Source organism: Aphelocoma coerulescens, chromosome 3 (genome assembly GCF_041296385.1).
Source record: "Aphelocoma coerulescens isolate FSJ_1873_10779 chromosome 3, UR_Acoe_1.0, whole genome shotgun sequence".
NCBI lineage: Eukaryota > Metazoa > Chordata > Aves > Passeriformes > Corvidae > Aphelocoma > Aphelocoma coerulescens.
In genome coordinates, this window is record NC_091016.1 from 5,468,088 (window position 1) to 5,611,940 (window position 143,853).

The following is a 143,853-nucleotide window of genomic DNA, read 5'->3' on the forward strand; positions in this document are numbered from 1 at the left end:
TACACCCAAAGGGAGGCCGGCTCTGGCCAGGCCGGGATCAGCTCCCACTTGGTGGTACCGGGGCTGGGCAGGACATGGCTGTAGGACCTGGGCACAGAGCCCGTGTAGGAGGCCTTACCCCTGGCTGCTGGGCTGTGCTTGGCCATGCCTCCATGTCTCCTCTGACCCATGGGAGCTGGAGTGAAGCCAGCACAGGTCTGGGAGCTGGAGCAACAATCATACCTTTGTTTTGTGGGCAGATGAATAGAGAGATAACAGGGAGTTAATGGACGGCAGCCCCTTCCCCCTTCCAACGTCAGTCCTATCACTCACCTCCTCCCCAGCAAAATGAGGCCTCGGGGACAGAGAAAGAGCGCAAAGATTAAAACTAACCCATTGCTTTGGAACTCCTCAGTGAAAGGGGCTGATAAGAGAGGGCTGAGATCAGGAATCAGATTTCAGGGGTAACAAATGAATAACCAGAAAACGGAAGGATGCCGAAAGGGTTATCAGAAAAGAGCAAGATGGTGAGCACGTCCCAACAGCTTCTCTTTCGAAAAAAAAAAGAGGAAAGGTGTTTCTCTTGTAGCAGCTACAGACACAAAGAGCTGTTCAGGCCACTCTGAGCCCACCAAGACCCTGGAAAGACGAAAGCCCGTCCCAGAGCTCCGGTGGAGCTTTGCAAGCTGTTAGTCAAGCACAGTTTCCATGCTGGCAGATTCCCGGGAGCTGTAAGCCCTCTTGTTTTGTGCTCTGGCTGGGAAGCAATCAGCACTGGAAAGACTCGGGGAGGAGACAGGGCTCATGCAGCAGGCTCTGGCTCAGGCTGGGCAATGTGGTTTCAATTTAGGAGCTCTCCTCTCAAAGCCTCCATAAAGGCTGTCTGAATATAAAAGTCCATATTCTTGCAGTGCAGAAGTCTTGGGAAGATTGTCTCCACCTCTGGAGAGGAGTATGATTCAGAGAAATGGGCTTCACAGAAGCACTGCAAAGATAAAGTTCACAGCTCTGCAGATGTCACAAAGTTGTTGGCGTCACTGTGTGATCCAAATCGTGTATTTCCCCTGCCAAGACATGGACTATCCATATATTCAGAAATACAGTAGGAGAGAGGCATCAGAGAGCTTTTCCTCTTTTCTTGGATGGTGAGGAATGGGATGTCACTTGCTATCTTTCACCTTGGTGGAGATTGCAGAGGGATGTTTAACTTGGAGGAGGAAGGCAGAGAGCTATGTCTGTTCCAGCAAGTGCACAATTAACAGGCTTCTGCCCATCAGCTGGAAGGTCTGTCTGGAGCTCTGACAGACTAAAAACAGGCAAGGAGGATCCTGGTGCCTTTTCCCTCCTACCTGGAGTGGGGTGAGCTGGGCTGGTTTTGATTCTGTGTTTAAAAATAAAGGTAAGCCTGAGGAAAGGGAGGAGGAAAGGGCTGCCTTTGAGAATTTGTTCTGTCATTCCCAGCCAGTGAGCCTGTGTACTCACTCACTCGGGCATGTAGTAGTTTATACAAGATACTTGATGATAATAATAGTTTGGAGGCTCTGAAAAACCAGCAGGTGGGAGCCAGATAAACCAGTTGTGAAGGTAAACGTTGACAACTCCTCGGGTGACCCCAGCCATCTCCAGCAGGGCTGTGGCTTGGTTTGGAGTCCTGTCTCCAGCTGCTCTCAGGGCCAGAGAGCTCCCTTGAATTAGCACCAGACATCAGTATCAGTGTCTGTGTCAGCCTCAGCGGGGGTCCTTTAGCACCCACCTGAGTGGTGGATAGGCTATGATTGCAGGCTTTTCCTTCTTTGGAATTTCTGGATTTGGAGCCCACATCAGTCCCCTGGTTTTGCACCTTCAGTGTCTCTGGGCAGACGCTGAGGCAGGCTGAGGCCATCACAATGTCAGGAGTTTTAAAAGTTGTAATTGGCATCACAACTTAGGGAAGAGTTGGAGTATCAGACAATTTTCCTGGAACCTACTCTGAAGAACCATTTTTAGGCCTGGTTTACACGAAAAATTGCCTTGATACAATTTTTTTGTTCAGAAAAAGTTCTGGGGTTTGTTTTTACCACTGATTGTACTGGGACAAGACCTCATGTGAATGCAGTTATTTTGGTGTCAAAGTGCTTTGTACCATACAACTTTTCTTTCCAAAAAGAGCTGTAGTGCTTTCCCTGTTCTAATATACTCAGCAATGCTCTACCTTTATATGTAGATGAGATGTTAATGGCAGAGACTTCATTGTAGTGTGGTGAGGGTGAGCAGGGAGGTAATTATAGTCTTGCTTTTTATTGTCCTTATATAATGCTACTGTGGATATTTTCCACCCCAGCTGTGGCTCTCAGCCTGCCCAGTCTTACCTTCCATTGTGGTGTGGATTTTGGATCCCACAGATTCAGGGATATCATAGAATATCTGTTCATTTTCTGCAGAGGCAGACCTGTGCCTGCAGATTTTGTCTGCACGTGAGGGATACTCTTCAGTCTTCACAATCAGTTTTCTAGAGCCAGCCCCCAAAACCTGGATTCTTAGAAGCACCAGATTTTCAAGGATACTTGAAATCTTCGATTTCTCCCCAAATCTTGTGAGCAGTGTTTGCACTGACAGTAAATCAGATCTGTATTACAGCATCAGAAATCACTCAATAACTTTCAGCTGTCCTGTGCAAGCACCTGCCCCCTGCAGAACACAACCACTGTGAGTATGACTCTTCTCTGGAAGAGCAGGGCTGGAGGTCAGTGTGTTTCTTTTGGGCTCTGGGGTTTGCTGGCTGGGTGCCAGTGCTGGCTGAGCCTTGTGGGTGTGCTCAGCCATGTGGGACCTTCCCTCAGCATCACAAGAACTGTACTCCTGGAAATCCCAAACTAACAGAGTCATTCCTCAAGGCCTTTCAGGTGAGATTTCCAGGCAGGGAAATCAAGGGTGGAAAAAGGAATGTACAACAGCATTTCTTAGGCTGTGTGTTATTCTTCCCCAGCAGTTCTTGACAAATTCTGCAAAATTACTTCATAAAATCTTTCCCTGAGGTGAGAGTATTCTTGCACCCTAGAGAAGCAGAGAGCTCTGCAAGAGCTCAGCCAGTGTTTCAAACCTGATTGAGTACTAACAGAAATATTTAAGGGATATGAAAAAAACCCCCACACATTCTTTAGGGTTTTCATCCCATGTCCAGCAAAGATTCCATCAGGGATCTTACACCTGAACAATCCTTATGATTGCACATTTAGATCAGTGATTCCTCAGGGAGATTAGGAGAGATAATAGCCCCCATCCCATGAAGTAACTGGTAGGCCTCTCAAACCTCTGTCTCACCACCTCAGTGATGCTGGGTCACAAATCCTTTTGTTGAAGGCCTGCAGAAGAAAGTGCTGGGACCTGTTAGCACCACATTGACAGGATTATTAGTATTACTCCCATTAACACCGCTACTGCGACTAATATGCTAATGAGTCATATCATTAATAGATTAAGAATGAATTATGTACTGAGGTAATGCATGTTGCCCTTTGATTTCGAGTGAAGGTCATTTGCAAATGCCATGCATGCCTTGCTATGGAGATGTATTTCCTTAGGAACTTAGGAACTCCAGAGCTAGAGAAACATTTGGCATTGCTCCTGTTTTCCTAATAATTTTCCACAGAATTGCTGTTTGTAAAATGGTGCTGCTCATTTTGCTCTTGTTTTTGTTAATGAAATAAGAAAGAACCCAATTCTGTATTTTTTTGAGGCCCACATTTTCCTATTAGTTTTGAAAGGAACCAGGAAGAAAATTCAAAATACAGGGTCAGTCCTCAAATATGCTCTTAGAGGTAGTGGGTGAGGGACAGCAGAGCATTCCTCTTTCTGACTCCTGCAAATCCACAGAAAACTCCCAGAGAAGCTCCTTTAGCACAGTAATATCCATAGTGTACCCACTGTGGCCTGGACAACACACGTGTCATGTGCAGGAATATTCCTCAGAGTCATCACAATGATATTTGATTTCCATTTGCCAGTTTGAAATTTGATGCTGCAATTAAATTTTTGGAGGAACTGTGTTCCCTTCTAGGGGAAATTCTTCAGAAGGAAGGAAGGAAGGGAGGGAGGGAGGAAGGGAGGGAGGGAGGGAGGGAGGGAGGAAGGAAGGAAGGAAGGAAGGAAGGAAGGAAGGAAGGAAGGAAGGAAGGAAGGAAGGAAGGAAGGAAGGAAGGAAGGAAGGAAGGAAGGAAGGAAGGAAGGAAGGAAGGAAGGAAGGAAGGAAGGAAGGAAGGAAGGAAGGAAGGAAGAAGGAAGAAGGAAGGAAGGAAGGAAGGAAGGAAGGAAGGAAGGAAGGAAGGAAGGAAGGAAGGAAGGAAGGAAGGAAGGAAGGAAGGAAGGAAGGAAGGAAGGAAGGAAGGAAGGAAGGAAGGAAGGAAGGAAGGAAGGGAGGGAGGAAGGGAGGAAGGAAGGAAGGGAGGAAGGGAGGGAGGAAGGAAGAAAGAAAGAAAGAGGGAGGGGGAGCGGGAAGAAAAAAGGAAAAGAGTGAGAATGATAGAGGTTGTGATAGTATTATGTTACCGATTGGATAAACTGACAAAACAGCCTACTGTGACTAGGGGAGTTTAATTTTGTACATTTTGGCAACTTCTTAAAGCAGCAAATGAGAGCAGTGCTGTCAACAGGGCTTTTGATATTCCTCGGTGTTTATACTAGAGATGAAAGTGCATTCTGAATGAGGGTGGAAGGCAGCAGGCCAGATCCTGACTCTGGTGACGAGAGGTGATAAACACCGTGGATCTGCCCCCTGTAACAGCGGGGAGGAAACGCTTCTCCTGTTGCTCAGGATGCCATGGGATTTCCAGTTTTTTCCATTCCACCTGGAATATGCAGGATCTGTAAAGGGTTTTTTTCTGTTTTTCTGGATTACTGCAATAAACCAGTGGATAGCCAAGTCTCTTGTCTGGCACATGGAGTCCCAGGGTCATGTTCCTGCTCTTTCTGGGTCACTGTTCTGCAGAACTGGTCTTGCTGTTACCAGCAAATATTGTATGACTTATAACCAGTGTGAAGTGACTCCTACAGGAAAGCAACATCCAAGAATGGCCTCTTGCCTGGGGGTTAAGATATCCCTGTTGGATTTAGGAGATCCAAGTTCAACTTCCTGATCTATATCAGGCCTTGAAAAGTGCATCTTCTGGCTGTTGAAATAGTTGGCTGCTCTGGCCAGGTTTGTTTTGACCAGAAGATTCCTCCTGGACCAGAGAAACCTTTTCCCAGTGGAATTTTTGCTAAGCTAATGTGTGTAAGTAACCAGAAAAACATGTTGGGGGTGACAACAAGCTATCAAAACCAAGTCTCTGAACAAATAAGGGTTAAGACATGCTTGCCAGCGAATCAAATCAGTCTCTGTGCCATTGTGTTCTTTTGCTGAGATTTAATGGAAAGAGCTATAAATTGTGGTTCTGATTAGCCAGCAAGAAAGGTATCTGTCAGGCAAGTTCTGCCGCCCTTACTCATGTGCAGGATTTCATTTCACTGGTTGTCTCAAGTGTTTTGCTGGACCATCCCTGTCAGGCTGCTCTGCCCTGCTCCTCTCCGCCTCCAGCAGTGCTATTAAGGGAAGGAGGGAGTTGTGAATTCCTGCAGTCTTTGGTGAGGTACAACTTCCTTCCTTGCTCACAGCTAATGAGAAAGGCTTCACCTCTTCTCCAGACCTTCTGGCCTGTTTATTTATAGAGGCCAGTATCCAGACACTATGGGGAATGCTGCAAACCAGACTCGGACCTGGGATGTAGCTGGTCCAGCTCAGCTACACAGTAGAGTTTTTGTTGGGTGGAGGCATCTTAGTGTCCTGCTTGGGACATAATATCTCACCTCTAAATAAATGCTCTGCCCTGCAGGGTAAGGTGATTCTCAACAGGAGTGAAGCTGGTGGAACCAGCTTATAAAAATATCTGAGCAGGGGAAGAAAATAACTGCTGTTTTCCAAGAAGATGCATTTTTCTATTTTAATTTTTTAAGGCTGTGATAAAATTAATGTTGTCTATTATGTAAAGCTGAAGCGTTGACCAGAACTTCCCTTGTGGTCAAGCTCTTTTTTTATTGATTGATTTTAAGTCCTCTAAATTTGTCAGACTCACAAGTGCATGGTGACTTCAGTTATAAGAGAATGTTTGTGTCTTTAAGGAAAAATACAGCGACCCCTCCTCCCCCTTGCCCTTCTCAACCTTGCAAGGAAACCAGCACTTGACCAGAATATTTTTTCTCCTTCAGTGGAAAATGCTGATTAAATACTCAGAAAAAATAGGAATTAAAACCCCCAGACTCCCAAATCTCAAAAACCTTTAATGGGAAACTGCTGATTATAGAATAGTTGCATAGTTTTGGCTGAGATTGCACGTTGGCATTTTTTTGGTAGAAGCTCAAAACTCTAAGAGAAATGTCTTGAAAAAATCACTTTTCTATTGATAAAAAGATATCTTTTTTCAAACATTTCTTTGCAAGTTGTTCTGCTGTTGAGCTGGTTGAGCAAAGCCAGGCCACAAGGCTGTGTGGCTGAAAGGCACTTCAGGGACTTTCCATGCTCCTTTTTTCTTCCTGAGCCACGATTGTTTCAGTTGAGCTTTTTTGGTCATTCTTCACACCAGAACAGACACCGGGATTTGGGCTGGGATCATCTGAGTGGTCAAGTTCAGTCTTGTCACACTGCAGTGCTGCTGTCAGCCCCTCAGGGTCTGGCACCGAGAGCTCTCTGCATTTTTGGGGCACATCTTTGCCTAGCTGGTTTTACTGGGGTTAAAATTCCTGCTCTTATTAATCCCTACTGGCATACACTGCTTTCCTGCTGACTCAAGTTTGTTCCAAAAGCAACGCACAAGTGTTGTGTGAGGAGGTACAAAACACGAAGTGACCAGGGCAGATGACCAGGTTATGGGAAATTGGTGACAAGAACAGCAGAGCTCAGCTGAACTCTGGGTAGTGAGGTCACAAAGGACTCACTCCTTGAAGAACATAGAATTACTCATCTTCCTCCAAAATCCATGCCTGCTCATGTAGCTGGCTTTTGAATGTAGAAATGTATGGAATCTGGACACATGAAGGGACTTCAGGGAGGAAAAAAACAAGCAATATGAACATGGAAGAGCTTTGCAAATCCATGTAAACCCTGGATTGTTTCTTTTGTTCCTGGGGATGCTGGCTGCTTCTCTAGTGCATTCCATGGCCCCCAGGGTTTTCTGTGTTAAGTCTGATCCCTCTCCCCCTTGACTGGGTCTTGTTTCTGGCTGAAGATTGAGAGAATAGATGGATATTGGCAATCTGCAAGAGAAGAGGTGGAGCAGTGTTTTGATATCATTTGAGTTCATTGACACCATTTAGGATGTGGACTTCTCTGCTTTGTTTTCCCTCAAGGAAGAGAGATACAGAGAAATTACAGGAGCTCTGGTGTGTGATTGCACTGTCAGTCAGCAGCAGAATCAGCCATGTAGGTTGCCTGTGGGGGTATTTCCTCATGTTGGCTCAGTTTGGCTGTTGTTGAAGTCAGTTTTTCCAGTGATCTCTATTATAGGAGCTGAGGTTGGCCATTCCTCATCCACATCCCAGTTGGCGAGGGGCCCTTACGCTGGCCAGGAGTACAGCTCCAGAGTAAACCAGATGCTCTCAAGGTAGTTTTCAGTGGCACTATGGGAAACAGGTAACAGAAGGGAATGAGATTTCTTTCCACAGACCTTTGTTTTAAAGGGTATTTTGGGGTGCGGGTTCACCTCTCCTTGGGTCTCTTGCCAGCAGGTGGGAACTTTTCAAGTTGTCCCTTTTCTGAGAAGGGCTGAATCGTCCGCCCTAAAGCATCCCTTCATGCAATTAAAACCAGCAGTACTGCTTCTCCAACACTGGGGCCTCCGATACTGGGAGGGGAAGCGGTGGCTCTTCTTTGAAGTCCCACCTACGTGAACATCAGTGGCAGGACTTCAAAGGGAAGCTGCTATTTCCTCTTGGAGCTCAGCCCTGGTGCTCAGCACTGCTAACAAAGCAGTCGGACTGGTTGCAAAGGCACTGATCCAGCAGAGAACTTAAGCACATGCTTAAGTCCCTCAGGACTTATCCACATGGTCTGCTGGGTTGGGACTCACCTCCACTGGAGACTGGACTGATGGTCAGGGTTGTGTCTCACAGGTCAGATTTGCAAGGGGACGAGTGAGGTTACAGAGCCTGTCCCAAATGGCTGGAGGTGCCGCAAAGCTGGGCTCACCGTTCGTTACCTTGGGGCAGCTGGGCAGCAGCAGGAGGGGGAAACACCACAGGCCATACTGTGGAACTTAGCAAACAACCTGGAGACAGACAACAGGCCGCAGTGACTATCAGCAAATGCTTGTAAATCACCGATTCAGAGCTAGTCTAAGCCGGTGTTGCTGAGTTCAGGTGAGAATCCAGCCCAATAAGCAGAGTTGCAGGAAATGCTAAAGGCGCATTCATGCGGCCCCACGTTTTGCTGGGTAATATTTTATTTTCCTGTTAGTTCCTCTGCTGTCCGGGGAGCTGCTTGCAGGCTAACGCACGGCAGCATGGAGATGTAATTTTCTAACAAGCATTATTTAGATAATTCATGTAATTTGTACCAACTTATTCTCTCAGTTTTTGTCCTGAGGCTACAGACAGACCTCGTGGCCGTGATCTGCAGCTGATGCACAGGTCCCACACTGCTCATGCCCTGTTCCCAGCATCACATCATCCCCTCTTTAGCAGTGCAGCATAAGAGCTTTTTCCTCATCACAGCCTACATGGAGCCTCATGCTTGCCTCATGCGTAGCAATTAAAAGATGTCTGGGAGATGTTCCGTGCTGGGAGCGTGGATAGAAGCTTACAATTGGAAAGGCTGCTCTTCTTTGTGAAACAGATGTATTGGATTGAACACAGTAGGGTGTGGGAATAAACAGGTCACGAAGCCTGAGAAACCCCAATAGGTTCCAGGTCCTGCTCCCTGAGGTTCTCCTGTTCCTAGGGTAGCACAGCCTGCCAAACCCGATCGTAGGCTGCAGTTTTCCTCCACCTTGCTCTTCTCCCTATAGGGGAACTCATTGCCTAGTTGCTAATCCCCCATCCCAAGTGAGTGAATCGAGAACACTGCATTTCCTGGCAATTATCCTCTGAGACAAACTAGAAACACCTTCATTTGGGTTATGAAAATATCTATGCCACCGGCTTGGGATGTCATCAGCAGATGTCTGCCCATTCATCCATGTTCCCAGTAGGAACTTCTCCTGTGTCCTCACAGTGTGGATGTGCACTGTGTAGTTAGTGCTGACTGAAGCAGCAAGGCTCAGCTCTGTGCTGACCTGCTCAGTGCCCACAGTCCAGTGGCACTGCCCAGAGAAGGTAAGGCCCCCCTGGTTCAGGTGCAGGATGGGGCTAATGTTAGCCAGTGCTAATGTTACTGCATGATACCTCCTTGGCATGCTCCTCGGGGGATAAAGTTGGGGTCTCCACTGTGATTTTGTGTGGAGGTCTGGCTTGGAAGTGCCCAAACACAGGGAGGTGATGTGCCCTCCTTTGGATGGGTGGTTGGATGGAGCAGTGCTTGGTTCTGCTCACACCTGAGTGCTCTACAAGGGGCTTTGTTCCTGAAACTGAGTCTGGTCACTTCACCTAAGAGTGAAGCTGGTGACCTCAGAGACTTACAAAAGTTAAACCCCAACTTTCCTGCACCTGGAAAATCCACAAGAAGCAGCTGATGTGATTTCTTGGGAAGGAAGCCTTGTGTTGTGACTGAGGCATGGGACTTGAGCAAAGAAACTGTTTTGGAGCTGACACAGGTGTCTCAGGTGGCCTTGCAAGGTTCACTTAGTCTCTTTTTCCTTTGGTCTCCCACCTGTAAATTAGGCTAATAACCCCTTGCCCATGTGGCTGTTAGCCAGCAGTTCTTCAGGTAAGGGTGCATCTCATTGCATGTTGTATAGGTACTAGATTTGCTCTTGAGCACGATTCGCCTCCAAAACGAAGAAATAATAACCAATTGAGACAGGATGGCTTTTTGGAAGGATTTCTTGCAAAGGCTCCTTGGATTCAAAGAAGGTGCATTTTTTTAATCTTCTTCATTTGTGTGGTTTCTACCCATGAGTTAGTACTAAAAGGGTTTTATCCGATTCAGGGTGTACATGCAAATATTTCTATTTGAATAATACTGGAGAATAAATTTAGAAATGTTTGAAGAGGGTATGAATGCCTCAATCTGCTAGGTGGAAAAATTACTACTTCTTGTGGGTAACCCAACCTGTTTAAGTTGCTAAAAACATACCTGACTTTAAAAAAAAAAAAAAAGAGAGAAGAAGGAATAGCTGAAAAGAGAGCTTTTTTAAAAAACAACTCTCTTCAGATTGCTAGTTTAATATTTCAGTATGCAACAGTATTTTCATAGCTGCAGCTTTTTTGGGTAGAGGTGGGGAAAATTAGAATATATTAAAGAACTCTGGAAACCACTTTCTATTTGTAAAACATGTTGTGTGTGTATCATAACACCTACAGTACTTGTAGCTCTGCCAGATTGTGCATTGACTGCCAGAATTCTCCTTGCTAAATGACATTATACTACTTTGTGGGCATTGAAAACAAATATTTTGAGGGGCGGGAGCATTCTCATCCATAAAACGTTCGTTGCGCTTGCAGTATTCAGTCATAGCCTTTTATTTGAAGGCTGCTGCGTTTTTCAGCTGCCTGCCATGAGTGGAAGGATAGGTTTGAGGAATGTTTGCCTGCTCTCCAGCTGGTCTTTGGTGTGTATTTTTTGCAATCTAGCAGCCCCTAGGGGCTCTGGAGGAGATGAGGGCCTCAGAAGGCTGGGCATTCTATGGACATGTAGTAGAGGACAGTACTGGGAATGAAGAGTCCCATGGTTGTTTCCAGAAGCGCAGCCCCAGAGCAGCTCCTCTCGCACGAGGTGGTGTTGGGAGGGATGGGAGATTGCCCAGATGGAACAGGGAGTGAGGTCTGGCCGGGTGCAGCCGTGGGGCACTGCAAGGGGCACTGCTGGCACAGTGCCTGTGCCTGGTGCTGGAAATGACAGCGATGGGAGAGCTGCACTGCTGGCTGGCAGCTGTCACTGCTGCTGGACAGGTGATGCAGAGGCTGCAGGGAGATGCAAGGACACTGCTGATATCTAACTGAGGTTCCCAGTCAACCCACAACTTGTGGGTTTTGAGGGTGGTGCAGGGGTGCTTCCTTGTCAACATGAGAAGAACCTTGACACATGCCTCTTACAAAAATCTGCAGAAGAGCAGCAAGGGAGTAGAAAACTCGGTTAGGGGCTGCTGTGGTCTCCTTGGTTCAGCCACTGGAACAGCCTCCACTGGGCTTTTGGTGCTGCTCAGGAAGCCAAGCTGCCTTAGACTGCTCTCACTTACTCCAGGGTTATGCCCCAGCCACAGCCTGGTGCATTCCTGTGCCAAAGCCCAAGAGGAGCAGGGAGCGTTGCCTAATGCCCTTCCGTGCCCTGGTGTCATCAGCACATTGCAGCCGCACTTGCCAAGCTCCGAAGTGGAGACATTTGCTGACATTTTATATTGTGTTTCAGTGGCACTCCTGTGTTTGTTTGGCATAAAAGCCACGATTAAAATGCAAGCTAATTAGTAGCTACTTATTAATATCTCCTTGTTTTTTAATCATAATAGACAGATGCGATCAGTTTTCACAGGTATAAAGGAGTAGTGTCCTGCTAAAAACTTTAACATGCTTTAATCCACAGCTGAGCAGTTTGCTGTGACTGGATAGACCTGTTGGTTTTTAGAATTTGTTATTAGAGATGGATGATTAAAATAGAAAGGAAATGGAAAGACGTTTTAGAGCCAGTTAGGAAAAAATCTTCAGGAATGGACTTTTCCTTTTTTTTTTTCCCTCCCCCTCTCCTTCTAGAAATGACTTTATCTGGGATGGACAGAGCTGCTCCAGAGGCTTCAGGGCACATTAAAGGGTAATAAGAAGGGCATGGGGTGAGAAAAAGGTTCCTGCTGGGTTAAAGAGAGACACTTGATAGCTCATCTGGGAGCAGAGAGTCAGGTTTAATAATGTCCTTGCTAAACGCAGTTAATAATTGAGGTCAGGGCCCTGAGTGAGGGCAATAAGGGGATAGTCTCCCATGTGCGGAGTGATGGGTAAGGACAAGCTGTTCAGAGCACACAAGCCATGCTGATTGCAGGCACACAGCAGAGCCAGCCTGGGTCGCCTGGGACCCTGATGGCAGCAGGTAGTTCACAAAGCACTGCTTTTTGTGTGTCTGTGTTTGTTTTTCTTTTTCAAATGCCTGGTAATTGCAGTGCTTGCAGGATAGGGGGGCAGCATGGAAGCGATCGTGCTGGCTTGGCACAGCTGAAATGTTCACTGATCAGCTCGAGAGATCTGGGTAAGACAGCAGGCTTATCTTGCTCCATCTTGCTGCTGTGGTAACATATAGCTGGAATTAGGAACTAAAGGGCTATAAATGTTTCCACCAGAAGGATCAGGTTTAGGTATCTGAGGGTCATTCTACATGCTGTACATCAGAGTCCCTTCCAGAACCCAGGGCGGTCATCCTCAGAGCGCCCTGCTGAAGGCAGGATTACCTTGTCCTTGTTGGACAGGTGAGGAATCAAACTATCAAATACCTGAGAGACTTGGCTACAGCTGTGCAGGGAGTCCCTGCCAGAGCAGAGTCAGTTCTCACTCTGGGCACTGGTGCTGGCCGCTTCCCTTAGGGCACAAACTTATTTCATGCTCTGCTCTCTTTTCATGGCCTGTATTTGTGGCGCTGATCCTGCCACAAGGTGCAGATGGAAGGATGTCCACTGGTTTTGGTGGGGCCATGGGCTGTGTGCTGCGAGCCTGGTGCTTTTTGCAACAGGATTTGAGCTGCAGCTTTCTGGGACGAGGCACGTGTCATTCCTGGCACAGCAGGGGAAAGCAAGCTCAGCCCATCACAGTTTCTTCCACCTCATGGCAAAGCTGGAGGGAGGATGGGAAAAAAGCCGCTCTCTGATTACAGCTCATGTATGTGCTTTGGCAGAGAGAACACAGTGTAATTGTGGGCCAGAATTTTGCCATTAAGTGGTAAATCCTTGAAAACTGTAATTCTGCAGACTTCAGGTGAGGGAAAAGCCTGTTTCCTAGGTTTGCTGTATAGGGTTCAGCTCCAGACACTTGCCCAGTTTCTGTTGCAGCATGGCCCCACTGTGCACTTGATCAGCCAGAGCTTTATTGCCATTCCCATTACACAGGAGGGGGGCACTACCTCTGCCTAGTCAGAAAGGCTGGGAAAAGCCCTTTTCCGAGTCAATACATTGCCCAGCACAGCATTCAGACGTTGCTTAGCACAGGCAGGGTCCTGTGACCTGCAGGGACTGCTGTGCCAGCAATTAATAATAAATCACAAATATCATACAAGTTCTCTGACAGACCCTTCCTTCCTTCCACAGGCTTGTACTCCAGGCATGGGGTAAGAAAAACAAAAAAGGAAAGGAACAGCTTACTAAATAGCCAGATTGCATTAGTTTGGCAGTCCTTGCTTGAAAAAGGCCTGGTAGCACATGAAAAATTAATCAGTATGTGAAGGATTGGAACATAAGCACAAGATCTCGTAGACTGATGAAGGACTGAAAATACTGCATGAATAAGTCATTCATAGCTTATCATCCCAGTAATCATTTCCTCAGTGATAACAACTTTTTAGAAAGCATTAAACTGAACATGGCATGGACTTAAAATTTAAGATAAATCCGGGTGACATTTTGGCTGCCTGTGAGGTTGAGTGGCAGAGGGGGGATGGCAGGAAACCAGCCTTTTCTGTGAGCTCTTTGTGCAGGGACACGTGCTGGGCAAGCCCCCAGGGGCAGCAGCGCCCAAGGGGCATCTTTTAAGGGATGCAGCTTTATACTATTCCTCTCGCATCTGAATGCTGCACTCACCCTGTGTCAGTACAATACTTGACATAGCTTGTTGCCAGCTGGACCTTCCCTGTCCCTGCTCCCGAGCGTGGGTCCTAATTCCAAAAAATAGTATGTGGTCTGCAGAAAAATATTATACTGCGAGGCATAAGTTAATCTTAATTGCTGCATTTCCTCGCTTTTTAGGCTTGGCTTTGTCACTGCCATAATGTTCTTTTAATGTTGTTATTGTTTCTTACAGACACGAAGTGTTTTACAAATGATGGATGGCCAAGTCTCTCTGATGTTTGGTTGCAACAGCTCAGTTCTGTGTGCTGCTAAAACGTCAGCCAAAAGAGACATTAGGGGTCTGTGTGTGCAACTAAGATGGATTTGGGGTTTCTGATCCTCTGGCTGGGTGTTGTCTGTCCTCACAGACATTACTGGCCCAGATTATGCTGCTGTAGCCCAGCTATGACTCCGGCATTACTCCTCTGTTCCCAGGGGAGAATCCATCCCTGCTAGTGGTGGCGGGTGCTCCCCAAATCACAGAGTCCCAATTGTCCTCACTGTGCGATTCATTTGCCACATGTTTAAAAATGAATGTAGCTATGTGAATAAGAGGAAAAGTTCAGGCAGAGGAATAATTTATAATTCCCAATAATATTGCTTCTAGCTACTGCTCTATAGTGCCAGTTCCTGCCCACTGTGGTTTAGGCAGCTAACAGCTATAAAAGTTTGTTGACCTGAGAGGCTTAGTATCAACCATAGGTACAGTCAAAGTCAATATGGAGGCTGAAAATCCAGTGCTAATAGAAAAATAGAAGTCAATATTTAGGATGTGAGTCAGGAACTTAAAATAGGAAAGTGAAACAGATGAGGGCTGTAGCTGCAAGAGTGCTGGGGGTGAAATGTTTAGATCCAAGGACCACTGCTGATTACTATCTTCTTCTCTAACAAGGTTGCTTATTCTGCTTCCAAAATTCATTCCCAGTGGCCAGGCCACCTCCCTGACCTATATTCCTCAGACTGCCATTACGTCAGAGCCTGCCTATTTGGGGCTATAAGTGAAATCCTCTGTCTTCCAGGTGAAATCCACAGGTAATTATATGTGGGGCAAATACGGGCTGGGGCATGGAGAGGCCAGGAGAAGAGTTTGGCTTAGCTCTGTTTATACTGGAAAATCCCCTTTCTAAGGCTGTACTGTTAAGTCTTGGAGGGGAGGGGGCACAGGGAACTCCCCCCCCGTGAGGCGGTAGCTGCCAGGAACAGGGATTTCACAGTGCAGCTCTTCCAGGGAAGCATCAGGCGGAAAAGTAACCAGCCCTAAGTGGGGGTTTTCACATTGGAGAGGGGCACGAGGCACTGAGAGCTCCTACCCACAAATGAAAATGCTGTGGCCTTATTTACACGGTGAGGGACGGGGAGCAATGCCCGAGCACGCCGGTGATGAATTTATGTGCCCTGCAGTGAGGCGGTATTTTAATTTATACATCCTTTCCACGGTTTGGTTGCAGTGGACCAGATCTCCTACAGATGTGAATCTGTCCAGCCCCATTAGAGTCAGTAGAGCCTCTTTATTCCAGCTAGGGACCGCATCCACATCTCCTGGTTTTTAAAGAAATTGCCACCTTCCAGGTTCTCCCATTGCACTTCCTTTTCAGAGAGAGCCTTGGTAGCCACGAAGGTGTCCCTGGATTCACAGTGACATTATTTTGCTACTGTAAGAGGACCCCATCATGTCCTCCTCTGACACATGCGATGACATGCCTTTGTTTTGGCTTTGATGTCACAACATTGTTTTCACAGACTTGGCCTGATCTTGTTGTGACAAGGTCAAGTCCCATTCAATTCAAGAGGAAAGTATTAATACGAGGGTGAAAACCCTGGTATTAATGAAGTAACTTCAGGCGGACGCTGCTGCCTCTATTTCTTGCACGTACAGTGCTCCAGCCAACACAACTGGATCATGGGGCAATCCTAGCTTTGGTTTAAAAAAAGCTACATACTCTAAAAAGTTATTGCTGGACAGCAGAGAACAAGGTTCCAAATCTGAGCTGTGCTCCAAAGTAACACCAGAAGTAGCAGGGAGGTCAACCTGACAAATTGTGTATGGTACCACAGGGTTGACTGGCAAAGGCTGCAATTGCACCTATTTTCCTGTGAAAAGTGAAGTTTGTTTCCACTGAACTATCTGAGCTATCTATATAAATTTGAGCTTTTTATTTTTACATCCAAACATTCAAAACATCCAAGTATTTAAGCTGAAACAGTTTGATTGTAAAAGAGTTCCTGTTTCATGCTGCCCCATCTGAGTATTGTGAACCGCACCAGGTTTTAATTTAATATAATTGCAGATGTCTATAATTTGCAAGTATTATTGTAATATCAATAATGTTTGTTATTTTTTCTAACCAAGTGCTCAGGCAATATGGCATGTCAGCACATCCTAAAATGTATAAACTGGGTTATGCAATGCCTGGTAGCTATTTAACTGAGTATTTCAGGTGCAGAAACTGAGGCCCATTCCACAGAATGATTTGCCCTTTGTTCTTAATGCAACATGTTATGGACTCAATATGTAACTGGATCCCAGCCTGATGGGATGTTTCCCTGAAGTGGGAGAAGTCCAGCCACCTCAGACTCCCCTTTACTGCAGCCTTACTTTTGCTAAGGAAGAAACAAACAGATTTCTGTTCATCTCACCTCAGGAACCAGTGTTAAAATGGATATGGCACCTTTCAGCCCAGCTTTTTTATCTGGAGAGTTCTCAGAGGTAAGTACCCATACAGATACATTATCTGGACCTAAGGGTATGTGTAGGGGGTTCTCTCAAGGCTGGCAGAAATCCAGGGTTTCTGATTCTCCAAAAACCTAAAGAAACTTCCTTTCCTTTTTAACTTCAGGTAAAGCAGCAGCTCTTGGATTTGGCAGCTGCTCAGTTTCCCATCTGTAGCAATTCCACTGAGGCTGTACTTCAGAGCCTTTCTGCCTCTGAGGGAAAGGTTAATGCCATCCTGGTGCCCTGACTGCCCTTGGCTCCTTGCTCCATCCCTGCACAGCAGTGGCACAGACTTTCACCAGCATTGCCACTGGGGATTTTGTGGCTGCACTGTGGGCTGGGTGATGGGAACTCGCTGCTGATCCCAGTACACTGTGGAGCTGCAGGGAACTTCCACTCTTTCCCTGCTGCAGCACAGGGCAGAGGATGCCCACTTTGGGGTCACACACATCATCTGCTGCTTCCAGGTATTACAGCAGCACAGGCAGGGCTCTTTCCAAATCTTTGCTTTGCCTTTGGTAGGGTGTAAGTCAATCAGATGCAGGATATTTCAAATGAAACTTTTTCGAGGCTCCTTGAACCATTGTGTCTGATGGAACTTTGTTTCCATGGAGAGCCTTTTGACTGGGAGCAGTTTTCATCATCAAACCTCTGGGGTAGGCCCATGATTTCAGAACAGACGAGCCATGAGCCAGTTATAAACAAAACAGCAAACAAGGTTTTGTTTGCAGACCATTGTACAAAACTCTGGGTATGGGTCAAAGGCTTTGAAGATTTTGTTTTAAATATAGTTTTTTCAAATGTTCTTGTTACAACATATAGACTTCCTATCATCTGGACACAAGTTCAGCAGTACAGATTTTAGAGGGACAGAATGTCCTAAACTGACCTAAAATTGTTTTACTCTGCATAAACATGTCATGATTTTTAAAGAACTTAGGCTCTTTCATGGACAGAAACTTGGAATGTCTTCCCTCAGACAGTACAAAGATTTCCTTTGTGAGCTCTGATGAGTCAGGAAATATTGGATCTTAGACTTATCACTCTTGCAAGACTGAACATTGCATATTCTATAGCTCAGGAGGTTGTAATTTTGCAGAGGTGTTGCCCATTGAGGAACAAAACTTGAATCACTGTCACCCAGGCTTATGTCTCAAGAGAGAAGGTCCCAAGGAAGAATACTGACAAGTATTTCCTTACTCTGTTTGCCAAACAGAGGATGAAAAATATCTTGTCAAGTGGGCATGAAGAACTTTGCAAGGCTGGTCTAAAAACGAGTTGCAAGACCAAGCAACCTCCCCTTTATTGAATCCATGACTGTTCAGAGTAGAAGAAGAAACCTTCTTCCCTGTCATCCCAACACAAAAAACCGAGTCCCTGGACGGGTTAAAACACCAGCTCTATTTCCCAGACCCTTCTACAGAACTGATCACAAATAAAGAGAAGAGAAAAAGTTAGAAAGTAAAATAAAATACCTCTAAGAAGCTATTTGGCACATGAAATATTGATATAAGTGAGAGGACAAGAGCCCTCCACACCCTTGCAGGTGCCCTGGGAAAAGCTGGAGCAAACAAACCGCCGGCTCCTGGGCCAAGCTGCTGCAGGTACATTTGACCCTCTTGCCCAAGCTGTATTTCATTAGTGTATCTCAAGGAGGACGGGCTGTTAAATGATTCAAGCTGGATAAGATTTGCTGCAATGGAAAACTTGTGTGCCTCTGTGCTTCTCTGGTTGAAAAACCTTTTGCAAAAATAGATTAGCAAGCCATCGTTGCGAACTGGACTGTTAACCTACAAGTAGCAAATACAATGGGGTTTGAAACGGCGTTTAATTTGTCATGCTGCTGAATAATTTATCGTACATCTCACCATATATTGAAATTAAAACCTGAAGTATGACATACAGTAAATAATTCAGACAGGCTCTTTCATCGAGTGTGAGATAGGTTATTGATACTTCATTTTAGTGAGACAGACTCACTGTCATGAGCATCATCAGCATCCATGTCAGCTCCTGCTGGGCTCTCTAATTTTGCTTGTGTTGGTACTAGTGAAAAATTTAGGGCTACAAAGGCAGTCAGAGGGCTTGGCAGAGCTGGGGTTGTTCAGCCGGTTGCAGCCTTTCAATACTTAAAGGGGGCTTATAAGAAAGGTGGGGACAGATTATTTAGTAGGGCCCATTGTGATAAGGCAAGGGGTAGTGGTTTTAAACTAAAGGAGAGTAGATTTAGACTAGATACAATGAAGAAATTTTCGGTAATGAGGGGCTGAAACACTGGCACAGATTGCCCAGAGAGGTGGTAGATGCTCCTTCCCCAGAAACATTCAAGGTCAGGTTGGCTGGGGCTCTGAGAAACTTGATCCACTTGAAGATGTCCCTGCCTGTTGCAGGGGGGTTGGACTAGAAGACCTTCAAAGGTCCCTTCCAACCCAAATTACGCTGTGATTCTGTGAAATCCTCCTTTAGGCAGTCCACGAACTCCCTGTGTACTCCTTCAGTTCTAACAAAATGACATCAAGGAAAACTTCCTGAAGCCAGAGAAGCAAGGACAAATGACCTGATCTGAGCGTGTAGCCTCCCAAATACCTCAGGAGTGGCCACACAACCTTGAGCAGAAGGTTGCAGGCATTGATGGAATCCTGCTCACTTCCAGTAGGTATCTGTGTGTGCAGTGCACAGGGCAGAAACCAGGGCAGCAGTGGTGTGGTGTTGGCAGGTTGGTGGCACGTGCTTGCACATTGGCAAACACAAATAGATGGTTACAGCACAACTGTTTGTGTTATTTGAGATTGAAATCTTAACAGCTAATTAGTATCTCATTAGGGTTCTATTTACATAGCTAATGAAGGTAATTTATGAGGAAAGAAAACATTTGAGACTCCCCAGCACAGTCAATTGACTTGAACTTCGGTGGTGAAGACAGCCAACTGCATTTAGAACCTTTTCTTTTCCTGGACAAAAGGGGCAACAAAAAGACATTAATCCATGGGAAAGTGTGACTTAAACCTCCCTGTGACTCAATTCCCACTAATCAAGGGCAACGGGTTCTCTATTCTCCATGCACTGTTTAGGGTACTGATTTCTTCTAAGGAGACAACATGGTTTGCCTTTGTTTGTTTGTTTGTTTCAATCTCAAAAAAAGAAGGGGGGTCATCAGACATGTTCAAAATATGTGCACTGGTGCTGTTCAGCCCATTTCAGAGGAGGTCTCTGTGTGTTATTGTAGGTAACCCAGAGTTTACTGCAGAGCAGTAGGAATTTGTCATTCCCAAGTTCAGGGAAATATTTGCTGAATGAGTTGCTCTAGTGGAAAATGGTTTTTAAAGAAGTCAAAGTGTCCAGAGCAGTGCTTTGGGTGGCTGTGCTTGCCTGCCTTGGCACTCCAGTGCTCCTCTGCTTTCTTGGGAGAACTGCTTAGGGGGAAAGACAATCTTTTATAAGTAAGAGAAGGGAGACACTTGTTTCTCATCAAACCCAGATATTGATGTTTCCTGCCTGGTAAACCTTTTGTTCTTGAATTGTTGTTAAGGAAAAATATTTGCAAAGTTAGGAGAAAGTCTAAAGCTAGAGCCCATGTGGGGATCATGAGAGACTGTCTTTAGGGAAAAGATCCTGATGTTTTGTCATGTTCAATCAGGAACGAGTCACAGAAGTGCCAAGATACTGTAACAACTGTTTTTAGGAAGGGATGGGTCTTCAGCTGGGTTGAGTGCTCACAGTTTCAGCTGAGATTTACAAGTTCACTGGATTTAGACTTCCTATTCTTCTCCAAGACTTCAAACAGGAACAGTAAAAAGCTGCAAACAAAAGCTGAGCTAAAGCAAAAAGTGTCCTGTGTCACATTAGTACATATACAGACCAAAAGAAGCTATATAAAAAAGTGAATCTAATTATGATCTGATTGTAACTAGGAGCAAATCACACTCTAGAGATTAAACCACTGGTAGAGGCTATAGAAACCTTTTGTAGACCTTTGGGTGGACACAGGACATTAAATATCTAATGATGACATTTGGGGAATAAAATCAGAAATAATCCATGTTCTCTCCCTCACTAATAACTCCTTGATCACTCATGGTCTTCCTGAGAATCTCTGTGGTGAGATTCTCAAATTGGTGCTTTGCTGGCATTTTCCTCCTTTGCCACTTACCTTAATGGTGCTGTGGAAGCTCTGGATTCTCGTGCTGTTGCTGATCCAGTTGGTGCAGATCACGTGGGCAGCATTCCCAGGGAGACCGGGTCACCCAGGAAATCAGCCTGGGAAAATCACTCCTCTTTTTTCATACATCCTTATTCCTCCTCCCCCCGTTCCTGTGTGTGTATCTCTCACACTAAAAAGAGGATGAAAAAATGGCAAAAAAAATCTTTGAAAGCTTAAATCTCAGATGTGAGCTTACTTGAGCTTTTATTGCCCATTTTTTATCCAGAAAAGCTAATGTTCACTCAAAATGGCAATTACTTGCATCTAATTGGAACCATTTTATGTAGTTCCAAACTCACTGCTTGATCTCAGTAATAAATGAACTTAAAAAATATTTTTGTTACTAAAAGAATTGTAGTTGTGCAGGCCAGATCATCAATCACGATTTCCTTTTGTGGGCCTAATGTGAACCTCATTTGATTTTGGACAAATCAATGTTAGCTGAACCATTAGCTGCTGTACCTTCAGCTATGGCATGGAAAGGAATGCGGCTCCTATGGAATTTTAAATCCTGGTTTACAAGTAGAAGATTTTAACTGAGCTTTACTTGTTAAATGAATTTACATTTCATTTAAATATAAAGGGAAGAATGTATTTGTAATGTAGAAGTTCCAACCTTGATCAGGACCCCACTGAGCGAAGTGCTGTGCATGTGCTCAGAGAAGGTTTTACTTTTCAGACAAACCAGCTCTTTGAACCTGTTTATTGCAGTTTTGGCAGAAGAGATGGAGCAGGGCTGGGAAGGAGGTATCTGCTGGGAGGGATGGTGGCAGCCTGTGCTTTGATCAGCTGTGTTGTTTGGGACTCTGTTCTCAGCAGCCAGGCTGGCTTCAGAAAGTTCCTGTGCTGAACAGAGGGCAGGTGGAGCAAGGATGGAAGGGTCCTTCATCTCTGGAATAAATCAGCCATGGGAAATGCCAAGCCTGAATCCAAACAAGGGGTCATCAAACTGCAGCATGAATGGGAGAAATGGCTTTGCTGTAGTTGTGCAGAAACCCTGATACCTCCTGCCCAATTTATGGCTTGATAGTGAAGGAATAAAACTTGCTTGAGGTTTGACTGAATAATTGTCTCTAGGACAGATTGCTTTTGGGAGGAATTTGAGACCATATGTTCGTCTGGTGAACTGGATAAAAACGTTTTCACATCCATCACTGAGCTTTTTTTTAAAATAAAACAAAACAAAACTGAGATAAAAGCCTGCCCAAAGAGGTGCTGTTCACACATCCTCACCTGGCAGCAGCATTTTCTGCTCATCCCCTCCTTCTCCCTGGAGCTGCTTCCCCCCTTTCACCTACCAGCAGAGCAGCACATACAACTGCTCCCTAACCTGGGCCAGAGAAAATAGTCAGGGTTAGCTTAAATGTCTGGAGAAGTTTCATCCTAACTTGGAGAGACCTGAGGTAGGGGAACGGTTCTGCATGTGAAGTGGAGGAGGCCCTCAGTGAGGATGGGGGAGGAAATGTGATCCCTTTCCCCGCTCCCTGCAGTCAGGACAGGGTTTATGGCCATAGACTGGCACCCTGTTGAAGAGAATGCCAGTCACAAGCTGGGTACCAGTTTGGACCAGCTTGTGGATCAAACACAATGCAGAACTCTGTTGTGGTACATAGGTGTGCCAGTGCAGAGCTCCACCAATCCTGGCAAGCCTGTGCAGAGTTTGTGGCAAATACCCCTCAGCCCCTCTGGGGGAATGGCTGAGCACTGGGGCTTTGGGAGTCCTCTCACCTGCCCACAGCGCTGGTTCCCTGGGATCCCACCCCAGCCTGCCCCAGAGCTGCTCTCTGGATCGCCACAGCTCCGCTTTCAAGTGGTTTCCCCTCTGGGCACCTTTAAACGCTCCCTTATCAACAGCTCCTGTACAGATAAAAGTGTGTTCAGCACTGGGTGAAATCCCCACCAGCTGACTGAAGTGGTGACAGCCTTAGCCCAGGTCCTGCATCCTCCATGCTGTATCCAGGCAGGCAGAGGCGGGCATGGCCTTGGGAACACCTGCACTAGTCCACAACATCGTGCCTGGGAATGCATCCGAAAGCCAGTGACCGTGGTTCTGTCAGGACACCTCCGGTGTGCCTTTGGGCCAGGCCAGGAAGATCTCTCCCAGGTGGTTTCTCACCGTGGTTGGTTCTAACATCCCTGGGACCATCCCCAAGCAGCAGTTTGCATGCAGCCATCCTGGTGAGGAAGCCAGCAGTGAAGCAGGCTTTTCCATGCCAGCTGGCCTCCATGCCCAGGAATGTTCCCAGGCACTCTGGATTTACTAGTAGAGATGTAGCCCCAGAGGAAGAGATACAAACAGAGCTGTGGGTCTAGCTTGCTCCCATGGAATTTTGCCGTGGGCTTTGGAACAAGAGGGTTTTGCTTCTCTGAAAATGCAGTGGGCTCACGAGGAACATGGAGCTGTGGGAAGAGAAGGAAGCAGGGAATAAGGTACACTTCATTCAGGGCTCTGAGACTGGGCAGCGATATGACAGATCACTTTGGCATTGCTGCACCTGCATTTCTGTTTAACGCCCTAAGGTGCGTATAAATAGTGCTTTCCACACAAATGAAAGAAAAGTTGCAGTTTCAGTAACCTGGGAAGAAACTAGAGGCACTCTGCCCCCTGAATCCTTGTTTCTGGCCTGAAATTCTTGCCTCCTTTCAGCACAGCACGGTAGCTGAAATCCTCCAAGCTGCAGGTGCTAAGTTCCAATGGCCCACTCTACACCACTGGCTTAGCAAGGGTGAGACAGGGATTCCCTTCAGAGGGCCACAGAGTTGGGTTGGAAGGGATCATCCAGCTCCCACCCCCTGCCATGGACAGGGACACCTCCCACTGAACCAGGTTGATCCAAGCCCCATCCAGCCTGGCCTTGAACACTTCCCCACAGTTAACTTGAGGTTTTCTTTTCCCCCTTAAGATGGGATTTGTTACTGCGGCTTCTTCTGCTTTTAGGATGGGAAATATTACAATAAGAGAAAAGCACTAAAGACTCCTCATTCAGGGAGTTATTTATCTTTTTCTGGTTTTATTACATCATTTATAACAAAGTAATGGTATCAGAAATGCTTTTATCAGTAGCAGGACTAATGAAGAGGTTGCCGGGAGCAGCTATTCCCCTCTTAAAGGGCATTGGAAAATACTATTTCTCTGAACACAGTGGTGATAGTCCTTCTGCTAACCTACTGCTCTACTTGGAAATTTAAAATTTTAAAAGCTTAAAAATGTAAATGATTGCCATGTGGCAGCTTGGGAGCCTCCTTTCCACATGGGGTTTTGGGAAAGCCACAGAGCAAATGGCATTCAGTTGGGATAGCAGTGATTTCACTTCATCTTAAGAGGAATAAACCTTTGTTTTAGCATTTAAGTAGATATTCCTTTAGAGAGTTCATAGAAAAGCTTTTTCACAGTTGCAGACCTGGAAAATTGAGCCTGTTTTATCAGAACGTGTCCAATACTGTAAATGAATGAAGGGAAGAAAGGAAAAAATAATATTGACATATTATTTCAGTGGTGTATTTTTAAAATCTATCGCAGTTCCTCAAAATTAATGTCTGACATTTTAGAAGTTGCTTAGGGAAAAAAAGAGATACAAAACAGTCTACTTTTTATTAAGTTTATTTTGTAAGGAAACTATTTTCCCACCAGCTGCAGAAATGAATGTCACATTCGATTGCACAACTTGGATTTTCAATTTTCCACTGGTATGGAGAGAGCAGGCCTGATTTTTCAAGGATTTATTCACAAACTTGAGTTTCAAGTCCTCAGGATACTTCCTAGGCTGTGTGAGCATCTGAACCAGGACTTATGGAATCTATTCAGTTTGTTTAAAATTATTTGAGGTATTCATTTGGGGCTCGTGGTGATCTTACTTCTTTCCTGATTCATGTGCTGGCTGCCTTTTCTGGCAAAGAGGGGCAGGAGCAATTTTGGGGCAGTTCCTGTTTTGAAACCCAGTGGTTGTTGGGGCTTATGCAGAGGTTTGGGATATACAAAGGGGAGCAGAACACATGAAAGACAGTCAAAGGTACAAAATAAATGAAGCTTCTTCCATGGTTTCCCAGCTTGTTTGTTTGTTTAGTATTTTGATTTACTTGAAAGGAGTTTATTCCATGGCTGACTAAAGGAATGTATGCAATGTTTAGTACACCCACCTTAAGTGGATGTGAATGTTTACTGAGTCTCTACTCCTGAATGCTGGAGAGGAAACAGAAAATGTAAGGAGGGGCAAATCTCCTCCAGTAACTCAACACCAAGGCTGCATAAGTCCAGGTAGAGACAGCAGAACTGATGGGAATAATGGCATTAGTAACTGGACAATGCTGCACATCATGAATGTTTTATGGCACTGCTTTTCCAGGCTAATCCTGAACAGGCTGATGGATGTGCTTACTTTTACAGGCACATAAGGTGAGGGTAGATAGGTCACTGCAAATATCAGAAAAAAGCAGGAAGCTGAGGTGTGGTGAGGGAAGGCAGGTAAAGTTATTAAGGAACATAAAGGTTGGCCCAGGCTTTCCCAAAGTGCTGAGCAGATTGGCTGCACAATGCCCATCCTGCAGTGGGGCCTGGAGAAAAGCAAAGGGAGGAAGTGATGGCACAGCAAACAAGGGAATTCACTGTGTCCCTCTCCTGTGGAGAGTGATCCAGGTTGGGAACAAATCTGTATGTGGATACCCTGACCAAGGGGTAAAATTATCCTGACCAAGGTTGTAAAAACCCTTCTCTCTTCAGTGCAAATAGACTCTTACCAGATCAGAGCTTTTCTCTGTAGTTGAATGGGATTATCATATTCCTGCTAGGATTTATGGGTTGCAGTACAAACCTTGGACAAGGCACTGCAGGAATTTGTCAGGAAACTACTGGGTAATAGATTTGGTATCGGGCTTTTCAAAAATGTCTCCATGAGCTGAGTACTGAACATCTCACTTAAGTTTTGGGATTTTAACCCAAAGACTGTGTCTAACCTGCTTATGCATTGTTGAAAATCTGAGTGTGACCCTATAGGTCTTTGGGCCCCTGTGTATCTCTCAGTAAAAAGAAGCCTTTCTCTGCTCTCTGCCCATTCTCTCCTGTAAAATGGAGACAGTGGATATTCCACGCCTTGGAGAGGAATGTGGAGGCTGGATATAGGGAGATGACTTTGACTGTGACTCTATGGCTTTAAGGTTACAGATGTTCTGAGGATAAACAGTACCTTGAAGCAGTTCAATGTGTGCTGCTAATAATTTGTCCCTGTAGTTGGGAATGTGCTTCCTGGAACGCTGCAGAGGGAGCGCTGGAGCGGACAAGAGCCTGGGAACAGTCAAAGGATGCTCTTCTCCTAAGACCCCTCCCAGTCAGTAGATTTCGTAGCACACAAGCAAACAAGCTCCCAAATAAACGTTCCATGGTGATGTTTGAATGGAGACCTGTGCCTGTTGGAGCCCCTCTGGAAGCTGGAAACAAGGGATGTGATTGAAAGCAACTCGTAAATGGCTTTCGTGCCAGCGCGAAGCAGGTGCAGCAGCTGATCGCTTGTGCCGAGCACATGCCATGGAGCAGGCACAAAGCTTCACTATTGCTCTCTGGAGTTCTGTCTAGTCCTAAGAGGGTATTTAAAAATTGGAATGATAATGACCTGAGCAAACATGACTTTAGAGCAGAAAATAAAATTGCAGGCATTCATTATCAAAGGCAAAGAAGTGTTAGAGAACAAGAATGCCCGATGATGCAATGTTTTTCATCCTGCAACTGAGCACAGAAAACCTTTTCATATGCCCTAAATCTGCAGCTACAATAAAGCCTTCATACAGACAATCTGCTTAAACAGAACGTCACGCTTGCCTTTATTTTATTTTAATTGCAAAACATTTATCCAGTTTCAGTGCTGAAATATGCACTTCTTAAGGCAATATGCGTAACTTTATTTTATCCTCCATTTTGCTTGACGTCATCTCTGCAGTGATGAAATTATAAGCTCTTGAAGTGGACCATCTATGACGCAGCCATTTCCCTTTCTTGTGGGAGAACACCCTCACCTCATTGTCTTCCTAACAAGACTTACATAATTAAAAAATCCCACTTTGCTCTGAATCTTCTGACCAGAAGAGTTGGCATCCCTGTCTCTTCATTGCTTAAACATGTAAGCCTGTACCACCAAAACAAGTAGGAACTTTGCCACTGTCTTTGAGGCGAGATTGAGCCTTGGGATCCCAGATATTTGAGATTATTGTTGGTATTAACCTAATATTTAACCGCAAACAATAGCAGTGACTAACTCTTAGTGCTTTTACTTGAAGGTCTTGCTGGGACTTAAAAATGAGGGTCAGCATGATCATCCCATTTCCATGGTGGGAAAACCAAGGCACTATGGAAAGTAAAATGACATTCCTATTGCTGAGAAGAGAACCGAGATCTTCTGAATCAGCTCACGGCCTACTGAATTTCCCTAATCTGTGACTATTCCTCCTGCATGGAATTAAATGTGCATCAGTGGTGGCAGCGCCACTGGAATCTATCCAGTGATCGCTTGGTTGTTCTCCAGGCTGTACCAAGGTGTTGTGGCATTTTTACCTCTTCACTATAAAAGCCACAGGTCAAATACTGGATTTTAAATCTGGAATTTCATAGCATCAAGGGGAAAACAGTTTTAAAAACAAAAAAGGTTATCATATTAGCCTCCCTTTTTCCTCCTTCCCCAGTAATTTTATTACAAAACGTAGAAATTTGTCTTGCAGTTTCTAAGCTGCACAGCAACATGAACTGATTGCTGCAGCCTTTACAGAGCTGGGAGCAACTGCTATCATTCACTAGCAGCAGAGATATACTGGAAATGTAGGAAATCCTGGGTCTGCATTGTATTTCCTGATAAATTCCAATTTCCCTGCCACTGTGATGGAAAGAAAGCTGAGATTTGATGAATGAAATTGAGACTCACTGTGAAACAGAGCAACAGCTTTGAAGAGCTGCCAGATTTCAGAAAAGGTGAATAAAAAAGAAATAGACATTTCTGAATAAGCTGCCTTTCCTCTCTTCAAAACCAAATCACCTTCTTGTAAATTATCTTCTCAGGTGAGAATCCATCCTTCACAGAACAGGAGACAGGCTGTGCAGCAGAGCCAGTTGATAGATGTTAAAAGACGAACCACCAAAAGGCAAATATGTCTTTGGAAAACAGTATTAAGTAATATTTTAAAGAATGGCCACACATCATATTCACACAGATGCCAACAGGAAGCACAGCTCAGGAACAGAAAAGCTTTCAGATAATCTCTACCCATTACGAAGGCAAAACCTCAACATCACTAACACATCTTAACTCATTTCCAGCAGTCGCCCTGGTCACATTTGATGCTGTACCATGTATACGTTTCATACTTCAGCACAGAGTTTTATCAAGAGGTTTATTCACTGAAATGTGCAAAATCTATAAAGAAAAGCTCACTACTATTAATATTTCATGTCTCACATACTTATCATATCCAGGGGACAGTGGTCTAAAGTGGGAATTTTCAAAAATGCTCCGTGTTGGTCACATGGGGCTGCTGGAGCCAGTAGTAAAATGTTGAGTATCACTGTGCAGAGAGTGATGTGAGTGTTTCTGCAGGCTTGTCTCTAACTAGACCAGGATTTAGGCCATTCTGTTAAGGATTGCAAGCTGTGGTCACAGACCCCTGTGAACCTTTCTCATCTGGGTCCTCTAGCTGAAGTCTTCTGCCTATAGCCATCAGCAATGCTGGTTGCAGTGTAACCAGGTTGGAAAAAACCCCACTACGTTGTGAATGTGTATAAATGTAATTTTATACAGGATTTGTAAGAAACAATTCTGAGGGAAGAAAATATTTTTTTCTTTCCTGTCTACTCTGGAAAACAGACTCTCACCTTGTTGTAAAACATGTCCTTATTTGGAGACTTTTCCACGCTTTTAGTAAGAAAACCCAGCAACACCTGAAGTTGATATCTATCAGCTGTGTTTGGGTCCTAGCAAGGAACACCTGGATCTGAAACACTAGCAGCAGGTGCCACTAATTGAGTACTTACTGGCTAAACACCTGCCAAAAAAAAAAAAAAAAAAAAAAAAAAGACAAAAAAAGGAGTGCATGTGGTAAAGAAGAATGAAATTAATCAGTGTAGTCAACTATTCACAGTTCTGGGGGGAGAAGTGAAATTTCACAAAGGAGATTAACAAATATGAACAGTCAGGTTTCCTAAACTGATCTTTTCAGCCTAAATGGTGGTTTCTCTCTCTGGCAGGACTTTGGCTGAAGAGCAGGATTGATCTTGAAGTAACTCTGTAAAATGCAATGACATTGTGAGAGCCCAGCTCGATAGGGCTGGATATTTAGCTGGTGTACCACTCAACTCCTCATTTTCACGGAGCTTGTGAGGAATTTCAGCTGCAGGAAATGCACTTTGGTTTCTTTATCTCAAGTGTGCTGCTGCACAGCTCTAGGAGCGGGAAGGGGACAAGGGCTCGTTTGTGGAGCTGGAAGTCTGGGTGGGCACATCCAGACATGTTTGCCCTCCAACACACTATACCTAGATACACCTGTCTCTAATTCTCTCTGTAATCATAAAGATGCTTCTCAGCTGGTGAGCTCAGGTGTGCTGGCGCTGGAGGTGCAGTGGAGCAGGCCTAAACACACTATTTAAAGGCAGAATTTAGTTGGCTTTTGTGTTGACAAGGTGTGGATCACAACCAGATCTTCAGAGTTCGGAGGGGCTTCGCCCACATATTCCAGGGTACTGCCTCAATGGAGCTGGATCTGCATTGGTGAGAAATCTTTCGGTGGGGGGGTAGAGCTGAAGTTCTGGTGTGGGTGCCAGTACACTCAGGGAGCATGTTATAGGATCTTCAGAGCTGGTTTTTGGGACCTCAAGGAAACAGATGGGAAGGCAGAGTTGCTGCCCCAGCAGCTCCAGATTGAAATAGACTGAGACATGAAAAAGTATAAGGGAAATGTGTTTTATAGCCACAAGAAGGCTCTGAAAGCCTATTTATATTTAAAATCAGAGAGGGGCAAACCTACAAGACCCTGTTGATATCAGATTAGAGCATCTGCAGGCCTTCAGAACAACCACAAACATGTTTCTCCCTTCTAAGGCTCATTATCCTAATATAGAAAGCTCCTGGAGATAACACTGTGCTGGGCATACAGTACAGCCTATGCTCCAGGCACAGGGAGTAAGTGTTGAGGCAAGAAATGACTTTTTCCTGGCATGACCCACTAAGATTGAACTGGAATGGCAATTAGAAGTTGAAGTGCTCATTTAATGTCAGTGATGTGTAAACTATGTTGCCATTGTTATTTTAGTGCTGATTTACATAATTGGCATACCCTGAAGTCACACTGCACGAACTTTCAGTTCATGCTAAAGACTTGCAGGAAGTAATAAAATTAAACATTATCTGTACTGGAATGCAATGGAAAAATAACTTTTGAGGGATTTCACCTTGCTTGCTGTCCGCTCTCCCTCCGTACTCACGGTGGCGAGTGGAAATCAGGTTAGCGAGTGTTGGGAGCTGTTGGCATGAAGGAGCTTTAGCAGCTCTTTAATTACACTGGTGCGGTTCTGGGGTGGTTTGTTTTGCTGGTATGTACCTCCCTGGGTGAGCTCCTCATCCTGCAGGGACGTTTCATGGGAATTGCTGGAGTTATGATAGGAAAGCCAAGGGAAGAAGGTCCACAGGAGGAATTATTCCAGTCCAAATGCGCTGAATTCCTGCCTCAAATTGGTGTTCTTGCTACACTAAAAAGTCGTAAGATGGAAGAAAAAGGCTGCTCCCAAAGGAGGAGCTGGTAATGGAGCTGTCTCAGTTGTTATTGCTTTAAGTCCTCCTCCGCAGTAATTCAAGGTGTCACAGGCTGGCTGTGTCTTTTGCAAATGAAGCCCCTGAGAGATATTGGGAAGAGGAGGTGGAGCACAGAGCACTTGCCTTGCCGGGAAGGCACCAGGACCCCGGCTAATGATGGTGTGCCCATGGCTTTGGCCTCGATGAGGACCCTAAATTGCTAGGTATTGCATACCTATGCAAGGGCCTGGCCCTACCGCAGAGCCCAGGAAGACAAACAAGAGATGGGGCAAAGGACACAGCCCTGCTCGCGAGCTACTCGTTGTGTCAGGAGATTGGCCAGTGTCGGGAAAGGGAGCGAGGGATGCAGTTGGGATAGGAAGCCCAATCGCGCTGGGCACGGACTTGCCTTCTTCACCCGTGCCACCGCTGTCCTCCTGCCTGGGCGATGGCACGAGCTGTCGAGGCTGCAGCCCGGGGAGCCCCGGCGTGGGCACGGGTGGGCCCCAGCCCCGCGGGGAGCGCGGCTCAGCGCCGGGGCAGGTGCGGAGCCGCGGGCGGACGGTTCGCGCCGGGGCTGCCGTTCCGGGCCGGGCGATCCGCCGCCGTTCCACCACTGGAGGGCAGCCACATCTTAAAAAAACCGCCCAGCCCCTCCGCCGTCCGCACGGGGCTGAGCCCGCATCGGATGCGCTGCAGCAGCGCTGCGGGAGGAGACTTCTCCCGAGTCTGGGCGCTTCTCTTTTGGAGAGGAGAGCGAGGAAACCCCCAGATTTCCAACCCTCGCTCCCGCTTCGGGCAGCGGGCTCCACGCTCCGATGCGGGGAGAAAAATAAATGAGTACATATATATATTTTAAGTAGTTCTAAAGCACCGGGATTCTCCCGGTACCTTACGTGACCTTCGCACCTTACCACCCCGGCAGTCCGGGGCACGGCGCTAATCCGATTTGCGGCGGCGGAGCGCTCGGGCTGTACAATGGGTCATTGTTCGACCCGGCCCGGTCCCGCGTCCCGCTCCACCACTGCCGCCCGGAGCGGGATGTGGGACCGGGTGGCCCTGGGGTCTTCCCGCAGCGGATCAGCCGCCGGTATCACAGTTTAACGGGACAGCCGCCCGCCCCATCCCTTGCCCCGGCGGCACTGCGACCCGGGCGCGGGCGGCAGCCGCGGCGAGGGAGGGAGCGGGCGAGGGAGGAGGGAGGGAAGGAGCGAGGGAGGGAGGCGGCGTCTCCTTTAAAAGCCGTGCGGGGCCGCAGCCCGCTCCCACAGGGCGGCTGTGATTGGCGCGGGCCCCCGAGCCTCCGGGGTCGTGACATCGCCGCGCAACAAAAAGCCCCGGCGGCGGCGGGCGGCCACCCCCGGCCATGGTGCGGTGCGGGGCCGGCGGGGAGCCCGGCGCGGTGCCCTAGCGCGGCCGCTCCACGCGGGACGGCGGCGGGCGGCTCCCCACCCCTTTTTTTTTTTTTTTCTTTTTTTTTTTTTTCCCTCTTTTATTTACCCTCCTCCCTCCTTTTTCCTTTCTTTTTTAAGGGAGCGGAGACAAGTCAAGCTTCATCTTGATGTTGCTGCGGGAGTCTCGGTAAATGTCCATCTGTCTAAAGAGCGTGATGCAAAGGACATTTTTGAAAAGGAGCCTTTTAACTCCGTAGACACGTAGGGACCCATTCACGGGCAGGCACACACACGCGAGGAGGAAGAAGAAGAAGAAGCAACTTCACGATCGCTGCTTTTAAAAGGGAGACGCTTTTTCCCTGGCTGGGACTTGCCTTCTGCCTCCTCAACCAGCTGCTAAAAGTATGTTTCCGAGGCGGACTGCACTTCAGGGAACTTCTATTTTCTGCTCGGCAGCTGTAGAGGAGCAGCAGCGAAGTTTGGAGTAACACCAAGTGATGCGGGAAAAACACCCCGAGAGCAGAACACCCTCCTGCAGACACAACCCCTGCTGCTGTACACAGGTATAGCTCCGGCGGTCGCAGATCCGCTGAAAGCCTTCTCCGCAGGATGACTCCGTGGGCCACGGCGGAGGTGCTAGCGCTCTGGAAGAGAGAGGGGGGACGGGACACTAATCATAACTATTATTATTATAATAATCCAGCCCAAAGTTTCACGGGGGAGAATGTCATCCTATGGGTTTGGCTAAGGACGTAGCAGAATATGTATTTTCCTCCTTCCCCTTTTTCCACTCCGCCGAGGGAAAACAGCTCTCCTTTTCCCTCCGCTGAGGGAAGCCAGTGCCCCGCCGCGGGGGAAGCGGAGCCTGCCCGAGCCCCCGCGGCTCGGCTCGGCGGGGGTGTGTGGGGGGAAGCCCGGGGATCGGGACGGGAGCGCAGCGGGGAGTTGGCTTTGCTGGGCAGCCGCCCCTTCCCTTCCCGGTGATCGGTGCCGGCCGCGGCGGCGGGAGGCCCGGCCCGGCGCACACCTGCGCCCCGGCCCCGGCGGTGCCCCCGGCCGCTTCCCCTCCTCCCCTTCACCTCCGCGCTCCTTTGTTGCGGAGCGCCCCGCTCCGTTCCCCCGTCCCTCCTCGCTCCCTTTGATCTCCTGCCACGGGGATTTCGGTGCCGCCGCGCACCTGAAGCGGCCCCTCGGGGGGCTCCGCCGGCCGGTCCGCGGCGGGGGCTCCGCCGGCCATGGCCCGGCGCCGGGGTGGGTCCCACCTGCGGACCGTCCCCGCCCGTCCCCCCCCCTCCCCCGGCGCGGTGTCCGCGCTGACTGGCTCCCATCGCCTCCTCCTCCGCGCAGGTTGATCATGGTTGCCGTGACCCGCTCGCTCCTGGCGCTGCTGCTCTGCCAGGCGCTGCTGGGCGGCGCGGCCGGGCTCATGCCGGAGGTGGGTCGGCGGCGCTTCAGCGAGCCGGGCCGCGCCGCCTCGGCCGCGCAGCGCCCCGAGGACCTGCTCAGCGAGTTCGAGCTGCGCCTGCTCCACATGTTCGGGCTGAAGCGGCGGCCCAGCCCCGGCAAGGACGTCGTCATCCCGCCCTACATGCTGGACCTCTACCGCCTGCACGCGGGGCAGCAGCTGGGGCAGCCGGCGGCGCTGGGCTTCCCGCTGGAGCGGGCGGCCAGCCGCGCCAACACCGTCCGCAGCTTCCACCACGAAGGTACGGGCGGGCGTGGGCGGCGTGGGCTCCGCGGGCTGCGGGAGCGGAGGGGAGGGCAGGGCCGGAGGAGGAGCGGGGGGCGGATTCCTCCCGCCGGTACCGCGGGGCTCGCGCAGTGCGGCTCCCGGCCGCGTGCGCTGCCCGACGGGCTCTGCTGAGGAGCTCTTGCTTTGCCAGCTCCCGTCTCCCCACCCTCTGTCCGCCGGGGCGCTCCTGCTTTATTGACTTTTCCCGCTAAACCAGCGCGACTCCGCGTTAAGCGAGGCTGGAAAGCAGGGAAGGCTCCTTAATGCGCGGCTGAGCCGGGCCGCTGCGGAGGTTTCTAATCCTTATCTAATCCCCGTGAGAGCTCAATGAGACAATCAGTCGCGGTATCCTCGGGGTCCGCCGTCGAGCAGCGCTGCAGCCAGACCCACCTGGGCTCGCAGTGCCCGGGCTGGCGAAAGCCCCGTGGCCGCTCTTGGCTCTCACCTGCGAGGCGCCTCTGCGGCACCTCCTCGCCTGCAGCCCCCCGAGGCAGCGATTCTCTGGGGCAGACCCTCACTCAGCAGCTGGGGGCGTTTCCCGGCTCCCGTAGCCAAACTAGCGGCTGTGGCATTAACCAGGCCCGCGGAGCCGGTGGGGCGCGTGTCGCTCACGTGCTTTTTTGGGAAGCGTTTCCTCAGGTTGTAATTGTTCCTGGCTGCTGCTCTCCGCTGCTGCCGTGCAGTGGCCCCGCTGCAAAAGTAATGAAAACGCAGTTTTCCCCTGCTTATAGCGTGGAACTGTGTCAAGAAACGATATTAATTAGTTTTTAAGTTTCTAGAAGGAGGTGGCCTCTGAGAAGTGGTTGTGCTGTTTAGTGGAAAGCCTTATCGTGAGGAAGATGAATGGTGAAGCCTAACCTCTCCTCATGCATGTTTCCCTAAATGGGAAATAAAAACCTGGTAGTTAATGGGGAAAAGCCAGCACGTGGGTCATTCATGCTAAACCTAAGGATTGTGGGCAAGGGGCTGAGCGAGAGAGGAGTTGAAAGGGCAAAGTTAATAAGGTTTAGGCAAATGTAAAAATCTGCAGTTTGAAGTAGTCAAAAGCTGATTTTGTTAGAAATCAGTGTGACTCCCATTTTTTCACTGAGTTCTCACTGCATTAGTGACTTCTTGAGAGCAGAAGTTTGTCTTGTGACCATTCAAAATATTTGCATATTAGCAAATACTGGTCTGATCCTGAAATACCGTGAGGCTGAGCCTTACCTTATGCAAAAAGTTGTACTGGATTCAAAGGGGAATGGTTACACGACTAAGAATTGCTAACAGGAGTTATGGTTCCCCCTTAGAAAGTGATGGGGTTTTTTTCCTTCCATGTGTTTAGCACTGAAGTTTAAAACCATGAGAAAGTTTTATTTTGGGAAATACTTTGTACTTCTTAATGTCTGTAGCAACAATGTAGTTAGCAATCCTAGGTACACTGTGCTCCTTCTGAAGCTCCATTTAGTTATTACTCAAAGGTGGGAATGGCCTGGAGTTTAATGACTCCTCGAATGTTTGGTTTTGATGGTTTTATAAACTTCTTGTTTGCAGGTGACTTTGTTTCATTATCTCTTTACCATCCACCCCTATTTTAGCAGTTGAATCGTCCTGCTGTTCTTTATGGCCCTTTTGGGTAAATACTGGGGCGTGCTTTGTAAAGTACTGTTATGGATGCTGAGTTCCCTGTCTCTAAGTAAAGATACAAAAATCCATATGTTAAGACTTGTAGGTCACCTAAATCGCAGAGTAATGTTTTTCAGAATGGAGTTTAAGGGATTGATGTTGGAGCTGTATTCTCAGAAAAAATCAGAAATGCAACAGTTACCCAAAGTCCTCCATCAGTTTTAATGATTCCCCAATAAATACAGTGCTTGAGTTTTTTCATTTGTGTCCTTGAAGTCCCAATTAATGCTGTATATTTCTTGCTTCTAATGATAACTTACCTGGAAGGCAAAGGCCACCAGGATCCAATCCAAATGTATAACAATAAATTTTTAACTTGACGCTATACATGTGTGCATAAACAAGCTAACAAGGGAGACAGTATTTTCTGCCTGAAAGTCTTTCAGGTCTTGTGTGTCACATGTGGTAGCTGTCATTTGAAAGCTGCCAACAGCAGACAGTCTTAAGGGGTTTGCTTGCCTGTCTCAGTTTCTGATTTTTTCCTTTTTTGTCTTTTTTTTTATTTTCCCTGTTTAATCAAATTAGAAGTTTTGGAAGAACTGCCAGAAACAAGTGGGAAAACATCACGGCGTTTCTTCTTTAATTTAACTTCCATCCCTAATGAGGAGTCTATCACCTCAGCTGAACTCCAGATTTTTCGGAAACAGGTGCACGGAGCCTTTGAGAACAACAGCAGCTACCATCATCGTATTAATATTTATGAAATTATAAAGCCAGCCACAGCCACCTCTAAGGACCCTGTCACAAGACTTTTGGACACCAGGTTGGTGCATCATAATGCAAGTAAATGGGAAAGTTTTGATGTAACGCCAGCTGTTTTGAGGTGGATTGCACATGGACAACCTAATCATGGGTTTGTGGTAGAGGTGGTTCACTTGGACAAAGAGAACAGTGCCTCCAAGAGGCACGTTAGGATTAGCAGGTCTTTACATCAGGATGAAGATAGCTGGTCTCAGCTCAGGCCATTGTTAGTGACGTTTGGGCATGATGGCAAGGGACACCCGCTCCATAAAAGAGAAAAGCGTCAAGCGAAACACAAACAGCGTAAACGCCACAAATACAGTTGCAAAAGGCATCCGTTATATGTGGACTTCAATGATGTGGGGTGGAATGACTGGATTGTTGCCCCGCCGGGGTATAGTGCCTTTTACTGCCATGGGGAATGTCCTTTTCCACTGGCAGACCATCTAAACTCAACAAACCATGCCATTGTTCAGACTTTGGTCAATTCAGTGAATTCCAAAATCCCCAAGGCTTGCTGTGTGCCGACAGAACTGAGTGCTATTTCCATGCTCTACCTTGATGAAAACGAAAAAGTTGTATTAAAGAACTATCAAGATATGGTTGTGGAGGGTTGTGGGTGCCGCTAACACAGCAAATATATTAGACAAATGCAAAAACAAAAAAAAAAATAGCTGACACTTTAATATTTCCCAATGAAGACTTTATTTATGTAATGAAATGGAAAGAAAAAAACACAACTATTTTGAAAATATATTTATGTCTACGAAAAAGTTGGGAAAACAAATATTTTAATCAGAGAAATATTCCTTTAAAGATTTTAAATGTATTTTAGTTGTACATTTTATATGGGTTTAACCCCAGCACATGAAGTATAATGGTCAGATTCTTATTTTGTATTTATTTACTATTATAACCACTTTTTAGAAGAATAGCTAATTTGTATTTATATGTAATCAAAAAAGAAAAAAATATAGGGTTTGTACATAATTTTCCAAAATTGTAGCTGTTTCAATTGTGTGTATTTAAGTTGAAAAGAATACATGGAAGGTTACTATGGCAAAGTGCATAGCACATTTGCTTTCTGCTGTGCTACTGTTAAGGTCACAAGTTCAAGTCCAGAAAAAAGTGGATAATCCACTCTGCTGACTTTCAAGATTATATTGTACAATTCTCAGGAATGCTGCAGGGTGGGCTGTCCAATCCATGAGAACTGGCATCCTCTTTAGGTGGAACATTTGGATAAGAACCAGACGTTGCTGATCTAGTATAAATACTGCTATTCCCAACTAATTTGCAGTGTGACTATAAGGGCCAAGAGAAATCCTATGGGAGGTGGGGGTGGGGGAAGACTGAATCCTTTCTAGACCTACAGAAAAGTGAATGTTTGATGTTTCCTTTAAAAGTCCTTCCTTTAAAAGTCCTGGCCAAATATAAAGTAATAAAAACTAAAATGTCATCCTTTTTTTTGTGATTATCTATGCTAAAGAGGATTACTTACCTAATTTGTACCAGCCCTTGTCTTTAACAGTTGGAAAAGCCTTGCGTACTTCCTCACCTCAGATGAGATCTCACTTCTGTGGAGTGTAACAGTGAAATTATTCTGCAATTTTTGCCCTACAGTACAGCAAGCTGTTGTCATATGCAGCCTCCTCTCTAACCTCAGCTGATGGTTTTGCTGTTTGGCAGATTAGCCTCTCTTCATTTCCAGGGTTTTGTGTTTGAAACGCCTTTTTTTTTTTTCCCTTCCTAAATGTTTAAATCTATTTCAGATAATAAATCATAGAATTCTGATATTTCTTTCTGAGAAGTCCAGTCTGTAAGAGGAAAATGGTTCACTTGTGCAGTCATCGCAAGAACAACTTGTGCTTGCATCATCTTATTGTTTTTTAAATGCTTCATGTAAGGGGCAAAAGTGTGATTTGCAGCTGGCAAACAGAGCATTAAAGCTGATACTGATTGTGCCTGTTGTGTGTTCCACGCCTGGTGTGGCAGGCAGGTCCTGGGGCGAGCAGGCAGAGCCTGGGGGTGTTGTGTGAAAGTTGTGCTGAAATAGGAGAGCAGGAAAGGAGCTTAAATGGGCTTCTTGGTCATCCTGTTGAGCTCTGTTGTGGGTCCAGTTCTGGATTTGGTGAATGAGGTCCTAAAGCCATGTGTGCAATGGGCCCTTTGGGGACCCCTCTAAGTCAGCTGTGGGAATCTCGGATTTGGACCTCCTACCAGCCTAATGTTTTTTTAATGAACCCCTCTTTTTTTCTCCTGGCCCTCTCCAAACTCCTCCTTTTTTTACCAGAATCATCTGGGTTGCAGAAATGGTACTAGCTAGATGGGTTGATCAGAAAGGCTAACTTGATGGTGTCTTACAGGTCCTCTTGTAGAAGAGTTCTTTACTGCTATTCATCACAAAATGCGGGGTATAGAGGATAGGAGAGGAAAAACTAATTACCTGTTGGCTGCTTCCATTTTGTTCTTGTGAGCTTAAAAATCTCTTGGGCTGTAAGGTTCTGTGGTGAGATAAAAGTGATGTATTTCTTTGCAGCAGCAGTATTTTTCACAGCTGTCAGAGAACAATCCACCACTCTGCAGTTGGACTCTGCTCATTCTTGAGAGGCAGCTGGTGTTGGTTGTGCTGATACTCCATAGCAGCCTATGGCTTGGCTGAGTGGACAATCTCTGGGTGCTTTTTCAAAACACTGGTGCTGCTTTGGTGGCTGGTGTTTCTAGGGATGAAGCATCTTGTATTGATTTACACACCAGGAGTTTATTTTGCCTTTTGCTTGTTGCCAGCTTTCCTGGTGCTTGGATGAGTTTGTGGCCGTTGCTTTGGCAAGGCTGTTGGTGCTGCAGTGGAGGTTCAGCGAGGATTTGGTGTTTGTGATGTGTGGTCTTGCAGTCAAGTCATGGCTGTGTTACTGTACTGTAAAACCAAAGCTTGCTAAAGCTGAAAAGTGCTGAAATTTTAATGATGAGCATGAAAGATGTGATCCTAAACCTGTGAAATGGGTAAAGAACCCACAGCACTTCTAAGCAGATCCTCAGCTCTGGTGTTGCAAGACTGAAGTCTCACAGCTCCTTCATGTGTAACGAGACTGAGGGAGGCTCTTTATGGAGTGGTGACTGCTTTACTTCTCCTGTAAGGCATGAGAACACGTTGATGCTAATCTTGTTGCCAAAAAATTGGCTACAGCACTTGTCTCTGCATGAGCAGGAGCCGGCTCATGGCGTGGTGCTGCATTCCTCGCACAGGCAAACCTCCCGGTGCTTGACAAGGAATTGCATCCTTAATAAAATATACTGGGAGGCCAATGTATCATTGCAAACTTATTAAGGCCCACTCTTGTAAGCATTTCTGCAACTGCTTGGTGTTAGCCACAGAATCATCAGTTCCATACTGATTTTGAGGAGGAAATACGCATGTGTTAAGCTCAGCACATCAATACGTTTCCACAGAATTGGCTTTGTAATGTACCTTTAAAGCCTTAACCTTAACCTCACTCTCTAGGTCGGAGACGTGAGAGTGCTGCACTAAAGACTTTGTTTAGGACTTCAAGTAAAAGAAACAGAACAAACTTTCACAGATGAGTAGTAGTAGGAAGTTCTCCTAGAGATCAGCTGGGTTCCTGAATTCTTTTAGATAGGGTTGATGATCAGACAGCCTTTCTGAAGAGTTTGGGCTTTCTGGCATCTTTTTAAACTCTGGTAATGACTGCTAAATAATGCTAAATACTAAAGGTATGCTGTTACCGCAGCACGCTAGTATGTACTTTAGTTCTTTAGTACTTATTAGAGTTATAGTACTCTACAAGGAGCAATGAGCTATTTTTTCCTCTTAAGAGGAGAAAAAGCAAAATATTTTGACGGCCTTTGAGTAGCCTTTGTTACCCTATAGCTCCTAAGCATTTTGCTTCTAGGCACTTATATAATCTATATAGGCAGAGATTGTGATAGATAATGTCACCCTTTGTGCATTTCAGATAAGCATCTCTCTAAACACAAATGTGATCAGCATGTCTCCTTGTCCTTTTGAGACTCAGTAGCAGCTTTGTCGAGTGGCTTGATAATTTTTGCGCCAAATTCAGTTGGACTTCTGAGGTCAGCAGCATGTAGAGGAGGATCTTCAGCTGAGGTAAGCTCTCCCGAGAGCACTGGCCGTTCCCACCGAGCAGGGGCTGCTCAGCTGGGCTCCCCTGGGCTCACCACAGCCAGGTGTGGACCCCTTCCCTGCCCATGCAGGGTTTGGGTGGCCACATCCCTGCTCCCCCTCCCCCCCGCCAGGCAGGTGAGGTCTCACATCCCCACCCGTGAGGCGCAGAGAGGAACATGACTTGTTGTACTCTCAGCTTTGGAGGAGAAGCTCATCCACACTGCGTTTATATTAGACCCACTTTGCTGCACTATTAGAAGAGGATAATTATTGAGTTATTTTATTGTATGGTTATTCCTAAGTTGTTGATTTTTGGGATGGTATTTTATTGATCAGGAGGCAGCTAATTGCCATATGGCAGCTTGATGTTAATGTTTTATGAAGATCAGGAAACAAAAGTTTATGAAACAAAAGCTTTTGTATAGTAACTGCAGAGTTTCAAGAACTGTTTTATACTTCCTGACAGTGCAGGTCTGGCTTAATGGTTTGTTTTTACTGCTTAAGAGTGTAAACCTTTCTTTAGCCGATGTGTGGAAATTATATCCTCATCCCGCATTACGCATTTCACATTGCTCATTACTCATTCCTGCTTTCATTGCTGCCATCTGTAATCAGAGCTTTACTGTTTCAACTGCATGCAAAATGCTCCTATCCTTTGCACAGTAAGATACTTTTCCTTAGCACTCACCTACCCTTTCAAAAACAGAAAAAGGGGGAGCAAAGGGGGACAAAAAAGGGGGAGGAAAAACCTACCCTGTCTATATTGTTTTTCTCTGTTTTGGGTGGAGTCTGTGTTAGATTTTGGTTGCTAGATGGTTTCTGTAGTAACAAGCAGAGTAAAATCCAAGCCTGAAAAGGCACTTTTAAAGGTGCCATATCTTGCCTGGAGTATTATTTATCTAATTATGGATATGGAATGTTAAGTTTCTACTTTATATCAAGGCAACCCCTTTTGGTAGGGCAGACTGCTGCTAGGAGAACTTGGTATGTTGTGATCTTAAAACAGGAGACCCACAAATCTTGTTCCCACTTGACTTAAGCTCTGAAAATAATAACAAAAAAGCCAAAGGCATTAAAATGCATTTTTAAAGATTGTTACAGGCACGGACCACTTTTTTGAGTTACATAAGAGAGGAACAAGAAGCTAGATTCAGAAGGACACTTGGATTTTACATGTAACTGCAGTAACAAGGGTGTTGGATACAAGCAGCAGTGGTTTGTTTTGTTAGACTACTGTGTACAAAGAAAAAAATCCCAGCTCCTTCAGAATATGACTTTGCTGTACTCCAATTTTTTTGTTGTTGTTTATTTCTCCAAAGAGGTTTTGCAGGTGTGTGAGAAAGTAGGCACACACATCGTTACTGCTTTTGCCTTGCTTGGGCAAAAAAGAGTTCTAAAAGTATTTTAAGATTACTACTTTCCCATCTCTCCAGTACTAATCCTTCATTACCTGTATTCCTGACAGCCTTGCCTGCAACAAGCAGTAATGGTTTCCTAAGGTGGAGTTTCCTGTCTTTGGAATCTTGTCACCTGTCAGTGCCCTCTAGGATTTAGCAACCGTCTCTCTGTGAGCCTTGTGAAATGGTAACTTAGAAAAGCAAGTACACCGGGTTTGTCCTGGTTCTGTGTCCTTTGCAGAGGCAGGTTTGTCCCAGCCTTCAGCAGGCATCTTAGTCTGGGAAGGGTCTGAAGGTGTAACAGCAGGGACACCCCATAACAGCAAGGGACTGTCTGTGTAACTTGTCAGAAGTCTGAGGGCCAGAGCTCATTCCCATCTGTATTTCCATAGCGCTGTGAAGGTACTCAGCTGGAATGCCTGCCTGGGCTTGTGTTGCCCTCTACAGAAGAACAGAGGCTGAGAGCTCTTGGACCTCTCCAGGGGCAGGGAATTTGCAGTGGGCAGCCTGGTTCTCAGCTCAAGGGAGGTGGGTTTGCTCTTCACAATTTGTTCTTGCTGGGGCTTCTGCAAAATATGCTTGGCTGCCTCCATGGAAATTAGACCGTGGCCACCGGATGAGGTCTGCAGTGGAAGGGAGCAGATCAGTGTGGGTTTAGTTTGAGAAAAGACAGGGGTTATAATCAGGGATGTAGGGAAGGGCCCTGCAGGCTTTTGAATCTGAAAGTGTTAAAAGCTTCTAGGGGGACTTCAGGTAGAGAGATCAGAGCAGCAAATTGATAACATTATGAAAGTTCAGGTTCCCACAACAGCTGGACTATGGAAGATTTACAATTTAATGAGGCTGATAATCCCTTTAGAGATTAAATTAAGAAGGTTTTTCTGGGAGATCACCAAGAAAATTATGAGTATTGTACTGTAGCTTGGCTTGTAATGCCAAGGCAATGGAGAGCTGACATGTACTTCTTGCACTGCAGGACACTGTTTCATTCAGTGTGTCTCATTAAAACAAAGCCTTCAGTTCCAGCAGTGTTTCACTACAAACAGAAGCAAATTATTGTTATTATTTTTTATTACTATTATTACTATCATCATCATCATCTTCCTGGAAACAATATGCAGATTAAAAGATGGAAATATCAACCAGATCTGCAAATCAGCACAGCTCTACTGAGTTGGTTCTCAGACAATCCAGTTGTTTTTATTAGAGCAAATCATCAGGAGGCAGGGTGACCATGTATAAAAAATAATGTATTTAAGGTAACAATTGACATAACTCCTGTAGCTTGGAACTTGCACAAACCACTTTTTACAGCATCCTGCACACCCTAGTGATGGGAAAGTGTTGTATGGAATAATGGCTCTGTAACCACAGACTTCAAAAGTGTAGAATGTCTGAGGCATGATGGAAATAGCTGTTTCCACATCAATAATATACTCACAGGCATATTGAAGCTTAATTGCAAGGCCAGTGGTGATGGGAGGAGGAAGGGGGAAGGGCTATCTGCCTGTGGCTGCCTCTGCTTTACAGCCAGAAACAAGGATACAGTTCACGATAAACTTGACTTTTGCATTTTTTTCTTGTGATTTATTGATAACTCCATATGGGACTTCATAGGGCAAAGGAACTATTGACTCCTTAGGAGTTAGAAAGAGAGGCAGGGTTTGTACTATTTCTTGTAAGCATCACTCTGGCTGTTGCATTAAATGATTCTGTTTTAAGGGCAGTTCTACCACAACTTTTTTACCTGCTTGTATTTTCTCTCTTCCTTTGAATGAAAAAAACCTTTTACTTAAAAGCAATCTCTCACTTAAGCCCAGCTTTTTTTTTTTTGGTCTACTTTTGTGAAGAATCCTGATTTTCTGGTTGACATCATAATGGTAGAATGAAGGCAGTTTTGATGTCATAATCTGTTACTATTGGACCAAGTCCTAATGCACATGGAGTATGTTTCCCTAGCCCTGGCACTGTAAATGAAAGGTGGGCCCAACATCTTTAAGTGAAAAAATGAGGAGTTTTGTTTGGCAGACCATTGGTATTATTGTTACTCTTTTATTCCTGTTGTTCAAATGACAAATGTGTTGTCATTTTACTGCTTTCAGTGCACAGACTTACAGCAGGATTAAAGCTTCCCTTGCTGAAATCTCATGAGGACACCATGGAGCCTGAGATTCTTAAAAAGAAAATTTCCCCACATTCTCTGGGGAGAGGCCTCAGAATGGCACCTTGAGACTCAAAGATCAGAAGGAAATGGAATTGAAGTTCTCTTTTGCTTAACCACTAGTACTTTTAAAGTCCATCAACATTTTTGGTTGTTTAGGATTAGCAGTAACCTATGTTCTCTAGATGTTATTACTGAGGGGAGGATCAAAGACTAATTGATTCATATTTCCTGGTCTGGTGATTTTTATTTTTTTCTTTTGTGTTGTTTTTTGTTTTAGAAATAGTTAATGGTTAACTACTTCTTGATGCGCTGGGCAAAGAAGTCTCCCAGCTTTGCAGATGAAAAGATTTTCATCTTTGAAAATATAACCCAAATGTACCCTAGAGGGCAGAGTCATTTAGAGTGAGCTCCTGCACACCTGCCAGGTTACTGGTGCGTGCCCACTGCCAGTTCCTTGGAGAGAGGGACCAAGCCCTGGGAAAATGGTGTTGGGAGTGTGGGTGGAGCCTTCTGGCTTCTGTGAGCAGCAAAAAAGTGCAGAAAGTGGTTTGTGACTCTTCTGGGTGCAGGTTCTGAGAAAAAAAGAAACCCAACCAACAAAAATCCATTAAAAAGAAATTCGGTGTTTTGCAAACAGCTCCCTATAATCCAGCAGGCCATGCTGTTGCAGCTTGGGCCTGCTGGAGGGTCTGAGACTTTTTTTGAGGGTTGCATTTAATTTTCAAATAGAGGCAGCTAAATTTTTGTTTCATAACAAAGAAAATAATCACAGTGTTGCCCTTTGCAAGAGCTTTTTCTTCTTGAGACCTGAGCCACTCAGGGGGTTAGTGCCTACTTTTCCATTTAAGTGGTGAGTGAGGTTTGTTGTCAGGCCTTTCTCCATGAGCCTGAGTGTCTGGGAAGAATCTGGGAAGGTCTTTGCAGCTCCTCTCATATGGGAGTACTTCCTTCAGGGTTTCAGGCTCCATTCCTCTCTTCTTTACCTCATTCATCTGGGGGGAGGGGAGGGGAGAAAGAAAAAAGAAGGTCAAGTACTGGGATACTTTGAAGAGTGTGCCTCTACCAAGCTTTGGTTTTTTTCTCTTCCTGGAACTCTCATTACATGATCCTGGTTTTCTGAGCCAATTGTTAGCCCAAGGCCAAATCCTTAACCTTGGGCTAGATAACAAAAGCACAGCTGAGGTGATCTTGACTCCTTTAAAAAGGCTGTCTACTCTTTGATGCACTCAGAATGAGACGCATAATTAATTTTAGTTCCAAAGGTTGTTCTTAGCATGGGAAATTAGCAGCTTCCATGATAAAAAGTCAGCATGTTAGGGATGTGTGTGTATGTGCTTTATGTTGATCTGTCTTCCACTGCATTCCACATCCTGGCGGGTGTTGGTGTGTCTAGGGAGAAGCTGAGACCAAATCCTATCTGGGAAGTTTTGCTTCGTGCTTGCATCTGTTCATACCACGGCCTGAGGGCTTTGTGCCAACGATAGGAATCAGCATTTGGAAAATGTAGCTTTCTGACTCGCAGCTCTAAATGTAATTGGAGTGTATGCTCAGGAGAAATTGGGATCAACGTTTTTAATGGATGTCAAAACTGGTTTGGGAAGTACAGCCCTCACCAAGGACCCCAGAGGCAAGAGAAAGGCCAGTGGGTGTCATTCAGTGCAATGTCTGGCAGTGCTCTGCAGAAACTCCTCTTTATGGTGTGGAGCTCTCTCCAACAGGTCCTTTCTGGGTTTTTCCCTTGGGACAAGACTCTTCCACCATTATCCTGTTTTGCTGAAGTCTCTGTGCTGCTCTGAATAACTTTTTGGGTTTATTTTTGTGCTGTAGCCTAGCAAGCCTGATGGCAAGAAACAGCATCACTGGTGCTGTAGCGTCAAGTGGGCCAGGTCACGAAAAGTAGTGGAATTTAGAGGCAGGCTGACAGCAATGGGAAGGGCTTTTGTGGGTAAAACTGAGCAGGAAATGCTATGTATAACAGTGAAATACTGCATCAGGAAAAAGAGGAGCGTAGCAGCGGGGCCACCAGACCAAGGACAGGAGAGACAGCAAACTACTCAGCTGTGGAGCTGGAATTGGAAAAGTCCCTTGCTGTCCCTGTGTGCTAATTCTCAAATAGCTCTTCCTGCCTCCTAAGTGTTTTGTAATGATATGTACCTTAAAGAATTTGGAGATGCCTAAATGCACTGCTGTTTATCCTGTAGGGTAGAGATAGATAGCTCCATTATATGGCATAATGACAGGTTTCATCCCTTGGTAGCCAGTTTGCATGAGGACCAGGTCTGGCCAGTATTAAATTGGAAAGCAAAGATGGCTTTGTGATTAAGGTGCTGGAGTGGGACGCTGGAAATCTGGGTTCAACTTGTGGGTCAGCCATAAACTCCCTGTGTGACCTTGAGCAATATAATTATTCCAAGACTTCAAAGGTATCTAAACAATTTGGACACCCATTTTCCAGTCATTTTAATTAACTGGGATGCTTTGAAATGCTCAGCTTTAATCTCCCTGTGCCGAGGATTCTTGTTTGTAAAGCCAGGATAAGAATATTTCCTTGCGCATGAGGAGGATGTGTGCGTTAGGGATTGGGAAGTGTGCAGCTGCTCGGAATGCAGCAGCTACGGAGCTTGCAAGCGTGCTGAGGGGTTTAAATCCAGGTGTGGGTGCTTTGTGCAGGACAAACAGCCCATTCCATGTGGGCAGGAACTGGGGCATAGTGCCTTACTGTGATATATTGCCTTCATTTTGGTTCATGGGGGATGAACACCACTGCAAGTAAATGCAACCAAAATATTCGCTGAGAGCAACAGCTCATTTCTTCAGGATTTCATTTTGCTCCATAACAACATCTTGCTGTTTCTTTAGTATCCTGCCATTCTTTAATACTGAACATTAAATTTTTACAAGACAAAATCAGTAGTTATTACCATTTCCATTTCTGGACTTCATAACAAGCCGTGCTCCCCCTTTAACGTCACCTACAGTTCTGTCCCTTTGCCTGCTGTTATGTGACTGTGTAATGAAAAGCCTGCAATGCACACAGGCAGAAGGAAGGGTTAAAAGAGCCAAGGGAGTCTTTAATTCCTTCATTTTCTGACTTTTGTGGGTTTAATACACAATCTTAACATTCCATTAGTAAGTGGTTGCATTTTTTTCTTTTTAACCGAAGAGATTAAAGGTTCCTTCAGATTTTGCATTTTTTCACTACTCTTTAGTCGTGTCAGTTTTGCGTGCTAGGCAGGCAGGAGGGGAAAATCTGTCCTCAGTGGCCATTGGTGCTGCTCCCAGAGCCCAGTGATGGATGTCTGAGAGTCTATAGGGGACTGCTGTTCCCTAAAGAATGTCTACAGGGTAGGGAAATGTTTCCAAACCTCTGGATCTTGGGTTCCTCACTGACCATTACCCAGTGGGTAAAGGGCTTTGTAAACTGCTTGCAAAACCCCAAAGTGTTATGTGCTGTCAGAAGATCTGATCCTGCTCGTTAGGATATTAATCAATATGCCAGTGGTAAATAGATGTTGAAATGAGGTTTCATATTTAAATGTGAAGGAAAGAGATGGCTGCTGCTCTAAACAGCTTCCCCTGAATCAGTTGCATGGGTGGCACTGGTATGAATCAAATCAGTCCTTTTCACTCCTCTATCCATTGGCTCCTTATGATCATTGCTCTGTGGGCAAGAAAATCTGACTCCCCCACTTTGGGTTAGCACTGTGGTAGGCTGGCAATGGAGAAACTTATTTATCATAACTAGCTCTCAAATCTGCCTGTCAAGATATATTTTTTCCCTTGAAATTTGGGGTTCAAAGCAACCACCAACCAGAGCTTCTTTAATGTGCTTGTGGGGTAGGTGAGCAACTATTTCTCAGTTTTATTCTAAGTTCTGTATTCTGAGCATCCTGGACATGGAATAGCAAATCTTGCTCTAAAACTTCACTGAAATAAGATAGTGAAGATTCTGGTTGTAATTTTCACTGAAAACCAACAACCAACAGTTGTAAAGGACTTGGAGTTGAAGCTGCTATTTTCAAAGATTTTCCTATTGCTGAGATTTAGTTTTTTACTGAAAGTGCGCTGGTGAGAATGTACTGTCAAATTATTACTTCATATACGTACAAGCAAATATCATCTCTAAATATTTTGCAGAATAACAACTGCTTTAGGATTAGTCAACTAAACATTTTCAGATGGTTTCACCTTTTAAAATGTGGTTATTTATCTCTGTTTGGTAGGTACACAGTTTAGAAACAAAAGCAAACAAAACAGGAAAAGATCATGTCTAGATATGTACCAAAAGTTAAAATTACTTTAGATCAAGAAAATTGCCTTTGGATTTTCCAGGGGAAAATAATGCAATGAATTAACTGAAAAAGATAAAGAACTAAATATGCCAATGACTTTTTTTTTTTTAGTGGCCTGATTCATGTTCTTATTACCTATTTTGTACTCTTGGCCCATGAAAAACTTTTGGATAGAACTTAATTTAGTACATTGTTACCAACTCTGATATCTGCCTGATTTTATCAAAGTTCATGAACCCTTTGAGCGGCGACCCCCCTCATGCCCCTGGGGTTCTGGAGAGGGATTTATGGTTTCATGTGCAAAACAGTGTGAAACTTGGCACTTTCACATGGCCTGATCTCTGACAGCTCCAGGAGCTCTAAGTGAGCTCAAACCAGCTCAAGAGGTAAAGTAAAGCTTTATTGAAACTTGCTGGAACTTGGACCAAATTCCAGTTTAAAAAACCTGGCCCTTAGTGTCCTGTCATTGCCTTATCATTGACATGGAGGAAATCGACCCCGTGTGGCTGTTGTGAAGACAAATTCAGGAACATTTACCAGGTGCTCCAATGAGGATGGTGACAGTGGTGGTGTTGGAGCAGGAGTGCTCAGAACGGAAGTCGGTGACCCAGAGATGTGAATGTCTTAACAGTCGGTGTATGGATAGAAGTCCTGAGTTCCTTCCTGCTGAAGAGCCGGGCCAGGCCGGTCATTAGGGCTGTCTGACAGGGTGAATGAGTCACAGTCAAATCAGGCACTCGTTCACATCACCAGGCTTCTTCAGGGCCTGTGCAAACTGCAAGCTCCAGCTCATACTGAAGGCCAGGTCTGCCTTTGCTAACTCTGCTTTCACTGAGCTTGGATGATTCTGAGGGGGAATTCAGCTAAAGGTCAAAAATCCCACTTGTCTCCTCATTTATAAACCAGCAAAGGTGCAGCCAGTATCCAGGTTCATTAAAATACAGCATCAGGTTCCTAAAGTTCTGCAGTTCGGCAGATCCTGTAATTTTTAAAAGAATTGAAGTCCCTGGCAGTCACTGGAACTGACTGATGCTGGGGACTGGGCCCACAAGGTACAGAAATATTTCTGCCTTTACTCACTTCCTGGCCTTGCCCTCTGGACTGTCTGGCTTTGGAGCTTTCATCACTCAGGTAGGTCATGTTATGCCTCTTCCTACCAGGTCCCGAAACGAGCCAGTGTTGCTCACTGGAACTGGCTGTCAGTGAACGTTTCTGTGCTGCATTGCTGGTATTTCTACACTGTCTGAAGCACTCCAGGGATCCTCCATGGGTGGATTTGTCAAAATGGACCTCTTTCAAAGGGGCTTGTGATTGTTGCATTTATGTGGTGTGGATTCCAGCTGTGATCCTACATTGTGCTTACGATGACAGCACCTCGGCCTATAAAGTCACAATAGGAATATTCTGCTGTTAACTCATGCAAAAGGCTGGTTATCAAGAACTGGGTTTGTTTTTCTGACCATGGGCTAAACCCTTTCAGGAGAACATGAAACTCCCCCCATCTGCTGGAAGGAGCAGTGTGATGGGGATAAGCAATTTGGGAGATGTGTGGAATATGCAAGGGACAACATTTTGGTACTGGTGCTGGACAAGTTGACTGGTGGAAGCTGGATCTGCTGCTCCTGAGTAAGGAAGAACTGTTTTGGGAAGACTTGGCTGTGGTGTCATGAGATGGCTGGTTAAGAACCTGAGGGAAGTGAGAAAAGCAAGTAATATAATAATCACTCAAAATTTCAAGCATGTGGACTTTGGCTTGTTCAAGGAACTGGTAAGCAGAATCTCCTGGGAGTCTGCCCTGGAGGGCAGCGAGACCCATGGAAGTTCCTTGATCTTCAAGGACAGCCTCCTCAAAGCAGCAGAACAGTCCATCCTGATGTTCAGGATGCTGAGCAGGTATAGCAGGAGGCCAGCGTGACTGAACGGGGAACTCCTGACTGATTTCAAATGCAAAAAGGAACAGTATGGAGGTGAAAGCAGAGACAAGCAACCAAAGAGGAACACAGAAATGTTGCCTGGGCATGTAGGAACAGAGTTAGGAAAGTTCAAGTTCAGCTGGAGCTGGAACTGATGAGGCTGTTGGAGTGTAAGCAGGTTATTTCTACATGTGACCCAAGGGAGACCAAGGAAGATATGGGCCCTCTGCTGAACGAGACAGCTGATGAAAATCATGGGAAAAGGCTCCAGTGTTCAATGTTTTGTCTTGGTTTTCATGAGCAAGGCCTGCTTTCAGCTCTCTATGCATAGTGGCAGAGCTTGAGGGAGGAGGTAGTACATGCATTAAAGAATTAAAGACCTCACAGGTAAATAAAGCACTGTGAGCCCATGGGGTCAGTCAAGATGATCAGAGGGTGCTGAGGGGCTGAGACTGTTTGTTTAACATCTTCTTTGGTCAGCCCTGATGAGAGACAGAGCATTCTTAGGGAGTCTGCAGGGGACACCAACACTGGACAAGTGGCTGGTGTGCTGGCCAGAGGAACCATCAGAGAAGTGAGCTGGGAAATGAATGCAAGGTCCCATACCTGGGACAGAAACACCCCATGCAGGTCTGGGGGTAACATTTCTTCACCTGGGGAGTGGGGAGACCCCACATCCAATGTGTCATTGGCTTGGCTCCTGCAGGAATAAAAGCAAATTCTTGCTGGATTGCCTGGCCTGGCCTGACTCTTCCCCTCTGCTCTTGCTCATTGGGATGCCACTGGAGCACTGCATCCAGTTTGGGACTCTGGTAGAAGCACAGGAAAACTGGAGGGAGCTCAGAGAGCTGTGCTGGGTCAGCAGCTGGGCTGGTGACACAAGAGGAGAGGTGGGGAACCCCTGATTGATTTAGCACTCTGCCATGACCCAAGGGCTGTAGAGGGGGTGAAGCCAGACTCTTCTCAGATGTGCACAGCAGAAGGAGAGGAGGCAGCGACCATGAATTGTAGCAAAGAGAAATCTGACTGAATATAAGGACAACATTCTTCCCAGCACTAATGTTTTACCACTTGAACCGTGAGAAATTGTAAAATTTCCATTTTTGGAGAGTTCCTGAACTTGACTAGTAAAGGTCCTGAACAACCTGATCTAACCTGAAGTTGAACTGGCTTTGTGAGGAGAAGGTTGAAAGAGAGGAGCTCCAGAGGCTCATTAGTATTTCTAATTTTGTGACAGAGAGAAAAGCACTGAGCAAGAGCAATAGATGGAGCAATGTGAATATGGCAAGTTCTTGTTTCTGTGTACCCCATGTTATTTCTACTTGCTCCATGTAACAAGCAGAGAAAGAGAAAACATGGTTTTGCTCTTTTCTTTTTTTTTTTCTTCTCCCCAAAATCATCAAAAATGTGTAGGCAGATGTGCTGCAGTATGCAGTCTAATCTCAATGAAATAATGTAAGTAATAACTGAGCATTTATTTCTGGCAGGTGTGTTCTCATAAATAGCAGTTTTGAATGAATCCTAACAATGGTTTAAAAAGTAAGAAAGATCTCTGTGTGTACACGAGAGACCTTAAAGCTGGATTCGACCTGAACTTTCCCAACAAAAATTACTCAGTGCAGGATAGGAAATAATTTCAAAAGAAAAACAAAATATTTAGTATTTTTTTCTCTCAAAATTATTGTAGCATGTACAGGAAGATACAAAGACCTCTCTGACCAATTAAAATATTTTAGAAAGCAAAGTATTTGGCAGCCACTGGCACCTGCTGAAATACAAACCCATGCTGGAATATCAGGCTTCTGCTGAAATATGTACTGAGCGTATTTTTATGTTTTAAATATGACTTCCCATCCTGGTATTTGCAGGTGCATTGTACTAAAGCAAACACAATCATTTTGTTAATTGCAGTTCAAGCTCATTAGGGAACTATAAAGGCAGAAGAATGAATGTAACTGTGCATTAAATGGTAAATGATTTTGGGGTGGGAAGCAGTCAGGTGTGTTGCCCTAGGCTATGATTTTCCCCAAATTAACATACATAGCAAAGAAAGAAAGAAAGAATGAGGCGGGCGGGAAGAAAGAAAGGCCACAGGTCACCAAAGCAAACCTCCCAAACTCCAGTGGTGCTGAAGGGAAATACCAGCTGCCCAAGTGCTCAGTCTGGCTGGGACTGGCTCGCACCAGCACAGGTTTGGTGTCGCTTTCGCTTCATCCAACCAAAAATGGTGAAATCCAAACCACCTCGGCATTGTTCATGTAGTGAGCGTGTAACTGAGCTCTGGAAGGTCACACCACGGCCTGTGGGCCCTCTGGGATGGGCAGCGTTCATGGCTTGTATTGCAAGCAGTGGTGTGCTTGAGCAAACAGCCAAACATTTCCCTCAGAGCCTTCATGGAAGGTTTGTAAACTCGAAAATGTGTTTATTGCAAAGCTCGGTTTCCTCCATCTCCCTGCTGGACTCTCAAGCCAGCAGGGATCCATGGAATTCCAGATGGTCAGACAAGCACGTTTTGCTGCCTCAGAATAATAATCATTGAGCAAAATGAAAACCCTGGCCAGCACTTCAGATCTGAGTAGCAACCCCGAGTGTCTCAGAGGTTGGGTTTCTAGATGGACATGGCTCCAAGAGTAGTTTCTTTGGCTGGCCATGATTTGGATCTTCTGGAAAATCAGGCTCATTTATGTTGCCTCTTGTTTTCTGTTTTACCCTTGCTTGAAGTGGAAATACTTGTTTTGAGCAAGGAGGAAGGTGCTGGGAGAACTGAATGCAGAACTGAGTGAGAATTTTCCCCTGGAATTATTTCAACTGATACTGATGGGTGTTATTTTATGCAGTAACCTCTATTTTTTTTCTTTGCTCTTGTCCATTTCCCAAAAGCATTTCCATTTTATCCTGCTCTAGTGATCTGTTTAAGCAGTCTCCAAAGGCAAAATTTTCATGACTTTCAGAATGTCTGTAATAGTTGAATGGCAACTGAGGTGCAAATGACCTGAGTTTTTTTCTTAAAACTTTCAGAAAAAGAGCTGTTCTCTGTCTAGTCGTAAAAAATTCCTTTGATAAAAAAGAGAGAGAGAAATACCATGATTTATTAATGCTTCTGTCTACTAAAACAATATACTCCTTAGCCAGTGTCACTTTAATCATACTTGGTTCAATTTCTTTGTTCTTTAGTAGTATTCCAAAGAGAAAACAGACTTTGTGGACAGTCTTTGCTCCAAGCTTAAACATAACTACTATGAAAAGCAATTAGTCCAAATTAGCAAAAGTGTGTATATTAGTCACTAATTTTACAATTATTCACAAAAATAATTGCTCTAAAGCCCAAAAAGTGTACATATTAGACAGGAGGATTAGTATTTTTTTTTCTCCTCCCTCTTGTGTAGCTGTTGCTGTGTAGGGTCAGGGAAGAGCTTCTGGAATGGACTTGGTTGAATCTTTTCCAGCAAATCCTCTGTTCTTTGAAGTCCCAGCTTTGGCAGCTGCAGCCAACTTTACTGTCCAACATGAGACCAGTAAAACCAGATTTTGCTGGTAGACCCAGTCTCCGTGGTGGCTTCCTTTTGAAGAACCAAATACGGACAGTTAATTTGCTTTTGGAGGTACATCGTGTTTAACAAGATGGATATTTGTTCCTAACAGCTTAAACACAGAGGTGTGTTCTCTTGTCTGTTGTGCCTATTCCCAATTAATTCACTTGCAGCTTTTCTTAGTGCATTTGTTCTCTGCCTATTATGTGGAATAGGTCTGCAAAGACCATGTGGGCAACTTTGTGTGTCTAAAATGAAAGTTCTCAGCTTGAGGCAGACAGATGATGAGCTGCTCAGCCCAGTGAGGGAAAAGTAAGAATAAAAAAACCTCTTGCCTGACAGCTGATCAAAAGTAATAATATTAAAAAATCAACCATGCCCATGGCTAGAGTGGTGCAAAAGTCATCTTTATTGGTGGCATATGGGTGATATAGCAGAAATACTTTTTAAAATACTACAGGAAGGAATTTCAGCCATAGTGGGGGTTTCTGTTATTATGATGGGTGGATCTGAAATCTGAAACTTCACAGGCATTTGCTGTAAATCGGGACAAACCCTTCTCTTCACAATACAGAAGTTTCAGTGGCAGAGCTGCTCTGTGTGTGTGGCATGTGGCTGATGTGGGACTGACACCACCAGCTTTTTGGGAAAAGGGAAAAAGAGGTTTTTCTTGCCTTGAAACAGTAAGATATCCGCCAATCTGAGCAGCTATAGCTCCACCGTGCTGTTGAGATTTGGCAGCAGAGTGACTTTCACTTGGCTTTGCTGCCAAACTCGGCCACTTAATGAACATTTCAAACCTCTCCCCTTGCACGTGCTCAGCTGATGTTTGAGGGGAAAACCTGGTCTTTGCAGAGCGGCTGGGGCTTCTCCCTGCTGTGGGGCGGCGGCTCTCCCACAGCCCCCACCCAGGACGGGTCTGTCCTTCGGGGAAGATGGAGGGGGACTCGGCTGAGAGAGGAATTGCTCTGTAATTGCAGCTGTATTTCCAGGGAGGGAGTAATCTTGGGAATGCCTGCATGTCTGGGTGAGGGTCTCCCTCTGTGCTCACAGGAGGGGGATGGATGTTTGCAGATCTCCTGTGTCCCTCAATGCATAGATACCTGTGGAATAGAGGAGAAAAGAGAGCACGAGATCTAGGTATTTTGGGGAGGTGGTATCGAGAAGTTTGTGTTCAGCATGTTTCCTTCCAGGATCCTGAAGTGGAGCTGGCATTTTTCTCTTCTGGAAAGGCCCCAGACAAAGGCCCTCAGCTCCTTCTTGTCTGCACAGCAAAAGGCACTGTGCTGTCCTTCATACAGGTCCTGTGCTCGCTTAAAGTACTGGAGGCTCTTCAGCAACTCCAAGGGTTCCAGCCCTGCTGGAATTTGCTTCCAGCTGTTCAGTGGATTTTTCTGTAGCTTTATTTTGATTTTTTGTTGTTGTTTTTTGAAGTCAAGGACATCACACACATGTGTGCAAACTGTATTTAAAAACATTTAGGATATACCAAAATTATCTTGCAACTTTAATTCTCTTCCCAGCTCTACTCCCATCTTCTGTGCTATGATACAGCCTTTAATTAGACCACTACAATTACAGACCTGCTTGGGGAATGAATCAGGGCTGTGTGGTAAAAGACACCATTGTCCAAGGATCTCTACCCCATTTCTGGCAGGAGTGGAAAGATGAATGGTGAGGGAGGTGGGGGTTTGTGGAAAGAGGAGAAAGTATTAAAGGCTGTTCAGATGTTCACTAGGGAATTAGCACTTTCAGTGCTTCTGCCAGAGTGATTCCAGGCAAGTTACTGAAACCAAACTCTTCATGGGTGGTCACTAATTCAAGTGTTCCTCATATTCTGGGTATCTGACTTGAGACCCAGGGTACTGACCTGAAAACTGGAGCAGTTGCAGCAGAAGCTCAGGAGAGCTGTGGTATAGAAAATATCATTGTAGAGCTCTGGGAAATGGAACAGCTTCGGCATGCCTGGTTCCACTGTCCCCATAGCCATTGATGCTTCAGCTCCCCTTTTCCTTCTTTGCTTCCCAGCCTGTGAAACTGGGGAAAGGTTGTCCCTCCTCTAGGCTGGGAACCAGCAAAGGTAAATTCGTATTTGTGCCACGCACACCAAGGCACTGCTGCTCTGCCTCTGGGTTGAGCCCTGGGTGCCCAAGGGGGTCTGGGAGCCCACGGGGTGCACTGGGGCTCCTCACACCAGGGCCAAATGGCTTTGGGGGGTCAGAACAGCCCCTTCTCGCCCTGGCCGAGCGGGACAAGCACCCTGCCGAGAAAATGGGAGTGTGCTGTGTCATCATGCGCATGCATGAGGGGAGGGAAAATGGCTCCACTTACCGTAATTCTGCCTTTTTCTCACTTTTGAGTGCTCGGCTTTGCAGGAACATTAAGTCGTCTTTATCTGTCTGGGTAGCAAACATCCCCATACACCCCCCAGCAAAAAAATACTTTCCTAATGGTCCTTTGAGGCAGAACGCGCTGCCTCACTGGCTTGTTATTAGGAAGAAAACTTGGAGGCACAAATGTTGATCTTTTGCTGCACAGCAGTTTATGGCTGGATAAAAGGTTTCTGAAAATAGGTTTGATTTAAATAAAACAAACTCTCTCCACTTTAATTTTTCATGTGTGAACGCTTCAGAGAGCGCTTCTGTAAACGTCATTAGAGCACATGCCATTGCGTGCCAAATTAGAAGTTTCAGGGGCTTTGAAATTAGGCATCTGTTATCTCTTGCCTGGGGTTTACTTAAGGAAAACAAGAATTCAAAACACGAATGCGCGCAATCTTTACAAAAATACTGATGTTTACAGTTTGACCTTTACTTTCTAGTGCTTGACTAAGGGCTAAGTATTTGGAATTCTGCTTTGGCTTATAAATGTTTATCATCTAATAGGGATGACACCAGAGTTCTTGCAAAAATAAGAGTTCCTTGGAATAATGTGACTGAAAAAAGATCCACAGTAAGGGGAGGAAAGGGAAATGACTGGGACTTTCTGGGCAGGTGTCCTTGCCCTGCCAGCAACCTCTCCCTCTAGGGGCGGCAACATGGTTCCCCACTGCCTGGCCCTGTGCTGTTCCTGTCTCCAGGTAAAACCCAGGGCCCTGGGGGAGGCCCTGAAGGCCAGCCTTCAAACCTGGTGGCAGTGCTGGGCAGGGGAGGTGCTGTAGTGGTGTGAGCCCAGGGACAAGTTCATCACACAGTATGAGCTTTGTGAAAGCTGTCATGCAATAGTGGGCCTATTCCTGCAGCAGTGCGGGAAAACTTGCTGGGTTTTGTCCTGGCTTTTTACAGAACTGTGAGTAGGAGGCTGTAACAGGTGGAATTTCTGATCAGTGCTGGAAGAAGGAAAGGGGATGGGGTCAGATACGGTGTAGAAAGGGCCACAGGGAGCTATCATGTAGCTCCAAGTTTTCACTTTGTCTCCCTTACCACACAGTATCCTGCTTTTCCAGTTTCCTGAGCACCTCAAGTTGATGCCATTCTCTGTAGGAGATGCTGGGGCCTTCCCTTAGCTAGAAAGTGGTACTTTTCACCCTGCCTTTCCCACACAGGTGCAGAAGTCAGTAGGAATTCAGTTTAAGAAAGGTGGCTCAAGGAGCCATTCCCGTGTCCCTTTCTCTTTGCTGATGTAAACATGCAGGGATGATATTTGGATTCCTCTGCTGTCAGTGAGGACAACTCTGGCTCAGTCTTTGAAGGGTTTCTGTTATCAATTCTGTTTATTGATGAACTTATTGTTTGTCTGCCTGCTTGATCTCTTTCCCTTCTTGCACCATTTTTTCACTTAGCTGAAGAAAAAACTCCTCTTCCCTCTCTCTTTGCATGTGCTATTCCATTTCTTTTCCCCCAATTTTATGGCAAGTGAATAAAGTGTGGAGTAGGCTGACAAGCTTTCTGCCAATGTCTCCAGCATTAGATATGATTCGTTAACCCAGCCTTGAAGAGATGCAGAGGTCCAGTAAAACCTATTCAAGATCATGTTTTGAAGGGCGTTCAGAAATAGGGAGCGAGAGGTCCTTCACCGTGTCATGGCTTCCCTTCGTCTCCAGGAACAGGGCTGATAAGTTTTGTTTCCTGCCTGCCTTTGAAGATATTTTTTTAGTGTATAAGAAGTAGTACAGACATTCTGATGGGGATGGTTTTGCAGGGCTGGTGGTAAGGAAGACAGTCCCACCTCTGTCCTGTCCTCCTCCCTGTGTAACCTTACCCTGCAGAGTAAGAGCAATGTGTGTGTGAAACACAACCTTTGGAATCCGTGGGGTGCTTTTTACCTGTAGAATAGACAGAGGTGCAAACACAATTTGTTAGGTTGCACATTTGTCCAATTTTCTGATAGAGGCAAAGCTGCTCATTAGCTCATATGAAGTGGAGAGCAACAAAAAAAGTCCTCAGAGGTATCACATTAGAATCTAATCTCAGTTACAAGAGATGTGTGACTCCAGTGGTTTGGGGAAGCTGTTCCTAGTGGCTGTGGGTCACTAAGGGCAGGATGTAGCCCACCTTGGTTTATAAGCATTTAATCCTGGTTCATGTATTAGTAGATAATGGTAATGCTAATTAGGTCTGAGTGCTGGAGGTGACCTATGGATGTGCCAGCCGGAATCATCCGGCTACAGGAAAAGCAGACATCCTCAGATTTAGGACAGGCTTGTAGGCTGCTAGACTGGACTTACATGTTTATTCTTTAAATTATTTACTCTTGGTTATCAGAGAACTATTTTTTTTCCTTGGTTTGTAACAATTTATCTCCCAGATTGGGTGGCCAGAATTTGGATTCAGATTTTGCTGAGAAAACTGCTTGACATGCTCCGCCTTGCTCTGTGTCTGGTATTTTGGGGTGCTTCAGCTATTTTCCCTCTGCTTTCAACACTGTGGTTTCTAAATACCTCTTCCTTTCAATGCCCAGTGGCAGATGAATTTCTTTTTCTCTCTTATGAACTAAGAGATGGAGCAAAGGGAAAGCACAGCCACTGGAATACCACTGTTTCCATCAAAGTTATGTATCCTCTGTTAGGAAAGCTTTCCAAATCGAATGGGTGTTTATGTGGAACAGTTGAATTTAGCAGCTTAGCATCTGAATATTGCCATTATTTTTTTCGTGCAAACTTTCCAGTACTTCTTTCCACTTTACCCACCTTTCCAAACAGGCCATTGTGCAGTGTTATCTCTGATACCACTGTCAGATAACACTGGACAATCACTGGTACAGTACAGACATTGGGTGGTTAATTATCCACTCCTCTATCAACAGAGTTGTAACAAGGCAGCTTGTCCTAATGGGATGACTGGTGGGAAGCTGGCTGGTTTCCTCAATCTGCAGATGCTGGGTTTATGTTGTCAGCTGCATGTTCTGGTTCAGATTTTGGTACGTGCTCACTGATGTCACTGCTGTTCTCACATGTCTCGTGTGTGCCTCTCAGGTTTGTAGGTGGTGCCTGGTGACTTGGATGGCAGCCCTTCACCACGCAGTAGCAAAAGAAAAAGAAATAAAAGAAAGGAAAAAAACCTCCTTAACCCACTAAAACACCCTGAAACATTCACACAAAACCCCCCTACTCCATTAGAACATTTGGGTTAAATACCAGTGGAGAGTCCAATGCAGAGCAAACATTTCCTCTCAAGTTTGTAAGCTGTGTGCTGGGCAAAGCAAACATCCCAAGGGTGGAGTGCAGGCCCTGCCATCCAAGGTCAGGGCTGTGTGGCCAGTGCCAAGCTGGGTGATGAAGATCCCAAGGGCCAAACCACCCGTGACAGGAACAGCACGCAATTTTACTGAAGTGTGGTTTTTCTGAGCTTTTGTCATACCTGCATTGTACTGGCATCTCTGCAGTGAGAGAGGATCAGGTCTCTTAAAAGAGGGACCTGCCCTGAGAGGGTGCTCCACGTGTTTTCTGTCCTTCTGTGACCTCTCTTTGGGTCTTGGGTGAAAGACAACCTGTGTGGTACCTATTTCCAGTACTGACTGGGGAACAAACTTCATCAAATACACTTTTATCCCCAAGCTGTCAGTTTTCAACCTGAGCTTTATTTAACAGAATTATAAGCAATTTTAATTGTCATCACTAACACAGACAAAATTACATTTAAATCCGAGGATCTGCTGTTAAGTTTTACTCTCAAAACTTTTTTAAGGAGTCCACGCCTCACATCACTTTGGGCGTCTGGCCCCTACATCCACCACACCCTTCTTTTTTTCACATTTCTGGTTAGCTGTTGACCTCCCCTCGTTTTGTAACAGGACTGTAAGAGTGTGAATCCCGTAGCTGCACTTGCGGGTGAGTGCTGCTCTCTCCGTTGCTCTGCCGGGGTGCCAGACTGCTCCTGGGAGCAGAGGGATGCTGTCTCACCCGGTGGAGAGGCTGCCCTGTCTCTCAGCACATTTCCTGTTGCTGGGGATTGGAAAAGCTGCTTGCTCTGGGAGCAGATGGCCACCTCTCCACCCATCCTCTCAGGTATGGGGAGGCAGCCAAAACCCGGCTTAAAAGAGCAAAGCCTAACCTGTTCAAAGGAGAACAGAAAGGAACATTTTTTCCAAACAGCTTAATGAAGCACTTGTTAAGGACTGCCAGGGACAGATTTCCATTCTACACAGGATATTCATTAGGAAAGTAAACACCCTCCAGCAGCATTTGTAGGAACAAAGCAGCTTGCATTTTCTAACGAGGTGTTAATTTAATGAAGGAGGGGACTGGCAGAGGAGCAGGAGGCAGCTACCGAGCGACAGCCACCTTTTCCTGGGAGGAAGGGGCAGCTGTGCCGGCCTGCTTTGCCGTGTGGTGGGGGAAGGTGGGTGCTGTGCACCACGCACAGGCAGGGACGGCCCTGGGCGCGGAGCTGGGAGGATGTGGAGCTTGTTGGCCGACACGTGGAGCTCAAAGCGGGGCTCCCCAAGCCAAGAGTCTCAGCTGAACAACCAAGTCCCCTCAAGGCGATGGTTTCAGGGTAACCTTGTGGGCACTTTTTTCCAGGCACAAAGATTGATGGGATGTAGCTGCAGGGGCAGCTTCCACCTTTGCCGCTCCTGGGCGGGAACCCAGAAACCCTTTTGAGTGGGGGCCATGCTCCTGCTCTGGGCCTTGCTCCAGGGCCTGGAGTCTTGAGACTTTCCAAATCTGCTCTCAGGGTCCCTGATGCTTATTGTGACCCCAGGGCAGGGTAAAGTAGCAGGTACTCAGGTGTTAAAAGAGCCAGATATTTATTTGTTTCACAAGGAAAAAAATCCTGTGGAAGGGTTTCACCTTTTTTTACTTAAAATGAAACAAAACATTCTGACTAATTTCTTTTCTGTGGGAAATTGTCCTTCTGAAGCTGATCCCACCCACAGACACTCACGAAATGTCACAGCTTCTTGCAAAATAGAAGTGTGGCAGATCAGCCACTTCCGCTCTGGTTAGGATATCCATGGATTTGTGACTCACTGGCCAGAAAGAGCTGGTGCTGGGCTAAGGTGTGTCCAGCAGCAGGTCATCCTGAGTGAGGCACAGCTCTGGGGTCACAGGAGGGGGATGGAGTGTCCCAGCTGGCTTTTCTGGAGAGGCGAGAAACACCCGGAACACTTTGCCCGGCTGCTGCTGGGGGTGAAGGTAATGTATGTGCTCCCAGGATTAGCCAGGTGTCACCGAGGGAGGGCTGGGAGGTGAGGGCGAGTTTTTCTGCATCTCATGCCAGGACTTTAGCCTCAAGCTTATCCCTTATTTTCATACATGTGTGTAATTCCCACCAGGGAATTTCTACCGGAGCATCCAACCAGCACAGTCGCTCCCCGTGGGGACAGGGCCAAAGCCAACTTCCCTCCCAGCTCCAGGAGAATGACTGTGGAGCTTGGCTGGGGATGAGGTTTAGGAGATGGAGGGAAAGCACATGACATGAAGCCAAGTCTCATTTAAGATCCTACCCTGTTTTTTGATCAGAGCATACAGCACACGGGAGAGGAGAGCAGGAATAAATTCTGGCCATGAACCCATACAATCACTGGGAATGCTGGCACAAATGAGGTCATTTCTCATGTTTATATTTCTGCATGCACTGTACAATCCCTGTTCCTCCTCCCTGTGTCACTGAGATGTGAAGGGAATTTCCTGCGCACGCTCGGCATTGTTGTTGCAGGGCTTTTGTGAGCAGAAACCACTTCAAGTGGCGAGGAGGAACAATACTCTGTTCTGGCGGCAAAAATACAAAGTTGGGAAAACTCCCACTCCCTCAAATCATTTTCCTTCTGGCTGCTTGCTGAATATTTTATTCGAAGATTAGGAGGAGAAGTGGCCGCGTTGAGCAGCTGCTGACACGTTCCAGCACTCTCAGGATGCTGAGGTCGGCTCTCCAGCGCCGTAAATCAGCCCGGCTTCGCTGTAGTCTGGCCATGCTGTGGCAGCTGGGGAGGGGGCTTGGGGAGAGCCCACGTGGAGCCCTCCTTTCCCAATGCACTGTAGGTTTTCTGTCAGACCTCAAAGCAAAAAGCACATTGGAAGGGTGAGTGTTTACCCTGCAGTCTCTCACCTTTAGGTGAGGTTCACTCGCCGTAGTGGGACAAGCTGGATGTAAGCATCTCCTTAGGCTTTGGGCTCCTGTGAAATAGAAATGTAATTCTTTGGCTAGGGAATAAAAAATGCTGGTTTGCACTGGGAGTGAAGGGTGGTGGGACACGTTCAACCACAGGGTCCTTGTCAGTGGGCCAGGTTCTGAGTGATGCAAAATGACTCAATATTCCACCAGAGTCCAATTAAAAGCAGACGTGCAAATGGAGATCATCTCCTGCCCACCCCCTCATCCTGCCCCCAGCATCTGCCTCAGCTCTGACTTGGTGGCTTAGAGCAGCAGAGCTTTCCTGAGGGTGGGCAATAAGGCCATTCCAGAGCTGTCTCCCAAGCCCCAGGCCAGAGGGGAGCTGTGGAAATGCAGGGCCGAGGCTTGGGGAAAGAGAGCCATCCCTGAGAGCAGCCCCGAGGCTGCTGCAACAGGCACAGCTCCCCTTGTCTGCCACTCCCTGGCAGCACATCCAGAACCCAACTTTGCCGATGTCCCACCTGGGCAGGGCAGCTGCCACCAGTGAGGGGACAGGCATGGTGCAGTGCCATGGTCCAGCAGCCAGACCTGCAAGAAGTGGTGGTGCCCCAGACACTGTGGTAACACCCCTCTTCCAAAATTACGCTTGGAAGAGGCTTCAGAGTGCAAAAAAACAACAGAGAAAGAAAAAAACTTGAACAAAAAGCCAACCCTCATGTAAACCCCAGGGCTGGAGGAATAAAAGTGCCAGAAAACATTTATATTGGGCTCCCTTGATATCAACACAGATGAAATGGATCCCCATGCTTCCCTCCAAACCGCAGGCTCTAAAGTGGATTCCAAATCCCATCCCCACTTTAATTTAAGGGCCTCCCAATTAGACCGTTGGATGCCTTTCAAAGCTTTGTATAAATTGGAGATTATGCATCCAGCAGCAGAGGCTTGTCTCCTCTCGGAGCAGCCACCGGCCGGAGCATGCTGCCCAGGCTGCCCCGGATTCTGGCAGCGAAATTCGGGGGCCAAATGTGGGGTCCATGTGGCCCATGGAGGGCAGCTCCAGCTCCGCTGCCTCAGGACAGGTTTCTGTTCCAGCCATTTGGTGTTAGAAATCCCTCAGTGCTGCTGCTGGGGGGGGCTGGAAGTGGCAGGGCTGTGGGAGTGAGATGTTCTCCGGTGCACTGACTGAAGTGGAAAAATCTGAGGAGAGGGGGAAAAGAATGCTTTTAGGTTGATTTGAAATGTTTTTGCTGTTCTTCCTCTTCCCTCCTCCCCCAAACCAGTAATCAAAAAAAAACCTCATTACAGAATATGGCACAAATTCAAATAGTTTTGGTCATGCTGTATTTTTCACAGTTGGTTTTAAAGGCTTTTGTTGTTGTTGTTGTTGCCCAGAACAAGGATCCTCCTGTATTTTCATAAGAAATAATACAGTCCTAGGTGGTGGAATCTTTTAGTGGGAGAAGGAAGAACTACAGTTTTTTCATTCCTGTGTGAATGTTTCCTCCTGTCCCACTTGCATCCCCTCTCCCATCTGCCTCTGCTCCAGGGGCTGCTCCCACTCCTGGAGCTTATGGGTGATTGCTGTCTCCAGGACTGAGCTGTCCTGTGTGTGACGGGGACACAGGGAGATGTCCCTGTGGAATGCGGGGCAAGAGAGCTGTGGGCACAGCCACCTTCCTGCAAGTGCTGGATGGGAGACCGGTGAATGACTCCTTTTTCCAAGGGTCCCACAGGATGGCTGGAAAAGGCCTCCTTTAGGTGGCGGGTGAAGCTGGGTGACTGCTGTGGTCTTGCACTGTGGTAACTGTGGTAACTGCTGCTCACCAGTTCTGTCACTTCCCACCTGCATTCCCCATCCTCTGCAGCTTCTAGACTGTCAGATCCTAACAGACTCTGGGTCCTGTCCCAGTCTGCTTGGAGATCAGGAGCTGCCACTCAGAGTACTTTGGATTTCCAAAGAGATGAACCAAACCAGCTGGAGATAGATCATTTTATTAAGCTTCGTATTGGTGGAAGTGTGAGTGTTGTCCTAACTTGAAATATCTGCCATCAGGCTGCTGAGCCCCAACTCAGTCTTACTGGGCCAGCTCATTGCACTGGCACTAACTGGCTTCAATAAGTGGATTAATTTAATAATCAATGATTCATGATCAAGGGGTAGGGAAGTTGTTTGCTCAGGCTTTTCCACATCAGTTTAGGTCTGGACTTCCTGAGGAGCTGGAGCTGCAGGGAGTCCTGAGCCTGGTTCTGTCACTCAGCAGATCCCTCACTTTTTGGACCAGCTAATAGGTGCCAAATACAGGATTTGATTTCTTTTTTTCATCTCTTTAAAGTCATTTTTTATGGTCAAATGCCCTATTTGGCATAGTTCAAATTAGGACAGTCTTTGTTTTTGGCAGGGGAGTGGAGCACTTACAGGATGGCTAATTTGCAGCCACCACTAATGCGAACTGCTTCAAACTACTGAGACTTGAGTGAGGCGTGTAGGGCCCGACTGAGCTTGGAGTTCTTTTTTTCTTATGCACAGGAATGTCCCATTTTTATCAGTCTTCCCTTGAAACATGAGAATTCATCTTTAAAAAAACCAACAGGCGGGAAAAAAATAATTGCAAAACCAAAAGGATAAATTTGTGTCTCTTTTAATGTAAAAACCACAACGTCACCATTAAACTGTCAAATTATCCTCGGTTTAATTTCTATATAAAATTTAAAACTTTCTGCAGACAGCCAGTAAACCTCAAGGTGATAGGACTTGTTTCTGCTTCCATTGAAGTTGGTGGCAAACCTCCCATTTATTTTGGTGTGTAGGATCAAACCCCCAGCACATAAATAATGCGGCACTGAAGGTGCTCTATGATTCTTCTGTCCATATCTTTCCCTTCCTCTCTGAAAACTTCTGAGCCTGGGCCCAACATTGATCTCATGCACAGGCTGGGAGCATCTTTCTTTCTTTCTTTCCTTTCCCCCCCCCCCCCTTCTTTTCTTTGTGGGTTTTGATCTCTCCCTTTGAAATGGAAGCAGATTCCCTGCAGGGTGCTCTGTGATCATTTGTTGGGTGTAGTCGCATGCTTTCACTTCTTGCTGTAGGTGAAATGGCTCATGTGCAAGGATATTAACTCTCTGCTAGGCAGGAGCAACACGCTGCATTCCTTCTGTTTTCCTGGATGCTTAACAGAGGAGGCAGCTTCCCCCCAGCCCCATAAAGCCTCGGTGTGTGCCTGGAGTCGTGCAGAGTTGTGGGAGTGCAAGATGTGTGAGAGGAGCTGTTTCAGGGAGAGCCAGATCTTGGACAGACCCATGTGTACAGTTAGCCTGGGATAGCTGTGCTAAATAAAAGGAATCACCTCTTCCTGTAAATTCACGCCCAGTCTAATGCTTGTTGTCGATTTTGATCTACTGCTGTAGGAGAAAATGTCATTTCCCCTTGGTTTCACTGGAATGAAGCATTGGAGAGGGTAGTTGAGGAGGGAAATGACAGTGATGGGCTAAGTGTTGGGAGAAAAAAGAAAAGTCTGTTTTAACAGGAGAACTCTGGTTAAGCCCAGCCCAGAGAAGTATGTAAGAATGTGCTTGTGATTTGCTTCCAACAAAATTTTTAAGCCTGTACTTAACTACAAGCATGAGTATCTCATTGCTTAAGGTTAAGCACGTGCTGAAATACTCATCTGGAGGTAAGCCCTGGCTGGCAAGGCTGGAAGAAACAGAGATCACAAAATCAACCTCCAAAGCAAGAGCCTAATCCTACCCAGTCAGCTATTCTGGGGGAGTTTCCAGGAAGGCAGAGAGGTTGCAGGAGGTGGATCTGCATCTCTGATCTTACAAATTTCCTGGCAGGTGCAAAAGCGACTGCTCTGAACAATACCAGAGGTGTTTGCAGGATTGGCCTAAGGCTTTGTCTGCAGCAGCAGATGAGGTTAACAGGCTATTTAAAACAAACAAACAGCCCCACCTCCCTCCAAAAATTTCACAAAGATGGCCCCTGTGGTTGCGGTGTGATTTTAAAAAAGATTTAAGCTCTGAAACCGTTCCTATAGCTCTAGAAAAAAAAAAAAGTCTTCTCTCCTTTGCCTCAGTCAGTTTTGTAAATTCATGTCCCAAAGTCACATCTGTATTAGGGAGTCAGTCTGGGCATCTCTTCTTACACCCTCACATCTTGAATTTTCATATTATTTAAAAAAAAATACCAAGTGACGCTAAGCAGTTCTTCTTTAAATGATGCTTACTTATTTAGTAGGAATTTTAACAGGAAATTTTTCAAATAACTGTGCTTAAAGAATGCGTGTGTGTATGTGTAGTGGGGTAAACTATGCTCTTTACTCCTGAAAAAATGTATGTGTACACACACGCACAAAATAACAAGGAAGAAAGGGAAAGGAAAGGCGTTTGCTTAGGGATATGGAACGCAAAACTGGTTTTATTTTACACCCTTGGAGAACGTTACAACAACAATGAATGCAGTGCCATCTCTCACCATCTGTGAAATACAGGATGGTGTTTACAGCAAGCAGAGAGAGAGGCAAACACAAAAGGAGAGAACACCAGACCAGGGTGAGTGCGCTGCTGCAGGTGCTGAGGTGGCCACGCTCTGCTGGGGCCTCAGGGAGGGGCTTTGGGCAGCTGGAGAAGGAGCTTTGGGCATTCCAGGCTCCGTCCAAACCAGGCTAAAGGTCCTGTTTTCATTGCTTCTGGCAAAGGCACTGTTGATGAAGGCACTGGATTTCTTCTATCTAGTGGAGATGTGAGGGAGGTGATTGAAGTGTTTCCAGGTGTTTCTGGCTTCAGAGAACGCTCGGGAGGGTTTTTGGTGTGCAGTGGTTTGTGCTCTGCGCTCGGGGTCTGTCAGCACTCGCTGCCCTCCTGAGCAGCCTGCGCAGCCCCTGGTCTGTCCTGCAGCACCACAGCCCTGGGACAGCCAGGACAGCCTGGCCACCCCACAGGGACAGCAGGAGCACCCCCACCACCCGAGGCTTTGCTGCCAAAGCGCCTGGCGGCTCTAGGAATGCCCTCTGCAGTCACTGCTTCAGCCTCTGGTTTAGCTGGATCGCACTGGAGAAAACGCTCTGGTTCCCAGATGGCAGCGGTGTGTTTGGAGGCCAGGCTGGGTATGTCCCAGGATGAAGCAATCAGGTTTCAAACAATCAGCAATAACACAAGTGACCATCATATGCCATGGATACACTGGTAATGCAGTGGGTCCTACGCAGTGTCCCAGCAAAGACCTCGCCCTTGGATTTTCATGGAGCTGATGATCCACAGAAAAAGGTAACAATGTGCTGGAAACAATAGAAGTTATCTGCAAGTATGTTCAGGAAGGCCTGGGGCTTTCAGATGCAAATACAGAAATATATTTAACATCTTGACTTCTATTCTTTTGTCATAATACAAAGTGGAAAGACAATGTTTAGTAAATGTTTACATCTTACAAAGGGGAGTTTTGCAAATTGCATTGTAGCTCTTTGGGAGGAACCAGGAAAGAGGGCAGGATGTTAACAACATAAAAAAGAATAGCAATAAAACCCACCCCTAATATTAATTGTCTAAGAGGAAATGCATCTATCTCTCATCAGGACATTGCAGACTCTGCTTTGCATTGCTGGAAGCCTGAGAACACTAATCGTTTTTTGGCATGGAGAAGCAAGTTCTTGCATACTTGAAACATAACTCATTTACAGTTGTTTTGATGGATGTTTAGAGCAGCATGGAGAACCCCCAGGTCCCTCCGGCTCGTGAGCAGCAGAGCTCAGACGTAGATCTGGCTCAGCTCCCTGACGTGGGAACTGGAGGGGACTGCTCTGATTAAACACCTCCATTCTGGTTTGGTCCTGAGGTTGGCTGTGTTATGCAATGAAAATCTACCAACAGTTTTCCCTGTGAATTAATAACACACCTGAAAGGATTCTCGAAGGATTGTCTGCACCGGCAGGATGGCATGGAGCCACCACAGCAGCTCTCCAGCGAGGAGGCAACAGCTCACACTCCCTGAGGGTCTGGGCCCCGGGCGGGCCGAAGGTCGATCCGGTGCTGGAGGTTAAATGAACAGGGAGGCCTAAATGCTTCAAGGCAAGCTTGGGAGGGAGGAAGAGCCCAGGGAGCTGCAGCCTCATCCTCTTCCTCCTTGAAACAGCCGCTGAGGGTCACCAAGCACTGGGGTCAGTGCAGCAATGCCACAGGACAAGGGTGATGGGGGAAAGCAAGGGCTGACCTGTAAGAATGGGCCCCCAAACTCTGTGTGTGTATTTGTGCACAGGTCTGTGTATGGAGAGAGGTGGAACAACAGGTTTGTGGCTGCAGGGAAACCCTTCATCGCTGGCCAATGCCACACAGGGTGTAAAAGCCTCAGTTGTTGATGTTGTTTACTCAGATGTGAGTCTTTGCCCCACGTTTCAGTTCCTCCCACACTGCTGTCCAAAGATGAGTTGGAAGATGAAGATTAGCACCATCACACAAATTCCTGTGGAAAGTGACTTCTCCCCAGCCCCCAGCCCATTTCTCACAGTGCCCAGAAAGCAAAAGCCTGAAGCAAAGAGGTCTCCATGGGCAGTTTTTCTAAGTGCTGAAAACTGTTACATTTATGTTGAATTACTTTCATTCCATTCTGAATCAAATCCTATGAAGCTGCAATGAATGACATTTGGTTTTTTGGGAGGAAAAGGAATGCGGTTGCAAAATGTGACTGTGTCAAGGAGTCCTGCATGGACTCAGGTGTGGCTGTGTACGGGAAGGATGCAAAGATTTCTGCATGACAAGTGGAAATCCACTTGTGGAGATACACAGGAGCTGATGCCAAACACTTCAGAGCCAAACTTTTTCTTTCACAGAGGCTACATAAGTGCCTATGCACCTCCTTCCTTCCAGGTGAACCAGAGACCTGCTCTCCTGCTGCTCTTATGGTCACAGCATATGCACTCCTGTTCTACATGTACCATCCCTAGGAACCTGGGCAGAAGCACATTCCAGTAGTTTAATAACACCTAATTTTTTTTTAGCCCAGTTTTCCTGCATCTCTTTCTATTCCTGACTTTCCCTCCTCTCCCATACCTTTCACCTCCAAGTATCCATTCTCCCTCTCTGTTCATGGCTGCCCAGCTCTGCCATTCCTGGTGCTGCACATCCCTCCTGACAGCTGGCACAGGAACTGCGGGAGCTTCTTCCTTCCTGCTCCACCCTTGCAGGAGGTTTTGGAGCCCTGCAGGGAGCTGCAGACTCACTGCTGGCTGACTTGTAAGGGCAGGAGAACTGCTCCAAACTCCACCTGGTAGTGAGGAAGGTGCAGGATCTGCCTGGCCAAGAGGCTTTGCAGAAGACAGCTCTGGAGGGAAGGAAACCCTGGAGCAGTCAGAGCTGTGCAGGAGGCTCGGGCTGAAAGCCCTGGACCCTGCCAGTAATTAATGTAATTAATAATAGAAATAATATAAAATTCTAATAGTCCAGGGTGAATATTGGCTAAGATGCTCATAATCATATAAAACGTCCTCTAGGATCTTCTGTGAACATGAGTGAGCTCAGAGAGCCTTTTACAGCCAGAGTCTCCCATAGCAATGCTGTGTCCTATCAAAATGGGAATGATCTGCAGGAACTTTAGCTTTTTACATCCAGGAGATTCTGTTTTCTTAAAGATTCTTTTCACAGATACTGACCATAACTGGTCTTAGACTTGCTCATGTTGGGCTGTGATCATGTGGCAGCTGGGATAAATAACAGAAAGAGGACATTTAGGGTATCTGACTTCCAACGTGATTAGAACAGGGAATTTTTATTTGTTTTTATTGCATCAGGACAAAATTTGCAAAATCTCCCAAATTGGCTTAAAGGCTTAAAGTAGCATTTTTAAAAGCAATTGAATGTTTAGGCTTTGGCCTCCCTCTCATTTTCTGTGGGAGAATATCAAGTCAAACGTTCAGAAGCATCATAGTTCTTTAGCCAAACTCCTTGTGGGTACTTGGTAGGTTTCCCTTCCCTGTTTCTAATTTGGTTTATACCCCAGAGCCAACTGGTTTTTGCTTTTCATTCTGTGGGTGGGAAAGCTTGTGAGAAGGTATTAACAGCTATGCATCCCAGGCAAGCGATTTCTTCTCTGAACTTTCCTGGATGCGAGGAGGAAATTCTTCTCCAAATCAACAGCATGTTTTCAGGCCTTTGTTGTTGTTGTTGTTGTTGTTTTGTCAGGCAGATCAACATCAGGAAATCTGAGCACCTGGAGAAGGTTCAATTTCAGACTGAGCTTCAGGTCTCAGCTTGGACTCGGCAGATATTAGTAACAGCTACAAATCTTTCATCAGCAGAGCTCTCCCGCGTGTTCGTAATGCCTGAAATACTGTTTATTGCTCAGGGTCTGCGTTCTGGTTGTTCCTCTCTGTGGCACACATACAGGATAAGTGATTCCTGCCAGCTTCAGCAGCTTTCACCTCTGGTTTGTCTCTGGTTCCCAGCTGGGGTTGGTGCCCTGGATGCTGCAGCCACCAGCCTGGGTCGGGTCTGTCTGTCAGGTGTGGCCTCCGAACCCCTGCGTTGTGGTGGGGCATCAGCTGGGAGCTGCTCCTGTCAGCAACAGGAGCCTGAGCCACAAAATAAGATGGTCCCGGGCAAGCTGCAGGGTCCTGGGAAAAGCCTATGAGCCACACGCTGCTGAGGGCTTCTGACCTCCTCCAAGTCATCCCACTTTCATGTCCGTAATTACTGGCTGCTCACAGGCGCTTGCTGTGATCCCACCTCTTCCCACTTGATCCAAGAGGAAGAGCTACACTTCAAAGCCCTTCTGTCTCCTCCTTTGCTGTTGAGTGTGTTTTGGGAAAGGTTTTTGTTTCTCCTGCAGCTGTTAGAGGGAAGCCAGTCCCTGGGCTCCGAGCCTCTCTTCTTACTCCTTCACTTACTAGGAGTGCCAGCCACCTCCTAAGCAACAGGCATCTCCTTTCCAGAGGCAGAGAACAGCTGAGTCTCTGTCTGACCTTGGAGGAAAGGCTGGCTGTCAAAAAGAGATGCAAAAAGGGTGAGGATATGATTTTCTCTTGGGGTGGAAAGACACTGAGGAATCTCCTGTGCCAAGGTTTAGCCAAGCTTCCTTTCCCAAAGCCAGCTGGTTTCTGTCACCCTCAGAAGCCCGCAGGGCTGTCCACTAAGAGCTTAATGGGCTTCATTGGCCACAGGTTTGGGTCAGTGTGGTAATTCCTGCAGCAATTCCCCAGCTGGGGGGAAATGTGTGCTCCAAAGACAGCAGGGACCACACTGTTTTTTAATCAAATGGTACCTAGTGCTGATACCACAGTTTCTTCCTCCAAGAAAAGATTGGTGATCAAAACTTTAACTACATTTCCAAAATGAAATTTGATAAAATACTGGGGGGGGGGGGGGGGGGGGGGGGGGGAAGCCCACACCAGCATTCAGTTTAAAGTTCAATTCAGTGCTAAGAGTTTAGGGCTGATATTGAATTTAGCAAGGTACTAGTTAGGCTTTGGTGCTAATTATTTTAAGTATCACAGGCTCTGATTCACAAGGCAGTAATCACAGGTCGTTATTACTAAAATTATTAGGTTAAGTTAAAAATTAGCTTTTAGGCTTAGAGCCTCATGTACTAATGCACTCTGAAATGAAGCACCTGTGTGATGCCTTAACAGACAAGTGAGGGAAATTAAGCTCCTTAATTAAACAAGCGACAGCATGTGTGTTGTAGCTGTAGTGTGCTGTTACACTGATGAAAAATGGTATTTGCACCTTTAGAAGGCGATTTTCCATAGCCGAGATGGGACACTGGCTGGAAAAAATGATCCCAGGTTTTGCAGAAGAGCTGTGACTGCTTTGAGATATTGGGGTCTGTGCCCCACGTGCTTCCAGGAATAAGTTGAACCAAAAGTGATTTTGTTGGCTGGACTCTTAAATGGGCTAAAATGGGATCAGCATGTAGGGGCTTTGTGTCTTTAGGAAAACACACACAAATCCAGTCTTCTGACACAGCTTTGATGGCAGGAGACAGTACAGCAAATTTTTTCTTTCTGAGACTTTCCTATTTGGGTGCCTCTGCCACATCCTGCAGCAGCCCTGGCATTCACTGGGGGATGAAGCAGTTCCAGCAGGATCAGCTTTTACCTCTGAGAGAGCTGTGACATCTGGGATGGATCCCCTCACCTGTGGGGCTCAGGGCCCCCCATCTCCTCTGCCAGCTCAGGGCAGGTGATGGCCCTGCTGGTGTCTCTTCAGCTCTCCCAAGACCTTGAGACAGCACAGAAAGGTGGCTACAAGAGGCACTTCCCTCTGGCTTTGTGCTCCACTGGTGCTTTGCCATCGACAATTCCTTTCCAGGTGCACTGAAAGGTATCAATTTTAATAATGTTTTAAATGGGATGGTTATTTCCATACGGACTATTCCACTTCCTTTAGCTTAGGTTATCTGTGGTACAGAAACTTGTTTAATTGGGAAGGGCTGGATATTTGCATTCCAATGGGACCCTCTAGGTATAAAATCCATTGAAAAGTATCTGCAGGCATATTTGTGTGGGATTTGGGTCCCTTTGCATCTTGCAAAGAATTGACAGCTATTTCATTCCAAGTGGGAAGGAAGTAGGATAATGTCCTCATCTCCAAGTGTAAAGTTTCTTTACAAGGAACTATGGAAAGCATAGATAATTCAATTTGCCCAACAGCATAGCCCAAAATAGGGCACAGATTCCAAGCTCTAATCCTTCCCTGCAGCCATAGGATCATCTTCCTCCTCTTGATCATAAGGAAAACCCAGGAGCTGCTTGCGCTGTTGTGCAGGAAGGCAGGACGGGGCACTGCACCACAGGGATGGATTAGGATTATGAGGGGCAGCACCTGGAGTGCGGGGGCCAGGGAAAAGCAAATGCAGCAGTCACCAAACCGGTCTGGCTGCCCCAGCCCAAGGGAACACGCTCCTCCCAGCCAGCATGGGCCCACGGGGAGTTCAGCACAGAGCAGGACTGGGAGCAGGGCTCCAATTCACCTCTTGCCCTCCACACTGGGGTTTGGGTTTTCCTGCCTTTGTTCTTGGTGGGGCTGGGGGTCTTTCCTTCTGTTTTTTCAGACACGTCAGGGCCTCCTGCCAGACAAAATGAGCCTGCTTCTGTAGCATGTGTTTTGGTACATGTCCATTACATCCATTTTTCTCCTCCACCTGTCCAAAATAGGGCAGGGGTTGGCTTTCTTTTTTTGGAATGAGCCTGAGAAAAATAAGTGAAAATGGAATCTCTTCCTTCCAAAAATTGTGTCCAGCTGAAAAGCTATCTGCATCAGCAATATGCACTCAAATTTACAAAACCAGCCTGGATTGTTCTGATAAATCCCTCAAAGATAGCCAGGACAAAAAAAGGGGGATTATTCCATTGAAATTGTAACGGGGAAATGCACAAGAACACCTACAGAATATGGAACCTCAGGAGCTACAAACTCACTGTTGCATTTTGTGTCTGGAAATACTGGCAGATCCTGGTTTACTAAGTTCTGAAAAGAAAAAGAATGAGTGGATTACTCAGTTGAGTCTCAAAGCACTTCAGTGTGCTGAGCATGCCCTGTCTTTTTGGTTTTCTTTTTCTGGAGAGAGAGGGAGGGAAAGGGAGGAAGAGCTGGGGAGCTTGGCACTGGGAAATGGCTCTTTGACTCTCATTCCTCTGCTTTTGCTGCTGGGCAATTAGCTGGTTGCCAGCGGTGTATCTGGCTATAAACAGAATTCACTGCATCACCCAGGAATTGTGGGTGGTGGGAAGTTCTGCCCATGGGGCTGGGGATTAAGTATATTGGTGCTGGAGGATAGGGTGTTCCTGCGAAGAGAGAGCCCTCGACTTAGGAATGTGCTCCTCACAAAGGTATGCCAAAGCCCTGGGGCTCCCTGCATCGAGGGTGTGATGTAAGATACAGCTCTTTGTTGAGAGCTTTTCTCCTGACATCCTTGCAAGCCAGGCAGATGTGTGGATATCTCCCAGTGGTTACTCCTGGAAGGAAACATTACTGGATGTCCTAAGGGGTAAACAGTGCTCAGAGCTGAGTTCAGAAGCGTTGTCTCTGTTTCCTCCAGCTCTGAATGCGCCGCTAACTATTTTTAGGGGAAAGCACCCATGTCTTATAAGCAGTGGCCAGTTTCCAGTATGGATCCCAGACCTGCAGAAGTGTCCTCTTTGGAATCCAGAGGCATGAGGAATCTGCCAAGACTTCGAGTTTCACTGCAGACCCAAAGCTCAGACCACAGTCAATGAAGAAGCTGCCACAGGGAGATGGGAACAGATGGCTTGGAAGAGCACGTGGCAAGCAATGGGCTCCATCCACAGCCCTGCTCCAAAGGCCAGCTCCTGGCCCCATCTGCTCCTTGTAGCCAGAAGAGATGAAAGCAGATGAAGGTGGTGGCCTCTCCTGAGGACGGTGAGCAGCCGTGCTCTGCCAGGACAAGGTGAGCACACCCTGCACCTCCCTGTGCTGCCACCTGCCTTTCCTGGTGTCGCTCACCCTGCTCTGCACAGGGATCCTCTGTTACCTGTTAGCCAGGCGTGGAGGTGCTTTCTTCTGTAGCTTCTTTGGGCTGCCCGTGAGCTCCCTGTCTGTGATGAGGGAGATACTAAAGCCACCAGCCACCAGTGACTCCATGATTCCCTGTACTCCCTGCTTTGGCTCATTTGCAGTGCAGGACAACTGCTGCTTATTCATCTGTGAATTGCATTTTCCATCCTGCAAGTTTCATTCAAGCTTAGGATGAAAGCAGCTGCTCTTGTGTACATAATAAGGATCTTCAAATATTTATTCCTAGACCTATTAAGAGTGTTTCTCGTCGTTCAGGCTGAAATTTTACCTAGAAGAGGTTTAGTTTTGGACAGGTTGTTTGAAGGGATGAGGTCTTTAGTCCTAGATGGAATTGAGGGAGGAGAAGAAAAGAACAGATAGAGACAGATACACAACAGATAGATTCTCCTCTTCTTATCTCTATATTTCTGTGCACCAGCCTAGTGTCTGACATTGCTGGTTATGTGGGAATCCTTGGCTTGGCTGAGATCAGTTACTTGCCCTTGGGTTTCCACATCTTCCAGGCAAATGCCCTGCTTTGAGGGAAGAGGGGCTCCTTGCTGCGTCCAAAATTCACAGCACAAGTAATGTTGCATGCTCAGAAATCCTCTTAGCTGGAGTTCTGGCTTTCTACCTAATGCTATTTATATGAACCTTTCCCTTCTGCTTTAACTGGGATAGGATCAAAGCACTGGGAGCAGAGAGCTGTCATTACACAGGCTAGGAATTCTGTATTCCTACCTCAGATTTCGATTCAATTGGGGGATCGTATGGGATTCCTCTGAGGCCAATTGGCTTTGGATGTCAAATTCAGGAAACAATTTTCTTGTTTCGTGTGATGTGGGCGTGCCCCAATCCTTCTGGCCTTGCCCCTCCGTTACCTGACCGGGCTGTGCTCCACCTCAGCTGCCCTTTCACCGGACTTGAGCTCAGCCTCAGTGCTTGAAAGGAACACAAAGTCCAGCCAATGCTTCTGCCTTTCAGGTTCCACCAAGAGCACTTCCAGTAGCTTTGCCAGTGAATATTAAAATCTACTTACTGCCAATAAAGGACTAATGATCTCCACTTCAAGGACACCTTTGATGCGATGATCTGAAAGCAAATCAATTCAGGGTTATCCCACACCCATGCTATGGATGGAAACATTGAATGCGTGGAGAAATGAATCCTAAATTCACTGGCAAACTGTGCCATAATGGATGGTGCCTTATTCTGAGGGCCCAGAGCCTGACAGTGATGGAGGTGTGAAGGATCCAAACTAGAACTGGTGTTATGGCACTTCATTTGGAAGTTCCCCTGTAGAAAAGATACCCCAAGCAAACCTTTCCTGAAATTTGTCCCTGGACAAAGTCAGCTCCACTTGCAGGCTGTGGGCAGCAGGCTCCATGTGCACTGCTGCAAACCTGACATCAATCAGAAGGCGTTTGCAGCACTCAGCTGGAATCAGGGTAAAGAAAGGGCTGTGTGTTACTTGCTTTGTTTTGGCAAGGTCTCCTGATTTATCAGGCCATGTACAGCCCCCACACACAGGTCTCTCTCTGAGAAGCTGTGGCTGCTCCCACCAGCAGGCAGAGGTGGAAATCCAGCCTGGAGGCACCCCCTGTCCCAGCCCAGTGCTGGGGGGACTTGGCCTAGAGGTCTTTAGGAGAAGAAAGGTTACAGAGAGCTTTGGTTCTGGGGTCTCCACACTGCAGTGGGTTTTGGCTGAGGAGGCACTTCAGCCATTTCTGATGGGTTGAGTGCTCTTGTCTTGTCCTGCATCCCTGCATGCATAGGAACAGATGGCCAAAGAAGAAGGGTGGGAAGCAGGGCTGGGAATACCTAAGGTCAACACCTCATTTTTGGTGCAGCACTTGTAAACTCTGCAGGATTACGCAAGGAAAGCTTTCCCTCCCATGTCATGCTTTGTCCTGAGCACTGGTGGCAGTGGGACTTACACCTTGGAGCATATTTGGAAGTATTTAAATCCTTCACAGTTGTAACAGAGGAAGGGGAAAATGGCTTCTCTCCAACCACCCCAGGTGAGGAATATTTTCTGCAGATTGCCATAGGATGTGATGCTTCTTTAAGGCTCACACCTCCTTGAACATGTGTCTCTTTCTAAGGGATGGATTTCCCTTCATGCTGACAGCCTTTCTTGCAGTGCAAGCGATGGAAAATGTAGGCAGTTCAATGGAAACAGTCCCTAAAGCTGAGCAGATTCTCCCATTTGTCCAGTTGGGCAAACACCTACATGTGACCAGAGGCTTCTGTGTTAATCTCACCCTCTTGCAGTTCTGGGTTATCCTTTCATGTGAGTCATAGTTTGTATCTATACAAAGAGAAGCTTTAAACTGCCTCAAGTGAGGTATTTTTCCAGCACTTTAGCACTAATTAATCATTAAAGTGCCAAGATCAAAGGGTGGGGAACTACAATGTTGGTATGTTCTTATGATCACATTGCAGCCAGTTCCTCTCATAAATCCTGGTATTTTGTGAGTTTCAAATCAAATCTCCCATGCAGAATGATTTGGCAACAAGATGGTGGGCTGCTTTTCCCTGCACCTTTCTGAAGTGAAGGGAGCTTTGACTCCACGAGGAATGCAGGGTCAGCCCCACAATAAAAAGACCAACCATTATTTTGGACATCTTGGCACCCAAACAAGCCAGTGATTTAGGCATGGATTTTAACACCCAATCTCATGGGGTGAGAGTCCCTGTCCTGAAGATCTGGTTGCTCAGTCAGAGCAGCAGTGCAATCGTGGAGCCTGGAGCCTGTTCCAGGGGTAACTTAAGGCAGTTACGGGTGTGAACCTCACTGTGAGCCAGCAAGACTCACTGCTGAAGTGCTTGAGTTACTTCTGAAAGTGAAGCGTTTAAAATAATGCTGCTGCTTTTGAAAAAACGTAGCCTAAGGCCATGACTTCACTGCAGCACGAACCTGGGTCCTCAATGGCTGTGGCTGCTGTCTCCTCACCGGGACAGGCAGCCCTGGCACCTGCTGATGCTTCAGCTGCAGGCAGGGGCGTGGGCATGGCAGAGGCTGGGCCTCGCCTTGCTCTGATCCTTGCACCTTCCCCGGAGCCGGCACGGGGTCCTGCCCCCTGCAGTAGCCACAGGGCTCACTTTCCCTCTCTGGGGTTAACTGGTGTGAAATCTGCAGCACCCAAATACTTGGGATCCGGGAAAAACCGGCTCTTGTGCCCACGGCTTATAAAAGATTGAGAGAGGAGCACAGGGAGTGCAAACAGGTCCTGCTGCTGGTGCCCACCCGTGCATGGGAACACCTGAGTCTGGCTGCTCTGGAGGTAAGACGGGGGTTGTGTTGCTTTTGTGAGGACTGAGCAGACCAAAGGGCTTGGTGTTTTGTGTCTGGAGCAGGAGAGACTGGGGAGCAGCAAGCCAGAGGTGAGGCTGGGACTGAAGGGGCACGGCAAGACAAGCACAAGCCAGTGGCACAAGTAACGAAGAATCTGTAAGATTAGGGGCCAGTAATGGCTGTCCTAGAAGCAGACGGAATGCAGCAATAGCATTTCTGAAATGTCTTTTTTCCCATAATATGGGATGTTTGAAAAGGCCACTCTTCCCCCTTAAAAAAAAAAAAAAAAAAATCCCTTTTTGCTCCCTTTCATTCTTTCTCTTGTGGGATGCTTGGGACTTGACAGGGTGGGCTCTTGTCCAACATTTGTTCTGACCTAGATTTTAATCTCTGCTTTTTTCCCCCTTACCTTCTGCTTAGCTGGCTACTACCTCTAGAAGACATGCATACAATCTATAAAACATTTGTGTTTCCCATTTTCATTTCTATTTTCAGGAGATACTCAAGACTGCAACAAAAAGTTTTAAATTGCAATGACCATAAATGTTTTGGGCTGCCAGGGCCACCTAAGTAAATATAATTGTCAAGGGACATGCAGAGCTTTATTTCATAACCCACTGGTGGTGACAGATCAAAAGTACAGACAAAAGGAGGGAACAAACTTACACCCTGGGAACACTGGGACCTGTCAGTGATGCAGGGCAGGTTGTTGGAAGAACAAAGGTGCTGTGCAAAGTCAGATGTGGGGGGTCTTGATAACCTGTGCAGTTTATTGAAAAAAATTTTGGTAGGAAGAGTGTTTGTCTGGTGGGAAGCTGGAAACACCACTTTTCATAGGGAAAGGCAGAGCAGACCATTCCCTGCTGGGGGTTAGAACCACCTGGTTGTTACATCTGTGTGCTGCCAAGGAGTACAGCCTTCCCCAGCAAGGAGGTGAAGGCTCAGGGAGTGCTGAGCTTTCCCAAGGCATGGAGCTCTGCCCTGCTGGCTCACCTGGCCCTCCTGCACTCGGACAGGCTGACGCGGACAGGTGTTTGGGCAATTTCCATGTGTGTGCCATGCTCATGGGTGTGATTGGAGCAGCACTGGCCAAGCACAGAACAATCCCAGCACTCGGGCAACCCTCAGCAGTGAGCACTCAGGGGGCTTTATCCCTCTCCCTCCTCTCCAAACCCACCAAGCCACGTGTGTGCACACCCCACATTCTGCAGTGACTCCTTGAAGAGGACAAGGTGATGGTGAAGCCCCACGGCCCCTCTCCTTCAGGTGTGCACCACCCAGTGTAACTCATCCGCTAATCCTGTTTGATGAGCCAGAAAGAATGTTTCAAGAATGTTTCATCCCTCGGTAATTTTGTTAACCTCTCCTGGCAACAAAAAAAAGGGCAGGTAATGAAGGTGTTTGAAAGAGTGTAAAAAACCTAGAGAGCTTTTGGGAAGGGTTTGGAGGCAGATGCAGGACTTCTCCACATGGCTCCTCACTTCATCTGGGATGTGGAAAAAAACCCCAAACAACCTCGTGGGATACTAATTCAGTCTTTGGTTTGTTTCTTGTATCAATTCTGCTAACTGTGCCTTAAATTTGGGCCAGATGCACGATGGTTTTATGATGTGGTACTGTGGGGAAATCTGGGCTGGATCTAACAGAGGCTCTGCTAATGGGGCTGCTCCTCCAGGGAGCTTGGGATGCTCCAGCTATTCCCACTGTGCCTCTGTGGGAATGCCTTCAGCAGGGATGAATGGTTAGGGGTACCAGGTAGATGAGGTGACTGGAGCTCTGTCAGTGTGGTGAGAGCAGCAGGACACTTTCTGACGCACTGGGTTTTACAGGGCACCTCCCTTTTTTGGGCAGAAAATGTTAGGTTTTGTTCAGGTTCATTCCTGAGTTAGTTGTGTGCTGCTGCAGGAGCCACATCCATACATTGCCAGGGCACATCCTGCTCCTTGTCCAAAGGGACAAAACAGGCAAAGAGGGATCATGCTCATCCGGGGGTCTCATTCCCCCACAGCAGGGCTTGGAAGCAGCACAGCTCATGAGTCCTGTTTAGCGCTCAGCACTACCTTGCAATCAAAACCTAATCACGAGACTGTCCTGCTCCTTTCTGATCATGTCACATCCCAAAAGCTTTGTGGAGGATCAACCAAATCTCCTGTGTTTTCATTTGCTAAGCTCAGTCAAGTGATACAAAGCCCAGAGTGCTTTTTCTGCCAATCTGAATTTGCAGTGATTAAATTGCACTGTTGTGAGGGTTAATTTTCATGGACAGATATGAATAATTATCAGTTAATATGCTTAAGAATCATAAGGAATATCTGGTAGCCTTCACAGCTACTTAGCTAACTGAAATTGGCATAATTCTTTTGAACTTAGGTGCTGTAATTCAGTGTTGTCTCTTTTTTTGCTCTCTCCTAATAATCTGCTCCCTGTCTTCACATCTTTTCTCCTCTTTATCCAGTATTTTTTTCTCAGCCCGAATTGTTTTGCTGTCACCTGTTCTTAAACCTGCCAGCTGATACAGAGATGGAGAATGTTGAGATGACTGAAAACAAGGACCCTGTGCATGTGTTTGCAGGTATAATTTAAAAACAAAATTCAAAAAAACCCCTCCTAAGGCTGTGAATTCCTCACAGTATAAAACTTCCTACCCTCATTGCTACTGTGCAGGAATTTGGGGCTGTGAGTGAGCAAAGCCACCTCAACACACCAGCCTGTTGAACTACATGTGCTTTATGTAATAAATAAATGCATTATTTATTTTTTATATGTTTAAAATGCAAATTGTTGGGGTTTGTACAGGACTAAATGACTGAATTCTACAGCTAGTGCAATGCAGGGTGGCAAATTGTGATGCAACAGTTTATGTACTGAGGACAAACCATTCCAGTGGAACACAGAGCTTGTCCATTTTTTTCTGTGCTTTTGATAAAGGCAAATAACTTGAAAAGTTCTCTGTACAAGACAGAACCACAGCAATTTCACTAAATGTACTAAAAATTAAGGGGAATACAGTCTAATATCCTCAAAGAGTGGCATAAACCCAGTAACTTGTGACTCAGGACTGAATTAAATTCCAAGTGAGATGCAAGATCTCTTTATTAGGCAAATATATTTCTGCCTAGAATTCTTCCAAGGGAAGACATTCATTTACAGCAGAAACATTTTAAAATACAATTTATCCCCTGTTTTTATCTGTCCTGAGGCCCTGTTAGCCGAGCAGCCTCGGTGCTGATCAACTCAAGTTTATGTGCTCACAGGGGCCATCGCTGTGTTCATGTGCCTGATGTGGGAACAGGAGAGACCATTACCCACAGCTCATTTCCTCTTTCCAGTTGCTTGGTCCTTGAATCCCTCAAGGAGGCCACCAGCAGCTCCCCTCTGTGAGGCTGACAGCCACAGCTCCCTTTGGGATGTGGCTGTGATTATACCAGGGGGGTCTCGCCTGCAGCCCTGCCCGCACAAACCTCTGTGCTGCGGCAGACGGGAGATGCTTCCTGGCTGCTTTCCAAAGCTTGGCATGGGAAGGTGTGCAGAAGGTGTATTATCAGTTCCCTGGCCATTGCAGGTGCAAAGAATTCAGCAACAATATTTGCTCTGGAGCCAAATTGCTCTCAAGCTGCCTCCGATGTTTATTCAGTTGAGGAGAATTACCCAGCTCTTGGGCTGCGCAAATCACTGGGTAAGAATTCCCAGGCAGGGTATTTTTCTTCCTTTTATTTTATTCCCTTTTGAAACATGTGTCTAGACAAGTGACAGGCAAACCTCGAATGGTTTGGTTGCACTGTTGAATGGTACCTGAGTATTCCCTCCCTCAGTCCATCCCCCTGGATGCACTCAACCTGCCTCAGTTCCTGGAAACCGGGCTGAGACCCTCAGGAGAACAGCCTGTCTTGTGAGATTTTCATCTCATCTTGGTGTCGGGGGGTTGAAAGACCTTGAGGCCATAGAGCTTTTGCAAATACTTTGCTCTTTGGATTTCAGATTCTGTTGCAAACCAAGAAATACCAGGAAGCATAAAATGGTAAAAAAAAGTTAAATACATATGTCTATTACTGGCCAACCCTCCAAACCTTAACAGAAAGCTGTTCTTAATTCAAATTAAAAATGCAGTTTGACAACAGGAGAAGCGTTTGAATCCCCTTTTAAGCTCATTTAGACCTGGAGCTTACTGTCAGTGGCCGGCTGCCCTGGTGCCTGGGGCATGGAGCACTGCAGATGCCGTGCAGCCCCATGGAATGGGCCATGCAGGACATTTTACTGGAACAGCTCATGGTCATGGTCACAGGCTCTTTGCTGAGCTGAACAGATGCAGCTGGACAAATCCATTCGATTCCAGTGGGATTTCACATGGGTGAATCTGTGGCTGGACTGATGTCAACATTTCCTGTACTTGGATCAATACCTTCCTGCTCTAAAATAATGACAGAGCCAGGGCTATTTACTGGAAACAGTTAATTAAGGGTAAGTGAAGGCAGTCAGGACTCTGTCCATCCAGTTGATTACTTATTTATCCAACCAGTGCTGCAGCTGCTCCTACCCTCTGGGCAAGGGATAACAATGTTTTGGTAAAGTCTGTCCCATTTATACTATGTAATAATTTAAAAAATTATTTGGATGTGGGTTTTACTTCAGGAAGTCCTCCCAGGGACATGCTCCACCTCCGCTGGGGCAGTTCCCTCAGGTTTTGTTCCAACGTGGAGGTAGGAAGGGGGTGGGAGAGGTCTGGTTCAAAAGGCAGAGCTTTGGTGTGGCTCTGATCTCTCCACCACACACTGGCTCGGTGCTGACACACAGCAAATACCTGAGCTGAGCCACAGCACCTAACGCAGCGTGGGAGCGGATGTTCACTGCCATAAATTAGGTAGGAATAGGGAAAACCACTGATTTCTGCCATCCAGCAGTTCGTTCCTGTTCTTATTCTCCAGTTAGCAATCTATAAAAACAACTACTGCAAGACTTGACTCTTCTCTCCAGAGCCAAGAACATCCCCTGTGCCAGGTGGAGCAATAATTCAAAATAGGGCAGGCCTAGGAGAGACTTAGATGGGGGTTAGGAAGCAAATTCCAGAACTCCAGCTCCATTGCACCTGGTTCCTTACTGCTAAAGGCTGAGTAAGGAGAAACCCAATATTGCTGCTCTGCAGCAACACTGGAAGATTGTAATTTCCATTCCATTCGAATTTGAACATGAAAAAAAGCATTTATTTGGCTTGATAAGTTCCACGCGTCCTTCCCACCTGTTTCCATTTTAATGCAAAAATAGAAACTCTTTAGTTCATATCTTGTTTCCAAGTTGGCAGAAGTCCCTGGGTCGCTTGGTGTAACTATACTCTCTAACTTAGAGTATGATGTAGCTCTGTCTCTCTGTCTAAAGAGTGAAAGAAGAACTCTTTAGGCAAAGGGGTGCAGTGGTGCAAGACTGGTAATAGATGCCATAGGTAGATTTAGGCTGGAATTAGACCCAGGTTCCCAGCTACTGTTTGGAAAGGACATCAGAAAATCTGTTTATCAGGGAAAAAAAGATTATATAAAAATTACGTTTCTCCCTAAGAAATGAATGCTTAGACCAAAAGAATGCAGGTAACCACAAAGACCCTCCCAAAAAACGTGTCCTTAGTTCAGTGTTACCGATCCAAGGGGAGCCACTGAGCTGCCCCAGCTTGAGGAGCTGCTTCATGTATAGCTTGTTAACATGGGGAAAGGTTCTTTTTTAAACTGTGGGTGATGTCAAAAATAAAAGAGCTTAGTGAATAATCCTGAATAAGGAGCAAGCATCTAAACAAAGAGGCACGGAGGAATTTACAGACAAATGCATGAACTGGCCCATTGTAAAATGGACAGCATTCTACTCAAGGGTGCAGTGGCCACTTCCAGCCTTTCAATTATTTTTCCACCAAGTGTTAGAGGCTAAGTGCTAAAATGGATAAAAAAGAGAGATGCTAATCAGTGATGGGATTGGATCTGTCCTGAAAGTTTTGATAGGTTTGGGCTGGACATCAGAAGGAATTTCTTCACTGGTGGGGTTGGTCAACATTGGAATGGGCTGCCCAGGGAGGTGGTGGAGTCAGCGTCCCTGGAGGTGTTCAAAAAAGGACTGGACGTGGCACTCAGTGCCACAGTCTAGTTGACAAGGGTGGTGATCAAGGCTGGGGTCGATGATCTCAAAGGTCTTTTCCAACCTCAGAGATGCTGTGATAAGGATGTATGATAATTCCAGCACACCTGGATTGGCTTCAGTCCTGAGAGCACTGTCCTGCAGCGGATGAAAGGCACAGCAGGAGAATGGGAAAATTCAGCTGGCCAGTCTGCAAGTCCCCACACCTCCATCACCTCCCCCCCAGGCACGTTAGACCTCCCTTTCAGTGCACAGAAACAGCTCCCAGCATGGCAGGCTGCTGATGTCACACGTGCAGTTTCTATTGCATTGCAGGAACACTGATTGCTTTTATGCTTTGGAGTCCATGAGAAGAAAAAAAAAAAGTAAAAAAGAACTTGTTCTGCCTCAGCCCTTTGGCAGAAGAGCAATAATTTCAGTGCACACCCCCCACCAGTGCTCTGCTGGGTTACAGCAGTGGTGTTGCCTGCAATGAAACACCACAGCTGTGCTCTGCTCCGCCTGAGATGGGAATGAAATGTTCTCTCCTCCTCTTCTGTTTGCAACACAGGCAATAGTATTTTGGATTACATTACCTGAGTGGTCAACATCCAAATTATTTGTCCAGACATAGTGCAGCAGGGCAAAGAATCCCACCCAAAAAACCTGTGGTGTTACTTCAAATATGTATCTGAGTATTTCCATGCTTGCAGCTCTCCTGTGTAGGCATCTAGTGATTCCCACTGATTATCTAACCATATGTTTTATTTTGCTCTTTAAAGAAAAAAAATTCAACACATTTTTGTGACATGTTAGATGGACTAAAATAACCCATATAATCCTGTCCTGATTGAATTTAATGCCACCATTCCCTGATTCAGGATTGGGCACCAGTGAGGGAAAGTCCACACTGTGTGTGAAGTGGTTGGGACTGTAAGTGCAGTCCCTCTACACTGGGGACACACTGATCTCATTTAGTACAGAAATAATATTTTTCCATGACCTGGATGTACACTGATGGTCCAGTCCTGCACAGTACAGGCAAAGCTCCCGCTGAACTAAGAAGAGGAAAGTCAGGTTGAAGATTTGGGATTGCAATTGAGGTCACTGCAGCAGGATCAGTGCAGTTGGAAATACGCAGATGCTACAGTTTTTCTTTGGAAAAAGTTGTGGTCCAAACATGGTGCTCAACTCTAAAGAGTCACAGTAAGCATTGTACAGTTCCTGCAGTAAGTCTTGTCTCCCCTTCCACTGAGGCTTTCTGCAAGCCCCAGGCTCATGTTTGGGATACAATTCTGCAGTGGGTTATCTGCATGTCCAGCAAACAGGTTCTCCAGGTGCACAGCAGAGCACGGAGCAACACCCGGAGGGGTAACGCTCAGAAACTCCCGATAACTCCACGTGGCACCACAACAGAGCCAGGGCAGACCTGAGTCACCGCGCTCAGGGATGCTTCCCAAACACATGGCTTTCAAGGATGAGGCACAAGGTGAGTCTCAGGTGAAGTTTATCACAAGTTTGGCCCTTCCTGCCAAACCCTGGGACAGCCGACTGATGGGGAAGTGAGAACAACGCGGGGGAACAGAGCAGTGGTGACATTTAGTGACACAGAGAAATGGCCTGGCAATGCTAACTGCCCCGTGGGGTTTCACGCTGCCATGAGGGCTGATCCTCCAGGAGAACTGGATCTGTACCATGGTACAGCAAAGGGAAAAATCTCTTCAGCCAGAGTGTGCAAGCAGGGCAGTTTCAGGTGAAACTACACTTCCAGTGTAGCTGAGAATTCCCTGAAAAGAGGGCAGCTGAGAGCAGCAATGGGTATTCCCCAGGCACACCAAGCCAAGCCCACCTCTCAGGTCTCCTGAAATAGGACATCCAGGACAGATTCTGTGGGTTTGGCTGGTGAACTTTGGGAATTCAGAGCAAAAGGTGTGCAGTTCACCTATAAACAGAAGAGATTCTGTATCTGGCAATAAAAGGCTCTGCTGTAGCCGAGTCTTTCTTCCCAACCCGTGTTCCATGGTCTGCACAACCAACAGGGACAGACTGCGAGTTATTAAAAATAATAAACAAATGACATATCCCTAGCTGGGGAATGAAATACTTGACACACCAGATGGGCCTTCTTATCACTGATTTCTCCTGCTTACCCATTCAGTATTGATAACATGCTCAGAGGAGTTCAGAGTCGTGCCAATAAACTCAAGTGCCTAAGAACTGTCTGCAACAAGGCTTCATGATAAGAGAGGAGAAAAGAAAGTTCTTTCCTGCAGTTACAAGGAGTTAAAGGCTGTCTTTTTGGAGGATGGGTATAAATCTCTGGACGTTCAGAGTCACTGGAGGTCACTGGTGGGTCCCCTCAAAGCCTTGGCTGGTGCCTGCCACATGTCTTTGTGTGACAGAGGTTTCATGCATTACTTAGAACTGAGTTGTTGTAGAAATACTAATTTGATAGTGTTCAGACATATTCATAAATAGTCTGGTAAAAAGGATGAACAGAGAGAAGAGAAATTTTGCAGATGATGCAAATCTGGCCACAAAGCACTGCTGAAAGGGTTCACGATCCTGAGTGGCTGGGCAGTGAAATGGCTGATGCAGGGCAGTGTCAACAAAGGCAGAGCACGTGCAGAAAACTTACTCTCACTGTACTTCCACACAGATGAGCCCTAAAAATAACACTGAGCAAAGAGAGCTGGGCGGCCTCTGCAAATATCATTTAAAGTCCATCAGAAGAGACAACTATCACGTTAGGAATGAGCTGGCAAAGAGGCAGGAACAAATCAGAAAACATTACAGCACTCCTCGGTGAAACTGCATCTCCATGGTAGTGTGTTTTCTGGCCATGGAACTCCAGGAGAGTTGGGCTGAACTGGAAAGCACAGGAAGGAAAGCATTCAGGATGAGGAGAGATGGGCAACAGCTTCCATAAAGATGGAAAAATAAGCAGATGAGGAGCCTTCAGGGTGGAAAGGGGTAACAGAAGCAGGAGGTTCAGTAAAGGTCTGTCAGATCATGACTGACACAGAAAAAAGCAAATAGGAACTGGCTGTTCACTGGTTCTCCTAAGAATTAGAGGGACCTGGTGGTGCTGTCACACAAAAAGGTTTAAACCAACAGAAGGAAGCACTTTTTCATACAAAGCATAATTAAACTGTAGAACTCATTGCCACAGGATGTTGCAGAGGCCAAAAGTTATAAGTGGCCTGAGAAAGGGATCAAAAACATTGGAGGAGGATAGATCCATGGGTGGCTGTTAAAACACACTGGTCTGGAGGCAGCCTCTGCTTTGGGAAGTCCATAAACCACGGATTGCCTGGAGCGAGGAGGGTGCAGCAGGGGAGGGATTGATTCTGCATCGCCTCCTGGCTATGCTGGGAGATGGGATACTGGGAGATGGGATACTGGCCCATGTGGCCTTCTGCTGTGACACTGGTCAGGTCCCAGCTCTGCTGTCTCTTCTTACCTTAATTAAAAAAAAACCAAAAAGCAACAAAAACACAACCTAAAACATCAGAGCGGGGAGAAACAGCCCCAGCCCTCCACACAGTGTTAGTAGGCAGCCTGGTAGTTGTTTTATTTTCTTTAGAGTGGACTTTGTGTTGCAAGTGGCAGGAAGCCATGAACCACAAAAATAAAATAATTCTAACCCTAGTGCTAAGTAAGGAAAACAAAGATGGCTCAGCAATTAGCAGCATTATATATGTTGGTACTAAGTAACAACAGATGTCAGGACTTGAGCCCTTTGCATTCCTCGCAATCCTTCGGAAACCAAAGCCTTTTGACGTCGCTATACATTATTGCAGTTATTTTGGGGCTGGAAGAGCAGCAAAGGCTCTTTGAATGCTGAAATATGTAGGTTGCTAGGACTGGTTGGGTCTTACCTGCATGTCCCTCCCCATCCTGTGTCCCTCTGCTGCCTTCCCAGGCTGGTGTGTGCTGTAAACCCTGCTCTGTAAAGACATGCGCTGGCCATGAGTCATTAGCAAGCATGCGAAGCTAATTGGCAAAATACTCATAAAAGATTTTGAAGGTGGGTTAATTACAATTCATTACACTGTAAACTGTCCCCAGGCTATTATTAAAAAATGCAGGAGTTTCAAGGTCCAGTATTTTATGATTCATTTTGCCATGCAGTGAAAAACAGACTCTATATCAAACTACATTCATTAGAGTTAAGACCACAGAATCTTTATTGGTTTTCCCAACATTCCCTCCTTGTTATATGCATTCATATGGACTGCACATTTCTAGCAATTGGCAAGAAGGCATGAAATAAAATTTATTATATTTTCTTACCTTCTATTCGGTGCAACCTCAAGAACTGCCCGTTCTCATTGCTCTACCTCTTCCCAACTCCATTTGAGCTGATAGGATGGGACATTGAAAACAAACAGAGAAATGACTTGGAACAATTGTGCCACACTGATGATTTAGTGGGATGAACCTGGATGCTGCATGTGCACACAGGAACTTCTGCTCCAAAAGGATACTGGTAATGAAACAGAAATAGTTTCCCCTTGTAGTATAATAGATAATTTTTTAAAAATTCGGAATAGACACATTTTTGCCAATCACTGGTATTTCCAGATGGAGGATCTTGTAGCTAAGCCCGGGATGCACCTTCAGAGAGACAAAGGTGCCACTTTACTCACATGAGTGATACTCCCCACATGCTCTGCTGGACCTTTTTCTCCTCAGAGCCAAATTCTCCAGCTTATAAAAGAAGATAACAGAGCCTTTGACTGTCTTTGCTGATGCCAGGACTGTCAAATACCAGTGAGTAGTTTGGTGTAATTCTCAATACTGCTGTGTTGAGAAAACTTTAATAGAGGACCCAGCTGTGACCCCTGTGGGAGCAAAGCCAAGCACTGCTCATCAGTGCTACCTTTGTGCCCTTCCCCGGGGTGCTCCTTATCTCCTTGTGCTGGCTGGCACTTGGGCTCTCCTTTGAGGCTTTAATGGTGCCATTCAGCCAGGCTTTGCTGAGCTCTGCTTCTGCAAATCCCGGGGACTCTCTCCTGGGCCAGCCCTGCCTGTGTGTGACTGCACCCAGTCCTGCTCTGCAGGTATAAATATGTCCCTCAGAGAGCCGTTGTGGGCATTCCCAGCTCAGCTGAGCTAATTTTGGGGTTAACACATAAACATATCATTATTGCAAGGTAAATGATGGAGGGAGCCAGGGACTACGGCTCTCCCCCATGAAAAATGTTGATGACATGGATGGATTTGGTTCTTTCAGTTAATATTTCACTTTTCAACTTTTTTGAGGTGATGGGGAGAGGGGGAATACTGAAGAAATTTCTCACTCAGGCAATCATTGAATTGCTGGTCTTCGTTTTTACTTGTTGAAACCTCTAAATCTTTCAATGCAACTGGACATTTTTGGAGGCAGTGTTTTTTATTCAATTGAAAAATGCCTTCTCCATTACGAAAGAATATTAATAGCAAAAACCAATCCAAACCCTTTCAGCTTGAAATTGGCCACGTGAGAATACCAGTTTGTTCTGGTAAGACTCTGTAATGGATTTATTGCAGCGTGCAATGTTTTTGTTTGCATTAATGTAGTGTGAAGTGATAAATATCTTGGGTTGGTTCTTTTGTTTGAGGTTTTCTCTGGGAAATGGAATTTTCTTAAATGACAGTGTCAGAATGGCCATATTTATAGGGACCAGGACTCTGGTTCCCAGCAGAGACATGTAGAGAAGAGAGAAAACTGACCTGAGCACTTATGATACTTTCCCTGGGTGTTTTCCAGGCTCCACATCTGCTCTGTCACCCTGGGGCTGATCCCTTATCAATGATGGAGTCACTGGAAACTGTGACATGGGGAATGGAACTCGAGGGGTCACCTGTGCCATTTTTCTAGCAGGGGATGCAGCATGTGGATGTGTCTCTTGCTTCCCCTCCTGAAATGGTCTGGTAGTGACCAAGAACTGGGCAAGTCCCAGAAGGTTTTCCCAGCCCAGCAGCCAGAGCTCGGCTGGGTTTTCAAAGCTGGTGGGCGTTGGGAGCAAAGAACTTGGAAATCAGAGTTCCGTGTCAGCGATATTTATGGGTACTGACTAATCTCTGTGCCGGGGACCTAACAACTATATCCAAAAACATTAGCAAATATTCTTTTGTCTTGTTTTGCTTTGGTAAGAGTTATGGCTGTTCCTGTTGCCATCTCACCTGGAAGCAGCACATGGAGCAACTCCGGCAGCTTCACTTCATGACATTTAGCAATGTCAGTGCTGTCATTGGGCAGATGGACCAGTGACTGAAATGGAAACAAAGGAGGAACAAATGAGTGACCAAAATTTTCCAAACTCTCCCAGATATTTGTTTCTAGTGGTGGAGATATTTTGCAAGTGGCAGGTGTCAGTATTAAGTACTGAATTCTTCATTCTCCCTTTGGTCTCATTATAAACATGGTTTTTGTTTTCAAACTAGGCTGACCTTTTCCATCACTCCTTTTTAGGGTCATTCCTCTGTAAGGCCCACAGATGCTGAATCTGGACTGGACCTTTTAGCCGCAACAGAATATATAATATAGTATATAGTATATAATATGCAAAGCTCCAAAATTCCAGAGGCTCCATTAAAAATATTGTGCAGAAATTGGGATTTTTGCCATTGGCTTGATTGGCTCAAAAATATACCCTTGCTGCTCCTTGGAAGTCATCTTTGATTTGGAAATCATCTTGACAAGTGCTGTGATCCATTGCTCTCCAAGGAGATTCCTGCTACTTCACTGTTTCGACAAGGCTGTAAATAAGAGAAGAGCTTTACTCATCCAGTGCTCCTCTGGTCCCAGCTCGACTCAGAGTCCTCAGGAATGGACAACAGCAAAATGTTAATCAAATTCCTTTGAGTCTCAAAACAAATGTTGACTAGAGCTTCTCCAAGGCTGCAGAAAACTCTCCATGGGAAACCGTCAACATTTCTATTTAACATATTGTCTCAACATTTGGCATCTGTGAATTAACTGGTGAAGTGTTCAGGAAAAGAAAATTTTTTTGATCTTAAGAATATATATCTATGTGAGTTTATGCACATAAAATGTAAACATCCTCCTATCTAGAACAGACATAACACCTATATACAGTTTTCCTTGCCAACTATGTGTATGTGTGATATTTATATGTGACAGGAGGAAAGTTTTCAGCCAGCTCCAGCTGTGAGCCCATCATCTTGAAGGCAGAGTTGGTTTTTGCTTGTTTGTTTAACAAAGCCCATTTTGACAATGGGCTCTCCTCGCCGGGAGCTGGATACCCCAAAATCTGCTCTGGGATGTTTTGCCTTTGGGATTGGCCATCCTCGTTAGTGCTTCCTGTCACTACCATCACTTAAGGCCTCTGGACTTTTCCATGCAGGTGTTTAGGGAGAGAGCTGGGCCCACCTGGCCATCTGTGGCAAAAATCCTGTTGGCTTCAGCAAACCTGGGTTTCACTCCCAGTCCCTGAAAGATTTTTACAGGTATGCAAAAATAACACCCTGTCCATATCCCTCAGTCAAAGCCTCCCCCCTTTTGCACTGTCCGTGGTATTAATCTCCAGTTCTTTAAATCCCTGCTCTTATTCCAGGCCCAGTGGAAGGACCCCCCCTACTCTGTTTCCATTGAAATTCATCCAGGTTGGTGGAAGCACCTCACTGAAGGTCCCTCATGTAGAGTGCTTCCTCCAGTAAATTCAAAGGGATAAGACATTTCACAATTGCCTTTTACAACCTTACGAAGAGAAAAGTCTGGCTCAAAGCTGCTGAGCTTTGAGATGTGCAGCACTTCCCCTCAGCAAGCCAAACCCTGTGACTCAGAGCAGGGAGAAGTGTCAGAAATGGTTGCACACACGAGGCACCACTGTCCAGCCCTGTGTGACAGCACAGCCGCCACTTTTGGAGCCAACAGCTTGCCAGCAGAGATGCCATCTTTGTCACCTTTGACAACCTTGATGAGATCACTGCTGTGAAGTGGAGCCCTTCAATGAATTCAGGTGCCCGGTGTGACCCTTCCCATTGAGGAGATGGAGCAGTGACACTGGATTTGCTCACCATGTTTACATCACGATGAGCACCTCCAGGCAGGACAATCTCTTACAGCGTGTCTATACAATGTCTGATAGAAGGCCCTTGCCTCAGCTCAACCTCTGGGTTGGAGGCAAATAGCAGTGCTTGGCAGGCTGCAGATTTCCAGCTAGAAATCTAACACCAAATAGTTCTCATTCTCTCCCGCTCTTGGCACTTGGCCCTATTCAGGATGATTTTGTTTTGGTTTGTTTTTTTAAAGAAGGTACAAGAGCAGATCCTGAGGGTCTTCTATCTCCAATTCCCATTACAGTTTACATTTCACTCACTGGCAGACTGTCTCAGAAGCGTCCCAGGGTTTCCCCTTCAGATTTTAAAGCAGCAGAAAGCAAGACAGCATGACCTCTCTCTGGTCCTGGAGCTGCAGCTGTGATCAGAAGCTTTATGACGAAGTTCAGCTGGAAGAGCAAAGGAGAGGAGAAAAAAAACCAAAATGCAAACCAAAATAGGGGAATGCCATCAAAGTCTTTCAAAGTCAGAAATTCATTTTACCTTTGTCAATGGCTGTGGTTTTCAAGGATAAAGATCAAAGGGCTGACCGTGGGCAGAGCTCTGACGAACGCCGAGCTCAGCCTGTGGAAGCCTGGCATTAGTGCCACAGTTAGACTGTGTCTAGACGAGCACGGGGTGCTCGTGCCAGCTTTGGCAAACATGGCACCTGAGCACTTGCATCAGAGCTGGAGCACAAAGACTGAGGCATCCAAATTGCAGAGGGGAGAGAGCAATCAGACTCCAGCACAGTGGAACTGGAGAAAGGAAGTTTAGGGAAGAAAATGCAACAACCAACCAAAAAGAAATAAAGCCCAAAAAACCAACCCATAAAAAACCCACTCCCAGAAAGACAGCTGAGATGCACCCCCATCTTCCAGGTTTTTGCATTGTAATTAACATACACAGAAAGTTTAGATAACTGGGATAAAGTAATGCCAAATTTTTATCAATACAGATGAGTTGGCTTCATATTCCTCCAGCCCTTTCATGTGGAAATGAGACTGCATTTGATGGGGCCAAGCCCATGTTTGAAATAGCTCAGCTGGGATGTGCTTGTGGTGAGGGTTCAGGTGCCTGTGCAGAGAATCCTACAGCTGGATTCTTCCTGGGGGCAGAGAGTGCCTCCAGCTTCCTGCCTTTTCCTCCTAGGGAGGACAGAAAGCTCTTGCTCCATGGGATAATCACACACCAAGTCCAAGCTGACGGACTGTGCAAGGGACAAGGCGGGTTTGGCTGCTGAGGGGCCCCTGCCCTCAGGGTCCCCATGTTCCTCCACATTCTCTTGCACAGACCCTTAAAGATACCCCGCTGTCCTGTGCCCAAGGAGGAGGTGGGTAAGTAGGGCAGTGCACACACAGGTTCAGTAGCTCGTGTTACTACACCTGGGGCCTGCATGTGCCTGCTCCAGGGCTGCAGGCTGGGACACAGGAGAGAGGAGCCACAGCACCAATCCCTGCATGTGGAACCCTGTGCCTGGCTGAGCCTGAGGCTGCCACACAGGATGGGCACAGGGATGAGCTCTAGAACCACTGTGTGCTGCTGGACAGCCCCACCACCAGAGCATCTCAAAGCTCCCCAGGTCCTTTAAACCAACCATTTCTTCTCACAGTTACTCTGGCTTCCACCAGCCACAACAAGTTCAAAAGAAACTGCAGTTTGATGTGGGCAAACATGATCCCCAATGGATGAAGAGAGACCAGAAGAAATATTTTCATAAAGCAGCTGGTTTCAGCTGTGCTTCACACCAGGTAGTGCTGCCCATTGACAGGAATAGGTGTAGGACTTGCTGGAAACAATGAGCTCAGAGACTGGTCATAGCTATTCTCAGTTCTGCTCCTGACTCACCTGCATGGCCTCGGGTGAGCTACTCGCAGATTTGTGCCTTAGTTTACCCATCGGCAGTGGCAGAGATAGTAACAGTCTCACAGAGTGGTGAGAGAATTAATTAATATTTGGAAAACAGTTTGTGCCTTGACGTCTTTGTGCCTTTGCTTACCCATCAGTAACATCAGAGATAATAACTGTCTCATGGAGAGGTACAAGGATTAATTAATTATTTGAAAAGCAGTTTGAGATTCTTGGATGAAAAGTCCTGTGTGAGTAAAACGTATCATTAAAAGCATCTCCTGGTCCTCTGTGAAGTTAAAATAAAGCTGGAGCTTCTTAGTCATTCAAATAATTAAACCATAAATACTGTTTATTTTAATCTTCCCTTTAAAAAAATAATCTAATCTAGACAGTGATACCAGCCAAATAATGAAAAATGTTTCAAATTCAGGAGACCTATCAATTTGAAGAGCTTGATTCTTAATTGCTTTTTGATGTCTATCAGTGGAAAGTGAGAGCAATTGTATTAACTAATGCTGGGGCAGCTGGGAGGATGCCCACAGCTCCTCTGCCTGCACACTCTCCTGGGCACAACAGCTGTAGCTGCACAGGGTTTCTCACACTCTCCTATTTGACTTGCTAACCAACAGGGAGGTGCAGAACAGCCCATCTTACAGGCGTATGCCAAAGCCAGCACCCCCAAAAAAGGGGGGTGCACTGAAGCAGGGCTGCAGGAGCAACTTCTCCTCCTAGGAATGGTGGCAAGGGGGCAATTGGCCCGGGAAAAGGCACCTTCAGCCCTCGATCCAGTCAGCCCTTTGCACCCTGGGCAGCTCGCACTGCTTGTCTCTCCAAAAACTCAGAACTGAGTGGGTCCTGCAAGTCAGTGCCGCCCTGCCTGCTCTGCACAGGTCCACAGGCAGAGAGACCCCACAGCAGGAGAAGGGATGGAATCTGTATTTAAAATTATCTTTTACTTAGAGAGGTACATGCTAAATGTGGAAACTCCTCTTGGTCACTTCTTGGGGGACTTACTGTAAATTGGGGCATAAAACACATGCACTTGGCCCATATATCTCTCTTTGTCTCTAGTTTTTGTGCATGGTTTTGTTTTACAAAGTACATAGGTGAAGCAGAGGCTTGCAGGATCAAGTTTGTAATCAAAAGGAGCCTCTTTTAAGGTGTAACTTCTGCTGGGAACCTGCTGTGCTGGCCACCCCAACACCATCCCACAGAGCCTTCCCCCAGCTCAGAGGCTTTGTCTCACCCTTTCCATGGCCTCCCACCCCTATCTGCCCGTAGAAGATTTTGCAGCAATCACCAGTAGCCTGTGTGGGAATGTGGGGAGGAAGAAAGGATGTAATTGCCTTCCTGAGCCCCAGCGCTTTCATTAGTTAAATGTCCTCCCGTCTTTCCACGCTAGTCCAGCTTCTACTGAATTTTCATCAGGCCAGAAGAGGCCTTTAGGGCCATTTGAAAGCAACCATCAGATAAAAGCGATTGTCATCCTCCTTATTCGGCAGGCAGGGAAGCAGACACGGGCAGACTGGTCACACAGGAAGGAGAGAGAGGAGGGACCCGGTGACTCAGAGCTTTTGACTCCCAGCTGTCAGCTTGAGACGCTGCGCCAGCCAAGCATAAAAGTACATGGTTATCTCTCAACTCATGAATAATCCCATTGATTTAAGCCATAAACTCCAGCATCCCGGCCTTCACCGTCTGACTGCGCTCACCAAGAGCGGATAAACAGGAGTACAGCTCTGGATATTCCTCTTGACATAGAGGAGTATTTTAAAATGGTAGTTTCCCTGGTTCAGGTTTCTAAGAGAACCAGCAATGGAGATGAAGAGGTGGCTTGGTCCTCAGGATGAGGGGTCCCTCAGGGGTGATGGAGGTCTCTCCATGCTGGACGTGAGTGGGCTCAGCACCTCCCTCACAACTGCCCTGTTGGATGCGTGTGTGGTGCTGCCTGGTGACACTGACCTCAGTGGTGATTCCCAGCTGATGTGATCCCAGTTCCCAGGCTTTGCTGGAAGTGAAAGGGGCATTTGCATAAAGGATGATACCCAGTGTCCTCTCCCAACTGGGATTACTGAGTTCTTCATCCCTTTGCTCACAGAGAATTGAGAAGTGTCCAAGTTGTGAAGGACTCTCACTCACAAGCAGAGATGCCCCTCAAAATTCAAAACCCAGTTTAGGGTACAGTTCACTCCCGCACAGCTGCTTCTGCCTTTGACTTTCTAGAACAGGGCTAAGAGATCAAGGGAAACAAGAAAGAAGCTCTGTTCTTGTTGCTGATGGGAGAGTGAGTAAAGCAACCTAAATTATACATGGATGGTGTGCTACCAGATGGTTGAGCGTTGTTCCCTTCCATTATGCAAAGTAATAGTTTCACAGACAAAGTAGAGAAGACCAGAGATACCAGAGCTTTCGGGAAACATATCCCATAGCTGACTGAAAAGTGTGTTTTACCTTTATCTGTTGGCATAGGATTTTAGCTGGATGTCTGCTGTTCAGCCCTTCTCCAGAGGGGCAAAGTGTCAGCTCTGAGAAAGACTGAAGCCAGTGAAAATGGGGTCATTCTGTTAGCAATTTAAAGGGCAGGGTTTGGGTTTTGCAGACCAATATGTTCAATAAACCTGGGCAAAGCCCATTTTGTTTCTATTTATGAGAAGCTTTCAGTTAGGTCCTTTGCAGCTTTGTGATGTCTCAGCTGGAGATGTGTGAGCTGAATGGACCAATCCCCATTGCCTAATATGTCCAAATATTCTTCCTGGTCTGCATCCATCTGCTGCCTCATGTCATTATGGCATGCTAACATGAAAACTGAAGGTGTGAATGGAAAGCTACTTCTGCTGGCTTTAGCTCACGACAGCTCAGATACGGGTGCAATGCTCCCCCGGACACTTGGGTGAGGTTCAGCGTGTGCTGAAGCAGTGCTGGAACACATTTCTGGGGCTGAGGCTTCCCGGGGGCTCCAAGATATAAAAATAGGCCAGGCTTCCCTTATGGCTTCCCAATAACTGAAATTCAACTCATTAAACCTCAGTTAGGAAGGGTGGCCCTTGTCCTCACTCAGAGCTGTGGGGTCTCAGCTCTTGGGCTGGTTTCTGAACCAGTTCCCTCTGAGACAAGAAGTTCTTTAAGAATCAGTGGCCAATATTGGATCAAATTCATCCACTCGCACTTGGCTGCAGATTCCCCTAGCACAGATGCTGGAGTTTATAATCTGCATTTCATTTCCCCCTCTCATTTCCCTCCCAGGAATACAAGGGGAAAACCAGGAAAAGACAGAAAGGATGGAGGAGCCCCACTTGTGCCTGGCTGCTGGGGACTTGTCAGTCTGACTCCTGCTCCAAGCCCTTCCTTCAGACTTCTGCCTGACCTCAGGTAAACTGCACCACAGCTTCCCCATTGCTCAGAAATAGTTAAATACACCACTCATTCCATAGCATTTACAAACCAACAGGTGGGAAGCATCACCTTGGAGCCAGGCACCTGTAAAATTGCTTACTAAGGTATGTGCTCCCAAATTCAAGGCATGGAAAACCCAAGGGTTTCATAACAAAATGTGGAAAACCCCCAACAAATACTCCAACGCTCCCTTTCAGGCCACACCCCAAAAGCAAGAGAGACTATAATGGACAAATCCTCCTCTGGCAGGGGGCCAGAGCCAGAGCACCTCTTGCCCAGTCCCAACCTACTTCACCCCATGCAAAATCCTTGCGGGAGCAGGCTGGCATGGCCCAGACACTCGGTGGCATTGTCCCTTTGCTCATGGCAGCAATGCCAGCTCATGGTTAGCGTCTCAGTGTCTGGCCAAAGCACATGGCAGACGGCTGTCTGAGCCTGGGACCTGGGAAAATGGGGATAACATCAGGAAAAAACAAAAACATCTTACGTACCTACTGCTCCCATCTCATCCCGCTCTGGGAGATGCCTCCTTGCCGTCGACTGAGTCAGCACCTGGTCTTGTGGTCCCTCAGCTCTCCATGGAGCTGCTGCCTGCTCCAGGCTTGGGGCTCTTGGCACGTGGCATTCCATGTGCTGTGTCCCATCTGCTGCACAGCCAGCACTGGGAGCAGTGGCGTGGCTATTTCCACCCTGTTTGGGCTGGTTTGGCCCACCTGTGTGTGTGAATGCAGCTCCCCAGCAGGTCAGGATGGAGCAACAGCCCCTATCCCTACCCTTTGAAAAATCTCCCCAGATGTTCATGGGATCTTAGGTTACCACAAAGTATCTGCCTGGATCTGGGCTTTGATTCTCCACTCTGTAGCTTTATTCCAGGCTGGCTGGGGCAGTGCCTCTCCCTCAGAGACCACAACTGACAGTTCTCCTCTCAGGGAGAGGGAGGAATGGGGCAGTGGTTGCATTTTGAGGGTGGGGAGAGGGAAAGGCTTTTTGAGGCCATGGGGCAGCTGCAGGGCTGGTGAGGATGATCAGGAATCACCTTCTTTCTCCTTCTCTGGGTGGGATGGTGAGGTGGATGTCTCACCTCTGCCAGCTGTAACAAACACGGGGGGCTGAGCTCCAGCAGTAGATGTGTCAGCTCCCCCACCTGCTCTGCTGGTGAGAGTGGCTTCATTCTGCAAAATAAGCACAGACAGAGAAGCTGAAATTGCCAAGTGGGAATTCAGTTTGTGTTCATACTGAGAGCTGGCCAAAGAAGGAGAAAACATCCATCTCAGGAGGCAAGATCTGGACACTTGGCTTCATGTTTTGGTATGTTCAAACATGATCTGTCAACTCCCATCAAGGGAAACAAGGAAGAACAAACAACCCAGCAGTCTGCTAAAGTGAGGGCTGCCATGGCTAGAAAGTTCATGAAGCACATGGCTAAAAATAGATTAGTCTGAACTCATGATGTGAACAGAAATCCACACTCCACAACTGGATATTGTGGGGTTCCTTTCTCTCTTGCTGTGCTAAATCTTGGAGCATTAGGAAGTGAAATGCAAAAACAGTTCTTAAAAGTAATAATAATCCTCCTATTAAAATTAAAGCTCAGCTGTGAAACTTTCACGTTCCTCAGCCTTTTGTGTTTGAGAAAATGTATGGTAAGGATTTTACTTACCTGAGCTTTGGGTGTCTCCAATATTAGTAGGCCACAAATGAATTGAGTGGATGATGCAAAAATGAGTGCCAATAAAATATTTACACCAATTCTTCATTCTGTGTGAAACTTCTTTTATGTATATGCATATACGTAATACTATAAATAATAGAAATTATGCTCATATTTTGTACTAGGGACGTAAACACTGGTCCCAACAGCAGTGGCAAATGAACCACTCACATTTTCTGATTGCATAATTTGCCTAGAGGATGGATACATAATTACACTATAATTAAGTATAATAAACAGAGAAAATGATTTGAGAAGGAAAAATTATCACAGCCTCAACCACATCAGCCAGAAGCTCTCTTCTAATTAAGTTATTTTACTAAACAAAATGTTTTTAAGGTGGGTCTGCTTTGAAATTGTACATTATAGCCCATGTAATGCAATGTACTTTATAAGTAAAACACAGCTTGTGTATGGACAGATGATATCTGATAGACTCATGAAACACACAGCCACTGGGTCCAGCCCAGCCAGGTGCTGAGTCCCTCACAGCCCCAGTCCATGGAGCAGACCCTGAGCGCTGCTCTGGGAAATTGCAGCCTTTCACTTGCACTCACTCATGGGCTCTTGGTACATTACTTGTTTGTTTGGGTTTCTTTCTGATTTAAGACAGAAATGAGAGCACCAGGTAATTCTGATGCTGTCATCCTGTAATGATACAGGGGAGGCAAAGGACAAGAAAAGAGGCTGCTCAAGCTTGCCCAGATAGCTCCTGGTGTTTGGAGTTCAGTTTTGAAGCATTATTCCCTCTCAAAAGCTTTACCCTCACCGATGGGGCTCAGTGCTTGACAAAATGAGAAGATGGAGTTGTCTCTAACATTGCTGTGGCTGAAGGAATCCAGATCAGTGCCTTCTGAACTACAGGACTCAGGAGGATCCCCTGATCTGCTCCTGTACATGGTAAAGGCCACTGGACACCCTCCAGCTCATTCCTCTTACAACTAACAGCTTATTTTTCCAAACACTTGGCCCCAGCCACTCAGGGACTGCAGGAGCTCTTAGCGGAGCCTTGGAGCGCTACTCTGCAGGAAGCTACTGCTCCTGTTCCCCACCACCACAAAAAGTAAAAAATGTTCAGCTTCAAGTTTCAGCCAGAAGATGTTTGGATACATCTGCCTCATTTCCACATTTGCCTTCCTCTTGTGAGTATTTGGAGATTGTGATCAAGCCTCTCTTCAAGGCTCTCTCCTGTAAGCTCATTGCTGCCTGATACCAATCTCTGCTGGTTACCTGGCTCTTCAAGGCTCCTACAGCCTTGCAATGTTCTTTGGGAAGATCTCTGTGTATCAGCAACCTGATTTCTTAACTATTCACTCCCTTCTTCAGTTCCCGAGTCATTTGTAATATTTACTTGCAACAATTTAGGTTTCCTTTCAGGTCACTGTAAGAAAAAGCATAACTTCAGTAGCACATCCTGTTGGTACCTGCTTGGGATGAGATCTAAGAAGGGACTTGCATCCAAGGAGAAAATGTCCTTGGACAAGGCCAGGTGGGATGGGGCCCCAATCTAGTGGGTGACATCCCTGCTCACGGCAGGTTGGAAGGCTGGAACCAGATGATCTTTAGGGTGCCTTCCAACCCAACCCATTCTAGTCTATGATTCTAAGGACAATCCACAGAAACAAGAAACTGTGCCCTAAAATATCAGTTGTGCACAGCAGCAAAAGGTCCTTGAATTCAAACTGTTCAACATTATGTTGTGAGAACATCTCCAAATGCCCAGAGAAGGTCTTTCTCCAGCTCTGCCTGCTGCTCACCAGGGTAACAGAGAGCAGTGTGGTGGTCAAGAAGAATCTTCTCTTGTTTGGAGTTTTCCACTTTTAAGTATTTGCAGAGCTTTGAACCACAAAGTGCTGTGGGTTATTGATGGATTGCTGATGTGTGTGGTTACAGGGTGCCCCAGGGTCTGTATCCTCCTCATGGATGCTTCAGCTTCTCTCCCCATCTCAAGCACTCTCAGGTGAGTGGTGACCTGGTTTCAACAAGGAGCTGCCATGACAAATCACGTGGCAGTCACAGACATTGCAAACCCAAGCCAAAGAGTCATTCTCAGATGCTTGGCAAACGCCAGACCACAGAAACTCAAAGTGTTGTAAGATTCCACTTGGTCCCATAATGATGGGTGGGAAAAAGGAGGAGGATTATCCATAGACCTCAAAGTGTTTTACAAAGGGAGACAAATGCTGCTATTCCCATTTATTGGATAGGGCAATGGCAAGCTGAGACTTGCACGAAGTCACCCAATTAATCAGCCGGAAAACTGCCACTGAAACCCATGTTCTGGTCTAAACAGGTTCTCAGACTGCCCTCATCACTGGAATATCTGAGTACCCTCCAGTAGCACATGAGAATTCGGGCATGCCCACGCTGGCTGATGCAAACAGCTGCCTCTCCATCCAGCCCCCTTCTCAGCCAGCTGGACACCAGCCATCTCCAGGTGGAATGTAGCCACATTCACACCATCCTGAGCCCGGATGTACAAATCCCACCACAAGCTGGGGTGAAAGATCAACCCACCCCCACCCTAACTCAGCTCTGTGGCTTCCAGGGTGCAGCTTGGTTATGGGGCATGGACGAAGCAGATGCAAGACTATCTCTGAGAGCAGACAGACATTTCTTTATCCTAAATCCAGTTTCATCATCTGTAGTGCCCTTCAGAGGATGTCCTTTGCTTTAGTTCCCACTGAGACATGGAGACAGAGCACAAACAGGCTGGTTATCTGGTCATGGCTCCATGGAGGAGAGATTTGGAAGATGACACTTAAACAGGGATATTTGGATATACCACCATAAAAAAAAGGAAAACATCCCAAATATATTTAGTAAGTCAGGAAAAAGGAAAGAGAAGGAGAGCATCTCTAAACTCAAGATCTATTTGTCATAAGCAAGAGTACGAAAAAATAGGTAACAATGACCTGAAGGAAGACTAGCTGTTATTACAGGGCATTATACTGGCAAAGTTCCTGTACACCACAACAATAGCTCTCTCCAGACTTCTCTTCCCTTCCAAAGCATGAGGAAACACCAGTGCATTTAGCCTCAATTCCCTGGCAGGCAGCATCACTTCCTTGTGAGAGCTGACACAGCCACAGGAAGGCTGTTCTTTGCAGCAGCTACAAAAGCCCTGTGTGACCCAGCAGGTCTGACGTAGAGCTGAAGAAATGAGTCCTGCTCCAAGGAAGCTAAAAATCCCAAGGTGCCCTGAGAGCTCATCCTGGACTACTCATGCTCCCAGGTTTAGAAATCCTTTGAGGGTTGCTGAGTTCACACGAACCACTCCCAGCTCTGGAAGTCCAGCTCTGCTCACCCTGACTTTGTTTTCCTCCCCGGGCACCCACATCCATCATCCACCAGCAGTGGGCCATTGGGCAAGGTGGACTTTCTCTGATGCTCTTCCCTGTTTCTGGATCCAGATCCCTGCTGTCAAGGACGGTGGCTTCACTCACTCCTGCCCCTTCTCCTGGGGCAGGCAGGGCAGCCCGTGGTTCTCTGCAGCTTTGTGTTTGCTGGACTTTAGTGCAAAGCCCTGAGCGAACGCACAGCTCGTGCCTGCGCAGAGAGGGCACGGGCGCTGCTGGAACAACGGACCTGCTTAACTTGGCCACATCATCCAGGAAGTTTGTGGCACAGCTGCAAATAAAATCCAGACCTTTTGCCTTTTGGGGCTGTTCTTCACAACAACACTGCTCTTCCTCTGGGCATCTGGGCTTGTTGTCTTATTGGGATGAGCTACTCAGCAAGTCTCCTTAAAGGGAAAGAGCCACGCTTTCATTCTTTAGAGAAAAAGACACCACCTACATCAGAAAAACCCACAGATTCTTGCAATTATTGCCATGCATGGACAGCTTTCCCTCCCTTTGTGATCTTTACCACTTCCTCACCATATGGAAAAGGCCTGATCCTGATGAAAATAGTCATGGTTCCAGAAACGCCACCCAGACAATGTTGATTTACCTCCACAAAGGATGTGGCCCAGTGCTTTTGGCCAGACTTTCCTGCAGGCAGCCAGTCCCATCCCTGCCTCCTCCACCCAGAAGGCTGGGAAAGTCAAGTGACAATAAGTCTGCTCAGCTTCACCTGGCCCACCCAGGGAACAGCTATTTCTGTACAGACACGGAAAACCCAAGCCCTGTCCCTTTAATCTAACATCTCATGCATGTTACTAAACCTAATTTGAAAAGAAAGAAAAAAAACCAACCTGAAAATAGCATTAAAGGAAGCAGAGGATTTGAACTGCACTATATTTTTAAGATAGTCTTTCTGGAAAACACTGTATTTAAAAAATACCCCTTCTACCATGAGGTTTCTGAAACTATAGAGCCATCCCAAGCTCCTCTGAGATAAGGCTTGTAATTAGGAACTGAGTAATGGAGTAAACACAATTGGCTTTGTATTAAGAGGCAATGTGTCTGTCTCATATTGCCCCACTCCAGAGGGGTTTGGGGCTATTTGTGCTGGAAATTAAAGCTAAGAGCAGTGATGAAGAAGGTGGCTCACCCTCCATGCCTGACAGAAGGATGGTATCTCAGGGTACAAATCTCCCAGGGGCTTTGGAGGAAAAAAACCACCACTTTTGAGAATTTAAGGTCCCCTGTCTCCCACACCTGCAGCACTGCTGATTTAAGGTGAGAGCCTGCAGCCTGACGTGTTTGGGAGGGCAGCTGTTGAGCTGTGGCGGGCAGAGGCTGAACACTGCACCCTCCTCTTAAGTGAAGTGATACCAACTCAAGACTATTCTAACAATAAGATCTCATTCCTTCATATTCGCTTGACATATTCCTATTAAAGGGATGGCAAAACCAGTGAAACAGAAGTTTCCATGGTGGTTTTATGCCAGGCATAAATATCTATGTCGGAGCCTTTCAGGCCTCTTTGCATTCCCAGAGCAAGGACCAGATCTGACTTTGGATTTTTAAATTTTCTTCCAATTTGCTGGTGTGAAATCTGACAGCCAGGCAGATGTGTCTGCCTTGATCTTTCGTGTGGATCTCCTGTTGCACTCCCCTCTGTCTTCCCATGCCTCAATAGGGGAAAGTAAAATTGCTGTCCAGAACCATTCAACACAGCATCTCAGGTCTGTGAACTCTCAGGAGTTGCCTCCTGGAGCTCTGGAAAACTCTGACCCAATTTCAAAACTGGGTATAAAGCCCATATGCATACGGGGAGCACACATGCTTGGAGCATCTGCATAAACATATGGCAGTTCCACATCCCACTCACCAGCTTCCTGGGCTGAACACACGGAAGTTTTGTGAGAACCAGCAGTTTCTGAGCCCTGGGTTTCTGCCTCTCATCCCTGAAGCACAGTCCTTCCTTGGCTCTCTGAGAGATACCACTACCCTCCTAATCTGGCAGTTCTTGCACGGAGTCTTTCTGGATCCTTACTCTTCCATAGCCTTTTCTGCAGGTCAAGCTCCTCTCTGGCTGCCCTGACAATCTCTTTCCTCACCTTCCCATTGCAAACAGATGTGTTGTGTTATCTCCACTTAATCCCAAATGCTGAGAAGAAAAATTTCCAGGGTCAGTAACTACACTTCACATATCTTGGGATTGTGCTGGGCTGCTAATCTGCAGAGCTCATTGCAAATTTTTCCAGCTAAATCTTTTGTTTAATGGAAGACGTTTTGCCAAAGGAACCATTTTCCTTAAAAATACTTCTTTGAAGCAGAACTTCTAAAACTTTTGGCTATTGTTTCTGACGGTATCATTTTTCCTGTCTTATCAACATTTTCTGTGCAAACATACCCACCTATCAGCATGTTTTCCATGTTAGCAACCAAACTTGAGTCCAACATTCCTTCTGCTACTGCTGAGAAAGCAACAAACCACACAGAATGGATTTAAACAAATCATGTAGCTGTGGAGAGACCCTTCCGTGTCATTCTGTGCCTGTGCCTATGCCACTCACAGGGCACATTAGTTTAAACTCTTAGAAACTCCCAGAGATGGAGATCTCTGCATCATCAGTTCCAGCATCTCCCGCTCTTTAATGGATACAGTTTTCCTAAACTCTCACCTCCTCTGTTTTGCTGACAATTAAACCAAGTGGGTCTTGTCCTTCCCCATGCAAACAGACCCATGACCACTGCACTCTTTTACCAGACCCCTTTCAGCTACTGTCTTCACAAGTGAAGCCTCTCATAGCTCTCCTCAGTCTTTTCTAGACTAAACAAATCCAATTTAAAAAATAATTCCTGACAGGTCATGTTTTGTGAAACCTGTTATCAGTCCTGTTGTCCTCCTCCAGACTTCCTCTGGAGTTTACATCTTATTTGAAGTCTGGAGTGTGGATCTGAGGCCTGGGCCTCTCCAGCACCACAAGGACCTCCACACACAGGGTGCTCTTAATATCCTTCCTAATAACAAGTATCTTTCTGGCCACAGCATTACATGATGGTGGACTTAGATGGGAGCTTGTCCTCTACCAGCTCCCTTAGCATAGTACCAGGACCTTGACCTGATTCCTTACGTGTGTTTTTATTATGCACTTCCTTTTTTTAACTAAGGTTATTTCTAAAGTGTATTCATTAACATTTAAGAACATTTAAGATCAATCCTCCTCCCAATGTTGGGGTTTTCCAGCCTATTTTGTTGGTTTAGCCATCTGCTCCACCATCCAGTTAACAGAGAATTAAATGAACCGCGAGCAGCACAGACATCTGTGGATGGTCCTCTCACTTTGACAGTGAATCATGCCTGCTTAATCCTCAAGGGTGTTATTCCAACTGATGGCTGAAAAATAGCAATTATGCTGATAGGTATCATTTCTGATACCAAATACAGTCCAAAGAAGCCTGAAGCCAAGAGTGATACCAGTGAATAATAGGTGAATCCCTGCTCATCCCCCCGTACCGAGAAACAGGCTTGAGCACCAAGCCCTGAAACTACATTCTCTCCTTCTTTTTTTACAAGAGGACAGCAGCAAAGCTGGATTATTCATGGCTGTGAAAGCAGGATGGGCACATCAGTATGCCCCTAAAGCCAAGATGATGAGCTAACCAACTTTGTATTGTTAGAAGAGTCCCCACCTACACTTTCACACAAAGGGCCGATTAGCTCATGCAAAACTCTGGGAGGATGCCATCTTTCATCGCTACCAGAAGATGTTTAATATATGTTAAGTGGCCAACAATTAAGTGTTTGTGTGTGTGTACACACAGCCCAGGAGCTGCACACCATGCTGGGGCAGAGTCCTGTGCTGGGCACAGAGTCCACAGTGCCTGGGGTCCTTGCACCACTCCTGCAATGTCCTGCTGCAAGGGGGCCATGAACACTCCATGGTCCAAGTCACTGATGGAAATACCGAGTGCACTAAAACACACAGGAATAAGGATGTGAAGCATCAGTGCCTCATGCACAGAACTTCTCTCAAAACCACTGGGTTTACATTGCTGCCAGGGTCACTTCTATGAGAAGTGCTGCATGGCCCAAAAGGGAAATGAGCAGGTGGGAGGAACTGGGAAGAAAAGTCCTCTGAGGTAACACATCCCCCTGTTCCTCCACTGGTGAAGCTGTGCTGTTCAGAGGAACAGATGAACTAAGGCTGCACAGAGCCCATCGTTTGTGAGCCAGCAATAATGTACTTGTCCACTTTCAGTGCTCTCACAGTGCAAACAGCTAGAACAATCTCTTTACGTCACAGATCTTATGTCCCAGATGGACACAAATGAGAATCAAAGGAAGAAATCCTCTCCAGTATGAGAAAACAGAAAAGTCAGCGATACATTTGCTATGTTCCAATGGCATACCTTGTCCCCAGTTAACATAGGAAGTAATGTCTTCTCACTGTCTGTTTCTGCACTCTTCATCCATGGTCCTTGTTGAAGATTTGCAGGATGTCAGGAATGCCATATGCTCCGCATTAGCCTAACAGTTACCTGGAAAACAAAGTGACCAAAAAAGTCATGCATAGAAATGCACTTTTGACTAACATGTAACAATGTACTGATATATTTTCTGACTACAGCCTGAAAGCAGTAGCAGACACAGGAGTGCATCACAAAAATGTTTGCTTGAAAATAGGAGAGCTTTTTTTTTGTCTTACTTATACAGGAAGACAGCAGTTATTACATATAGAGGATTTTTCCACCTGGACCACCTGTATTCTAAGGAGTGGATGCTGAGGATGCTGCATCACCTCTTCCCAGGGATGATAGGCAAATCAAGCCCATGGGGAAATCTCTGTGAACTCATGCCCTACAGCTTGTGGGGAAGAATTATCCCAGAATAACTTTGGTCTGTTTCTGACAAAGAATAACTGGCTGAATCCCAAATGATTACATCCCTGTAGAACCTTGCAGCAGTTATGGTACTGGGAGCTGGGCTCCAGCACAGCCCATTTACCCGGTAGGATCTCCCAGTCCCGAGCCCACCATGGTTCCTCTTTCAGACAGACCAGGACCTCTCCATCACTGCGTGTTCACAGCAGATGCACCAAGTAAGGCAAAGAGGGAGTTTGTGGAGGCAGGCAGCTCCCTCTGCTTCCTCAGGCCACTGCTTGCACTTAACAGAGCATTTTTACTCTGTGGAAGTCTTTGCACCAAATGACTTTGTCCTAATCACTGCACTGCCTCCGTTATCACCCGCACAAACATTCCCTTCGGATCAACATACCGGCTGGGCCAGGAATCACACAATTGATGTTTTGCTTTCCACTGCCTTATCTAAATCCAGTTACTGCTCAAAATGAGACTAAGTCAACAGACTTAATTGAATGAAAAGGCTGTGAGACAACCTGGAGATTTGTGGCTGTGTGTGTCCATGCAGGAGTTAACCACTGCACAAACACTTTGCCACAAATGGAGCCGGGCTGAGCGGGATCGGTTTCTCCTCAGCCTGGAAGCTCCCGACATGCCAGGGTTGTGTGAGGCATTGTTGGGGCTGGCAGGAGGATTTAGACAGCACCACAAACAATGTACCACCATGGAGAAAAGCTGGGGATGGACAATGGAGGAGCCCATCAGCAAACACTTCTTCTTGCTGCCTAGATTAGGAGATAGCAGAGATCCCAGAGTAATGGCCAAAAATAATTGCTCCCCTGTAATCACTGTTGTCCAGATATGTGAAATAGCCCTGAGAAACCCACTGGGAGCAGCAGGTTGCTTGATATCCTTAGTTCTTGCCGGGGAGGCAGCTGCCAGACTCCAGATGTCCCCAGTGGTCAGCTCTTGCAGGCATCACAGGATTTTCCAGGCTGTACAGCCATGGCATTCCTTCTGCAGTTCAAGAGAGAAAGGTCTAAATGAAACATGTGGGAACAGCCACTCTGGTCAGACCCTTGCTCCACCTCACCTGTCCTCCTGCCTTCAATGGAGACCATGAACAGACTCTAGGGAAAGACCATTAAACTTGAACTGGGCCATAGGATTCAGTCCCCACTGTGACAGTGCTGCGCAAGGATTCTCCAGGGCTGCAGGAGGAAAAGGACACAGCCTTACCCTGCGGTTACAGCCTGCCCTGGCAAAATCTGTGCCTCTCCTTTTCCTACCACCTGCTCGGCTCAGAGGCCCCACATTGGCATCCGGTGCTGCTGCTGTTCAGGGAGGCTGCAGGGGGAATGTTCAGGTTCATGCCAATGGTTCATCTTGGCCACTGCCTGAAGGGAGTCTGAGGCTGCAAACCTCCTAAAATAGATGTTAAGTATCTTCTAATACAACATGACTCACTACTTTCCTGGCTGGGAGGACTCTCTCGGGTGATGGAGAACCTGAATCAGGTTCTTCAGTAGGCAGTGATGGCCTAATGGACATCTCAAGGTGACTTCGCCATGAGCCATTTTAGCAGGGGGGCTGAACATGGATTTTGGCTGAAAAGCTCATCCCATTTTCCAGAGAGAGACCATGCCTTGCACAGGCCACCCACTTGTCACCACACGCTGGCTTGAGGCCAGGACATTTGGCTGTAGAAATGCAGCTGTGGTGGTGTCCCTTAAAGAAAAGGGGGCACTGACCCAGCTAGATCCTTCCTCCCAACAAGAGTTCTTGCCCTTTGGCATGCCACACGAGCAGACAGCACAACTTTTCCAGCAAAGTCAGGAAGGATGGGAAAGCTGATGAGCTTTGTGCTCAGGTGCACATGGCCAGAGTGCTATGCAATGTCAAAAGAAACTGCTGCTGAATGCCTGGGATTCGGGATACAACAATAACACACAGAACTATATTTCATTCTTTTAACAAGTGCTGAATATGCAAAGGCTCCTTTCCCAGCTTCTGTCTTCATCTTGGAAGCTGGGGAAGAGCTGTGTGTATAATTATTTACAGATGCCATTCACGTTATTGATTATCTGAGTAGGATGCACAAATAATGGCAGCTAATGCCAGAGCAGAGGTCGAATGAAGCTCACTCCCTTTTGGGAAAAGCTGAAAGAAACCCACCGTGTGAATGGGTCATTGAAAACAGCCTGGGATATATTCCCTACAGTCACTCTGAAAGTTCAAGGCCAGGGGAAAAAAAGGAAAAAAAAAAAAAGAAGCTGTCTCTGTATTCACTAAACTTCTAATATCTGAAAGTGCTTAAAAAAACACTCACACTTCTTTTCATACACTCATGGAAAAACACACTAAGCTTTTGACTCGATGGTTTTGTTTTTCCAGCGAGTCCCTTCCAGGCTCCACGCGCCCTCTCACAGTCACGTCTGCTGGGTGAGCTGGGAGCTGACAAACTTGAGAGGAGCTCTCTGTGATTTTGCCACATCGGGTTTCAAGTATCAGCTTGCTGGAAGTGCGGCGGAGAGGGAGGAGGGAGGGAAGTGGTGCGAGCTTTGCCAGCACACCTGCACAAGCTTTGGGCTCTCCTGGACACTCTGTGTGCTAATGATGTATAACCTGCAGAGCCTGGCAGCTCGCTCCCTGAAGACTCTACCAGACAGCCTGTGCATGCCTCTGATTCCTCATTTCTTAAAACAAGTAAGAAACTGCCCCCCACTCCCAGCCCCATGATGTAGGTAAATGCCCAGGATGGAAACCAAGATGTGCTCAGCTGGGCAGAGCTTCTACCAAGGCAAGGGACAAATGACAATTTAATTATGGTGCTTTAGGTCTATGTAATTGCTCTTATAAAGCAAAAGGGAGGAAAAAAGCTGAAAGAGAGACAGAGTTCATTTCAGCTCCAATGTTCTGCTAATTTTTCTTTTCACTATTAGAGATGCATCTGGATCCTATTTCTAACCCACTCTCAAATTTGCTCAAATTAAAATCCCAGATCACTGCTGTGTTTTCAAGTTGAAGTGTGCGTAGTAGCCAAGGTTTATATTGCAATTTCTGGAGTTATGGAATGATGAGCTCCAAAAGCGGAAAGTCTGTTGTATGCCTGAGTCCTGGGGAAAAAAAACCTGGTTGGCATCAGTGTTATTTGGAATTGGAGCCCATGTATAGAATAAATAGCCCTGAAGTTCAAACACAGCTACATTTTATGTGTGATTCTGCTCACTGGAGCTGGTCAGTGTGGAAGAGCAAAGGCTGCCATGCGGGAGATGTAGGAATGGGAAGTGCTATTTAATTATAAAGCCTGGATATTTTTCAACTTTCCCCTGACATTTAAAAGTTCCTCCATTAGTTTGGGGGCTTATTTTAAAACGAAGTTCACTTCTTTCTGACTAAAACAGCACTTGCTTTGAAATACCTGCACTTTCTCTATTTCTCCCCGAATCCCAGTCCAGCATCCTGCTTATGTCTAAATCCAGTGGTCTCATTAGACTGGAAACACCATAGCTCTCATGGAGTTACGAATCCCCCATATTATCTGGGCTTTCATCTCTGCCACGACAATTCCCAGCCTCTGCCAGGTGAAGCCAGCCAGCCAATATTTATGGAAAATGAACAGACTAATCATTTCCAATAGCGGGCCACAATTATGATATAATTACAGCAGTTTACACTGACATCCAAGTGGACGGATATGAGCCAAAAAATTGGAGTAATGGCTCCACCCATCTACCACCCAAATGTAAACAAGCCAGCATGGTTACAAAGAGGACTGGAAGTCAGGCCTGGGGTGTTCTCCTTCAGCTGTGTTATGGTGGGATAGCCAAACTTCCACACAACCTTCCTGCCAGGCAATTCATCCAGCCCTAAGCTGACCTTACCTCACTCAGAAAGTTCAGCGGCTTCTCTCAATATCAGCTTCTTTTTAAACAGGGCTAGAAGTGCATTATTATCAATAGGAGCAAAAGATACTATTTGGGAGATTGGGTGTTGCAAGGTCATGATTCAAACCTCTTAACTACCTAAAACGCAGCTCAGCCCAAGCCATGGTTGATCCTGGTTTTGTGTGTACGTGTGGGCAGGGAAACAGCTGCAGGGAGGAAGGGAGTCCTGAGAGGAGCCCTGAAGTTACCCTTAAAACTTTCTTCCTTGCCCCTGTCCAAGTTGGCCTAAATTCAACTAAATGAAAGTATTCCTCAAATTACATTTCCAGTAAATTCACAACCCTGAACAACCAGCATCTGCTGTTTGTTGAGGCATCTTCGTGTGCCATGGTTGATCCATTCTTCCTGGTACCATCACCTGGAGAAAAAGGATGCTGCTCAGCTTCCAGTTCCCACTCCTAACCATGAGACCAGCTTGGCCTAAGCATGGCCTGTGCCTGCATCTCTGGATACCACAAGCCTCCTCAAAGGGACTGGCTCAGAGGAGGGAGCTCTTGTGGAGCCTGGGGCAGCTCATACCAGTGAGGGTCTGGCCTGTGAACACTCGCTCTGCGGAGTGAGGACAAATAAAGGCCCATGCTCTGAAGCGTGGTGAGCTCCAGCCTCCTAAGCTGTATGAAATCCCACTTCCTCTCCACTTGTGCTAAATGTAAAAACAGAAACAAAGACACACACCTAAATAAACAGAAAAGCAGAGAGCAGAAGGGGAGGGAGGCCGTGGTGCACGCCAACTAGTACAGAGAGATATTTTCTATTTGCGGTCCTCCGTGTCAGACCTTGCCATGTCACGTGGACCAGAATGTGAGTGGGAGACTTGTTGGACACACTGGCTTTACAAATGTCTCACAATTGCAGAAACACCTGCTTTATATTATTCTTTTGCTGGTCCACAACAAAATTCTTCCCTGGTCAACAGTTCTCAGCAGACCTCCTTTCTTCCTTCTCTGTGAATGGCTTGAATCACTGGTTTCTAAATCCTGGGCCACCACAACATCACACTGAAACCTCCTTGAGCAGGAGGGCACATCAGAAGGCAGAAAGGCCAGTTCTGCTCAGAATTATGCCAAATGTTGGCTAGAGGACCAAACCCGCATGAGGCTGCTCATGGCCAGGTGGGGGGAGCGGGCAGAGGGGTTACCCAGCCCAAAGGGACTGGTCTGTCAGACCCATCTGTTTTCAGCATGAACCCCCCTGGCCCACACCTCTGCAACTCACACCACTCCAGCCACCGCAAGTTATTGCTCTTGGTCTCCACTGCTTCCTGTGAAGCTGGAATGGGTCTGAGGCAGCGTCCAATGAAACCAAAGGGAGCCTTTCCATTAACTCAATGGGCTCTGGATCAGGCCCAACATCTGTTTGGCCCTCTCTGTACACAGCACAGCCAATTTATTCTTTATCCATTCCTGGGCCTCTCTCTCCAATAGCATCCATATTTTTCCTACTTATGGTTGTCATTAGCCCCACTAAGCACCACCCCAAGAAGGAGACTGCCTGTGCCCCTTTGGCAGCCAATCCCCTGGAACGGCACAGTGATGAGTGCTGCCCCAACCCCTTATCATTTCAGCAAGGCCTTCCTCTCTCCTTGTTCACGTTTCAAGCACATCCCTTTGAGCTGCCAAGCTCTTCCTACTCTCCCCTTCCCACCAAGTAATGACCTGGTTGTGCCTTCTCTTCTACTGAAAACATGGTGAAGAATCAGTGCCAAAATAAAACAACAAGGTCCAAAAGCCTGTAAGATACCTGAAGAGCACTGCCAGAGCAGGGACAGGCTCTCTGAACAGCCATTTCCACCTTGGTTGATGACAGCCCAGGCAATGGGTTCCCTAGAGAACTGGAGTATGAGGGAGAACAGCCAACACTCAGGTCCTTTGTCTTCTATTGGAGTCCAGGGCTACAATAAGAGACCAAGCAATTAATTCTTCAAACTGGCTGTATCAGACCACAGAATATCTCATGTTGGGCAGGACCCATAAAGTTCATTGAGTCCAACTCCCCTCCTCCTCACAGGACTATTTAAAACTAAACCATACGACTACAAGCATCATCCAGACACTCCTTGAACTCTGACAGGCTTGGTGCTGTTACAGCTTCCCTGGAGTTCCTTCCCCACCAGCTCCATACCTCCTCACATGTGAATTTATGTGTTCTGCCAGTTCACAGCACTTCAGTTTCCAACCATTCCCACCAAATTTGTGACTCATGTTGCAGATACAAATTATGGGACTGGGCACAAGTCTTCTCTTGGTCCCACAGTGACAGTGACAACAATGGTCCACAAGACACCATCCACTCACTGAACAATACACAGGATTAATTTCTTTATGACTTTGCCGAGCCTTTGGATTCCAGGATCTTGTTCTCAACCGGCATACATGGATTCCCATGCTGTGACATGCATGTCATTGCTAAGCAGAGCAACAGCCTTCGCTCACAAGGCAAGCTGCTTCTTACAGCAGAAAAACAAGTCTCCAGTGCTAAGTCTAGAGATTCTTCCAGGCATGGAGCTGCAGATTCATTCTGGGCATTGCCATTGCCTAAGTGAGAACCCCATGCAAAAACACCTCCCCAACATACCCCCGAAATCACACGGGTTTGGAAATGGGAGCGTGTCGCCTGGGGCCAGATGTGGGGACTGGCAGGCTGCTGGCACTGTGCAGAGGCACATCTGCATGTCAGGCAGTTACTCATTCCTGCATACTTCCCTGATAAAATCTGGATTGCCTAAAGCGGGTATTTTCACTCCAGTTTCCTTATCAAGGTATTTACCACCTCCTGTCTGTATCTTGCAGACTGAGTGTGTTAAATGCTCCCTTATTCTTTCCCTGTACAAGGAACAGGAGCATGTGGGAGCTGGAGTTGCCATACAGGATGGGATTTCTAACCCCACTGGAGCAGTGTAGCTGCTGGCCTGGGCTCCGTGGGATCTCACCCTCTTTGTACCTGGGACGTTGCTCTGTTGATCCTCGCTGTCTTCCTGCAGCTAGCAGGCTCCTTCCTGTGTTTTGGGGTGTTTGTTGTGGTGTTTTCTGGTAGTCCCTGATCACATTTTAGAAGCTGTTGTGTCCTGTGCATGGTTCTCTCCCGGTGTGGCTGTTGTACAGCTCTAGGAAGAGAAGGATAGTTTGGGATGAAGTTATCTCAGGAATAACAGAAGTGTATGTGGAAACTCAATATATGCACATAACATCTTTTTCTCTCTAAAGCAAAAAGCAGATCTCTGTCTCTTAAATATCAGTACTGAGACAGGCCCACAATGACAAAGGTACTTGGAATTTTGAGCAGTCCCGTTCCAAGAGCAGCCCATGACTCTTTCCCACCCACTGCTGATATCAATCACCTATTTTAGCCATCGGGTCTCCAATGCCCCTCTTCCTTTGGGAGAGCACCACCTTGAACCCTTCACAGGGTGTCCTTGAGGGCTCTGCTGTTCCCCTCTGAGCTTCATAAAAGAGGAAAAAGAGGGACATGTTATGAAACATAGTATCCTAAAAATGTATTCATTTCCTTGAGGAAAAATACTACTGGTTTACTCATTGGGGAAACCTAAGCAACAGATCTGTTTCAGTTTGGTTTCACAAACATGGGAAATATTTCATCAGTTTAAGAACAACATTTGTGGAGATTGATCAGTTGGGTTCACACTGCCTTGAGGGAGGATGTAGTTTATTTTGGGATGCTGATTCTACAGACAAGGCTGTCCTCAGCCCCTCCTGTAAGCATTATGCTATAGGCATATAGCTTGTGCCAGTCAGACTTAAAGCTTTTCAGCTAAATTCAAAAAGAATGAAATGAAATGCAACTTGATTTCAGAAATGCCACCAAGTTACTTTAGCTCAAAAAAAACCCCAGTGTAGAGCTTCACAGACTTTGTATAGAAAGATTTTCTTCTGGCATTTTTGCTCCATTTTTGAGATGGTGCTTGGGATGCAGAAAAAAAAAATACAGAACTATCACACGGGGTAGATTCCTAATTTGAAATTTCTATCTCGATATAGGCTGGCTGAAGGAAGCGAGCTCTCTCCAGCTGCCTTTCCTAGAGAACTGCCCAGCTTTTACCAAGTTGGGCAAACTTGTTTAAATCCCACCACTACACCTCCAGACACATGATGTGCTCTTGGGATGCTGGACAATGCTTAATGAGAGCCAGGGAAGAGCCCTGCTTTAGTGCTGAACCCCTCTGCTGGCAGACAGAAGATTTGGATCTGAGGTTGTTGTCTCACTTGGCAGTACCCATCCTGGTGAGAGCCCTCTGAGCCAGATGGGCAAAGCAAGCCCTGTCAATGGCAGCAGTCCAAGAGAGCCAGGCAGGGTTCACAGTTTGGTTTTTGCCCTCCCTTTAGTGTTTGGACAAACCAACATTGAAATCAGAGAGAGGCTGCTATCAGTGGTGGCGTTAATTGGGTGCCAATTGCAACAAAGACAGGACGGCAACAATGCTTGGGACTGTATCCTGCATCCAAGCTCTAACTTCTTTTGCATCCTCCCTCCTGCTGCTATTAAGTCTAGCTAGGCTAAAACCAGCTCTAGACATGGCCAGTCTTGCTGCGATTTCTCCTCAGACTCTCTCAGGAGCTGCAATATTTTGGAGGTGTCGTGCACCTGCTGCAACCCCTGCCCGGGTGCCCAGAGTGTGGAGAGGAGCAGCCTGGAGACCCCTCAAGCCAGAAGTACAGGAAGGCAGAGGCTTTTGCCCTGCCCTGCAACTTCCAGAGACAGTGCATGAGAATAAAATGTAGGGAACCATGCAGTGTGAGAGAGTAACTCAAAAATTACTCCTGTAGTGAAGAAACCACATAATATATTCAAGATGTCAGAGGTTAGCCATGGTGCATGTGAATCATGCTGCAAATACCTCACCTTTAACTCTGCCGTCGTAATTAGATTACAAAGTTTTTATTACGGTTTTAAATTCTGCCTTTATAGGTTGCTGTCCAGCTGTGCACTTAAATCTGGTTTTATCACACTTTCTGAGCTCATCACATTTAATTCTGCCCCTACAAAGCTGGATTAACTTTAAGGGTTGCTGAAGTCAGAAGTCACTCACCCTTGCCCTACTAATGGATTCACAGCAGCCCTGCACAGCCCGAGCAGTGACGTGTACAGTAACCCAAATTTATCATGGGGCGGAGGGGAAGGAGAAGGGGGGTGTTTGTTTATTTACTCCTCTGCTGGGTTCGCTGTCGGGACATTTGCAGAGATTACTGCATCGAGGAGGCATTGTTTACCTGCTCCTGTAGGAGCTTGTTGCAATGCAGTGTGCCCAGCACTGCTCTGGGAACTGAAAGGCAGAATATTTAGGTCTGCCTGGGAGAAGGGATGGCTGATAAATGAGGCCCATAGAGCTGTATCACCTGAGGAAATGATCAGCTCTCTCCATCCAGAAATCACACCCTGCTGCCCCACTCGCTCTTGCCAGAACTCCCATTTTGTGGGTCCCATCTCTGAGATTTGAGGCAGTCCCAGAAGAACGAAAAAACTTTTTTTTTTTTTTTTTTTTTTTAAGGGTGCCTTCTTTGTTGTTGCCTATCATCAAGAAAGCAGGACAGAGCACAAATGAAACTCATCTAAACAGTGTTCATCCCCAGGTTTTACCTCAATCTGTTTTCATTCTCTGACCAGCAAAGATCAGAGAGGTTGGTGTTAGGTACCCCCAAAACAAGACCATTCATTGCCGTGAAAAAATCATGCTGTAAATAAGGAAATAAAGGGGAAATCATATTCTATTTAAAAAATCCCAAACCATGGAGAAATAAGGTGCTGAAGGTCCAAGTGATTTACACGAAGTCGCAGGGAGTCTGAAAGGGATCTGGGAAATCAAACTTGCTCCAGCAGAAAGAACATTTCTCTCTTTCTTGCTGAGGAATACTTTATTAGGACAGACCTGAACCAGAGACGGACAGCAGGGAATTTAGTGGAAAGTGGAGGGCAAACTTTGTCGCTGAGTAATGCCACGACAATTTTTGACCTTTGCCATTCAATGACTAGACACATTTTTGGAACCCAGGTTAATAATTTTCAGCAATATACAACCTTCTCCCATGGAATGTATGGTGATTAGGGCAAAGAATTTCACATGGTCACAAAATATCTATCTCAGAGTCCAGGGCTTATAAAATACTCTATTTCCTCCATTAATTGTGTCCACGTGGAGCTGTAACTAAGTAGCTGCAACAAATAAAACCAAAGTAATATTGTTTCCTTTTAAAATATTTCACTTAATTTGTGGAAGAAGTTTGGGCTCATTAAAAATAGGCCATCTCCCATGAGGGCTTTTTCCTTTTCTCCTCCAAGCCCCTGGCCCAATCCTCAGTAACATGTAGAGCAGCACGTTGCTCCTTGGCACAGCCCTGGCTGGAGCTGCTCTCCCGCTCGGCTCGGCAGCTCCTGGGCAGGCAGAGCTTGCTTGGCCAAGCAGCTCCTGATGTGCCACTGCCCTGAGAGGAACAGTCCCCGACTGAGATTTCCTCCTTCCCTCTCCAGCTCATTAGGAAACTCTACTCCTTGTTCCCATGGAAAGATGTGACTGTCACAATCCCTCTGTTTCTTGTGGGGAAGTAACAATATGTTGACTGCAACCAGAGGTGCAAGCAAAGCCCAGTCCTGAGCTAGAGACTACCTGAAAGCACCGTGCAGGCAAGGTGGCTGCTTCTGGTGCATCTCAGACTGTTCCCTGCTCCTCCAGAGTCAGCCAAGTCAGTCAGCTGCATCAGGGTGACACCAGGAACTGCTGTCTCGTCACCAGACTGTGGCAGCTCCTCTCCCTGAGCTGATGTCAGTCACAAAATGGGCACAAAGCACACAAGGCAGAGGTAAAGAGTCACCTGGAGCAAGGGTGCCAGGCTGCCCGAACAACCTCCAGAAGACACCAAATGATTCCACATTCCTTTCCTGGGGAACATCATTTTTCCTCCTTCACTTTTCCAAGTCCACTCCTCCAAAGGGCTGCACCCTCAACCACTACTCTCTCTGAGCAAAACCAGGACAATATGCGGTGATTCCAGAGTTCCTTGTGAACACTCCCACTGGTCAGCCCTGAAAAGTGCTTGTGCTGCAGTGGGACTGGGGCAATGCCCCAAGGGTGGGTGAGGGAAGGATTTGAGCAAAGGGGGGCCACACAAACACATGCTTGCTGAAGTTAGAGAAAGCTTACATTGTGATCTCCTCTGCACTGGCACATTTCACAAGGTGCCCTGTTGGCACCGAACATCCTTCCCCTCTCCCCCCCTACTGATGTGGCTCCAAACGCTCATCAGGTATCTGGGACAGATGCTATGGTATGCATGCTTCAGCTCTGTTTTATGAAGACATTTCCATAAAATTAGAACCTATGATCTCTCTCCGAGTTTCTCCTTTTCTCTTGTGGGCTCAGTCACATTGGAGAAGAATTTATGCCAGTGTCACCAGGCAACAACCAAACTATTTGTGAGGGCATCCCTGACAAAAGGAGTTTAGAGGCTCCCCCAGTGCTGGGTCACTCCAGTTCTTCTCAAGGGTTTTGTTCTTCTTCTGGGGGAAAAGCCACATCTGGAAAATTACTGATGTCCTGTTCACTATGGACACCACTGGGAACTGGAATATGGTCTTGTAAACTGTGATTAGATCTACAAAGTAAACTCTCATTATGACCTCTCTCAAGGTCTTTAAAAACACGTTTCCCTAACTGCTATGATTACATCCAAATTCTTTCATTTTAGTAATAACAATATTATCTACATTTTCCTCTCTCCCTCCTCCTTTTTCTGATCATAATCTTGTTACTCACAGTAGAAAAATCATTCCATAATTCTCTTTTCTCCCAGTGGACTTGATCTCTGGGCATGACACTCTCCTCCCACCAGAAATCAGTGTAAACATAAACAGCTCCTCTGCCCTGGATGAGCTGAACCTGAGGCGTGGGGCTTTTCTGGACCATGTGAAAAAGTCACTATCATCAGACTCTCATTAGCATCATCATCATCATCATCATCATCATCATCATCAGTGCTATTATTGCCTATGTTAGAGCCCCCCTTAGAGATGACAGTCAAGACCAAGGCCTGCTGAGTGTTCAGATGCTGTACAAACACAACATGAGGGCAATCCTTGCACTCCACAGCCTGAAATATCTCTGACACTCTCAGGACCCAGCTCAATTTACTCCCTGTCACTGCCATTCCTCTGCTGCCTCTCTGTAGGATTTGAATTATTCCTTCTGCAGCCTCTGTGACCACCACCATGGCTGTACCAAATTTCTCCTCTCAACACACAGCAACAGCCCAGAATTGCCATCACTCAGCTCCACCAAACACTCCCAGCAACTGACTGGGATGGCAGTGAGGTTTTGCCCAAAACCTTATCCCCACTATAAAAGCCATGGGAGAACTCGAGTGGGAAGGAGATTTCTGCCCCAAGTATGTTTATTCCAGAGTATAATGTTCTGCTCCAGGCAGGCAGGCAGCAGTCCCAGGTGACATCAAAAGAACTAATTCAGGATCACCTCTGAGCCGAGAGGGAGAGCTGGACCTGCCAACTCTGCAAGGACCAGTTTAGGAACTGCAGCACCTGGGAAAAGGCATCTAACCACAGCAGGATAACTCGGCCCAAGTCATTCTGGCATTCTCTGAGGGACAATGTGCAAAACTCACATACCTGACTGGGAGCTGTGCTTTGCTTGCATCAGATCTGTAAAGACTCATGTGATGGTGTTAAATATTTAAAACATTATGATTGCAACAGAATATCCCACTCGGATGACTCATGGCAACCAAAGAGGTAAAAATATCCAGCAGCAGTTCCCTGTGCAGTGGGACTGCATGCAGGTCACATCTGTCTATACAGGCATTTTCTGGATCATGTTCTCAGGGAGTGTTAAAGAGAGACATAAATGAACACTTGGTTTGAAGGCCTGAATCATTTGACTTTGATAAGATTTTATCTTGATAAACACAGAATTGATTGACATCTCATATTTCTTGGGTTTAATGAGCTCATAACTGCACTTTAATTGGTTTAATTACCAGAGCATAATATTGCAGGTATGTAATGCAGACCTGTAATATTGAGTTGTACAATATATTCTATTTGCTGTACATCATAAATTACAACATGCAGCGTAACACAGTTTTTCATGAGAATTATTACCAGGATTATCAGTAGTGACTATTCAGCGACATGAATAGAAATTTCCTTTAAGTAATGTCTTCAGGATTCGCCCTCCTTGTATAAGCTTCTAAGAACAACATTCATCTGAGGAAAATGTGAAGGCTGTGAAATATGAAATTATTTCTAGGCTAGGGTGGGATTTGGCTTCAGTAAGCTCAGGGTCTAAGTTCCTCCAAGATGTTTAGGCACCTCACTCCCATTTCAAATTTCCATGTTTGCGTCAGAAATACAGTTTTTCCTCTAGCTTTTTCCAAGGCTGGCTCAATGCTCATAGCATTTTCTCAATCTATTTATTGTCCACACTTTGGAAATTACTGTTAACAGTCCCCCAAGTGTTTTCCTACTATAATTGTTTGGGTCTCTCCAGTGACACCATTAGCAGCTGGGAGAAGCACCGGAGTGTGGAATTGCATCTTTAATTATCTTTCCATTGTGAGCAGGGATGCCATGTGCCCAGGCAGTTATTACACCTGACAAGGACAATGTACTTACAACGGGTGCTTATACAGGCTAATTCCTTACAAAAATACCTTGACAGAAAGTGCTCCACCTGCCTCATGCTCCCTATCGCAATTGCTAATTAATATTATTGTGCTGAAAATGATCCTATCAACTAAAGCCTCTTTTGTCATAACTGCTGCTCCCTGCCCAGCTATGCCTAATTAACCTGCTGCTGACTCACTCAGCAGGAAGGATGTTCAGCAGACCTGGTCTCCTGCTCTGTTTTACAGAGTCTTTGCTCAGCTCAGTTCAGTCTCCCTGAAGCTGTCCCGGCTGCCTCCGCTCGACTCCTGCTGCTGACTCAGGGTCTAAAGCCATAGTCAGGTTCCTGGTAAAGTTCTCCTGGGTTTAACCACTCAGTACACACACATTCGAAGCCAAGCACCATCTGATTCCCTTTTCCAGTCACACTGTGAGGGCAAACTTATTCTGCAGGACGCTGCATACCACGGCTGCAGCTTTTGTGAATTTTCTGTGTATTTGTCAAACTAAAATGATGTTTATAATGCTGGCATAAATAAGACCTGAGCCTTCAAAGTGAATCAGAGTGGAATTACTCTGCAGTTCTCTGGGAATTGTGCTGGGGACTGGGGAGGACAGCGATGAAAGGCTGCCATCAGTCCCAGAAGGGACTGTGACTTCGGGCTTGTCTCTAGGTGTGTGAGGATACAACCAGGAGTCTAATGGGATTGACAAAAGGACATTACTCACCTCTTGGGAGGCCGCCTTCCTCTGCCAAAGAGCTCCTGCGTGGCCCAGCTCAAATTGCAAAACCTCCATGTTCTTCTGTTTCTCATCTGTTACAGGGAGATAATTACAGAGGTGCTAAGAGGATAAAAGTAGTAAAGTCTGGAAAAAGAAAAGAGCAGTAGGAGAGATGGGGCATGACCAGCTGCTCTTGTCTTGGACATGCCTGGGTCTGCAGTGACATGGATGGGGCTTCTGGCCAGCAGGAAAATCAGCCATGATGTCCCCATGGCCAAGGGGGCTGGTGAGGGCTCTGAGAGTACAGGGCTGTCCTTACCAGGTTTGCTTCAGCCCAGCTACTGATGTAGGACTCAGCCTTTTCTCCTGGGGAGCAGCTCTGCAGTGCATGTTACAGATAGATTCTAGGGGAATGTAAGGAAATCTTGGGAAGGGATGGCAAAGTAAGAAACCTACGTGCCTGTGCCTATGGGCAGATAAAGCACCCAGGCTGCTCCTTCTGGAGCTAACTAATAACAACAAAAAGAAACAGAAAAAGGAAAACCAATAAAGCTTAAAAATTGAATGTAACTCGCAGTGTACAAATGAATCAGTGAATCAAACAGGCTAAAGGAATATGAAGAGATGGTGAAAAATCAAGCTCTTCTTTACCCCCATGAGATCAAGGGACTCCTGCGAAGAGCAGGAGAGCTAATATTTCTTGCTCAAGAAATGCGATGGCGCTGCTGCAAAACAAAGCAGGTGGTCAGCACACTGTGTCCGGGCATCTTCAGCACTAACAGGACTAAGGCACTGCAGAAAATGTTCCCAAAGCACCCTGGGATCCCCTGCCTGTGAGGAGCACCTTAACCCCAGGGTTCTCCCTCTGTGGCAATGCCCCTCTTCCTCCTGCATTTGGAGACGGGCTGGAAGGTGGCCAGGATTGACTATAGTGCCTGTACATCCCAGGCACGTATCCTTTATGGAGTCAGGGACTCCCATGGGAGCTGAAGATGTGCAGCACCACACTGGACAGCATTTACTATTGCCACTAATAATAATGATAATAACAAAGGGCAGGGAAAAAATAATACTGCAGTGTCCTTCCAACCTTGAGGTCTGTATGTGTTGGGATAGCAAGGATTCCAAAAGCACTTGGATCCTGCTTTGTCTGAAGCAGTAGTAAATAGAAAGGGTTGGTGAAACTTCAGAATAACCATATATGCATGTGGTTAACAGGCTAAATATAAGGAATACACATCTCTGTCTTGGAAACATGCCAAAAGGGAATCACTGAGCAAAAAAACGATTGCTTTTTTTGACTGCACTTTGCTTTGAGAGGAAAACATCCAGAAGAAAAACAAAAATGCCAAGAGAACTGCAATTGTGCCATTTCAAAATTTACAGCACGAAGCTTTTGGCTTTTTCACCTCCAAGTTCTCATGCAGATTGTTTTATACAAGACGATGGAAAGCAGGAATGGAGACAACTGACTCAGGCTCACTTTTCAGGAGGGAAAGTAGAAGAATAATTTTTCTTCTGGGGTTATTCTCGAACTCTTAAGTCAGGTTGCAAAGTTCCTTCTTGTCAGGGATTCCATTTGGAGTATTGCTCATATGTCTCTCTCTGTATCACCACGGGAGCCACCCACAATAGCTCCTGGTGTGCCAATCCTCACTGAGCCCATGGCCACAGCTGTGGAAAGGGGAGCAAGGAGGTGACTTTTATAACCGAGCAAAGAGCATCACTGGCAGCAATAGGTGATGAGCTGTATATTGTGACTGCAATCTACAGCTCTGCCAAAAAATCCCCTTTTCTTCTCCACTTTGAGCCAGCCTGCATAGTGACAAGGAGGCTTTTGTTGCCATTTGAGGAGCTGGCTGTTGGTCCAGGCCCTCTCAGTCTCGTTAAGGAGGCAGTGAGGGGGGAGACGAGCGCCGATCCCAGCGGGAACGCATTTCCTAGGCTGGCCCATCTGCAAATTCTGAGTGTCATCCAGGCCAAAAGCTGAGTCTGGGATCAGCCATGGCTAAGTTCCCTCACCACAGTGGCCAGAGCAAGCGTGGTGACAGATACAGAGAAGGAAATGGAAATGTTTTGGGGAGTTATAGCACAGAGAGTGACATCTGTGGCAAAGGGCTCATCAGCTGAAGGATTTGGTGTAATACATATTGCAACAAGGTTGCATTCTCAGAAATCCATGGCTTGCCAGGGAAACAAATGAAATCAGCCAGGCTTATGCTTTGGTTTGATTGCTTCCAAACTCAACTTTAATCAAAGTTCTTTTCACGGTCATCACAACAGGGCTTGCTTGAATCTCCGGGCCTAATCCTCAGCTGGTGCAAACTGGAGTGAATCCATTTAATTCATGTCAGCCTTGCCAGTTTACATCAGAAGAGATTATTTTTAAGTGTAGGTCATTTAGGAATATGCAAGTACTTATTTCCAGCTATACTTTATGAATAAAGCAAATAAATTTGAAGCCCACCCAGATATGGAGTATCCCAGTTAGATTTTCTTCTTGAAGCCATGGGACAAATATGATGAATGAATCACTTACACTGTAATGCAGGAAACCAAGGATGCTAATGGCATCAAGGTCTCCCCAGTCCATCTTTTCCCAAGAAGGGATACCCAGGAGGGTGCTAGGTTGATCACTGTGCTCAGAATGGTGGCAGTCCAATGTGCCACCAGGAGAGAAAGCATAAGAGAGCAAAGGAGATATTGCTCACCTGCAGCTTCCAGAACCTTCCACATCCCAGCCCCATCACTTCACCTTTGGCATCCCTGTGCTCTCACTGGCTCCTTCCAGGCTCCCCCACAGACTGAGGGGGTACAGATCCCTTGAAATAAATGGGGTTCTTTCAGATTTTACCAGATGAGGATTTGGCTGAGGGGTTCAGAGAAGCCCTGGTCTGACAGTCTCATGAAAGAACTTGGATGAAAGATGGATCCGGAAGGAGCAAGCCTTGAACAAACACTGGGTCCTTCTTCCCCTTTCAAAACTGGTCAGCTCAGCTTGCAGAACCCCAAGTAGCCCTCTCCTGACCATTCTGCAGTATCAGGGAGGAAGATCAATCGTGATTTGTCTCACTGCTGTGATGGGCTGGTTCTGAATAGGCCCCTCATTTAAGAGGGAGCACAGATTGGGAATTACTTCTAAATCTTCATCTCTAGGGACAATTCCACTTCCCACACCCTAATTTCTTGCCATGGAGGATTGCTTTGACCTCAGTCCCACACACCTGCAGCCACAGGAAAACTCCCCAGTCATGGGAACAGTCACAAGGTAATCAATAACTGCATTTCCCCAGGAAGGGGAGACTGTTCATAACTTTAGGAAGGAAAAAGGTGATTACCTGGATTGAACATAGTTCAGCAGGTTGGAAGAAGTAGCAGCAGCTCCCTGAAAGAGAACGAAAAGGGAAATAAGTTTTCAGACCCAGGGATGACCCAGGAACCAGCAGCTCTTTCACTGTCTTTTGGCAGTAGCCTCTAAAAACCTCAGTGCAGTGGTCTCCAAACAAGACTAAAACCTCTGGGCAATATCTGAGTATCAAGAGAACAAACAGTGTCACCTAATGAAGTCATGAGGAAGAGAAATACTGATTTTGCTCTATGTTTTGTTGTTATTTTGGGGTTTCTTAACATCCTTTGCACTTGAGTAATTGTCTCCCTTAGTGAAAGCGGTGCACATAATATATGGCAGAGGCAAAAGAGCTACATTAAAAGCCATAATTACTGCTGTTTCACAATTAGTAGTTCAGTTTGAAGATGTTTTGAGAAAGATTTATGGTAGGTACTCTAATTTTTATTTATAATTATGAGGAAGAAGCTTAGCCTTGAGTATTTCTTCTCTAAAAAGCTTAAAATAACATATAGCACAGTTTTGGTCTGCAGAGAGGGATACAAAAACAGGAAAAAACATGTAGGAAGAAAAGGATAGGTTTTTTTCCTGTGTGTGTAAGCAGGGTTTAAATAGAATAATTAAATTTACCATAATCAATAAAACGTGTGAGTCAAGTTTATTGAAGTGGCTATTTCCCATTGCATAATTTCCCCGGGGAACTTTCATTTTTAATTCAAAAATAAAAAAAAAAATAATTAAAAAAAACAAACCCCTGAGCACTTACTGTAAATATGCCAGCATATGTGTGAGGTTAAGAAAAGCACGAGCCTACACCCAGGAATCAAAGAGGGGCTTACCACTGCTTTGACACTAATTGTAAAAGCTGAGCATTTTCTAGAACCATAATCAAATCTTAACTGCCATGGGGGACTTGTTCAGCAGCTCACAGTAATTCTAATAAGATGCAGAGCCTTTCACCTTTAGGTCACCAGTTCAAACCCACTAGTAAACAGAAGGTAAATCCCAAGCCTGGTGGGGTGCCAGAGCATCCAGAGTAGATGCCAGAACAGCTTTTGGGCAGGAGTGGGAAAGGGTTTTCCCATGTCATCCATGTTTCCCCTGGGATTGATGCAACCACCTCATTGGAGGACTCACCTCCTCTCTCTAGGCCTCAGATCCTCCCGTCTGGAAAGGGGATGGGAAACCCTTCTTGCTGCATTTTCTCCATTTCAGCTGGAGCCTCCCCAGGTGCCCCAATGCACCCATGGGGTTTTCCAACCCTTCTGTAACCCCCCCTCCCAAGAAAACACGAATCACGGTATCGTCTCTGTCACACTTCCATGTACACAATTCCTCTTCATTAATGGGTGTCGCGGGTTGGGTTTGTAACCGGGCAGAAACACCAATTTAGTGTAGTGGTTTGGCCCAAAATACTCATTACTGTTTATCTTCTGTGAGATAAGAATTAGGAGAAACGCAAAGCAGGCACCAAACTTGACAGAATATAAAGAAGTTTATTAACAGACCTAAAAGAAGGAAAAAAAAATATACCACCTTCAGAACTCTCCTCCTCCCACTTTCCTCCCTTCTCCCACTGACAATGTGAAAAGTCAACCCTTAAGATGTTCAGTCTGTTTACCACTTCCATAATAACCTTGTTCAGTCCATTTAGAAAGAGAAGTCTCTCCTTGCTCGTGCTATGAAAACATTATCACAACGAGACAGCCGCCCACTTCCAAATAACTTTGTTCAGTCCATTTAGGAAGAGGAGGAGTCTCTCTGCTCACATGTGAGTCCCTTCCCCTGACCTGCAGCTTTTCCCACAACTGCTTTCGAGGGTCCACTCTTGAAGTTTTTTGGGGTACAATTTTAAGGTTGAGCCATTCAGAAACAAAAACAGAGGCCCTTCTCCTTCCCTGGGAGCAAAGGGTCTTCCTCATCTTCATCTTTAAGACTATCTCTGGGAGCACCTCTAGGAACTGAGGTTTTCTCCTTTCCCATTTGGAGCAAAAGTCCTCATCTGGTTCATCTGGTCCATCTCTCCCTGTCCAAACTTCTCATGAAATTACAGCTGCGTCAGCATCTGCCTATCTCAGCGCAGGTGCTTTTGCTTACAAGTTGAACACTCCACCCCCCATATCTTCATGAGATTACAACGGGATACTCTGATACATCATAGCTTCACAACAGAATTTCAGCTTTAAGCATCTCCTCTTTCTCTTCCCTCAGGTTTTCAGCTCTTCACAGCGATAAAAGGGTTAATCTCACCTCAGCCTTGCAGCTGGAATGTGGCTTATCGCAGTTGGTCACCTGACCTCTGCCGGACAGAGGTGCCGCTTTGCTGAAATCTTGGCCACAGTGGAGGGGGGTTTCCAAGCCGCTCTGGCTGCCCACAGCCCTGCTGGGGGGGGGCCATCCTGGAGCAGGGCCTGGCCAGGCCCACTGGCCCCCACTTGGGCCCCACAGCCACCTGTCCCAGTGCCGGAAACGAGAGAGAGCTTGGGGGGGAGTTTGTCTGTTCTTAAGTGGGGATCACAGAGATGGTCACAACTTTACGTGGCTTAAAGAATTGTCCATATTCAAACTGGCCAGCTGATAGGTTCTGTCAGGTCCCAGAGGAAGCTGTAAGCACCCCTTAGCAAGGATATCCCTTCCGGGACTATGCTTGCTAACCTATGACAATGGGTTCATTTACTTGAGCACCTCATGGAAAACAGATGGATCGAACAGGCAACTGGAACTACCAGGCCCTCACTGCACTACCAGGCCTGGGCTGCACAACAAACAGCTCTGCCAACCGTGGCAGCACTTGAAACCCAAAGCTGAGCCCTCACCTTGGCACTTCCAGCTGGAACTCCTTGCATTGCTCGGAGCTGCTCCCATGGGAAATCCCAGCTCCAGCTGAGGCCCCTGGCACTGCCAACAGCCCCACAGTGCCTGAAGTTTTCTGACAATCACCCCATTGCAGCCCCTGCTACACCAACACCTGGATGGGTCCTGGCATCTTCCTTGAAGAAGCAATGGGCGTTGGTGTTCCAAGCTCTGTGAATATCAAACAACAGCTACGTGATCCAAGCAGCCTGGAGACAGATTTGCCTCCAGCACAGATGGCAGCTGTCCCTCAGACACAACTCAGAGGCTGCTTTATGGTCTATAGCTGTAGGATGCAACCCCATCTTCCTGGCTGTGATGTGCAGTTCTGTGCATGCGTGTGAGGGAATAGAATAGTCTGAGGCCTTAATTGTGTCTCGTGTTACTCCAGCTGAGAAGCTGAGGAGCTCTAAAGAACAATTCATTCATTGTCCTCTACACATCTGGGTTAATGTTTCCTCCTTGGATTAGGCTGTACCAGCGTGTTCCCTCTCTGCTCACCACAAGCCAGCAGTGCCAATTTCCCTCTGTGGCAGCTTCAGTGACAGCTGTTTACTTGGAAGCTCACGAATTTGATATATGGGTGCTAGCCACAAATTAATGGAATACTTTCCAGATGCAATGTCTTTAAATATTCAAACAATAAGCCAAAAGCACTAAGCTGTCTTGGCCATTTTTTTTTTTCTCTCAACTCTGGACATCTCTCAGAGAAGATGTAAACACAATTCCCCTTGCCCCTGGTCAGAATGCTTCAGATGTTTGAAAGGCCAGCAGTGGCATGACGTGCTGGGCGGGAGATGGCCGAGGGTCTTTGTCACCTGAATCCAAACCCAAAATGGCCAAGAAAGAGCAGAATGAAGTGAAAGGAATCCGTGAGGCTGACCCACAGGAGGTTGCCTAGCCAGCCTGCTCTGGTGAGGGGCTGTGTGTGCTGGCCTGGACCCTGAGCTTGGGGGAGCTGCGCAAGCTCCAAGGAGTGGCTTCCCAAACATCTCCAGAGCCTCATCTGGAATAGTTCAAAGCAACAATAGCAGTCTGCTGGGGATGTTTAGTGGGCAGCGGACCAGGACCACCAAAATGCCCCAAACCTCTCCGTGTTGGATGTCACCTAGAAATCCCTCTCGAGCAGAGGAGTGGATACCAGTTCAGAAATGGAGACAAGACCTGCCCAGGTGTGCCTTTCTCCCCAGCCCAACTTTCAGCAATGGCATCACTTTGTGACCTCAGTTTGCATCCACAGCCATCCTAATGGTGAAGTGGAATGGCTACACTGAAGCTGTGTGGTGATGATTTACACCACCGCAGAGCCTGGGCCAGGAAATGTAACTTATTTCTTGGCCAACTTACATCACTTTTTCTTCCCTCCTTGCATTTTCTTTGGCATTTTCTTCTTTGCATTTGCTTATTTTCTTCCACTGAAATTTAACATGATCTGGACAGCTGAGCTACCAGGATATGGATTTTCTATCCAGTAGTTAAAAGGAGGAACTTTCTTACATACTTTTATCTACTTAAAAATACCAACAAGCATGGGCTGCATGGCCTTAGATTGGAGGAGGGCGGGGGAGAGCTCCAAGAAATCCTGTCTGAATCTGAAACCAGTTCAAGCCTGAAATGCTGTCTGTTTGAAGATTTCTCCTTTATTCCCTCTGATGCTGTTATTAATTAGAGAATGAATAGCCATTACAGTTATCAGCAACTTCATGGAACTGAAAAATTCAAGTTCATTATCTTATAGGAGGAAAATAAACATCATTTTACAAGGTTTTTACAGCAACAACAGTAATAACAAACCACCCCAAACTCCAGTCCACAGGCAGAATGGACATCTGCTAGAAAAATATGATTATTCCCCCACCCACCACCCTCAAATTTAGGGATTTGTGAAATATAGGCCTTGCCTAAAGTTGCTTGGCAGAAATCCCCATTTTAAGTTCTTATTTAATGAAATCATGTGGTAGTAAATCAAACACAGAAACACAAATAAGTAAATCCACCACATCCTTTGAAAAAAGTATGGTTTGACTCCATCAGCTCAAGTTGCCCGGGCAAGGAATTATCTGCATTTGTCAACCAAAAAGCGATCACCCAACAGTGACCCACCTTTTGTGCTCACCTCTGAATGCCACAGGAAAGGTGGCAAATGAGTGCCACATGCCAAGAGGGAAGGTGGGCAAAGAAGGGAAGAACAACATCAACATCATGTTATAAAAACCAACAGCTTGTCAAGATTTAGTACCTACTAAAGCCGACAGAAATCTTTGCCCAGATCCTCTCTCCGTGGTTTTCTCCATGCTCTCGGTGCACTCATGAGCTTCAGAGCCGGAGAGAGGTCCTGGGTAGACTTTGTCACCTCAGAAATTCATTACTGGGTCCTACAAAAACCTTGTCTGTTGGACTGACAATATTTACAATGATTGATCTCTACTAAATTATGTTGCCATTTTCTGTGCCATCTTCCCTCTTTTTCCCCAGAACAGAGATATTTGAATTTTGATGCCAAAAACGCTGGAAAAAGTAAGTTCAGTGAAATTTTCAACTTTTTTTTGAAGGAAACTTAGATGTCACCCGGAAAGTCATGTCAAAAAATACATTTTTCTTGTCAACATTTGCCTTCGGAGTAAGAAAACATGGATTTCATTCACAGGTATGTCCAAGAGAGCAATTGCAGAAGCAGGATCATCAAATAAGGTGCATAAAGAGAGTGATCTTACTGAAAGCAGTGGAAAACTGCATTGTATCCGATGTTGCTGGGCGCCCATTTTGATCCCAATCCACTTGGATTGCTGTTTTACCCATGGCTGCTGCTTGGAATTAACCTGGTCACTCAGAACCCCTCAGCTCTCCAGTTTTTAAAGCAACTTCAGTGACAAAATACACAGAATTTGGTATCACACCTCATCTCCTGACATTGTCAACTTCTAATTTAAGGTTTTTATTTTTATAACTTGGACATACTAAGATCATGGGTTTGTGCCTGTTGGTGTACCCTGGGTCCATACTTGTTTCAGAGTTGTGATTCATCACTGAGAAATCCACGTAAAAGGAACTTCCCAGAAATCCCGGGATTTCTCAGAATCCCCCACTGAAGGCCATTTAAGAAGATATGACTCTGTCATTAACATTTTCTGAGGGAGTTAAAAAACAAACAGCTCAAACGTGGCATTTTCACAGCCTTAATAAACCCAAAGGCAGCATTTACCGGGTACACACTTTGAGGACAAGAAAAGAGTGGCTATGGAGGACTTCAGTTTGTATTTGAACTAGTTGTTGTTTGGGCTGAAATTTTCCCTGTACTAAATTCACAGTCCAGTTCTTGAAAAAAAAATTTAAAATCTGAAATTAGCAAATATTCAAGTATTTTCATTCTTACACTAAGGAATGTGCTTGTTTATTTAAATGTCAAGATCTGTTTGTTTCCAAATGCCTTTTCTTTCACTAAAATGATAAATTCCAAACATTTGGGGCTGAACAAGTGACGCTTTTTAATTGTAATTTTTTTTCTCCTTTATTCCATTTACTGAAAAAAACCAAAAAACTGAGGAAAAGAATTTGCTCTGGCACTGCCCCCCTACAGAGGCTGCCCTGTCAGACACGATGCTCTGGGATTAGGACTCAGGCTTCACAGGCTCCACTTACCCCATTTCAGAGCAAAGAGGAGATGAATTTGGAATGAGCCTTCTGAGCTGATTGACCTCCTCCTCCTGTGGCAGCAGGAACTGGTGCAGCCATCAGGGTGGAAGTGGGTCCTGTGTAACCCTACCCACATCGAGCTCTGGAGCACCACGAGCATTACATTTTATGGCTCCTGCAGAATACTGGGGGATACTAATTTTACAGGTGCATTCTAGCAAACTGCAGTCCCTAATATCAGAATGCCATTAAAAATAATGCACTCCTTATGCCCAGGCAGTTAATTTAATATTAAATCAATAAAACATTTACTAGAGCTGGTCAGGGGCCTGGTTGCTGACAGCAGACTCAGCTCACGGCAACAAACGTCTCCTCACCCTTTGCAGACAGCTGCTGGTTTATTGTGGAAGACGTCTTTGGTCCTGACAAATAGCCTCCCTAAGCCCTAATGAGTGCAGAAATTCAAAACATTTGTGGGACATTTATTAGCAGGAAAATACACCAGCCTTTTGGGAGATTTGGATCAACAGCAGCAATCATCTGTGGGCCGAGTTCAGTCCAGCTTGTGCAGGGAACACAAAATGACTTTCTTGGCTACAGGGAGAGGGATTGGAGCTCTTTCCAGTTGGTTTCATCTCTGGGATATGGAGACTGGGGTGGAAGCTTTTCCCTACAATGAACTTTCACTGGTGGAGTCATTTTACACTCCACCAGGTTCCCAATAAAGTCCCCAGATGGCAGAGGTCACTGGGACGGGATCCATCACATTTTATCTGCTGCTGAGCATGAGCAAATCACCTGGCACAGCCACCTTTCCCTCTCCTTGGTTGCTTCCAAATTAACTCAAGCACAAAAGACAGGATTTTTCCAGCATGCCTGACAGGCAAGGTGGTACAGTGACATTAAGAGGACAAAAATTCCCTAAAATTAGGGAACTGTTCTGTTGGTTCTCGGTTGGTTTGGGTTTTGGCTTCTTTTTCATAAAAGAAGAGAGGTCAACTTTGTACCAGGAATCTAAGAAGCAAAGCAGAACTTTTAGAGCAACTGCAGATGACACATCAAATAAATAACAACAACAAAAATGATAAAAAAAAGGAAAATACCCAAAAAATAGTAAAATGAAAAGCACTGATCAAGCTCCCAGGGAGCAGCAACCTGGCACTTCTCTCTGAAGAATAGCAGGTATCTTCTACCCAAATGGTTCTGTGTGGAAAGTGCAATTGAAAAATCCCCACACAAGCTGTTTCCCAGCATAGTTCTCAGCAGGCTGGATGTGTCCTGAGCCGACAGAGCTCCAGGGACCTACAGCCAAGATCCCTCCCTCAGATTTGGGACAACAATTTCCATAAGAGTGGCAGCATAAGAGTGGCAGCAAGCACTACTTCAGGTACATTGCCCCAAACCCACTCACAGCAGACTCGTCTCCAGCACTGAGGACACAGGCACTGGGATGGCTGGTGGAGTCATCTGGTCCAGGCAGGTGTCTGCCTGGAGGCCAAGGTGCTTCCTGTGCCTTCCCTAAACCCTGAGGCCCTGGGATGAGCAGGGTATGCCCAGCTCTGACTTGTCCTGATCTCGCTGATGTCGTTTGTGCCAGGAGAGGCCCCGCCACGCTCACAGAAACGCTTCAGCCGTAACCCACAAAGCCAAGCCCAGCCAGAATTAATATTCAACTCAATCCCTGGGAGCTTCCTTTGGACATCAGCATTCCAGCACATCTAATAGGATGAAAACAAATTTCATGCCATGAAAGCAGAAAACTGGGTGAGGTCTGGGAGCATAGTTAGGATGTGGTTTTCATAAGCTCTCAGTGCTGGCTTAACTGCTCTGATTACAGTCCAGGGGTAAGAGAGTCCCACTGACATCAATAGGAGAAGAATTAGGGCAGAACCAAGTGGTTTTGAAAAATCCCACCCTTAGATTTATATAACAGAAAATAAGAATCACATGCCAACCTTCAGAGGGGAAACTGGCCCGTTAAAATGTGTATCATTATTTTAGCCACCATTTTTAATTAGAGGATTTGTGGCACTGATAGGTGCAGCCTGATGGTGGCTGGGGAATGGCCTCTGGCTGAGGAGAGCCGAATTTCACTGGGGACAGTCACAAGGATGTCCCAGGGCCAGCTGAAAGCAATGTGTTGATGCTTTCCTTCCTTAAAAAAAAAAGAAGAAAGAGTATTTTAAAAAACCCAAACGTATTTGTAGAGAGAAAGAACTTTCCATTGAAAGGAAAACAAAATCTCCTTCCCCCATCTAATATCCCATTTCTATGTTCTTGTGTTCTTCCTGATTTATGACAAAAACATCTCTGGAAACGAAACAAACCTCTTCATTCCACCTTGCCTTTAGAATGAACTCTACAAAAGTTGTACAAAAGGAAAATGTAGGCCAAAGCTTTTTTCACCAGTAGCCTTTGATAAGGAGATGCCAGCCTCCCAGCTGGCCACCTAGGACTGCTGGGATAGAGGTAGCAGGTGGAACATGGTGTGATGCAGAGCTGGAGGGGCAGGACTCGCTGCTCCAGTCTGGAACACGTTATTCACCTGCCCACATTCCAGGAGAAAAGGAAGAGTAGAACAAAAATGTTCACTGAAGCAGGGCTTCAGAGCACATCACCGTTTCCTTGGGAGGCCTCAGTAGGAAGCAGAGAGTAAGATGCTTTCCAAAGGGTCTGAACCCCCTGTGGTCAAGGCTGGGGGTCACACAGAGACAACAATCCTGTGTTTGTCCCCAGGTGTGTAGGGACCTGGCATGTCCTCAATGTGACAGTGAGTCAGGAATGACTCACACAGAGGACAGACCCGTGGAAGCTCAAACGGAGGAACAGGACAACCAGGACACGACGGCATCTTGGCTGTGCAAGAGGAGATGCTCCCAGTGTATTCACCAGTACCAGCAGAGCAAAAAGCAGGGGCAAGTGCACTATTTCAAGGATTTGCCATCACCAGGGATAGAGGGAAATGGCCACTGACCTGTTCCTTTCTTACCCCAAGTGCTCCAGCTGAATGTGGGACCTCCCCACTGGAAAGTGCTGTTACCTTAATCGCAATGCTGTCAGCAGAGCGATTATCAAGTCGATGGATCGGGTTGGGATAAAAACTGTGCCTGTGCTTTGGAGCACTGCAGTTCAGTCCCAACTCCCTGCTGGTCTCTCTCTGCCCTGCCCTGCTCCCAGACACACTGACTGTGTTTTGCTGGTGCCCTGGCATCTGCTGGGCTCACTGCTGCAGGCTCCCATCCTAAACCCTCACACACATCCTCCACACAGGGTCCTTGTTGGCAGAAACATTCCATGGGTCAGGCTCAGCTGGTGACAGCTCTGCAAAACCAGAGCTGGTCTCTGCTCCCACCACGGCACAGGTATTGAGTGGGAAAAAAATCACAATGAACAAGCCATTAACAGTGCTGGGTGCAGAGATTGGAGCCTCAGGGGAGATGTTACCACCCTGCCCAGGTTAAGGCTCCTCACTCACCCCCTCCCTCCCAAAGGAACAGTGGAGGTTTCTTCAGCCCTATTCTGAGCAGCCTGGGGAGCCCAGCTGAGGCTCTTGCACCCATGACCCAACCAGGATCTTCATCTGCCACATGAGATGCAACCCCAGAGGCTTCAGGGAAAAGGATGCTTTTATCAAACATTTTTGCCATAGCAGACACAGGGAACTCTTTGCCGGGTCCCTCCACTCTTTCCCCTGCTTTATTTGCACAGATGTTTTTGCCAAGGCTTGTCATCAGCCTGAGGAGGGGGCAGTTGAAAAAAAAATAAAAATAATAAAAATGACCGAACAAGTTGAAGAAATTGCAAACAGTAAATCTGGCGCTCACTAGGCTGAGCCCAATAAGTTGCTGAGGTTGTACTTTTCAGATTCGGTTTTAGGCTCTTGTAAATTTTCAGTTATTTTTAACCCACCTTTCTGAGCGAGCCTAGGAATGAGAAAGTAATTGTTTCATCAACTCGGGCTATATAAATCTCCTTGGGGTTTATTATTTGCTGTTTCATTTTACTGGCACAAGAGCTCCTAGGAAAGTACAATAACCCACTCCTTGATTTACAACTTGGAAGCAGGCGCACGCTGAAAACCCGAGCGCGCAGCACCTGAGGAAAAGTGCTCCGAGTTAATTGAAAAGCTTCAGGAAACTGGAATTCCTCGCAGTGATACTGTCACATGCGTCAGCCACCAGATGTAACTCCAATTTTCTGCTTTCATAATAAGAATCCAATTGATATACCCAGAAATAAAAACCTGCAGCCAGAATAACAGCACATTTATCACGGGCAGGTTTGAACCCTACAGGAGAGCTGCCCTCAGCACAGGGGTTAGCAAGTGCCGGGGGTGCTTTTCCTTGTAAAAAAGCTTTTTTGTGCATATACCTGTGCATAGAGACACACAGGTATCTGGATCTCCATAGGAAGCCTGGGATGAGAAAAGGGATGTTGTCTCTGGAGAGGAAACACAGGGAATGGCATTTTTTTTGGCCAGATTTAGAGGTTTCCAGCTTAGGCAGGCTTCACACTACCTTCCGTGGGGTTTGCATTTTTTCGGGATGGGGTTCGTCGTGCCGTGTTTAAACCGCAAAACCACCCACCTTCCTGCCCTGAGATTTCCCTGGGATGCAGAGATGGAGCATCCCTGAAAACAAAACCTCTTTGCTCCCCATACTTAGGAAACAGGCTCACCTCAGCCTAAAGGCTCAGGGGCATCCAATGTCCCCAATGGGATTTAGCTGTCCTCGTAAAGCTGGCAGGCACTTGTCTAATGTAAACATTCCCATGGAGATTTTACGTACACTAGGGTGAAAAAACCCCTTTGGTTGTTTTCTGACCAGTTCTAGGCAATGTCTGACTTTCCTCAGACTGGATGGAGCTGGTTTAAGGATTTTCATTTTCAGAAGGACAGCTCTGCCTCTTGATGAAGCACAAGTGCCCCTCTCCCCCACTCTGCAGCTGAAATGTGCTGTTTCAGACAGAAACCACAAAATGCAATGAAATTAATGACCCTACTGGAATTTAAACTCTTTTGTATATTTCCACATTCAATAATCTTATTAAATTGCACCCACACGTGTGCACAAAAATATATCTATATATATGTGTAATAAATATATTAAAAAGCATTAGCATAATCTTGTCACCTAAACCACGTTTGCAACCCCAGTCCCTTCCACATCAGAGCAGGTTGTTCTGCTGCTCCTACCCTCCTCCCTGCATCTGCTCCGAGACTACAGCAAGCTGAGGGTTTTTTTAAAAAAACCCTAAACTGTCAAAATTGTAGCAGTTTAGTTCTGTCTGTTAACTTTTGTCCTGTCACCTTTTTTAACAGTCCCATCTTCGTTAGCAGCACACGTATTGTGCTCAGCAGTAATTTGGCTCAAATATAAGAGGCCAAATTACTTCTCAGGTTTGTCAGTCTTCTGACATGGGCTAATTTCTCCCAGCAAACCCACTCCAAAGCCACTTATGGATAATGCCAGTGGCATAAAATGCTGCCTTGGAAATTGGCCCCCACTCAGCCCTGCCAGAGGAAGAGCAGGACAGGCTGTAAACCTCCCTCCTGGTCATGAGGGCTTGGTGAGAAGCATCACCCTCCTGCTGGCTGCAGGAAGCTGGGAATGTCCCTTCCTACAGCTCCTGGATAACTAAATGCAAGTTTGCAATATGCTGGGATAAGGTGCTTTTCAGTACTTTCTGCAAAGTGTCCCTTTCCTGTCTGAGACCCTCTATTTCAATTTTTTAATCAGTTGCCCAAATCTCACTGATGCCTGGTTTTTTGTAAGAATTGGAAGGATGTATCTGGTAGGAACAACTGATCTCCAGGAGCAGACTAACAAGACAATTCCATGGAGGAGTGGAGAGCACCCGTAATGCTCTACCCTCTCCAAGAAGAGCCATTCCAAGGAGTCAGTCCAAAGTACTCTCATATTAACCTGCCTCTGAAGTTTAGGTAAACTTCCTGATCACTTAGACTTTCAATTTATTTTTAGGGAACTATTTCCAGTAAGTGGTTCAAGATGGATTACAGTTTAACTGGAAGCTTGGGAATAAAAAGATAGTCACAGAAAAGCTGGGTTCAATTCTTGCCTCTGCCACAGACTTCCTGTATAAATCTGAACGTGCTGCTCTGGGGGGGGAGGAATTCACCCACCTAACTCAAAACATCGAATTTCAATGGCTCTATTAAAGAGCTCAGGCTTCCATTAGAGCCAGAGGAGTGAGATGGGCTGGGGGCAACCCAAGCACTTCCAGGAGAGCTGCACTCCCTGACTGGATAAGGAGCACAGGCTCCCAGTTTAAGACCATAAAGCTCTAAACCACCTCTGCCCTCCCGCCGTTCTTGGGGCTCAGTTTCTCACCCGTGAAATATCTTCTGGATTAGTGACAGGAAGAAAGTGGTACCCAAAACAGGAGAGATGCAGGAGATGCACCAGGCAGGACCAAAGTTTGGATTTAAAATTTTTCATTGGTGGCTGATTTATCAAATTTCAGATTAAAATAAAAAGGTATAAAATGAAAATATTTCAAGTACATTTTTCTAAATTTGCTTTTCCTCCATTTTTTTTCTCTTCCAATGGTTGTCCCTGGGATCTTGAGATCCCTGCAAAAGTACTTCTGGTGACATTGGTGAAAATACTGCCACAAAACATCTGAGCTTCATGAATGGGCCCCCAAACCCAAACATCTTTCCTGACAGTGTTTTTGAAATGGAAAATAGTAGACTGTGTATGCTACTGAAGTAAATTCAAATTCTTCTATTCGTGTTCTTCCCCAGACATACGTTGTAAGGACTTTTTTTGTTCACCTTGAATTCTGAATGACTGAGAACACTGCTCCCTACATCTCTAGACTGAAATTATTTGAGAACACTGAAATGCCTAAGGAAAAAGAGCAACACCATGGACCAGCATCCAATACTGGGTAAGGAATTTTAAAATGTGAGGCTTCACGTATATCAGGTTCAGCCCTTAACAATAAACATGTTGAACATTCCTGGGGCGCTTTTTTTTCCTGGGGATTGGTTCTGGGTTGTGGGTTTTTTTCTGAATGTAAGTAAACTCTCCCTTCACAAAATGTCCCATTTGGGATTGATGCTATATCAGTATCTGAAAATTGTGCTACTGAGCAGCTACTCAGAATCCTGCTGGTGATAAATTAAACCAGAGGAAACGGATCATTTCTACTATCAGGGTCACTGTTGTCAACTCCTAACAGGGCAATTGACTTGTCAAGTTGTCTCTGAAAGCCCGAGCTCAGATTTCATTGCCTTTCACATTTGTTTTTTTCAGAATTGTATACAAGGGGTCCCTGAGCCTGTCTTTCACCGGCACTTCGGGAAATTCCAGGCACCAATCCTGCTCGTAAATCGCAGAGGAACAGTCTCAGCATGAGACTCTCCTACTGGAGCAGCTCCATGGAAATACTAAGTACAAGAAAAGATCCAATAGGGATGTGCATGGGAACAGATGGGGATTTGCTTGTGTGTCATTATCAGACACGAGCAAGAACTTAAATGGTGAAAGGTCACTTGGAAAAGCCACGGGACACCTCCAGCAGCACAAGGAGAAGAAAAAGGAAGCTGTGGCACGGAGGCTCACTGTATGATTGTGAATAACATCCAAATCCACCTGCTAGAGACTCACCAACAGCATTTCCTGGTTACATTTTTATAACTTCTGTAACAAACTTATAAATAACTATGGTAGACAGAAACCAAAACAAGACCAGTTCTGTGTAACATTCATTCAGCAGGAAAGAAATCCTCTGTTTTAACCAAATTCCAGGCTAAAGAAATAGGTACAGCAGGAAAAGCATCTTGTTTTAGTATTACACAGAGTAATGCAAGAGAGCAGAGGCAAAACCATTCTGAGTGCTTTGCCACAATGTTTGGGTCATGCTGCTACCCAAATTAGAGTTTCAGTTTTCCAATAATGCTCTGGAGAAATGCAGAAACTCAAGCGATTACTTAAGGGAAATGTCACTATCATAAAAAACGCTCTTGTTCCAAACCCAAAATTGGTCAGTGGTCAACTAAAAAATTTCTTTTGTTGCTAAAGATTTCTTTTGGGGGTGGTATTGCTGCTGCTGCAACTAAATTGAAAGAGTTCTATTAAGATGATTAACATCCTTGGTCTTATTACTGATTAAATAAATAGTTCAACTTTTTTTTTTCTCCCCAGAACTAAGCCACATCCATTTTTCCACAGAAGACCTCAGTTTCAATGCAAATCATTCCTGGAGGAAAAATGTTCTGTTGAAAAAAGTGACCAACTCTCATAATTACGGTTGCAAATCCAAACACACCCAGATGTGCCCTTGTTGTCTTTGGGATGTCTGAGTTTCTCTGGCATCTTCTTATACAGCCACGGCACCTCGAACAGAAGAGGCGAAGCAAGAATATGTGTAGGGGGTTTCTCTGCTTGGCCCTGTGAGAATTCCTCTTCCCTCCACCCCCAAAAGACTGCTATCCCTCTCAATTCCACGCTCTTTACCACCTCACCCCCAGTTTACCCTCTTGTCATTTCCTCTTGCCCTCTTCCCGCCGTATCACGTTTCCAGTTCAGAATCTGTAGATCCACAATTGTTTAAAAAGCAGCTCAAACTTCCAACTTATAAACATCGCTTCCTCTGTCTCCTGAATTTATTTTAATAGCTGATATTTGAGCCCAGGGGATTGTTTTAACTAACACTGTATAGTCAGAAGGAATCACTCTCCTCCAGGCTACCTCTGGGTCAACAGCATAAGGCAAGACCCCCTCACATTTCATTACCCAGGGATCAGATCCCTTTTCCCAATCCATCACTCTGAAGCTCATTCCTCCTATTCCTCTCAGATTTGCCTGCATGATTCATGCGGTGCCAAATCAACAGTATATTTGCTTTTTTCTCAGTTCATTGTTTTTATTTGCTTACATGTTCCCTGTCATAGTTCAACTCATAAATCAAGGCTGGTTTATTTTTTACAAACCCGTTGAAAGTTTGAGCCAGTTTCCACTGTTATGAAAGACTCCCAATACTACATGTCCTCCAACAGGTGGAAAATGTCTGTGGAGGCTGTTTGGATGGGAATGATTTTCTAACTTAAAGACAAAGTAGTGTTTATTTATGGCTTAATCTAATTCCACAACAATGTAACAGTTCCCTGCACTGAATTATCTCCTCATGCTGCTATCCCACTCACATATGGCTTTACTATTTAAATAAAAAGTGTAATATTGAAACAACTTCTAGCTATTAAACTCATGTAACTGATTACAGTGAAACAATGTTCCTGAGATATTCTGACAGACCACTTTCCCTTAAGACAACCACTAAGTGTCCGTCCTAACTAAATTTGGCATTAAAAAAGCAAGCAAACAAAACCCACAACACACTCTTCCCCTCCAACCATTTTACTTAACCTTTACTTTTTTAGGCTCAGATCAAGAGCTGTTGATTTCCCAGGTTATCAGTGGAACACAAACACCTCTTTCCAGGTGATCTAGACGTGGAGAAAGAGAGAACCCCCCTGCAAAGCTGAGTTTTGTGCACATTGTGGCGGTTCATGCTGGGAACAAGGCTCCCCGATCCCACCAGATACAACAGAGAGGAATTGCCTCTGAAGGTCCATCCTGCCTCAACCCCACTCGCCAATTTTGAGGACACTTGGCTGCTATGAGTGACAGCTCCACCCCCACCTTGGCAATTCTGTGTGCTGTGGAAGTTTGAGAAATAATTTAGAATAACTGCAAGGTTTCATTTCTGTAATGTTTCCTTCGGATTTGGACACACAACCGTTTTCCACTATTTTTATTACAGTGAGAACGAAATGTTTTACACGCCATATTGTTTTAGACAGGAAAGCTGTAACGTTTATCTGAAAAATGCAAGAAAATTTTGTTTGACAGTTATGGGCTTTGCTACCTTGCTTTTTCTTCAGATGAAAAATTGACTAAAACTGACCTTTTTCTTGTAAGATATCTCAGTTTTGACACATCAGCATTTTCCAACCACAGCACGCTTTGAAAAAAACTTACCCAACTTGGACAGTCCCTGTGAACTTGTATTCTCTGCTTGTTCTTTTCCAGCTCTGAGATCACTAAGGATAGATCCAATACTAGGTTTCCACATGCCAAGAATCCCTCTGTCCTGCACACAAGCTGCCATCTCACAGAAAAACCACTTCCAAGTGTCCTACTCAGTGGAGTCAGCAACCTGTCCTTCAAGCCTTTGCAAAAATCCTGAATTAATCTGCTCTAGAGCCATTACAAATAGTTCTTCCTTCCTAAGCACCAGCACTGTTTTTAATCAAGATCAGCTCTAAGCTGAGATCAGGTGTTCGAGAAGCCATGCTAAGTTTCTGCCGTTCAATAAAAATGACAAGAAACATACAGGAAAATTAAGAAAGCAGGGAAAATTAAGATAGCAGAACCCTATTTTCCTCCCCAGAAAGGCAGCACACACATTCTGCTGTAAGTTTTCACAGGCTCAGCTCCCCGGCTGAAGATGGCATTGCACTAATCCTTGGCAGTGAGATGGGGGAGAGGCAGCAGGTGGAGGTGAGACCAGACACATTTAGACAGAGATGGGGATATGCAATGATGAGAACAACCAACCAATGGCCCAGGATTCCCTGCCACAGGCTGATAAATTCCCATCTGGAGCTGGATGGGGCTCCATAGTCAAATGCTGTTATAAACTTTGTGCTTCAACATCTAAAGAAGTTCTGTAGGCCAGAAATATGGACTGTCCAGCTAAGTATTTCCTAATGTTTTAAAATGTATTATTTGCTCTTGCTTTCTGTTTGCCAGAGCAAGAAGGTAACTCTGCCCACAAACCTTAATTAGATGAGCTCTAACGGCTAGAAAAAATAATCCCATTTTCAGGCACACAAAACTCTTCTGTGTGTGTCTGTGGGCCCAAAACTGTTCCAGCTGTACCTAACAAAGAAGATTACCTGTACCTGAGAGCCTTGTCTGCCTTATGTCCACAGACAGTCCAGGCTCCTGCAGCACCACTGCTTTAACTGTGCTGTTCAACATTCCTGGCACAGCGAGACTTTAAGCTTGGGTTTTACCTCTGGAAGTAACAACATACTGGAGGCAATTAAAAATATGAAAAAAAAAAAAGGGTGCTTGGCTTCTATTTGCCCCTTTCAAAACCTCCCCCACTGAAACTAAAATTACATAAATCCAATTAGGAAGGGAACTAAAAAGGTTTAGATTTTTATACACTCCTCTAAAAGACTGGATTAGTTGCTGCAGCCCCAGTGGCACACGGCAGGATGCCGCTGGTGGACATGGACCCGGCTTGGAGAATTCCTGCTTGCTGCCATGAAAACAAGAGGGTTGTTGCAATGCACACAGACCCATTTTTATTAATCTCCTCCAGCTTCTGGGCAATTTTTAAATTGTTCCTCAATTTTTTAAAAAGTGATTTATGGGTTATAAGGAGAGAAAAAAGCAGGGGTTTTGCAAATAGCCTCTCCTTTTCATTCCATTTGAGGGCATTAATTGCTCATTGTCTGTAATTGGAAACAAAGTGCATTCCTACTTGGATAACATGCAGACAGCTGCCCTGATGTGACTCCATATACAATAAACCTTCAGCGTGGTCCTGCAGACTTCCTTGCATTAAAGGTAACATGCATGGGTTTGAAATCCATGGAATTATGTCTAAAGAGCACCTCTGGACGAACAGATTGTTTAAGTTGCTGCTTTGAGAATATTCCTCCACTTTGGAGGTGTGCAGATTAAGGCAATGACCTGAGATACCATAAGTATTCCCAACATCTCCCCCTTCTAGTTTAAAGTCAAAGTCTTGGGTAGAATTTTGCCTTTCCTACATCGAGGCAGGCCCCAGAAAATTCCCTTAGAAAGGAAGAAAGAAAATTAACAAGACATAAATGGCTGTTTCTAAAATGCAGAGTTTTCCATTTCTCCAGGTTTATCTCTGTTTCTAAGCCTGGTAAATGCGAGAAGGTGAAATGCAACCATGTGATTTTATTGGCTTGACAGCCAATTTCCAGGCTATAACTTGCCTTTAGGAAATGTGGCTGAGAAAGCCAGTCCATTAACTTCCCTGTTGCTGTGAGCAAGCAGGAGAGCGATGGTTTCCACAGACAGAAGGGAAGGGGAATGATTCCCCACTCCATACCTTGCTTCAGTTATAAGGAGATCCCCATTGGACTAAAAATCTTTTACAGTGGGAGCTATTTATAAAGCCACAGCTAAACCAAGCTTTTCCTGTAGTTTCTGAGGAAGTGAAATGAAAACAAGTTATTTTGAATCAGCCTTTCTGGAGAAAAGCAGGTAAAGAGAAGGCTCCACAACGAGGGTTGATGACAGGAAACTGAATCCCTAGAAGGACCCTGGGCATACTTGGAAAGCCTCTTCACACAGGGGGAGTCCTTCAAGAGTCTTCAAACCATCTTTGTTTGTCACACAAGGTAAGCTTGAGGATTTTGCCTGAAGTGGCACAGAAGAAACACATCTCATTTCTTCTGTGAGCAGATCTGTGGGACTGCAAAGCTCTGGTGTCAGCCAGGCTCAAAAGGAAGATGTGCTTGGGTGGGTGCTGGCACCCGAGGGCAGCAGGTGACAGAGAAAACTGAGACACTGAAATCCTGACTCTGGGCCAGGCGTGGTGACCCA

The 143,853-nt window shown here is 46.1% G+C and overlaps 1 protein-coding gene across 5 annotated transcripts; it reads left to right on the plus strand.

Moving 5' to 3' along the window:
• The first annotated feature begins 32,417 nt into the window (after nucleotides 1-32,417).
• BMP2 (bone morphogenetic protein 2) lies at nucleotides 32,418-98,918 on the plus strand. Of its 5 annotated transcripts, XR_011149622.1 has the most exons (7): nucleotides 32,418-32,506; nucleotides 33,291-33,649; nucleotides 35,866-36,103; nucleotides 40,056-40,207; nucleotides 80,268-80,384; nucleotides 97,046-97,171; nucleotides 97,251-98,918. XR_011149622.1 is itself a non-coding variant. In XM_069008950.1 (4 exons), the coding sequence occupies exons 2-4, from the start codon at nucleotides 33,298-33,300 to the stop codon at nucleotides 40,057-40,059; spliced, it is 594 nt and encodes a 197-aa protein (XP_068865051.1). In that variant the 5' UTR covers nucleotides 32,418-32,506; nucleotides 33,291-33,297; the 3' UTR covers nucleotides 40,060-41,705. The 5 variants fall into 5 exon arrangements, 2 of the variants coding, with proteins under 2 accessions (XP_068865051.1, XP_068865050.1); XR_011149620.1 differs by having other exon boundaries at nucleotides 97,046-98,918; XR_011149621.1 differs by lacking the exon at nucleotides 80,268-80,384 and having other exon boundaries at nucleotides 97,046-98,918.
• Nucleotides 98,919-143,853: the final 44,935 nt, after the last annotated feature.

Bases quoted from the DNA above. Each gene is read 5' to 3' on its own strand.
- BMP2 (XM_069008949.1), top strand. From the start codon at position 33,298: ATGGTTGCCGTGACCCGCTCGCTCCTGGCGCTGCTGCTCTGCCAGGCG. The intron at 33,650-35,865 runs GTACGGGCGGGC...TAATCAAATTAG, and splicing joins CCGCAGCTTCCACCACGAAG to AAGTTTTGGAAGAACTGCCA.